The sequence below is a fragment of the Grampus griseus genome (assembly GCF_964374135.1).
Source record: "Grampus griseus genome assembly, chromosome: 15".
In the NCBI taxonomy this organism is placed as follows: domain Eukaryota; kingdom Metazoa; phylum Chordata; class Mammalia; order Artiodactyla; family Delphinidae; genus Grampus; species Grampus griseus.
The window spans coordinates 7,269,031-7,390,605 of NC_139009.1; the positions used below are offsets into that span (position 1 = coordinate 7,269,031).

Below are 121,575 nucleotides of genomic sequence, written 5' to 3' on the forward strand. Positions count from 1 at the left end.
TTTTCCACCAGACACTCTGCAGCCTAAAATGATGGAAATATTTTCTAAAACTGCTGAGCTATAAGTCAGATTTACATATTGTGTGTTGTTACTTAAACTGCAGATTTGCTTTGGGCAGAAGTCAACTATTTGGTACCCAAGAAATTCGGATTCTGAAATCAAAGGCAGAAAGGACAGGGGTGAATGGGTGCAGGGGAATATTCAAAATTCACCCGAAGCTCAGGGTTTATTCTCATCCAGAAGACTGCCGGGAAAGGAGCAGCAGGGATTTTTCCATTAGGGGTGTTGGCAATGTCCCAAGCAAGGGAGGAGAGGCCATGGCGACCACCAGGCAGCGGGACGAAGGAGGGGGGAGAAGCAGGAGGTGAGTCCTCCGGTCTTCGTCCCCAGCATCCTCTGAGATGGCCCTTCAAAGATAGAAGCTGTCTGGCAGGTTGCATCGGGAAGCGGGAGTGACCATCTGGTGGAGATTTGGCTTCTACTGATGAAACTTGTGGCGCAAATGGGGTCAGGCAGTGGGGAGCGGAGAGTAGGACTGCATCAACTGTTTCCATGGTAACGGAGCCTGTGACCCAAGTGTGGAGCTCACTTCGCTGACACGGGGCCTGGGACCTCATTTGGGGCTGAGTCTCCACCGTGGTGCTACCTTGTCACACAGTCAGATGACTGTCCTGTGGGCAGAACCCACTGGAAGGGTGTTCCTGCAGTGCCACACTTATGTGCCAAGCTGGGTCCACACTGGACCGAACGTGTTGACAAGACTGGGCAGGGAAGGGGGGTCAGATGTTGAACAAGGAACCTACCATTTTCTAAGCACTGTCTGGTTCTTTACACACTTTATCTCATTAAATGGCCCTGCAGCCTCATGAGGTAGAATTATGCCCACTTGACAGAGAAAGAAATCCAGGGGCTTTTAATGTTTCCAAGTTTCTAGATGTGGTAACCGGCGAACCTGGCTGTTTCCTCTGAGCCTTTGGTACCCGGAGATCTGCAGGTGGGAGGCCAACGGTGGGTGTGGTCCCTGTCGAAGAAGTTGTTGCTATGGTTACCAGTAGCAGGGAGGAACTCTCAACCCACAAAGTTCACAGAGGTGCAGCCCAGTCTGATGGCCTTTTTTGTACGGGCACGCTCAGCCCCACGTCACCAGAGGGTACGACAGGAGCCAGAACAGGGTAGAGACGTGCAGTGTATTCTGTCCCAGCCCCTCACCCTTTATCAGCATCGGTTGAGACAGGGCTGCGTGGGGCTGACACAGCCCATCTCCTGGGGCCTGTCAGGGCTGGGAGAGTTAATTGGAGGGTTAAGGGTAGAGACGATGGATGGCCCTGTGATGGAAGAGCGAGCGGTTAGAAAGTAATAAGAGATGAGGATGACCAGAGAGTGAGGAGAGGTGGATAGAACGCTTAGATGGTGCGGCCCCTGGGGGCTCCCCAGGCTACGGGTGAGCTGGTGGGTCTTAGCCCCCAATTCTGATTTTTTCACGTAGTGCCTGCCACTCAGCTCTCCACAGTGAAGAACACGCTGGTTCTCCTTCACGTGCCGCTGCACTCAACTACACGAAAGGCAATGACCCATACTTGCTAGGCCAAAACCTGAGGGAAAGTAATTATTTTCCAGCAGACATTTCTTTTTTTTTTTTTTTTTGCGGTACGCGGGCCTCTCACTGTTGCGGCCTCTCCCGTTGCAGAGCACAGGCTCCGGACGCACAGGCTCAGCGGCCATGGTTCACGGGCCCAGCCGCTCCGCGGCATGTGGGATCTTCCCGGACCGGGGCACGAACCCGTGTCCCCTGCATCGGCAGGCGGACTCTCAACCACTGCACCACCAGGGAAGCCCACAGCCACGCCTTTTTACGTGTGTTTTTCAAACAAATCTGTTGTCATGGTAACCCTCTTAAAACAAGATGTGACCTGGTTTAAAGAACCAGAGCTAATTACAATAGTGCTTTATATTCAGTTACACCTTTCTTCTGAGGAGTTTAATGGACCCCATTCATTAAGCTCCATCCTCTGAAGTCTTTAGGGGACAGATACTATTAAACCCATTTTATAGACGCAGACACCAAGGCACGGACGGGTTAAGTGACTTGGCCGCTGACTGGCAACTTAACCACGAGCAAGTCTGGGCCAGACCCAGGTCTCCTCTTGTTTCCGTCTGTTTTCTCTACTCATCAGGCTCCAGTCTGGGTTTTGAAGCCCTTCATCATGAAAGGCTCAGAGTTTCCCACAGTGTGGCTGGGGGACCCCAGATTCTGCTGCCATCCTTGTGCAGAAAAGGCTGCCCGGCCAGGGGACTTAGGGGCGCGGGGAGGGGAGAGAGGAGGCCGGCCCTTCAGGGGTCTGGGGGCCAGAGGTGCTGTTCCTCCAGCATCGCACTGCCTGGGTCACAGCCTGCAGAGCCTGCATCATCCTGCACACCCCGCATCATCCTGCACACCTGGCCAGATGTTCCCAGGGCTGGTGGGGCGGCAGGGGCTGCTCCTGCCTCCACGCCAGGAGTCTGACACTACACTGGCCAACGGGCTCCTCCCTCAACCTCCAGGCAACAGCCTGCCCTGGGGCCTCTGCTCGGTGGCTCTCAAAGGGGACCCTGCTATGGTAGAAACCCGAAGTTTCTGGCCCCATCTCAGACCCGCTGAATCAGAAACTCTGTTTCTCAAGATTTCTGGGGGCTTTTCAGTATCTCTGCCTAAAATGTTCCTCCCCCAGCATCCCAGCCACCCTTCCTCCCCTCCTTCAAGCCTTTTCTCAGATCTCACCTTCTCAACAAGGCCTATCCTGACCCAGCCTAGTTGGCTCACAGGTGGACTCTGTCCCGTCCCACCTCCCGCTGACCCAGCCCTCAGGGCCCTCTTCACCCTCACGACGTTTGAGAGACAGTGTCTGTCCCCCCGTGAAAATGGAAGCCCCGTGAGAACACGGCCCTTTGCTTGGTCACTTGCACGGTGTAATCCATCGATACTGATACGCACCATGATCTTTGACTCAGGTGACTGGATGAGCAACGAGGAAGAGGAACAAGTACTTGGGCTGAGGGTTGGTGGGGGCAAGGGGTCGATGCCGTGTGTTTTGGGCGAGGTGACCCGAGGCACCAGAGGGCACACGGATGAAAGGTGCAAGAGGTGGTCCTGTGAGAGGAGGAGGAAATCCCGGGGCACGTCCGCACTTGTGCAGGTACACGAGGATCGGACAAGGACCAGACAGCACCCGAAGCGCAAGGAGCCAAGCGGGGCGGGAGAAGCGGGTCTCAGATCCGGCAGACACAGGAAGTGAGCCTCCCCCTCTACAGGGCTTCAGTACAGGCATGGGGGGAGGGCAGGAGGGCGGGTAGGGAACACCCGGAGACACTCAACTTGCCCTGCAGAGACCTAGGAGGCAGACCCAGCTGGAATGGGAGGAAGGCCATTTGTCAGCTGGGTATGTCAGCAGAAACTGGATGATGAGTTCAAAGGGACAGGACAGGGGAAATCCCATCAGGCAGGTGTGTGGCCAGCTGAACTGGAAGGTCGGTCCCATCAAACCCCGGGAGTCCAGGATTCATGATGCTGTCCTGAGTCTGAAAGAACCCAAGGCTACTAGAAAAATACAGTTGGCCTCCCTCCCACCCAACAGGAAAGCTTGTGGCCCTATAACTTTGAAGTTCCATCTGGGTTTACAAAATAGTCTCAGAGTCTGGAACCCAGCACCGTCAGAGAATAACAACTTCCTCCTCAATTAAGATGTGTGCGTGTGTGTATGTGTGCGTGCGCGTAGACAGGAAAACTGGGAGTGTGTGGGTGATTTCCAGTCCCTGCAGGACAGCTGGGCAGCAGGACGCCCCACAAACACCCCGAGCTGTGTCCTTCCTGAAACCTGGCTCCAGGCCCATCATATCTTTAAGGGCAAGGACAGAACGTCTTCTAATACATTTCCATTCACCCAGGATGTGCTCATGATAAAGGTTCCATGTCTTGAGTAGAAGGCGGCACCCTAATTCCCAAGAGAATTCATTCAAATGTCACAGACTTTTTATTGCATAATTTTGGAAAATTTACATGTGGATAAAACATGAATTTCAGGAATAAAAATTATTAGGACTGGAATTTCCCCTACGTGTTCAAAAAGGTGTGTGGTATCCTAGATTAAGCCACTTATATAGGCCTTAATATAAGGACACTCCAAATATAAAGGCAACTCCATATTTTCCCAAAAAGAAGAAAAAAATTATGCCAACTTGGACAGGGATGTCGAGGAAACAATCAAGTATCTATTATAGTATTTATTTATACATATACCTTTTCTAATACTTTGCTGTCCTCTTTCAGTTTTGAGAAGAATTCAGTCACTTCAAGACCCAACACGTTAATTTACTCTGGACTTTTCTTGGATTAAAATACATTACTTTTAGTATTCTCAGTGCAGATGAGAGATGAGTTTTCTATCAGATAAGAAATACGGAGGCAGGTCTTTTAAAAAGAGTAGAATGGTTATGTAACTACCATCATCTACATTTGCTTAAAAACAATGACAGCATAAACTCCAGGATTTTGTTTCAACTTCATGGCTACATAGGTAATATGAGGTTTAAGAGTCATTTCAAAACCAAAATCAATCAAAAAACAATCAGATTTTTAATGCATCAAGAGTTTACCCAAGAACCATAAAATCTTCTAAATTTTCTTATAAAACCACCCAAACTGCTCTTCTATAAAATCGATTTTGCATTTAACTTATGCTGAAGATAGAGCTTTGAAAAAAAGAAAAGTCACTGAAATACTCATCTTGTGCATTCAGTCAAAAAAAAATTCTCATGGAAGCTCCAGCAAAATGTCTCACTACACAATTTATCACTATTAGAAGTTATAGCAACAATTACAGGTTTGGGGGACAAACTTTAGGGGGTTTTGCCAACATGCTCCTGGAGCATGAAGACAAACCCATCTGTTAGGGTAGGTGGCAATTTCCAACTCGGGGCTGGAGCCGTCATTACTGGGTCATGTAATCAATTTAATAGGTGTGAACTTGTCTGGGGGAGGATGGTGGGGTAAAGGAAATGTTATAGGACAGAACAGAAAAATGCCAGCCTGCTTTATATACTGGGAGGTACAGTTTGTAACACTTTTGATACACGTGTTCTGGGTCACAGTGTCAAATGTATTTCTTACTGTGAGACACGGTAAAAAAAAACAACAAAAACATTTGAAAAACACTGAGGTAGGATTCTGGAAACTCAGAGAGGCAATAAAATCCGAGGAAAAGCAAAAGCAGAACCCAGACTTCTCAGCTCTTACGTCCTGTGTTTTATTACTCTGAGGAAGCAATTGGTGTTCTACAGAGATGCTCACGGTGGGTGGAGGGGCAGGAAGGAGAGAAGGAACGGGATGGACAGTTCCTGGGGATTGAGAGATTCAGCCAGAACAAAGGGTTCTGAATAAGGGTGAGCTTGGTGTGTAAGCACAGAAGTTCAAGACGCGGTGAGCGGGGGAAGAAGCTCACCTTGGCCCAGTGAGAAAACGGAAGCTATTAGAAGAGAACGTCCACCTGCCTGCCTGCCGCCTATCTGAACCCCAGTGGCCTCTGCCCGTGCGTCTGTGTGAGGTGGGTGTCTCTGTGCACTCTATCCCATTCCCTCTCAGGCTAGTGTGTGGGTGCTAAGATTTGTCTACAGATTCTTTCTAGGGTTGTCAAATCTAGCAAAAAAAACCCAGATCATCCATCACATTTGATTTTGAGATGAATGATTTTTTTAAATCTAAGTACGCCCCATGCAACATTGGGGACATAGCTATACTAATAAGTTATGTTTATCTGAAATTTAAATGGAATTGGGTGCCCTGTATTTTATCTGGCAACCCTACGGGATACTCCCTCCACTTAAAAGATGGTACCCAATTCCTCTCCCACTGTGAGCGGGCTGTACTTAGTGACTCACCTGTAACAAATCAAAGAAAGGGTAAGTGATGACGTGCCACCCCTGACCCCAGGTCATAAAAAGCACAGTGGCTTCTGTCTTGGTCTCTCTTGCTGTCTGGGATCCCTTGCTCTGGGGGAGGGAGGACACTCGAGCAGCCCTATGGAGAGGCCCGTGGGGCATGGCACTGAGGCCTTCTGCCCACAGCCATGTGTGTGAGCTTGGAAGAGGGATCCTCTGGGCCCAGTCAAGGCTTTAGATGACTGTGGCCTTGGCGGACGTCTTGATTGTATCTTCACGAGAGACCAGGAGTCAGAACCACCCAGCAAAGCTGCTCCTGAATTCCTGGTCCACTGAGGCTGTTGGATAACTGTTACGTTAAGCCACTGTGTTTTGGGGCAATTACACGGCAACGGCAACTGCTGAACCTACTGATGGATGTCACTCCAATAGCTGTCCCCTCTCTGACGTCACCGTTTCCTCTTCCTGGCTTACTTCCAGTAGTGTGCAGTCATGCTGGATTTCTCCCGTTTTAAAGAAAACTCTCTCTTGATCTCACATTTTCTGTTCCCCTGTATTCCCAAACTCCTGCCAACTGCTGTCTGTAGTCACTTCTTCTGACGCCTTTTTTCCTCTTCTTTCCTGAACTATTCAATTAGGCCTTTCAGCTCTGTACAAGCTCTTGTCAAGTGAGAATCATCCCTCTGCTATTCAACCCCAAATCTGATCTTCCGTCCTCATCTAACTTGACTCAGCTATTCATTTGATAAATACTTATTAAGTAGCTGCTATGCAACCAGGCATTGTACTAGGTGCTGGATACACAGCAGTAAACAAAACAGACCAGAAAAGAAAAGAAAAAACCATCTCCCTACCCTTACGGAAGTCACATTCTGGCGTGGGGTGGAGGATGGGATAAACAATAAACAAGTAAAGCGCTACGAATATTTCTTGTAAAATGATATGATGTCTGGGGATCAAAACACTTCAAAACAAAGGGCCAATGGACAGGAGTAAAGAGGAAACAGGATGAGCTTCTGTGGTTAATTACTGAAGCTGGAAGATGAATGCGTGCACGGAAGCTCATTAAACTGTTCTCCACTTTGGTTTGTGTTTGAAATTTTCCACAGTAATAAGTTTGTTGGCTTGTTTTTCTTCTCTTAAAGCACATTGTGGTGGATATCGGTGCCGGGAGCAGGGGTGGGACAATTCTACACAGGGTGGTCGTGACCCGAAAGGTGAGACAGACATGCCGTGGGCCGACGAGAGAGCACTCCAGGCAGAGGAAAGGGCAGCTGTGGAGGCCCCGGCTTAAGAGAACACTCTGCGTGTTCCAGAAACAGCATCACATGGTGACGAGGAGTAACTGAAGGGGGTGCAGAGGGGCCGGACCGCATCACGCCGTGGAGGCTCTGAGGATCTGGGTGTTTGCTCTGAGGGCAGCCCCTGCAGGGTTCCGAGAGGAGAAGGGACCTGATCGGATCTAGCCCGAGTGGAATCCGTCCTCACCCCCTCAGTCCCACACCAGCTCGGCTGGGGCCCAGCACTGGGGCCGCGGCCTCCTCTCCCCCTCATGCGGCGCCGCCAGCCCAGCCCTAATCCTGCCAACGCACCTTCAAAACAAATCAGGTCCCACCACCACCACCGCCTCCGCCCCGTCCGGGCCCGCCCAAGTCACCCAAGGGCCTCAGCGCTTCTGCCCATTCTTCTCATGGCAGCTGGAGGATAAGTGAGGCAGGTCTTTCATGAGGTGGAAACCCGTACAACTGTATTAGAAACTTTAATCATTTCAGTTGCAGGCATAAGAAGACGTCCATGAACGGTACTTGAACAGCACGCTATGGTATGAGGAACATCTCAAATAGCACGGTTCGTTGGTATCGTGGTAAGTATGGTAAGAGTACACAGCTGTTCACAGACATTTAAGAGGATATACCTTCTACTGTTAGTAGTTACGGATTAGTTGGGAATTTGTTATCATGGGTACATGTGACTTTGATGAAATAATTCTGTTTCTTATGACTTTAATTGAAGTATAACATGACACAGAGAAGTGTACAAGTCATGAGAGTAGCTCAGCTCCCAGGTTAAGGACTGGAATCAACCGGGTGCTATAGATGCCCCATCATGTCCCCCTTCAACCACTTTCCCCTCTCTCCAAAAGTAACCACTGCCCCAGCTGCTGGAAGCAACTTTCTTTTAATAGTTGGACCAAAAAAAAAAAAAAAAAAATTAGGCATCAGGTCGGGGGTGTCAGAGAACGAAGGGGATCTGGTACAGGCAGGCTTAGAGAAGTCATGATGCAGTAACCGCAGGGTGGTCCTGAGGTAAGACCCACGCCCCCAGCTTTAGGCTGGGCCTCTCCTACTGGCTCAGGAACCCCCTGCCCTGGAGAAGCACGGCCACATCATCGGGTTGCTGAGGAAGCTATCAGAAACACAGGGAAATTATGGAGCACGAAACTCGTGTTTAACATTTTTAAAACAGAAGACTTCAAAGAAATGGGGGGATTGTAGCAGGTGCTTCAGGAATCGCCACCCTGAAGAGGTGGGCCTGTTTCAGGGGTCGCTAGGGGAACAGCGGTGCCTGGAGGATGCGCTCTGCAGCTTTCTATCTATCCAGCAAGTTTTTCTCGAATGTCCCTCACAGCTTCAGCTCAGGCCCTCCATCTGCCCTTTCAGGACTCCCCCAGAACAAAAGCTGAGGGGCACCTTGCTCTAGGAAAATCTTGATATTAAAGAATACGTTGAGGGACTTCCCTGGGGTCCAGTGGTTAAGAATCCACCTTCTAATGCAGGGGACGCGGGTTCAATCCCTGGCCAGGGAACTAAGATCCCACATGCCACGGAGCAACTAAGCCCGCGTGCCACAACCACGGAGCCCACGCGCTCTGGAGCCCGCATGCCACAACTAGAGAGAAGCCCGCACGCCACGACTAAGACCCGACACAGCCAAAAATAAATAAATAAATGAATTAATTAAAAAAAAAAGTAAAAAAAAAAAAAAAGAATGTGTTGAGTTCAGAGGGGCGCGTGTGCAGAGGGGAGGGGCGTGGCTGCTGAGCGAGCACTTCCTCCAGCACTCCTGAACCCGGCGAGGTGCTCGTGCACGTACGGGCCGCATTCGCTCCTCACCGAAATGAAGCATCAGGCCTGCTTACAGGAGGAAACGAGACTCAGAGAAGTTACGGTCAGTGTGTACGGAACTGGTAGCAACAGGCCTGGGACCCCACCCTGGGTCAGGCCGGCCCCGCTGCCAGCGTCCCAAGCGTCCAGAATGGGTCCACACCATCCTCCTGGCCCTGGCGATGCTCTGGACTCAGACGAGCCCTAGCTTCACAGGGCGAACGAGGCCCCTCTGCCAGCTGCGGCACTGCTTCTGGAATCTGGCACATGGTGTACTGGCTCCCCACGTCACACGGAGGGCCCCGAAGAAGGAAAAGGGGGGCCCGGGAAGGCCAGGTGTATGTACGGAAGAGCCTGATCCCAGGAAACAGGTCTGGAGCACAACACTCAACCCCTGGGGAAAAACTCCAGCTGGCAGTGTCCTTCTTTAAGTTCTTCTCAAACTCCCAGCTTCTGAAGACAGCAGCGTGGGAGACAGAAAAGCGAGCCACAGAGAGCTGAAGCCCCGTGAATAGCTCAGGGGACGAGCTGAGAAAGCAAAGTACCAAACAGGTGCGGGACCCTCTGGTATCACAACACAAGTTGGGTTGGCTGCCCATGTAACCAGAGTCTCTTTCTGGTGACTGTGTCTGTACGTACACACACACACAGACACACAGACACAGACACAGACACACACAGACACACACACATGCGCGTGCCTACTCTCTCTCAGACCACAGAGGTAACAGTGTGACCCATGCCATTCCCCGCCTGGGGGAGCAGGCCAGTCTGCACAGAAGCGGAGATATAACGGGGAGGGGGTGTAGGAAGAGAAGAGGGGAGACCTGAGCAAACAGGAGTAATGTTGAAACAGGAGGGAGAAAAGAAAGGAGGGCAGACGGGCCTGAGTCTGGAAGGCCTGGATCCAGGTGTCCCGAGGCAGCTAAGGCTCGACAGCCTGGCTGTGTTAATTGACGCCTTTGCCTCTTGGCTCACGGCATTTCAAGTTAGATTCTATCATTCACAATCCAAGGAGTCACTATCCCAGTTGTACATAAAGAAACGCATCTCCAAAATCACATTCATACACAAAAAACTAAGGAAACCAAAGTTATTTTTCAAATTAACTCAAGGAATGGGTCTCTCTCCAAGAAGCTGTTCAAATGAAAGCATTTATTTTTATAAACATTTTCTCCAGCCAGTATGTCTCTAATTACACTTAAGAAACAGAATAATAAAAAAAAATCTGTATTTAATCTTGTGCCAAGTTAAAAGAATATCCAGTAGCTTCCACTTCTTGTTTTAGACTGTTATTACCATTACTTTATATTCTCTTGGTATAAAAATATATTTTAAAAAATCCCAAACTAACACATAAACAAGCAACACAGCTACCAGCATTTCCTCATAAACATAAACACGACCGACGCGCACAAGTCGGGCAAGACAGGAATGGCATCTCGGGGTGGTTGATTCATGGATGGTGGCAGGCAGTGCGAGAAAGTTTCTGGAAGACCGTCAGTCCTGGTTTTCAGCACAAGAGAACCTCTCACGTCACGGTGCACGTTTCACGATATTCAAAAACCGCCACCTCGTTTACTTGATTAAAACCGGGGAAAGGGACAATGTTCTCGGGGAGCCCTGGGGGCACCGCATGGCCAGCAGGCGCAGCCCCGCAGTCTGACCAGAGGCCTGGGACCGGCTGCCAGATGTTGACCCCTGCAGACGCAGCGAGGGTTTCCGCGGGGCTCCGGGAGCGTGCGTCCCCGGCGCAGACAACACCCTCTAACGATGGTCAAGTAGGGGAGAAAAGCTCCTCCCAACCACACGTGGGATCGGTTCCAGACTCAGTGGAACGGCCGTCCTCTCCTGGGCCTGGACTTCAGGTGACCGGCTGAACGGCGGAGGGTCTTCCTCTCTTGTCGGTGCAGTTTCGCAGCCTCCTGCTGCTTCTTCTGCTGTTCCGACTAAAAGAGAAGATTAAATGAGGAGAGAGAAAGAGAAAGGGAAGGCCAACACCCCTTTTTTGTGACCATCAGAACGCCAACAGCACAACCACCAATCACTGCCCTGCTCCGGCAGGGACAGCAGGACGAGGGCCAACCTTTACGGTCACTGTGAAACCTGAAATCCTAACCCCCTGGGTAAGAGAACGGCCTTGACACACGGGTCTAAACCACACAGTCTGAGGCTGGCTTTCCAACTCCCCATACAACACGGCCCCTCCCAGGAGAACCAATTTTAAGAGGACGCTATTGCTTTCAAGATGTCCACGACTTCTCATGTAGAACTGTCTTTCGTTTACAAGCCAGAGACATTCATTAGTTTACTCAGACTGTCTTAAAGACACAAAAGTACTTCTGTGTCCTGAAAGCGTATAATAACCCACCCATGATTAAGCGTTCAGTCTCCAGAGCTGGTTCCAAAGAGTTTTTGGCTATTTCCAGAAAGTCAAACTCCCCTTGAAAGGCAGAGATCTACCATTAAATGCTGATAAAGGCTCGGCAGACACATCAGTCACAAGTTCATGGCTGGAACAGGCGCGTGGGTGCTAGGCGGACTGCTTGAAAGGAACCGTTCTCAACACTCAGGCGAGAGCCAGACCTCCTCCAAACAGTTTCACTACGTTTAGCAGAAATTCTTAAAAGAGAGGAGTTTCAACGCAGAATCCGCAATGAAGGTAAGAGCTATAGAGTTTTAAAAACATTTTTGGTGGTTTGGATAATACAAACTCCTAACCATGAAACTCAAAAAAAAAAATCTTAGCCGGTGGAACTGACAGAAGGTAACTGTGAAAGCAGTGGCAGGGACAAATTTTTAAAGGTTGAAAACCACTGCCTTATAGACACCTACGTACGCAGCCTGCCTGCCTGTGACCTGTATTTTCCATGCACCTGAAAATACTATTTGTATTTTAGTCTTGAAGAGAAAGTCCCTGTGTTCACTTCCAGCTGGTATCATTCAATATTTTAAAGAGTTGGAAAGTGAGGGAATCGTGAGAAAGGAAAGCAATTTATAAGACCAAAAAGAGATGAATCGCCCCTATTCTAGGAGACTCTTAGAGATTCCGAATAATTATTTAACTTCTTTTTCTGACTATTACCATTTTTGTAAAGCCTTTTCACAATAAAGCCTGCCCTGTGTACTCCTCCCCTTAGCTCTACCTTGGCCCCGTCCCAGGCCGGGGTGCTGTCCGCACCCCACGGGCCCCTCACTGCAGGGGAGGAGCCTGCAGCCACAGGACTTTTTAAAAATAAAAACAGTATGTAGTCTTCTGCTAACTAGAGCTTCTCAATAACTTTCCACGGCTCTTAGGATTGAGGTTAAAATTGAACATGACCTACTCACCAGGCCCCACAGGACAACTCTACACGTCTTGCTAGTTACACCCAAAGCCACAGTTCCCCTCCCCAAGATGGCTGTTTCGCACGCATAGGCGCCTTCAGATCCCCGAGCGCGCCTGGAACCCTGCCTGCCCCACCCAGGCTCTGACTTGACTCTAAGATCCAGCCTGTCCCTCACTCATCCGCCCCGCACTCCATGGTCCAGGCCAGGCCCGACACTCACAGCCCCGGGCCTCCCTGGGAGCACGTCCCACACTACAGCGATGTGACTGTATGTGTACCCCCTCTAGCGCCTGAGGACTGCGGTGGCAAAGACCAAGTCGGCCTTGTTCTGTGCATCCCCAGAACGTGGCACAGAGCAGGCATCTGATACACATTTGTTAACGGAAAAGTCAGAAACCCCGAGGGAAACTGCATACTCCCTAGCAGACCAAATAACGGTGTCATCAAGACGCCTGTGAATCAGTGAATTTGGTTTTGCATGTTGAAAAGTATCCCTGGGGCTTCCCTGATGGCACAGTGGCTAAGAATCCACCTGACAGTGCAGGGGACACAGGTTCGAGCCTTGGTCCAGGAAGATCCCACGTGCCGCGGAGCAACTAAGCCCGTGCGCCACGACTACTGAGCCTGAGCTCTAGAGCCCGCGAGTCACAACTAGTGAGCCTGCGTGCCGCAACTACTGAAGCCCGTGCACCTAGAGCCCGGCTCCGCACAACAAGAGAAGCCACCGCGATGAGAAGCCCGCACACTGCAACGAGAAGCCCGCACACTGCAACAAAGAGTAGCCCCCGCTCGCTGCAACTAGAGAAAGCCCGTGCGCAGCAACAAAGACCCAACGCAGCCAAAAGTAAATAAATTTATTTTTTAAAAAAAGTATCCCTAAAAAAAGTGCTTCTTGTCCAAATAACTTTGGGAAAATAAAATAAAGATAAACAAGGTGTTCTGGGTGGGGCTTCTAAGTCAGGTGCTGTTATGCGTCTCTAATACAGACATCAGTGGTAGATTTCCCTTATGTGTCCGGTGGCAAAGCCCCTTTCCATGAGGCCCTGCCCACTGGTTCCCACAAGGCAGGAGCCTACGCAGGAGCTCGTATGCAAGAGCGATCGTCCTGCAGACAAACCCCTGTCCAGAAAAACCTCTCATCAGCCCCCTTCTGAAAAGAGGCTGTATTTGGAAGACGTCGCCACCACGTGACCCATTTGCTATGACCGAAGAGCCAACTAGCTCACTCCCCTCCTTGCTCCTGTCCCGACTCCCTCCCCTACAGCCACGGCAGCCCTGTCACAGAGGCAGGGGAGGATGAACACAAACCCACGCCCTCGCACTAGCGTCGGCCCAGCGCCCCTGAGGGACTGAACTGCAGGGCATCTGAAACAGGATCTGGGGCCTAGTCCCAGTTCTGCCACCTCACAATTTTAAGTAACATTAAAGCACAGGTTTTCTCCCTCAGTTTGATTCACATATGAAAATACTGGGGAAACTCGAGATCTTACCTGACTATATCGTACCCCTAGTATGAAACCATCTGTATAAACAAATATACAAACAATTCCTTAAATATTCTTAAGTAAAACTAAGACTTAATAGTTAAACTTCTGTTAGCCAAGTGATAAAACAGGCATGAGCCAAACACCAACTGATGCATCCCCCGAATAGTTCCCAAGCCTCTGCTGGACCCAACCACGAGGCTGTGTTAAGTACTTTTTACTCAGTGTTGCTTTTGTTTTCGGGGGGAAAACACCCAAGAAAATCAGAACCATATTATTTTCACTTTACCACGAATTACAACCTGATATTCAACTCAGTACCTTCCAATTAAGGGGAAAAAGTGGGAAAGGAGTGTGCATGCATCCGCCTTGAAGCTCACTCCGTGCCACAGAGGGAGCGCAGGGCCAGGGCAGCCGCGAGCCTGAGGTCCTCCCACAGCTGCCGTGCGCCTGACGCCCCCTCGGCCTCTTGGACCTCAGGGGGAATCGGGAAATGTTTGACGGTACACAGAGAATTTCTAAGAAACTAGGTACAGGCACAGTTAGTTCATCTGAACACAGAGCCAGTTTTGGCTTATTTAAATGAGAAGTGTAAGAGTGCAAATTTGCTCTAAATGGAGGCAGATTTAACTGAAACGCTTCTTACGCTTATAATAAAGATGTTCTGAGGCGGGGTGGGAGGAGGGGGGACTTGGAGAAAGGTGGTCAAAAGATACAAACTTCCAGTTAGCTAACACTGCTGTATTATATTACATGAAAGCTGTTAAGACAGTAAATCCTAAGAGTTCTCATCACAAGGAAAAAACAACTTTTCTTCTTTTTTTTTGCTTTTTCTTTTTACTGTATCTAATACAATGGATAATGGATGGTAACTAAGAAAAAAAGTGTCCTTATCATTTGCCAAGCCTCCTGATGACACCAAGAGAACTGTCAAAGGATCAGAGATGAATGGGAGAGGATGTGAACAGACAGTTCTCCAAAGAAAATATACAAATGGCCAATAAGCCCATGAAAAGATGCTCTACCCTCATTAGTCACCAGGAAAATGTAAATCAAAACCATAATGAGATACCACTTCACACCCACTAGGATGGCAACAATAAAAAAGACGAACAATAACAAGTGTTGGCAAGGAAGGGGATAAAGTGGAACCGTCATACACTGCGGGTGGGAGTGTAGAATGGTGCTGCCACTTTGGGAAACAGTCTAGCCGTTCCTCAAAAGGTTAAACAGTTATCATATGGCTCAGCAGCTCCATTCCTAGGTATATACCCAAGAGCAATAAAAACATGAGTCCATGCAGAAACATAGGCCTGAATTTTCACAACAGCATTATTCATAATAACAACAACAAAAAAACCCAACCCAAATGTCCATCAACAGATTAAAGGATAAGCAAAATGTGGTATATCCACACAATGAAATACCAGTCATAAAAAGGAATAAAGTTCTTCACATGCTACAACATGGATTAATCTTTAAAACATGCTAAGGCGAAAGAAGCTGGTCGCAAAGGAAAACATGTTGTATGATTCTATTGATATACAGTGTCTAGAACAGGCAAACCACTAGGCAGGGGAGATGTGAGTACGGGGTGATTGCACAAGGGGTTTCCTTCTGGGGCGATGAGGACGTTCCAGATTTAGACAGTGGTAATGAACACCCAACTTGGTGATATACTAAAACCTCTGAATTGTATGTACACTTTAAAAGGATGAATTTTATGATATGTGAATTAGAACTCAATTTTAAAAAAGAATCAGAGGCGGAGTCTTTGTCACTCTTTCCCTCTTGGAGACAATGTATATTAAGGAAGACTGACTAAATGAGAAAAAAAATTTGACAAATAAAACCATGTAGCAAAAATAGAAATGAAGTTTTCCCTCTCCTGAGAACAAAGAAAAATAAAGGGATCAGTGAACAGGCTAGAGAAGAAACATAACCTGGCCTGAAAGAGTTAATCAATCCTAGTTTTATTGTAACCGTTACTAATCTGTAGTGTCTGTAGTTAGATCTGTCCTTCACAAAGCTAACCTGTCACCCCTAATCCTGTGTAATTTACATTCTACACCTGGTATTTGCTCCCCCTGTAATCTCTTGTAGCAAATCACCCCTTGTAGCCGTTTGCACTTCAGAAAGGAGGTCACAGACCGATAACCCAGAGACTAACGGACCCAATTACCGGGCTGCTGGACCCAACTACCTGGTTGCCTGACTCCAGTGGGGACTGTCTTGAAATAATGCAAGAAGAAGAAGAATGTAAGACCTTCACCATTTTGACCCTTATCACTCACTTCGGACTGCGAACTCCCCTATAAGAATCCCTGTACCTCCCCGGGCAGCGGGGGCACAGTTCTTGAGGCGCTGGCCTATTGTGTCTTCCCTTTGCCTGGCAAAGAAAATAAAAAGCCTCTTCACTTCTTAGCTTCCAAATCTCTGTATTTGTGTTCGGCATCGGTGCACAGGGAGCCAAGACTTGGCAAGAGCGTCACCCATGAGTTCCCAGCAAATATTTAAAGCAGCTTATTCCTCCTTCAATCGGTGCCAGGCATCACCAAAGCCGGCTGAAGAAATGACTGTTATAAGTCAGTTTAGAATAACCTACTACCGACAGAAACTACCTACCCTGGACAAGCTGATCTTACTGCCACGAACACATCAGAACTCACCAGTTCTTGATCTCCTTTCAGTCCATGTGAGCCTGAACTATTCCATTATACCACAGGAGGCCACGACTTGTGCTTCAGAAGGCCCTATTCAGGTGGTCCAGCCACCCAGAAACCACACGGCAGCTCCTCACCAACAGTACCAAGCCTGGGGTCACTGAGGCCCTGTCTCCCTCAGGACACCAGAAACACGCCAGCTCTGCCGAGGCCAAGCCGTGTGCTTGCGGCCCAGGACGCGTCCTGGCTGCAGGAAAGATGCCTGAAGAGAGCACAGCTCAACAGGGGAAAAGCCTGGGAAGGCAGCTCTGAGGTCACACACACAACACTACTGGAGGCCTGTTTTGCTTCTGTAAATTAAAAAAGAACATGAAAAAGCAACTTACCTTCTTTAATGTAAATGTCAACTGTTTGCTGCCAACCGTGGTGTCCGATACACTCAATGTCCCATTTTTCGCTTCGAGTTTCAACCGGTCTTCAAGGGTTTTACTGCAGGAAATTTAAGAGAATAACATATTAATTAGCATTTTGTTTCGATTTACCATTTGAAACAAGTTTTAATTAGAATTGATCACACGAAGAATGATCTTTCACAAATTTAGTAAAGACAGAAAATGGCATTCGTTTAATACAATCAATGGAGAGAATCGCGGGCACTCAAACCGTCATTATTCAGACTCAGCAGATCCCTAGTAGAAACAATGGCTGCCCCAAACACCCACTAATTTAATATTTTAAGTGGGGGTTCCACATATTTCAATGGTTGCTACTTATCTTACTAAATCACATTTCTGAAGCCAAAAGGCAAAGGAGCAATATTTCTGAAGCCTGTAATTTACCGTAATAGTCAGCGGCACTTACGCTGCTAAAGCATTTTATATGTAATCCACGCATGAGTTAGGTATGTGAGCATCTCGGCAACTCACTCACCTTCTACAAAGGCCTCAACACAAAGGCAGCTCTCCAGGTCGAGCCACAGAGAAGTGCTATGAGAATTCTGATTTGTCCTTCACTCGGTCTTAGCTCGTGGACCACACTCATCACCTACCGTATGACCAACGTGAAACGTGAATACTCGTCTGATTACACAGAGAGAACGAGAGCAGTTACACTGAGGGTAAATTCTATCTGATCCAGCCCTAGTCACTGCTACTTCTCCAGGTGTTTTCCTTTCAATTTCTTACCTGAATTACCCTTTCCGACACAATTTGCCCAAATTTCAATTTCATTTTATTTCTTGATCATGTTTCTAAGGTCTCTTTTTATAATCTTTGTCACTGTTATGGTTTGCTGTGCCCGGCAACTGACTGCCAGCTACAACAATCAAGACGTTAAATTTGAATTTTGTACCAGTTATACAACACTTCATTGAATGTTCTTATAATAATGGATTATTATAAAATCAGATCATTGTTAAGCTGGTTTAGAGCGAAAAAACAGAATTAAGCCTAAAGATAGACATTTTGAGTAAGTTTTAAAGTTAGCTCTAGCCCTTCTAGAAAAGGCTAAAAGCAACACCCTCATATCCCTGGGATGAAACTAGGAGGGGAGAAGAGAGGGAACAAAAAACAAGAATATGGTTTTCTCTTCTATTCGGTTCCTTCCTCAAAAAAACGTAAATATACTTCCCTTTCCAATCCTCCTTGCACCAACTTAAAACTGTGCACTCTTTTTAAAAGTTAATATGAAAAAACTTGGTTGAATTTAAAAGGGGGTGTGCGCACTGTGTGAAAGGGTCTTCTTTTTCCTGAAATATGATCTTCGTAACTAATTACTGAGTAGAACACAGCTCCTAAATGATCCATTAGACAAAACGATGCTCCTTTGAAATTCTGAAGCCAATGTTTGATGTTTACACCTTTGAAAGCCCTACCTCTAGTTTATGACTACTAGTTAGTACTAAACATACCTTTTTTACATGATTTGAGACATAAACGTGGTTAGCATAAAAGTGGCACTGTTTTCTAAGCAATAATGTTATTAAGAAGCACTTTTAAAGTACTTTTCATCTTCAAGGTTCTTAACAGACTAATTCTTTCAACATTCCTGAGACAGAAGCGTTTATCCTCTATAGATGGCACAAAGGGAGGCATGATGTTCTCTGACTTGCCCCAGGCCACAGAAGGATTCAAGCCGAAAACCAGGACTCCACCTGAAGAATTCCTGGTTTCCAGGCGTGTGTGTGTCAGACCATGCCTGATTTATAAAGGTTTGCTCAGGAAATGTGTCCACTAAGTATTCTAAATGACAAGCTTCCACATGACAAACTGAATGAGAAATTAAGGTTTGGTTTCGCCTTTTTTTCACTTGAGCAGAACTCAAGGGTGACGTGTAAACTGACTCCGGCGCGCCTGTGACTCACGTCAGCTCTGCAAATTCCTCCAACCCTTCATTGCACTTTTGTTCTTTCCTTTCAGAGCTACAAGTGCTGAGATTTTAAAGGTAACAGGAATTCTGAGTAAGTATGGAGCCACTGAGACAAGGTGGTACACAGAGAACACTAATTTGGGAAGAAAAAGACTTTTTAAGTCAACTGTGGGAAATGACTCCTCTTTTCAGGGTGACCTATTTCCTGCAGGTAGGGCAGAGGAGCTCTGGTCTCCTCTCCGTGTACCTGGCCGGGCACCTGCAGAAACTTGTTCTGCCTCGGCTGCTTGGAGAGCCCTAAGCTTTAGGAGGAGCCGTGGCACAGGATCAGACGCAGGGGCCGAGGGCAGAGGCTCCCGCAGTAAAGCAGGCCCCGCTGCCCTCCCTTTAAAGGCGGCGTGTGGAAAGCGGCTGTGAACCACCCGTCCCGAAGCCTGAATTCCCGAAGTGTGAATTCGCTCAGAGGGGACTGAAGACGCAGTCAGGCCCCTGAAAACTGTCTACTGTAACCTTAGAGGAAAAGGCAGAACCCCCGCACCCCCGCCCGTCCTGCTCCCGTTCACCCAGCGCTGGCCGGTCCTCCGTCCTGCTCCTCCTCCTGTCTAGGCTTCGGGTCGCGGGCCTCTGGCTGCTTTGTAACTGACGGTGAAGTTAAGAGGTTTAGGGAGAAAGTACCCCCCTGCCGGTCACAAGACGATCAAAACTCCCCCACATCTGCGGGGACTGCTGAGAAGACAGACATGGGCTGCAGAAGGTGGAAAGTGACAGGAATGACTCAGTATGGGATGGAGAGGGTATGGGGGGAAGAACCTACACGATCAGTGCGGCTGCATTAAAAGCAAGAAGAAAAACGGGCATACACTACGAGGGGAAAAAAATCAAATTGGATATTTATTAGATGCCCCAAGACAGCTGAATGATTTACTTCTTTGAGGCTTTAAAACACACACACACACACGTATCTATTTCCTTAATTAAAACTAATTAAAAATAATGCTCCTTCACAGCGTTTTTAAATCACTGTGTGAGGAAAGGGAGGTAGGGGATTGGAAGACGTACCTAAAGGCACCTGCTTTAGTACAGCGTTGAGAAGAGCGAAATGAGCTTAACAGAAAGGAATCACCCCACACCGTCTACATCAAAGGGAGTAAGAAGAGAATGGAGAAACACAAGTACTTAAAATTTAAGTACTTCGTTTTAAATATGTAACTTTGACAAATATTTACATACGCTGTCAAGGTTACTGGAAACTATTTCAGTGCTTTCAGTTTGCACTCGTGGCTTCAAAGTCTCTATCTCAGCAGATACAAGTTCAAGCAACCATGAGATCGGTTATCTCAGTGTGCAGCTCAGTTCAAACTTGAGAAGATCCCTGACGGCCAGTGTTGTTGCAAGTGTGGGGAAACAGGCACCCTGGCAAGAGGGCACAGGGCCCAGAGCCCTTCTGGAGGCCGATCTGGCCAAACTGACCACACACCTCTTTCGGTCCAGCAAATTCCATCACTAGGTAAGGCAGTCTAAGGAAATTCTTGCGCATGTGTATACATTTATAACTGTGAGAAAGGAAGAGAAAAACAAGAAACAATCTAAACATCGAAAATTAGATAGCATGGCCCATCCATCTTATGAAGTTTTTTTTTTTTTTTTTGGCGGTACGCGGGCCTCTCACTGTTGTGGCCTCTCCTGCTGCGGAGCACGGGCTCTGGACGCGCAGGCTCAGCGGCCACGGCTCACGGGCCTAGCCGCTCCGTGGTATGTGGGATCCTCCCGGACCGGGGCACGAACCCGTGTCCCCTGCATCAGCAGGCGGACTCCCAACCACTGTGCCACCAGGGAAGCCCTTCATGAAATATTTATGCAGCCGTAAGGCAGACCTCCATGTATTTACCAGGAAAAAATTTCAAAACTTATTGTTCAGTGAAAAGAGCACATGAAACAGCAACAAGGTTAGTGCAATCCTTTCATGTCAAAGGCAGAAAAGCTAGAACTGTACACGTGAGTGTGTGCATATACAGGAGTGATTGAAACCTAAGAAGGCGCCTGGCGCAGGACCTCAGGAAGGGAGTGTGGGTAAGAAGAGACTTTCACCTTCCATCCTGTGTTCCTAAGTATTACAATGATAATATGCTTGTGTATTACTGGAGCACATATTACTGGAGTAATAAAAGATTCTCTTTTTTTTAAAGTGAAAGTTTGGAATTAAACTGCTTTCAAAATTAGATTTTAAAAATGTTTATATTAAAAACGAGACTGCGTTCTTTTAGTGCTTATCCACAGTCAGTGAAGAAAATTAGCTGAAGAGTAAAAACTGGCCATAGTTATTTAAAGTGGGTAAGTTTGCAGACATGATAAGCAGCTCACCAAGAGCTACTGAAGTAGCTGGTGAAGAAGATGAGGTCGTCAAAGGCAAACAATGTCTTAAAAATCTTTGAATTTCCAGGACCTACCAGAGGGTAGGTGCTTCAAAGAATGCTTTCATGAATTGGGCTGAAAGGGCCACCTAGCATGTAGTATTTATTACCCAAGAAGAGGAGCTACCCTCAACTACTGAAATTTAGAAAGTTATCCCAAGGACTCTTTCTCTGGGGTTTACCAACAGACACCTCCAATATTTACATCACCTGCTGCAGACCGAGGCTGCCCCAGGTAACTGAAGAGGCTGATCTGCCCAGATTCCTGCCGGCGGCCAGCTGGCGTGAACTCCCAATCTTTCTACCTAGAAACGCAATCACCTCCACCCATCCTGACTTCTCTCCCTTGTCTCTGAAGATGTACTGGTGCTCCTGGCCCCATTCACTCCGGACTGCTCACCTAATTAGCTCTGCCAATTCAGTCCAGTCTCTCACTTCTTCACTCTCCCCTTCCTCTCTGCGTCCTGATCAGTCACATCTCTCAAGCCTAGAAACCCTTTCCTATCAAGTTACTGGCTCTGAATACCTTCCTTTCACTGCCAATGTCTTGAGAGAACCATCTATGCTAATTGCTCACAATATTCTTTTATCTCCCATTCATTCATCAATCCTGAGAAATTCATCGCAATAAGACACTCTTCCTACGGCCTTTTTCCAATCTCCATTCCGGGGCCTCCCGTGCTCCGCCTGACATTCGAGCCACGCCCCTCTCGGTGAAAGTCTCTCCATGTTTGGCTCTTTCGTTTTCCTCCCGCCTCTTGGGCAGCTCCTTAGTAATGTTTACTGCCCACATTCTCCTTTACCAGCCCTCGAAATCAGAATTCTCAGCCCCAGCCTAGCGATATATTCCCAACACCGCTAAAATCACATGTGTTACTTTGCATGCACTTGTATGCTGTCAGAGAGGTGTATGGTTTTCATCATAGACACAAGAAAAATACTTGTTCCCAAGGGCTCCACTCTTAGCCCTCATCTCCCTCTACATAATGGTGGGAAGTCTTTTTTATGCCACAGTTTCAGTCCCACAATGAAGCTGGTATCTCTTAAACCAATGTCTCTGGCCCACCTCCTACATTTCCATTTGTCAGCTGGACATTACCAAGAAGACATTTGGGTCTTGCAGACTTAATGTGCTGAACACCTGGCTCAATACTTTAGCCTTAAATTTGTTTTTTCATTCTGTATCCCTTATCTCGGTGGCAACATTGCTAGACATTTCAACGTCACCCCTGACTCTTGTGACATTAAATTAGTGACCAAACAGTGCTGTAGTGTGTGTGTCTTATTCTTAGACGTACTTATGAATACTCAGGCTCCTCTCCACCCCACACTTCAGGCTTTCGTCACTTCCCACCAGGACTGCTGTGCAGTGTGTGAGCTGACCTCACAGGCCCAGTCTCTCCCTGCATTCTCTCTAAAACTGCGGTATTTCATAACAGTCTCTGGGAAATAGGGACTTTTTCGCTTATGTTTTTATTTTCTACAACAAACATGTACTGCTTTTACTGTGTAAGTATTTCCATCGTTGGGAGGAGGGGCTGAGCAGATCTGATCACGTTCATCTTAGCCCAAACCCTTCCCTGGCCCGCCAGGACGTGGGTCGGGGCCTAACACGCCTCTCCGGCTCATCAGCTGTGCCCCTGCCACTCACTCTGCGCTCTCGCTGCACAACGAGAGCGCTTCCCTCACTTCCACACAGCAGTCCTCCTTCCACGCCGCTCCCTCAGCCTAGAATGCCAGCTTTCCCACCCTGCTTTCCGTGCTCATCTTTTTCTTTCAAGAGACCAGTTTTAATAGGACCTCTAATAAAGATGCCCTCAAATCTCTAAAAACTGACCCTCTTTCTTCCTTGTACACGTTCCCCAGGCCTCTGAACAGCTCACAGTGTCAGCGAGAATGGGAATGCAACGGGCATGTGAGCTGTGCTTTTCCTTTCCATCCCCCGGGCCTAGAATAGCACTTTGCTCACATGAGGCACCCGATGAATGACTGACTGATGAATGGGTGGGTGGGGAGGCTGCCAGGTGGATGAGCAGACACACAAACAAAGCGCAGCATACTGGAAGGCATATGAAAAGGTGCTGACAGACATGTGCATTTACCTAAAGCCTTGTTACTACGTCAAGCAAAGGACTCACTCAAGCACCCGGTCAGGATTCACTCTTCACTTTTCCCTTTATAGAAATGGTTTTACGGTTGGGCAAGTCCAAGTGAACTTTTAAACATAATACACTTGCTTCTGATGTTGTGTTTTGTTGGTCGCCTTGTGGTAACTCACAGAATAAACATAAGGAATCACTATAGCTGTCTGAAGGATAAATGGTTCAATGCTTCATTAAATAACATTAAAATATTACAAGTTCAGAATTTGCCAGAATAATCCGGTCAAGACCAGAGTTCAGTAAGCAGTATGTGCCAAAACGCCAGCCAACTGCAGGCTGTTCACACCAAAGGGTCATTACTTTAAGCAACTTGATTTGGCTTTTAAGCTTGTGTAAGTATCATCACTCATATAGCTCCTCTTCTCAAAAAAACTGTTTAACTTATTGACGTTTAACTTAGTAAGAACGTTTAACAGCACTGCATTAACTTAGCTATTATTTATCATTAAATACTAAATTTTCATCCCTTTTGTTTTTTACATTAATATCCTACTACAACCCACAGGCAAAGCAAGAATGTCAGTGAGTTTAGTCATGACTCCCACCCCCAAATTGTGGCTTCCTGTTACCATGGTTACCCTGAAAACAACTGCTCCCAGATTTTCCTGGGTTTCAGGTAAATGAGTTCTTTTTCAGCAGATCTTGAAAGGGTAACTTCCAGAGTTGCCTGACATGTAGGCAAGGCATAGAAGATTCACACTCTCACAAGGATTTATCAAGTGCCTACTCGGGTCTAGGTACTGATCCAGGAGCTAGGGGTAAATAATGCAAGACAAAAACAGCAGATAATCTAAAAAGAAATTCACTCCACGGAATCACAATGCTGAAAACAAGCAGTCTTCCCTCTGCTTCTGAGTAGGACTCCAGATAAAAATCTAAGAATGACAGCTGCATAAAAAGCGAGGTGCACATACTGCTGATGGAAGGTAAAATGAAGAAGCCTCTTTGGAAAACAGTGCGGCAGTTTCTCAGAAGGTTAGACACAACGATACCATGGGACCAACAATCCCACTCCTAGGTACGCAGCCGGGAGAAATGAAAACATATGTCCACGCAAACACATACACAAATGTTCATAGTACCATTATCTGTGATAGGCAAAAACTGGAAACAACATAAATATCCTTCAACTGATAAATGGATAAATAAAATGTGGTATATCCATATCCTGGAATATTATTTGGCAATAAAAACTAATGAAGTACTGACACATACTACAACGCGGATGAACATGTAAAACATGCCAAGTAAAAGCTGTTGGACAAAACACCACATACTATATGATTCCATTTGTATGAAATGTCAGGGACTTCCCTGGTGGTCCAGTGGTTAAGAATCTGCCTTCCAACGCAGGGGACGTGGGTTCGATCCCCCGTCGGGGAACTAAGATCCCACATGCCACGGGGCAACTAAGCCTGTGCACCACAACTACTGAGCCCTCATGCTCTGGAGCCCATGCACCTCGACTGGAGAGAAGCCCGCGTGCCCCAACTAAGACCAGACGCAGCCAAATAATAAATAAACAAACATTAAGGGAAAAAAGAAATGTCAGAATAGGCAAATCTACAGAGGTAGAGAATAGATTAGTGGATGCCCGGGGATGGGATGGGGTAAATGGGGGTGAATACCAACGGGGTAAGGAATTTTGTTTGGGGGCAATGAAAATGTTTTAAAACTGACTGCGGTGGTGGTTGCAGAACCCTGTGAATAGGCTAAAAACCAACGACTTAAAAAAAAAAAAAAAAAAAAAAAAACCAACGACTTACACACTTTAAGTACGTGACCTGTATGTTATACAACCTACATTTCAAGAAAGTTGTTATGAAAAAAAAAGTGAGGTTGGTAGGTAAAGAAAATTTCTTCAAAAGATAGTAAGCCTATTACTAGACTCTTTGTCTACCAACGTCTCTTTTGTTAGTCAGAACCAGAATTTCTAGGTGCTCCTGGATCTAAGTTGAAGGGTTTGCTCATCATTTGGTTTCCCAGATATTTGCGAGAAACTGCTGAAATAAAGACGAACAGGCACATCTCCATTCCAGAAACAAGTCAGCCTGTCTGTCAATATCTTCCCCACCTTTTCCCCCTCCTTCCGTCTGAAAAACCACATTTTTCAAAACGGGAAGGTGGGGGCTAGAGGAGTACAGGGTGCAGCGCTGGTACCGCCCCTGACCTAATGCCTCACCTGTCTCGCTCGGGCCCTGCTCCTCCCCCGCTTTCCTTGGCTCCCCAGGCCTTTAGGCTCTTCTTACAAGGTCATCTACTCTGATGGGCTATCGATCCAAGTCCTGTATATCAATACTCAGCCTAGAAATTCTCAAAGCAGAGACTTGGGTGACTTAGAGCTCATACACGTTTTGGGCTTACATACCCAGCTAGTTCCTTACTTAGACACTTGAAAACTGAAACTGTTTAAATAATACCATTTCTTTTAAGGTTGATTTTTTTATTGTGGTAAAATATATATAACATAAAAATCACCATGTTAACCATTTTTCAGTGAATAGTTCAGTGGATGTTCACACTATTGTGCAACCATTACCACTGTCCATTTCTAGAACTTTCTTATCATTCTAAATTGAAACTCTGTATCTCATTAAGCAATGGCTCCCCAGCCCTCAACCACTGGCAACCACCATTCTACTTCTGTCTCTATGTATTCGACTATCCTAGAATACCACTCTTTCTGATCTCTCAGTTTTCCTACAAAAGGCTTAAAATTCCTGGCAAATTTTCCAAGTGACCTTTTTAATAATCAGGTAAACTACGATGAGGGTAAACATAACTGAAATTCTAACTTTTAAAAATAACTTTCTGTTAAAGAAGTTGTTACCTCTTAATTACCACCGTAATTTAAGAGTGTGGCTTCTGCAGTATGAAAGAGCTCCGACGTATATATTTACCAATACTCATGGGGCCACACGCTGCACCTTATTGTATGTAAACTATACCTCAAAAAATTGTTAAAAATAGTCACAGTAAAGACCAGTGTATTTCCCCTCAGGCCTTGTGGTGCTTCCCTCACATTAACTCCAAAGATCCAAACGCCACCTTTAGGGCAAGGAGAAAAGCAAGGCTGGGACAACTCGATGAACCTTCACTGAAGGCTGTTCTACTCACTTCATCAGCTTCTGCTTTGTGGCAGAATCTCTGAAGCTTCTGAATTCTTCGCCTGCTTTGATCTCATAAAACTGGGGCTTGAGGACTGTCTGCCGGTCCTCCCTGAGCCGTTCCTGCCGCTTCACTTTTTCCTCCTGTTGGAGAAGTCGGCGCTGTTTCCTGACCTCTGCAACCCAGTCTTTGTCATCATCCGAACTCTCAGAACTTTCTGCATCACTTGGTTTTCCTTCCGGTTCTTCCTCCTCTTCCTGAAAATAAAAATAGTAAGAAGCAGCTCCTCTCCCCCAACCCAAAACACTGACCCACTATTTTCTTTTAAACAGCATTAGCCCATCAGAGTACGTGACCTTGCATGCATCGGAAAAAACATCTTTAATTAAATAAGATATATTCCTAAGCTGAAGGTCAAACAAATTACAGCTCAAGTTTGTTCAAAGACTCTTTCAACCTACACAGAAAACTTTATTTTAAACAAACAGGAGCAAATTCTAAATGATAAAGAGTACGTTACTTTTTCATGAAGTTCCTGTTGCTCTAAGAGTCTTAGTTTCTTCTTCCTTTTTTCACTAATTTTGGAAACAAGTGGATTCAAAAGCCTAAATTCTTCACTCTCTTCGTCTACTTGGAAGTCAGGGTTCTCAAACATAACTTTAAATCGATCATCGGTGAGAATATTAGGAAGGCTCTGTAAGAAAAAGAATGTCAAAATTTAAAGTTAATACTGGAATAAAATCTGACCAGAAAGATGGCTTAAACACATTTTACTCAATAATAAATTAATAAGCTACATAAAGCACAACTTATTAAATTATGAAATTGTTAAAAGAATCAGTTTCCAGAACTTTCTAACTGCTTATCTCTTACCCACAATCAAATTCGATTCACCCATTTCACAGAAAATATGTATTAGTTGGCCGATGCACACAGTGAGCTGAGACTGAGCCTTCTGGCCTAACTTTATGCTTAACACGTTAGAAAGAATTTCCTTCAATTAACATTTTTTGATGCAAAAACATTTTCCAAGAAAATACATGTTTTTGAAACATGGCTTTTTAAGCATAGCTACTATACTGAATGAAAATTAGTGAGACTTTCAACTTCATATTCTAAAACTGGTAGAGGAAGTTGCGTCAATCACAAGTCAAGAATTAACAAGGTGGGGAGCTGGTGGTGTAAGTTTACTGACTCTGAGCTATTCGGAAACCTAAGGGATATTTCCTTCCCTCATAGGACAGCCTCATCGATCTTTTTCTCCTAGGCCATTTAATTGTTCTCAAAGGATATAATGTGAGACTCTACGATATTGACATAATAAAACTTTACTACTGAGACCCATTTGGGATAGCTCAGGACTTGACACTGTATTCCCTTTTATTTATACCACTCTGAACAGAAACATTTCCTAGAATGTACTGTAAATTTATCTGTTCACTTGAACAGATGATAATCTTATACACTCAGGGCTCTCCTATTGTTCCTTATCTGCACTAGGCTTGGAAACAAGATAAATTAACCTGCTTAACATGGTTTGTAAAGTAAACAGCCTGAGCACAGGCTGGAAAAAATGAACCTGTTTGTGGTAAACTATGGCTCTACTTAACAGACTTTATTTTACTGGCTGCTTCTCCACTATTGGGAGTAAATAAGGCTGTAAGTAGTTGAGCTCAGAATGTTGTATAACTGAGCTACACAAAAAATCGGTAAACCACGAGACATTAAGGAACTTGGGCTATTTATTACCTGTATGTACCTAAAACCTGACAAACCCTTACTAAAATTCTATGATATACTGAATATATATCTGAGATATATCGAAGTCTTCCCTGACTAAGTATCATTTCCAAGACAGATTTAGGTTCAAGGAAGAAACAAAGATAGGTAAGTTCTAGTTCCTGATCCCAAGGCATTCACAACCTAATGAGCAAAAACCTTAAAAAGGATGCTAGACAGAGTTGAAAGTGCTCTAGGAGCAGAGAGGTAAAAAGTAATTCCAATAAGGTACACCTCAGAAGGGATCACAGGGGATATGCATCGGGGAGGAAGCTTAAAAGATGGGTAGTTTTCAACAGATAGAAATTTGGGAAGAACATTTCCAGACAACTGAGGAGTGGTGAACAGTCTGATAATGCAAGGATAATGGCAAAATTTGAAAAAGCAATTTTTGATCAGGCCAGATGGTAAAGGATTTTAAATACCGTGACATTATTCTGCAGGTAAGGGGAAACTATTAGGGAAGAAGGGGATAAGGAGGAAAGATACAGACAGAAAAGTGCGTCAAGAATCTCAGATGACAGGGCTTCCCTGGTGGCACAGTGGTTAAGAATCCGCCTGCCAGTGCAGGGGACACGGGTTCGAGCCCTGGTCTGGGAAGGTCCCAAATGCCGTGGAGCAACTAAGCCCGTGCGCCACAACTACTGAGCCTGTGCTCTAGAGCCCACGAGCCACAACTACTGAGCCCGCGCGCCACAACTACTGAAGCCCATGCACCTAGAGCCCGTGCTCCATAACAAGAGAAGCTACCGCAATGAGAAGCCCACGCACTGCAACAAAGAGTAGCCCCTGCTCGCCGCAACTAGAGGAAGCCCGCACACAGCAACGAAGACCAAATGCAGCCCAAAATAATAAATTAATTAATTAAAAAAAAAAAAGAATCTCAGATGACAAAAAGAAGCCTGCTTTGCGATTCCGCAGCGGTGTGCTACATGATGGGCTGTTGAGGGAGAAACCTGAGTCATGAGGAAGACGAAGAGGCCTCTTGAGGAAACTGGGAAAAGAGACAGGGCCTGAATTAGGGCAACTGGAATCTAAGGGTGTTTTAGGAAAGGATGATAGTGAGATACACTTCTAAGTTCGAACTGATAGATACAGCTACAGATGAGATGGGAGGAGGAAGACTGAAAAAGAGGGGTAAAAATTTTTCTCAAGGGTCTAGCTTAAGTCACTAGAAAGCTGGTGATACAGTAAGTCAGGATTCATCACTGGAGATGATCAGAAAAAGAGGCATAGGGTGGAATAAAGGACAAGAAATTATGTACCAAGAAACCAAGACATCCCCCAGTAGCTAAATAGTAAGTACACCGTGGTACATTCAAGCAACTGAGTATTATTTAGCGCTAAAAAGAAGTAAGGTTTTCAGCCACAAAAAGACATGGAGGGACCCTAAATGCATATTACTAAGCAGAAAGAAGCCAATAGGAAAAGGCTACGATCCCAACTATATGACCCTGTAGAAAAGGTAAAACAATGGAGACGGTAAAAAGATCAGTAGTTGCCAGGGCTCAGGAGGAAGGGGTGAACGGTGGAGCACAGAGGATCTGAGGGGATGTGAAAATATTCTGATGTTCTAATAGTGGATACGTGTCATTATACATTTGTCCAAAACCGTGGAGTGAACAACCCCAAGAGGAAACCCTAATGTCAACTGTGGGCTTCCGGGGATGACGATGTATCAATGTAGGTCCATCGATTGTAACAAACGTTCCCTCTGGTGGGAGATATTAATGGGGGGAGGGGGGATTACGCACGTGTCCGGGCAGGAGTATATGGGAAATCTCTGTACCCTCCTCTTGATTTCGCTGTGAACGTAAAACTGTTCTAAAGTAAAAACTGTCTTAAAAAAATATCCAGTGCATGAGAAAAGTTAAAGAAATTATGTTTCATGTGTATATGTATAACTGATTCACTTTGTTATAAAGCAGAAACTAACACAACATTGCAAAGCAATTATACTCCAATAAAGATGTTAAAAAAATAAATAAAAAATAAAGTTCAATTGTTTGAATCAAAAAAAGAAATTACGTTCCATTTAAGACTGGTTAACTCAGTCTATGGCTCAAGGAGAACATCATCTGGATTCTGACAGACACCATTAGGTGCCTAATATCAAGGCACCAGGACTCAGGAGAGAAGAGGGGGATAATCTGGATAAATTTTAGAGTTACCTGTAAACACAGGATACATAATACTGCCAAAGACCACATGAATAGCTATTGGCCTGTTACACATTTTCAGGTTTCATGTATATATATATATAAATCCCAAGGGAAAACTTTTCTTTTTCATCTTACTGTATTATTACATAATCACATTTAACAAATAACTGAGAAATGTGTTAAAAAAGGATATGTTGGCTAGTATTCTTTTTTCCCTTAATTTAAAACAAATAAGTTGCATTGCCTAAAGACAAGTATGCCTTAGAAGAACAAATATAAAATACAAACTCTTCTAACCCAGCTGTAAAAATATTTCCATCAGAGTTTCCTAGTCTGTTTGTTTTCACAGCTGTCTAGGATGAGATGTAGTTAGTGACGTTCTATAGTAGTTCACGAGCGTCTGGCTAGCGATCTGCCCCATAAATACACATGTCCACATGCCGAACACTTGCCACTGGAATTTAGGAAACATCTTAAAGTATTGCTCATGCCACAGCCCTGCCTCAAAGAAGTATATTGTGTGCAGATCTGAGTAGCATGCTTATTATCAATACTTTGTCCCAACACAGGGACATATATGAGAAATACTTAACATTTAAAACAGATTAATTCTTTCAATGCTATGATATCTATGAAACTAAGGTGATGCAGACTTCTGAGTAAAGATGGTGGTTTGAACATGAGCATCTTCTATCTCTGCTAAAACCCCACTAACACAATAGAAAAGGGGCTTTAAAAAGACACAAATCCTTAAGGATGAGAAGGATAGGAAAGGAAACAGGAGCGATGAGGTTGCAGAAGCTTAAAGGAAGGTCTAGCACTCGCGGTCTCCAGCTGGAGGGAGGCTTCTCTGGAGGGCAGGACGTGGCCAGCTGGGGCCACAGCACGGGGAGGCAAGGGGAGCACCTGGCACCAAGGGGGTGTAGGCGAGGGGCTGAGGTGCCACCCACCCCGACACCCCAAGCCCTCCTGATGGTAGCTCTCAGTCCTCAGAACGTTGGCAGCCAGGCCACCAGCCTTCTATCAGGAGACTCGGAGCGGCGGAGAGAAAGGCTGAAAGATGCTGCCGCTTGGCGCTTCCCCAAATAAACAGTTTGGCCAGGTCAGCACACAGGACTGATGAGCCCTGTCTCCACCTCAGAGCCTCCCGTCAGCTTTTCAAATCTTTCACTCTTTAATTTGAACAAATGACCATGAATCACAGCTGGGAAAGACTACTCAGAATTTTTTTAAGAAAATTTCCCAGTACTGTAGAACCTAAGTTCCTGGATTGAAAGAATAAAGCTGAAAGAATAAATGAATTAATTCTTAATTAGAATTAATACCATCAAATTAATTAATACCAAATACCACCAATTAATACTACCAAATTTCTAAGTTTGGATAAGGTCCAGATGTTTCGCGACATTATGAGGTGGGTCACTTGCCACCGCAGATCCAACATCAACTGAAAGGTAAACATCTTAGACTTTAATTATGTTATCAGTGATAGTGATATCTGGGAACATATTTCACCGTCGGCCTCCATGAAATTTCAGCCGGAGCCAAAGCAGAACATAACTGCACCATGCTGACTTTCAAATCAGAAGTTATCAGAGCTATTAAAGCTCCTGCGGGTTTAAAGAGCTGAATTCAAAGACGAGACTAATGAACTGCTGATGGATTTAACAATTCCTTCAAGTCTTCTTTACAATTATAATGAAGAAGTCTTTCCTTAATTCACGAATGGTTTTTAAGGTCTTTTTTTGGGGGGTGGGGGGGGGGAACCACACCACGCGGCCTGTGGGATCTTAGTTCCCCGACCAGGGGTCGAACCCAGGCCCTGGCAGTGAAAGTGCGAAGTCCTAACCACTGGACCGCCAGGGAATTCCCCAGGTCACTTTAATTAGATAAAACTGTTAAACAAATCATACAAACTGTCTAATAACAGACTCAGATTTTTAGATGACTATATTTAAGTATTTCTGGAAAGAAACTGAGCTCTGGTAATGGAGCTTGACTTGGGTCAGCAAGCCACTAAGAGCAGATGAGCACACTGTACAAAGGCCGCTCTCTGGCAGGGTTCTACAGTTCACACAGCTACAGACACCGTGCTTCCAGCTTCCAACAGCTGAAGGGAAACTGCTTGATGGAAGAAGATAAGAATTTCCAAGGTTCTTCCTCTTTGCACTTGCAGTAGAAATAGCACATGGTCTGATGATTCTTTACAGGATAACCCTATAAATGTTTTGACTGAAACTGTCTTAAAGGCACAGACAACCATGATTTTCCCATTGACTCTACAGATCACTTTGCATGTTTTCAGCTCCCAGGGTCGTTGTTACCATCCCGCACTAACGTGCACAGCAAGGGCCGCCTGTGTTCTCCATCTCTTCCGGCCGTCCCTAACCTCAACGAAAGTCTGTGAGGCAGATGGGGGGATGGTGAGAAAAGGGCGCTTCCCCCACATCTCCACAATCATAAGGCCTTTAAAAAGGATCCTGATCCTTAACTTTTTATGTGTATGCCGTGCTGCACAAAGTATCAAAATTAAATTTTAAGTGCCCTACTCTCTATAACATTAAATGTAATAAAGACTCATAAGCATAAAACATAGAAAAGAATACATCTGCAGCCTAAATTAGCTTCACTCCCTCCCTACTGAAACTTCAGGGCATGTAAATCCAAAGACCACTTCCATTAAGTTTGCAGAAGGACATATAAAGCTGAAAGGTACCTCCCTAACCATCCTCAGGCTGGGCTAACAAGACAATCAATGTGGGGACTTCCCTGGTGGCGCAGTGGTTAAGAATCCGCCTGTCAATACAGGGGACACGGGTTCGATCCCTGATCCGGGAAGATCCCACATGCCGCAGGGCAACTAAGCCCATGCACCACAACTATTGAGCCTGTGCTCTAGAGCCCGTGAGCCACAACTACTGAGCTTGTGTGCCGCAACTACTGAAGCCCACGTGCCTAGAGCCCATGCTCCGCAACAAGAGAAGCCACTGCAATGAGAAGCCCACACGCTGCAATGAAGAGTAGCCCCCGCTCACCACGACTAGAGAAAGCCCGTGTGCAGCAACGAAGATCCAACACATATATAAATAAATATAAATAAATTTATTAAAGAAAGAAAGAGAAAGAAAGAAAGGAAGGAAGGAAGAAAGAAAGGAGAAAGAAAGGAAGAAAGAAAGGAAGAAAGAAAATAAATCAATGTGAATACTCTGAGGAGAAAGTCAAGGTGCAGGAAGCACTTACATTTTAAACATTTTAAGATATACATATATACTTAATACACTGATGTAAAGCAGGAAGGTGCACAGTCATAGCATATAGATGTACAAATTCATATAACAAGTTTAAGTCATTGTTTCAACATTGGTATACTATTCATGTAATCAAAGTAGAAATGTAAAAGCCATCTATGTACTTACTTGTGTGTGTGGGGGGGGTGGGATGAACTGGGAGATTGGGACTGATTCATGTATACTAATATGTATAAAACAGATAACTAATGAGAACCTGCTGTATAGCACAGGGAACTCCACTTCCATGTACAGCAGAAACTAACACAACGCTGTAAAACAACTATACCCCAATAAAAAATAAATTTAAAAGAACTGGAAAAAGAAGGGAAAAAAACAGCATATTAAAAGAAGCGAACAGACCAGGATAAGAGGATGCAGAAAAATGAGGAGGCCAAGGATGACGGAGGGAACAGTGAGAGTGAACCCGTTCATGGCACTGGGAACGCCCCTCGCTGGTCCTATTCCTGCATCTTAGAGAAGAACAAGCTATGACCCAGTGAAGCTGAGGATCACCCATGATGACACAACTAGTTAGCAAGGGGGCCAGACTCAAGACCCTTTAGTTGCAGTCCCTTGACGTCACTGAAGAGAATGGTACAAAAATTAACACATGAAGAGCTCACTTATCTCCTGTTCACTTACCTGGCTAAAAACTAGAGAGAGAACCGAGAAAGAATAAACAAGCAAACAATCCCCTCCTGAGAGCTCAACACAGCTGGCCCAGATACGAGGTTCGGCCATCTATCTATTCAGGCAGGTCCTGCAGGCTTGCAGGAGAGATCGGATCTTTACACCTCATTCCAGAGAACAGCCCATCTTGGTCATCTGCCTGTCTGATCTAAGCAGGTAAGAAAACAGCACTGGGGAGGAACAAGGAAGCCTTCGCATATCCGGGAAAATCAGAAAAATCTCCTCCTGTCTTGACAACATCAGCTAAATGAAGCATTGACCCTTATTTAGTTTACAGCCGACCTTTCTCTATTTTACATTAGGAACGGAATGTAGAGAGCAGTATTCATAGGCGTGCACAGTCCCGATGACGCCAAGTCTAAATGAAAACTGGTTACTTGTGAAGTTATAAACAAACCTAGTTAGTACAGAGAAAAACAATAAACCAACTCAGTACTGAACAATAAAAGGATTACCTAAAACACATGCACAAGATAAAATACGCAGCTCTCAAAAATACTTACGGAAGAATTTTTAATAAAAATGGGAAGCTATGTGTGTTATTTTATAGAACCAGGATAAATATTTTATATATACAGTAGTATCCTGCTATTATAGTTTATAATTTTAAGATAAATAAGACAGGAAGGAAATTCACTAAAATATTAATGATGCCTTTGGATAGAATTATATGGGTGACTTTCTTCTTTATATTCTTTTCTGCAAACTTCCCATATTGGGCACATACTATCTTAAAAGCAAGGAAAATAGAAAACTAAATGCATTTTTAAAGTAAAAAGAAAAAAGATACAAGTTACTGTCAAGAAAGTGGAGAAACAATTTATCAGTATTTTCTCTGCCTTATAAAATCTTACCTTAACCTTCTTTTTCCATGTAGATCTTTGCTTTTCCTCCTCTTCCTCAATTAATTTAAGTGCCAGCTCTTTGTTAACTTTTGGCAATTTCTAGTAGAGGTGAAAAAAAAAACTGTACTGAAACACCTACAATTTAGCTTTAAAGGTTAAAGCGAAAAGCAGGGACAGGAGGACTCCACATCCTAGCCTGACCTGTGGCCAATATACACACACTCACTGCTTTTAAAAACTTAACAAATAATCTGGAAAAAGGAAAAACCTGTCACTAGTCTTTTGCACTGAGAGTGTGTGCATGTGTTTTAAACAATGTCCAGTTAGAAATGATTGTATCACTTGGTGGCTGACCTCAGTCGGAAGGCAGAAGGAGATGGGGTTTGCGCTTCCCCTCTGCTTGCTGTTGGCGCGACGTCACCCATCAACGCTTCATTGTCCTGGCAACAACAGGTGGCTCCAGCAGAGCAGGGAGTCCATTTTGTGGTTCTCCCACGCTCCCGGAACAGCCTCATCCTACCTCGGGAACCCCAGCGCCAGCTGTCAGCCCTCCACAGAGGTCTGAGTCCCAGCTCTCAGGCCTGCCTCTCTCCTGCCGCCCAGCCCTGGAGTGTTAGCTGCTCCCTGAAGCCACGGCCTCTCTTATCAATACCTCAGTATTTTTGCCTTTTCAGTTCTCTAATACCTGGGTAACAATTCTTTACATTAAATTCCCTCCGTTAATAGAATTAGTGTGGCCTGATTCCTGTCTGGGCCCTGGCACAGTCTAATGACCATTTCCCATGATCCAAGCAGCTAGCCTAAGACACTCCCAAATGTCAGAAAGAAATGGGGATTAGCAAAGCAACAACACTCCAAAATCTATATCCCTATTTGAAAATAGCATCATGTTTTCCTGGTAGGACTGACACTCTCAGCTCACCTGGCATTATTTTCCCACAATACCATTACCATAGAGTCTATAATGATAAAACTGTAAAGAGTATCTACCCTCACAACAAATAAAATATACCAGAAATATTAGTAAAAGATGTAAACTCAGGATGGAAAAACTAAGAAATGGATGGCAGGTTTCTTTGAATAATAAATAAAATACAAATGAAGTACCTTTCTCTAGTAGATTCAATGCTGACTACAATATTTACCTTTAATTGGACTCTCTGTGCTCTTGTTTCTTCTATCTTCTGTCGGATCTTATCTTTCCTATATTCTTCAAAAGCAAATGGATTTACCATCAATTTCACCTTTTCAAAGTGGAAAAAAATTAAAAATAAGAGAATTGTATTTAGCAGCACGTCTCATATACAGCATGACTATCATGCCAAAGAACAGACAGATCGCTTACAAATCTTAAGTATGTTTTATAAAAACGAAAGTAAGTAGAGAAGAAATGGCTACAGAATGCTTTTATTTATCACCTAAAATAACTGTAGTTTTGTACTTACCCTGTGGTAGAGTCTTATATCCATGAAAAATCCATGCATATATGCCCGGAGAAAAGGCGATCCAATGAGATGGGTAAGCCCTGGGCAAAGTTAATCAAAAGAGGGCAGATCTTTATGAAATCTTGATTAAAACTCAACGATCTTTCATGACAACAATTTGATTGTAAGTTCACTTCTGAGTAAAAATTTAAGGATCAGAATTACTGATCTTCTTCAATAATTGCAAAGAAAATTTTACTCTGCTTCAGCAATATCATCCTTACTTCTTTTTAATGCAATACTAAGCATAAAAATGATGGCAAGGTCTTTATGAACTATGACAGGGAAGTAACGAAGGGTTCCCTATACAAGTGGTTCTCAGAATTTTGGGTTCCATGAGCTATAGTTTAACTTTAAAAATAACACTGAGGGCACTTCCCGGGCGGTCCAGTGGTTAAGACTCCACGCTTCCACGGCAGGGGCACAGGTTCGATCCCTGATCGGGGAACTAAGATCCCGCATGCCGTGCAGTGCGGCCAAAAAAAAAAGCCCAAAGAAACAAAAAATGCTGAGCTCAACGCTAGGTTGTCAACTTTCAAACTGCCAAGTAGGAACAGTGCTGGGGTTGGGGGGAGACCACTGTTATGGCCCATAATTTCCAAAAACAAAGGACACTGTCACAACAGTAATGTAGATAGGGCATGTTTTTCCCCCAAAAGAACAGCTTTTGGCAAATTTATACCAACATACATATTATATACAGACATACTTCATCATGGATGAATTAAAAGTTCAATGCCAATCAGTGTTTGGAAGCTTTAAACAGTATCTTTCACAGTGTTTCCTAGATTTAGATTTCATTTACAATTAGTGGTGCTGGTGGTCACATAAGGATGCTCTGCCTATGTCACAGCAATTGTTTATTAATTGCAAATATTTACATAGAGAAAGGTTATGAGAATATTTATCTTCAGAATAAGACCACCTATGACATACTCACATAAAAGGCAGCTTTAGTTGGTATAATACTAAGTGACTACGTTTCCAAGGAAAACATTACCCTGATTTCCAAATTTAAGAAATAAACATCGCTCCAGACCTAAAAATCACTTACTAGGAAAATCACATAGACGTACAAAACAGTACACATTACAGAATAACATCAAAAGGCAAAATTAAATTTAGGATAATCTCATAAAGTAATAAGACTTGGTCAGAAAAATACTTTCCTGGAATTCATTAGGTTAATAAAACCACAGGGTTTGGATTTGCACAGGAGAAACTTAAAAGGCTGTAGGGGGGTCGGGGGGAGGGAGGGCTGAACCTTAATGAAATGTCCAATGCGTAACAATCTGCATTTAGGTACCTGCACATGTGTGCTCCTAATTATTTGTTTCCTCTGTTAGGTATATAAAATTTATATTTATGGCCCAGCATTACTCCCATTCCAGGAGAAAGCTTTTCATATTCAAATAATTCTACACAGAGAATCTGGCAGGAGCAGCAGCTTTTCTCATCATTAGCTCCACAGAACACTAGTCCCAAGAGATCTTTGAGGAAGAAGAGGTTCTATGATCAAGTTAAGTTTGGGAACTGTTTCATATTCTCCTCCCACTCCTGGAGATTTATAGTGTATGATGGCATTAAAGGCTCAAAGAAGTCCATAAATAGAGAAACTGATTTATCTTGGCTTAACCTAACATTTCTCAAACTTATTTGCCACAAAACTCTTAAAATGATAGGTAACATTTATGTATTATGTTTCAAAACTGTGCTGAGTACTTTTCAAGCATTATCTGATTCATTCTCCAAGCAACCCTATGGGTAGGTATCATTACTATTGCCATTTTATAGATGAGGAAACCAAGGCACAATGAGGTTAAGTAAATTGGCCAAGTCATAGAGCTATTAGTCATGGGATGTGAGCCCATATCAGCCCATCTCTAATGCCCATGATATCAGCCACAATGCTACCCATCCAGCACTCCATACACAGTGGCCCATGAAACACGGTATAGGACCTGCTAAAGGCCATAATTGGGAAATGTCAGAACTTGCAAGTATTCAATGCTATAATCTTAAGAAATAAGGGAAGTTAGTTACATGGCCTTATTTTTACTTTAACATAAATTATTTAAAAAGGTTTTATATATGATCGTAAAATCTGTTGAAAAATTATAACCAATGGCTTATTTAATATTAAAAGATATTACTAATTTACATGAAGATGATTTCTAGTATAACTTATTTTGTTGAATATTATATCTATTTCCATAGTTTTAAAAATAGGCAGTATGAATGCATTTTAACAAAACGTATCTAAACCTTTATCACTGCCTTCCTCACCCAAAATAAACACAGTGAAGAGACTGAAAAAACACCCAAAATATACTAAACACAGTAGTTTTTAAAAATCCACAAAATAGCAATGACTTTCTAGTCTCCAATTTAAGAAGGCGGGTGAGTGTGACGCAAGCAGACTGCAAAAATCACGCTGGGGGTGTGTAAGGAGGCACTTCAGTAGGAAGACTTAGTTCACCCTATTTCATCCAAAAGTCATATTTTTAAAAGGCTAAATACAACTCTTTTCTTTTTAAACACATTAAAATTTAAAGAATTATTTTGGTGGTAGTTGGTAGAAAATAATTCTGCCTGGATTAAGTGTGCTAAAAGATATAGTTTAAAAATAGAATTTAAGAATCTCTCTTCTAATCTACTTGGTATGTGGTTCTATTTTCTTTTAGCATTTAACTGCTATAGTACCTCTATTTGTTCTAAAGACAACTAAGCTGCCTAGGCTTGTGGAGAACGGATCCTCTAAGTTTTCCCATTCTCAGTAATTTGCTGTGTAGCCTTTTCCCAACAATAGAACAAGATTAGCAAAACCTAGTCTTGTTATCCTACAAACCAGTACTAGTCAACTAAGATAAATATGTTCTTCAGAGGGGTCAGTATGGCTGAGGTTAAGAGCATGGACTCTAAGTTTAAAACTCTAACCCTCACATTTACCAACCACTGAAGCCTTTGGCAAGTTGCTTTAATCTTTCTGGGAAAAAAAAAAATCTTTCTGTGCCTCAGTTTCTTTACCTATAAAATGAAATCATAATAGTATCCACTCCATAGCTGTGAGGATTAAATGAGTTGTATATAAAACATTCAGCCTGGCACGTGTAAGCCCTATTTTAAATGTTGGCCATTATTAAGAAGCATTTCTTGGTTTGTATTCTTTAAACCTAAGTAACTGTTAAGGTTCTACATATTTGAGGATTCAATCTATGGATTCTAAGTTTTGGATTAGGTCTTTTAATAAGCAAACCTACAGGGGGACAAAAATCATTTCCGTGCAGTCTCTGAGATTTCTCAAAATCTTATTATATTCAAATAGTACTTGAAAGTCACTGCTCCCTTGACTGATACTTTTCCTATACATAGGTGGTAGGTTAAAAAAATTATTCCTCATTTAAGATACAAAAAAGCCTCAGTAGGTTGAATTTATCTGAATCTTTTTCTAAGCAGAGATTATATATACTAAGTTTAATGTCTGATTTGTCAGAAAGAGATTTGGAAAATCAGATAAATGTGACTCCATCGCTTCTAATGTTCAAAACTCAAAACAAAAACAAGTAGAAATAATCTTATAAACATTTCATCATAATTTTTTTTACCTAAATTTTCAAGGTCTTTCTTGGTGACAAATTTGTAATCATCATAAACTGTGCTTTCTGGATTCTCTTCCAGTTCTTCTGTCAAGTTGTCTAAGAAGGAACACCACCTGGGAGCAGGACCCAAAACCTGCCGGCGTTGATTAGAAGGTTAGCAAATGTACATTCTAATCATGTGAACTAAGAGTTATTTTACAACCAGATTTCCTGTTATATTTTATATAATTTAAAAATCCTTGATTCTATCAGAAGTACTGAGAAACAACTGCAATATGCATAATCAAGTCTATAATGGAAGAGAAAAAACAGAGTAGGGAGAACTTAGTCCTATAAGGGAAAAATCTCAGTCTGGGACACAACAATATTAATGAATATTCTTACATGAGAACTATGAAAATATAAATAATAATTCAGGTAGTAATAGTAACATCCGTCTATAATTCTATTATCTCTTTCATTCAAAACAGTACTATAATCTACAAAAGCACACTTGGCATATCAGACCTTTTGTTTGCCACTCAGGACGAAAGTCCAAAATGAGAATTACCCTTTTTAAGGGTTTTCAACTAATCACTTGATAATTACATTCTATCTTGTATGGTCCACTTCATTTAATTGATTAAAAATTAAAATTCTGTATACAGAATTCTTTAGATTTAACCTAAAATGGGCTGCCAGGATCCACAATCAGTCCCAATAAAAGGCTGAGGAACAAAGGATTGAACAGAATTTATAACCAAGTAATAAAATATGAATACTTCAATTTGTAACCCAATCACTTCCATAAAATACCGTGATTGCTTCTTACGCTTTTGCCCTTGGTACAAATCTTTCCCAGCAGATGCCTCACGCATTGAGGTCAATGCTTATCCCAAAAGAAATAACACTCAGCGGGAGAGCCAAGCTACTGAAACCCTCTCTCACGGTGGAGGCTTTCAGAAGAGAGAACTCTGGGCTCTTACAAAACAGAACTTCCAATGACTTCTTGCCTGTGTATTTTGACAGTAATCAATCATACAGAGGAAAAAAAACAAAACTCATAATGGAAATTATTAAATCTAGCTTAAACTTTTTGGAGAAGGGAAGGTAGGAGGAAGAGAGTTATAACAAAGGAAGACAGCCCCCAACACCCTCTTCAACCATTTAAAAAAAAAAAAAAAAAAAGTAAATGTAAGATACAGCCGTACTAATTAATTCTATTATTTTGCCTGATTAGAGAGGGTGATCCCACCACTCCTGCCAAAGGCTGTGGGGCTCATGAACATGAAAAACAACTCTTAATGAGCATTAAAAAGTCCCATGGAGGACTTCCCTGGTGGCGCAGTGGTTGAGAGTCCGCCTGCCGATGCAGGGGACACAGGTTCGTGCCCCGGTTTGGGAGGATCCCACATGCCGCGGAGCGGCTGGGCCTATGAGCCATGGCCGCTGAGCCTGCGCGTCCGGAGCCTGTTCTCCGCAACGGGAGAGGCCACAATAGTGAGAGGCCCGCGTACAGCAAAAAAAAAAAAAAAAAAAAAAAAAAGTCCCATGGAGAATTTTCTTACTTGCATAATCTGTACAATTTTTAAAACAGAGGTAAAGGTCTTGATATGCTAAGTGGTTAGACTAACCATAAAGACAAACCTTCAAGAAATGAAAGGTATTTTTAAAAAAATTCAATGTAGACCACTTTAAAGAAACTGCTGTGATTTTAAGCAATTTTAGGACAGTAGCTTGAAGTCGACAAATATCGATATTAATTGCTACTATACATAAAGCACGGTGCTAAACCAAGGTCCCCACTATCCTCTTACTCCCCACGGAGTTAGAAACCTAACTGCAGCAGATGGTTTGTGCATGCACACACACGTGCACATGAGCACACACTCAGCCGTTCAAAGCAATGAACTGAGATTGTGCGGAATCCACGTGGAAGACGGGCGAGGGCTAGATGAAACAGGCCGGGTTGGGACACTCAGTAAGTATATTTGAAAGGACTTCCGGTTAGAATGAACACGTGAGCAAGCTAGGAAAACCACAGGGGCACCTTCTGAGAGTGAGAGTTTAGGCACCTGCAACTACAGGGTATCTGCTTCCCATCAGTCACAAATACGCAAAAGCAAAGCTCGGCCATGTACTGGTGTATGACCTAAGGACAGCAATCGTCTCCTCTTTTAGAGAGGAAGAAAGTACACTAACGCTTAGCACTTTTCTAGAATGTAAAATCCTCAAGAAATTGTTCTCACGGGAGGGTTTAAACTTCATCTGTTTTAAGTGCTTAATTTCCAGTACCTAGAACATTGCCTGCCAAGTAGTAGGTGTTCAATAAGTGTTTCATAAATAAATCTAGTCACACATAAAACATGTATGGATGCATTCATGAATTCCACTGCACAAGGCATGAAGACTTAAAGGGTTTACTTTGGCAAAAGTATTTTTTAAATTGTCTAGTTGTCCTCACTCAGATAGAAACATTCAAATACCTCACCATAAAATTACTGGATATAAGAACACTTTTTAGTGAAAGTCGGACTTATTTTGCCTCCTATGCAAGGGGGTACTGGTACCAAAGGACCTCATAATAAGGTAGTTTCACCTTTAAACCTTAAATCAGTCACAAACGTGGGCTTCAAAGACAATGGAGAGATTACACTGTGTTTACTGACTTTTCTTGGGGGATGAGGGGTAGGAATACTAAAATATCAGACCAGATCTGAACTGACTTTCACATGGCCCTTTTTTATAATGTTCCACAACACTCTTTTTGACAGTTACCTGGATTCTAATGAAACTGTTTCAAATTGCCTCTCCAGGGACAGCTCTGGTTATGGAAAATAATCTCTGCAATCAAATTCACGGCCATTAAATTTTACAGGAGGAAATATTTCCATCAAAAACAAAACTAAGTCTAATGGGTTGATTATTAATCACGTTTTCCTACTTCCTACTCAGAGAAAAAAATCAGAGTAACCATAACAAAGTTCAAATTACTGATTTAACTGGTATTCACTGAAGGTTTTATCCGCATCAGAGCTTTCCTCAAAGGTCTACCACTAAGTTGCAAAAACAGAGGTTGGCTTAACTAATAAGGAGGGTTTAACCACGTGCACAGCTCTGATGTACCTATAATGACCACAATATTAATTCATGTGTAAAAATTCCTCGGTCTTTATTCATAAAATATGTTAATCCTTCAACGAATATGTAAAAATATATTAATTTATTCTTAAATTTCAGGCTTTACAACTTGAAGAAAACATCTTTTTTAACAATTGGTGTACTATCACTACTACGTCAGAAGTTTCCAGGCTTTCTGTAGTGTCATTACATTGCTATATTCTATACTGCAGTCAAAACTGATTATTGCTTGGTTATCTACATTTTTATGCACCAGAAGAGTTTTGTTTCAGAAACTTGGTAAAGACTGTTCTATTTTAAACTTCAGTTATCTGTTAATGACTTTCCACTTTTTATAAGAATTTCCTAAAGTCACAGGTCAGTAAAAGTAGAGAATTGGACACGGACTCATCAAACTGCTATAAAGGGATACTGTGGGTCCCTCAGCAACTTTAATGACAATCATATCAATCAATTTAAACAGAAATACTTGGTCCTCCAGAATAGGAAAGAATCTTCATCAGTGTGCTTTGGGAAGGCCTTGACTGAAATGCAGCCGAGTATCTACTTGCTCTAACCCGTTTGGGCAAAAGAACCAATTTTAAGGTACATGAAAATACATGCCATGTGCCCAGGCTCATCTGCCTCTATGATTACAATCTACCTTTAAGATGTTAATTACATATGCTTAATTTAAAACCTCAAAATTCTCATATATTCTGGTAATGGACAAAAATGACTAAGAGTGGGGAGGACAGACGATGAATATTAAGATTCTTAGGGAGTTGACAGAAGAGGGTACCCCTTCCCCCATTCTTTTGAAAAACCACTGTGCCACATCCTAAAGCTGGGTTAAGGCAGAAATAAGGACTGAGGATTACTGGATGGATGGTTTTAACAGATCAAGGGTGATTAAAATAACAACAAAGTATTATTAATATCATTAGAGACAAAGAACCAAACTGTACTAATTCAATATAGATGCCATAATTTTTCCCATTTACTTATAATGCTACTTAGTATTTCCTATTTATATGAAAATCATTGATAATATAGCACAGCAATTAAATATGAAATTGTTACCCTGACTTTTAAAAATAAATTTATTTTTTGGCTGCATTGGGTCTTCGTTGCTGTGCGTGGGCTTTCTCTATTTGCGACGAGCGGGGGCTGCTCTTCGTTGCGGTGCGCGGGCTTCTCATTGCGGTGGCTTCTCTCTTGCTGTGGAGCACGGGCTCTAGGTGCACGGGCTTCAGTAGTTGTGCCACATGGGCTCAGTAGTTGTGGCTCGTGGGCACTACAGTGCAGGCTCAGTAGTTGCATCACACGGGCTTAGCTGCCCCGCAGCACATGGGATCTTCCCGGACCAGGGATCGAACCCATGTCCCCTGCACTGGCAGGTGGATTCTCAACCACCGCGCCACCAGGGAAGTCCCTTCACTTTTAAACTAATGATTTAAAAACAATTTTAAAAACCTTAGTAACTAAGAAAATTCTTAATTACTCCATTTGGTAGTACTGTATCAACACACAATAACTTTTTTCTTTTTTCACAATAACTTCGAACAAAAATGGGAAACTTTAACTGTATGTAATATATCCAAGTGTTCTAACATGTATCAGTTAAAAGTTTCCCCATTAGAATTTTAACCCACATCTAATCTGAAATCTGTTGCTCTCACTATAAGGCCATAACTCTTTATCAGAAATAACTGGGGCCAGGGACTTCCCTGGTTGTCCAGTGGTTAAGAATCCACCTTCCAGTGCAGGGGATGCGGGTTTGATCCCTGATCGGGGAACTAAGATCCCACATGCCATGGGGCAACTAAGCCTAAGCACCGCAACTACTGAGCCCACACGCACTGGAACCCGGTGCTCCACAACTAGAGAGAAGCCCGTGTGCTGCAACGAAAGATCTCGCACGCCGCAATGAAGATCCTGCGGTGCCGCAACTAAGACCCAACGCAGCCAAATAAATAAATAAATATTAAAAGAAGAGGAAGAAGAAGAAGAAACTACTGGGGCCAAAAAGCATTTGAAGCCTTAGAGTCTTCTGCATTTTCAAAAGGTAACACAGTACGTATAGTGCTTTTATGTAAAATCTTCAGTGGGGTCTGGGTCAGTGGTCCATAATCAAACACGTTAATAGTTCTCTGCGGCAAAATCTACACATCTTCACACCGGTGATCTGGATAAATAGACTAGAAAGAGCCGCCTCATTACATGTCAGATTTGAGTCCTAATGAAGCGATTCAGGTTTTGCCACTGATCAGTTATAAAAAAAAAAATTCAGGGCTTTTTGGATTTCAGAATTGCAGACCAGAGATGATGCGGGTATACTATAATGTAACTATCGTTAACCACTATTACGATTAATCATAATTTTTCTCAATGTATAGCCTGTATCTCCAGAAGGAGAACGGGATTTTGCCAACTAAGATGACCAACTCTGCAATACACAAACTCAAAGGCAAACTTCCTTTTCAAACTTTCCCTCTATTATTAGTTGAACAGCACCACTAGTACCAGCATGTATTTTTAAATTCTGACAGCTGGGGCTTATTAATAACCGGTCATAAATAAGCCTAAAAGAGGAGAGACAGCTGGGTGAGCCGAGGGAGTGGCCACGAATTTAAGCATGCAACTGCATTTGCAACATAATGAGCTGCCTAATTGCGTATCCAAGTTTACATGTATTTGCGTGAGTAATTGTGAGTCATTTAAAGGTACTCTACTTGTAGTACTTTGTTCTCTCATTCCTAAAAATCAGATCAGCAAAAGAGCAATTTAGTTTCAACATTTTAAAATATTTATTTTAAAAAGGAGAAAAATTATTATCTGCCATGATTTCAATTTTTTTCAATTCACTTTTTGAAAAGCAGTTTAGGCACTGAAATAAAATGATAATAAAAGAAGGCCAGGTGATAAAGAAAAAGATCACCTATGCCATTCTGTCCGTATCAGCCGACAAACCAGTAGTTAATCTATGCAATGCCCTATGAGTACAAACAAGCATGCGACGGAGCATCTATACTCAAGGGTTAGGGGAGACAGGACGCCCCAAGCAAACAATTCAATGGCGCACTAACTATATATTTTTATCTCCTTTCCCTCCCAAGCCTACTTAAAATGATAGTAAACCAGTATAAAAGGTATTACCTTCAAGGACAAAAAGAACAAAAGAAGAAAATATAGCGGTTAAAGGATTTAACACAGTATAAATGTTGGGTACAGGCTTCCGTGGTGGTGCAGTGGTTAAGAATCCGCCTGCTAATGCAGGGACACGGGTTCGACATGGACCAGGACACGGCTTCCTGGTCCGGGAAGATCCCACATGCCGCAGAGCGACTAAGCCCATGAGCCACAACTACTGAGCCCATGTGCCACAACTACTGAGCCTGCACGCTAGAGCCTGCGAGCCACAGCTACTGAGCCCATGTGCCACAACTACTGAAGCTCATGCTCCACAACAAAAGAAGCCCACGCACCACAATGCAGAGTAGCCCCCGTTCGCTGCAACTAGAGAAAGCCCAGGCACAGCAATGAAGACCCAACGCAGCCAAAAAAAAAAAAGTTGGGTGCTTACAGAGGTAAGTATCAAAGAGGAGACTAGATTCTTAGAGTCCTTGAGACCCAGCACTTGCAGGCTCCATGCATCTGGGAAGATGGGCCCACACAGAGGGGAGATGATGGAGTTGATGAATATCTAAAGTCCCACCACCCTTTAGGAAACCAGAGGATGATGTTTTGGAGAAAGTGAAGGAAAGCTGCTCCGCGTGGGTGGATACCTGGCACAGGTGACTTGAGCTGTGGGGGCTGAAATCAGCAAACTAACTGGCAGCCTCCACATCAGTGTGTGACCCTCAGCTCCTTCCGCAGCTCCCAGAATGCCAGAAGCCAAACACAGGTTGCTGTGCTTCCATTCCTGCCAGCCTAAACCCCTAACACTCCTGGTGAGGAACCGGGGGATTCTCTATAGAAAACGAAAGATCCCCAAAGACAGACTTCCAGATGTTGATATCTGGGAATCCTCCAATATAGGCACAGACCTCATGTTATTGCACTTTGCAGATATTGTGTTCCTTACAAACTGAAGGTGTGTGGCAACCCTGTGTTGTCAGATGGATGACGGTTAGCATTTTTTAGCAATAAGGTATTTTTAAATTAAGATATGTACATAGTTTTATAGACATAATGCGATTGCACACTTAATAGACTACAGTATACTATAAACATAACTCTTATATGCACTGGGAAACCAAAAAATATGTGACTACCTTTATTGCGACATTTGCTTTATTGTAGTGGTCTGGAGCCAAACCTGTGATTTCTCCAAGGTGTGCCTTTGGTCATTAGCTGAAGAGTTAGCATGAAAATTACCAGAAGACAAGACCACGGCATACAAAGAGCTTCCAGTCAGCATTTAGTATTTCATTCTTTTTTTTTTTTTTTTGGCTGCGTGGGGTCTTTATTGCTGCACATGGGCTTTCTCTAGTTGCGGCGAGCGGGGGCTACTCTTCATTGCAGTGCGCGGGCTTCTCATTGCAGTGGCTTCTCTTGTTGTGGAGCACGGGCTCTAGGTGCACGGGCTTCAGTAGCTGTGGCACGCGGGTTCAGGAGTTGCGGCATGCGGGCACCCTAGAGCACGCAGGCTTCAGTAGTTGAGGCGCACGGGCTCTAGGGCGCGTGGGCTTCAGTAGCTGTGGCTCACAGGCTCTAGAGCGCAGGCTCAGTAGTTGTGGCGCACAGGCTTAGCTGCTCTGCAGCATGAGGGATCTTCCCGGACCAGGGATCAAACCCGAGTCCCCTGCACTGGCAGGCAGATTCTTAACCACTGTGCCACCAGGGAAGTCCCTAGTGTCTCATTCTTAAATAAGAATAGATTGCCAAAGATCACCATTCATTTACTCAATAAATAGTTATTGTCAAGCATTTTTCTCTTCACTGTAGATACAGCAGTGAACAAAACAATCAAGAATCTCTACCTTTAAAGAGATTTCATTCTGGAAAGGGAAACAATAAACAAAGGAAAGAGTATAGAGTATGACAGACAGTGATAAGAGCTATGGGGAAAATAAAGCAGTGAAGGGTGATGGATAACACAGGGGAGGGGGAGCAGGGGTGGAGAGGGAAGCCCATGTTGAAGTGACAACTGAATACAGACCTAGAGGAGAGGAGAGAATAAACCATGAGAATATCTGGCACATGCAAAGGTCCTGAGATCAGAACTGCTTGGCAGGTTTGGGGATCAGCAAAGAGACCAACCCAGTATGGTGTGAACAGAGGGAGACAGGAAAGGGCTAGATCAGGTAGGGTCTTGCAGGCCCCTGCAGGACTTCACCTTTTCCTTGAGTGAGACGGAAGTCACTGGAGGGTTCTGAGCAGAGGCGTGACATGATCTGACTTATGTTTACAAGGATCCCTTTAAAAAGGATGGGAGACTTACTGGTTCCAGGAAAGCTCTGTCATCAGCTGAATTAAGTCAACTAAGCAAAGACTTTGGTGGCCACACAGAACAAAGCTATCAGATTTTACAGACTTAATCCAGCAGAGTCTCTAAACAAACAAAATGGCAACAACAGTGAATTCAGGGTGGGGGTCATCTGAGTTCCATAACTCCCAAATTATATTATCTAAAACATCTAGTTTTCAACAAAAAATTACAAGACGTGCAGAGAAAGCACGGCCCATATACAGGGGATAAAAAGCAGTCAACAGAACCTATCTTTTGAGGAAGTTCATACTTTAGACTTACCAGACAAAGACTTTAAATCAGCTATTACAGATATGCACAAAGAACTAAACAAACAAACCTGTGCCTAAGAACTAATGAAATGTATGAGAACACATGTCTCATGAAATAGAGAATATCAACAAGGAGAGGGAAATTATAGAAAAGAACGAAATAAAAGTCTTGGAGTTGAATAGTACAATGATTGAAATAAAAAATTCACTAGAGGGGCTCAACAGATATAAATCAGCAGAAGGAAGAATCAGCCAATTTGAAGACAGGTAAGTTGAGATTATCCAGTTTGAGAAATAGAAAGAAAACTGAACAGAGCCTCAGACACCTGTGGGACGTCAAACAGACCAACATACACAAAATGGGAGTCCCAGAAGAAAAGAAACAAAGGGGCAGAAAGAGTATCTGAAGAAATAATGGCCAAAAACTTCTCAAATTTGGTAAAAACTATTAAACTGCACATCCAAGAAGCTCAACTCCAAGTAGGACAAATTCAAAGAGATCCACACCTAGACACATCACTGTCAAACTGTGAAAAGACAAATGTACCTGAAAACAGATATTCATACCACTCCTCTCCTGTTTTAAACTTTTGAATGTGAGGTATTGTAATGTCAAGAAAGCTTCTGGGAAACTGAAGTTAACAACGTACTGAAAACTGAACACATACATCCACTGGAGATCTACTGACTGTGAGCTTGGCAACATTCAGAACATGCAAGCTTACACCAAACAGTCCTGCTAAATTGAGGAAAAGGGGAAAGAGAATTACTCTCAAACCACTGCAATTTAAGAGAGCAAAAATCTTGTTCAAAACCAGGAAATTCCTTCATAAACCAAATCTCTTAAAGTTCTCTTGTAAGTATTCAAAGCTGTATTATACTTAACCTAAGTAATTCTAATTTGAGTTAGAATGAAAAGCTTTTCCTGAAAATTACAAACAGTGCATTAAATAGCATGAAAAAGTCCTCAGCTTCCATCTTCCTTCAGTTCTCAAGAAAAAAGAAAACAATATCTTATTATGGTCCGTGTCTTTTTCAAAGTCCTGTTAGTTAAACAGGACAAACACGGTTCTTTTAAGGTCTCCCCTTTATTCTTTCCTGAAGAGCCTGGCTCTGCACCTCTGCTGCAAATCACCACTGGATGTTTACCATCATGTTACACTTGAAATCCCATGCAGTTTCCCCAAGTGCACATCCAGAGTTTACATTCCAATGACTCCAAGCAGTGCTTAAGTCCTCTACTTCCAGCCTTTTCCTGTCCCAGTTTCCTAACTACACTAAAAATGCTCAACCTTGACAGCTATGTCTGCACATAAGTGTACACACAACAGTCCCATGGGTGCTAAAGGCACTAGGCCAATTTTATCATTTGAGAATGTATTTATCTTTTTGATCACACACCTGGTAATGTGCACTCTCCAAGATCTTGTTTTGTCATTTTATTCCTGCCAAGAGTTACACAGATGGTTTTAGTGTGTTATCCTGGTTACCACATCAGCAGTTTCCTGGTTCTATCCTACTTCCTCACAGGCAAAGAAATTTATTAATAATTTTTCGGCATATTCTTACGCTTTCCAATTCTTAAGTCTATGTAAAAACTAAGGGCATCCTAATATTTAAAAATATCTAGGGGTGGAAACTTGGCAGAAACAAAGGAAGAGTAAAATGTTTTTAAATGAAGGTTATACACTTCAACACTGCTACTCTAGAAGGGTCAAAAAATATTTTGCCACCATTTAGCAGTTAATGTTTATCTACAGGGTGCCACACATGGAACTAGGAAATCCCGAAGAATATATTTTAAATTCAAGCAAAAGGATATTTCCATATATTCCCAAAGAAAGCCAAAGTAGAGAATTATACTGGCAAAACAAGAGGGTAAAAGAACCCAATTTTGACTCATAATTGAATAAAATGTAACCAACCATAAAGCATGTAAGTAATTTTCTACAACCCAGGTAGAATGTCTATTTCAGATTTTAAATACATATATTTCCCACTGTGATGGTAAACAGGATTCATACACATGACAATATTAATGGCCCTATTAAGATACATGATGTATGTGTGTGCAGGGTTGTGGGAGGGAAGTAGTGTGTATATTGTATTTATCTTTTTTTAGTGAAGTCTTAGGATAAATTCCAAAAACTTCACGTAAATCTAATCATTTTCAAAAAGAGAAGTGCTTTACAAGGAAAACCATACACATAATGAAATATTTAAACTCAGACTGAAAGGAAAGCTATATAGTTTGGTGGGAGGAGTGATGAAAGGGAAAAGATTACCTGCTGTAGCAGAACCAAAAATTGAACTTTGGACTCCATGGCAACCATGGCAAAAGAGATGCATAATGAGGTAGACAGAGATCATTTACTTGATAAAGGAAGCATACTGATATGTCTGGAAAGAGAAACTCTCTTTTGGAACTAAACTCGAGAAGCATTTCATAGATCTCCCCCTAAGGAACTCTAACACTGAACAATACTTCTTTAAAAGAGGTTTACAAGAGAAACTTTAGATGACTGTTAAACATCAAAGAAACACCATTAAACTGTAATTGATGAAGGCCCAAGTAACGTGATCCAAGCAAGCACCTTGATGACCTAACTTGACTCTGACATAGTTGAGAGCTGCGCTGTCCAATACAGCAGCCACTGGCCACATGTGGCTACTTAGATTAACTAAGATGGAGTAAAATCTAAAATTCGGTTCTTTAGGCACACCAAGCACATTTCAAGTGTTTAATAATCACACACGGCTAGTGGCTGCCATGTTGGACAGAGCAGATCTTAGAATATTTCCATCAGAGAAGTTCTACTAAACAGCACTGGTCTAGAGAACTGAAAGAAATGAGTGGTGAATATCCATTAACAGGAAACTAGACAAATAAATTATGACATATCTATAAAATGAAATATTGTGCAACTATTAAAAAGAATGGGTTTGCTTTATATTTATCTGACCTGATCAGAACAACATATTGTTAAGTGACAAAAACCCCTTTCGAAATTGTATGCATCATGAGACCCCAATTCTGCTAAAATGCACATGCTAGTGTTTGGGGGGTTTGGGGGGGCATGGAGGGAGACAGAACTGACTTGACTCTGCAAAGAGTATGCACTGAACTGTTAAGAATGGTAGTGGGAGGGGCGGTTATGAAGGACTTTTTCTTCCTTGGTTATATATTTTTACAATGTTTGATTAAAAAAAAATAGAGCATTTTTCCTAAAATAATAAACAACATCTCCAAAGGGACAGAGGCACAGAAACAGACAGAGTTACCAAATGATTAACAAGCCCCCTACAACATCAAACTGAAACATCAATTGTTTCAGAGCCTGTAATTCAGGATTGAGACCCTTAGTGAACATCTGGATTGGTATTTGTGATATTGACTGAGAAGAGACCTTTAAGAAAGACAAAAGATCCTTTTTCTCTCCAGAAAATTCAAGAACTTAACTCACTCACAACTTTTGATCCTTTCCATAGAGATAAACCAAAAGATCAAAACGCCCTCCCAGGAAGTAGCTTGCCATTATCTGAAGCTTCGGAGTTTTAAATCATATACCTGGGAGAGAAAACTTCAAGTCATCTCAACACTTCCAAAACTCAACTGAGCATCTGCTCCACCACCTGTAGCTTTTACCTTTGTCAACGGCATCATCACTCATTCAGCCCCATCTGCCTCTTAGTCCCCACTCCCAACGATCACCAAGCCCTAAGGAGGCATTACCTCCTGACCGCCTCTTCTATCTGTCTCCTCCTTCACCAGCCACTGCCACTACCTCAGAGGGTGCTCTCAGGACCTTTCCTGGTCAATTATGATCTGTCCTAGCCCCTGCTTCCAAAGCCACCCAGTCCCTATAGGCAGAATAATCCTACACCCATATCTGATCGCACTCCCCTGAATAAAACCCTTCAAAGGCATGCCGCTCCACTTTAAATCAAAAGCAAAAATGCTAACATAGTACAAAGGTTTAGATTTAAGGCCCTTACATCTCTCCAGTTTTATTTATTTCTTGCCCCTCCCTGCCCCTGGAAAACCTAAGGAGCACACAGAACAGATCTGAGGCTCTAGCATCTAGTTTCAACTCCCTGTGTGTAGAAAGATCTCCCTGATTCCACCACCTTTCTTTCTACCTCTTTGTTGGTTAACTCCTACGTGTCCTTCAAGATTCAATTCAAATGTCTGTACTCCCCCTGACTATCCCACCAATGGAAAGATGGCTTCCTAGCGTGCTCCTACGACTGTAATGTTTGTTCCTTTACAAAACTATAAGCTCCAAGGCAACAAATAAAATGTCTTTGATATCCCAGGCCTTAGTGCAGGTGCATGAAAGGTGCCTACTAAGGATTAGTCCAACGACCCTTACTCCCCCCAAAACTCAAAGTAGAAACTAGTCAACATAGACTATCTAGTCAAGCCCACAAGGACAAAAAACAAAGGGCTGGATTTCCTTCAGTGACCAATATAAAAATAAATGTACTTACAAATTAAAACAATGAGATACCATTACACATCATTAGAATAGCTAAAATCCAAAACACTGATAGCACCAAAAGCTGACAAGGATATGCAGCAACAGCAATTCTCTTTCATTGCTGGTGGGAATGCAAAATGGTACAGACACTTTGGAATAGTCTGGCGTTTCTTACAAAACTAAACATACTTTTATCAGACAATGCAGCAATCACACTCCTTGCTATTTACCCAGCAGAGTTGAAACCTTATGTCCACACAAAAACATACACATGAATGCTTAGAGCAGCTTTATTTATAACTGCCAAAACTTGAAGCAACGAGTTCAGCAGGTGAATGAATAAACAGACTGTGGTACATCCATGCAATGGAAGAGCATTCAGCAATAAAAAGAAATGAGCTATCAAGCCACAAAAAGACGTGGAGGGATCTTAAAGGCATATTACTAAGTGAAAGAAGCCAATCGAAAAAGGCTAAATACTGTATGATTCCAACTATGTGACATCTGGAAAAGGCAAAACCACACAGATAGTAAAAAGAGGAGTGGTTGGCAGGGGCTTGGGGGAAGAGGGAGGGATGAATGGGTGGAGCACACAGGATTTTTCGGGCAGTGAAACCATTCTGTATGATATATAATGGTGGATACACGTCATTATACATTTGTCAAAACCCACAGAATGGACAACACCAAGGGTGAGCCCTAATGACTTTGGGTGATAATGATGTGTCAATGTCAGTTCATCAACTACAACAAATGCACCCTCGGGTGCAGGATGCTGACAGTGGAGAAGGTGGTGTACACTGTGTGTGGGGGGGTATGTGTGTGTGTGAGAGAGAGGGGGTATGTGGAAACTCTGTACTTTCCACATGATTTTGCTGTGAACATTTTGAAAACTGCTCTAAAAAAAATAAAGTCATACAAATAAATGACTGAATGCATGAATGATACAACCATGTGCAAATATGAAAGAAACATAAACAGACCTAAACTTCCTTTCAATATGTCTCACTATTATCATTTACACATTATTTCTTTCCAACCAAGAATAACGTTCTGTTCCTCAAGAAGGTAAACAGAGCCTAACTAAAGATCTGTGCCAATGTGCAGATCAATTATTCATTTCCAGTTAACAATTTTCAACAACTTCTTTCTACAGCAATTTAAACTGCTAATAATACGAGTCAATCCCACCACCGCCCCCCAAAAAAGCATGGGGGGAAAGCACATGATACTGAAGCAAGGAGATGGATAGATGGGGGCTCTTTACATATATTTGAAATATTTCCAGAATAATTTTTTTTTTTTTTTTTTGCAGTACGCGGGCCTCTCACTGTTGTGGCCTCTCCCGTTGCGGAGCACAGGCTCTGGACACGCAGGCCCAGTGGCCATGGCTCACGGGCCCAGCCGCTCCGCGGCATGTGGGATCCTCCCGGACCGGGGCACGAACCTGTGTCCCCTGCATCGGCAGGCGGACTTTCAACCACTGCACCACCAGGGAAGGCCCAGAATAAAATTTTTTAAATGAAATGTCAGTAATAGTCATTCCTTCAAATTGGCACGTATTCAGCAAGAGCCCACAAACTGTTCTGGGCACCAGGGACACAGCAAAAAGTAAAACACACAAAAGTCCTGCCCTCAGGGTGCTTACATCTGAGCACATGTGCATTAGAAGACAAACTTGCCTGGGATTTGAGAGAACACTAAATCAAAGTGAAGAAAAGTCTAAGTCTTAGAACTTTCTTCTTATTTTCTGTATTAGCTGGGCCTTTTAAAGGAATGTAGCCCAAATTTCTTGCCTATTTGTATAACTTGCCTTCTATTTTTAAGGAAAAAAAACCAAAACAACAAAAAAAACCCATAATAGGTAATGGGCATATTAATCAAAGAAAGTACCAGAGGGTTCAAGCAGTCAGGTAAACTCAGAAACTAAAATCAATCCCTGGTTGTGAGCACTACATCCTACCGCCGCCAACTAGGTGACCACACCAACAGGACAAAAGAATACTAGATTTACTTCCAACTCTATCTTGTCCAAAACAAGAATGGTAAAGAGATCAACCTGGTAAGCATGTAATCACCAGGGCTGGGAGATAAGATCTTTGGTCAATATTTGATTCAGAACTGAAAACCTAGCATCTGAATAGGAAGTTGTTATTTACTTTCAAGAAAACGGGCATGCCAGATGTGTAAACATTTGTGTAAAAAATAAATATCATCTAACATATTAACATAATAAAATAAATGTCATATGTGCGTCAAATATTTCCATATGGAAATTACATTCATTTTTACCTCGCTGGAACTGAAATTAACTTTTGAAAATGTGACAGGATGCTCAGAAAATTACTTCCTGAGTGTCACACATTAACGCTTTCTGTATGTCTGCTATTCTTGTGACCCAATAAAATGTGATGGGAAATGGAGGATTTCCTTTGTTGAGAAAAATGCCACAGATACTATGTTACTGCCTGAAAGCGTTTAGATTAAAATAGGAAGTCCACATTTCCCCTTTGTAAAGACACAAACAACTTGTTTGTATTAGATCAGAACACTTTATTAGCCACCTGACATTTATGCCCTACTTCCCATTTCACAATTATGAATATATAACTGAAAAATTACAAACAGAACACAACACCTTATAAAGCGATTTCATGCATAAGATAAAATTCAGTTACAGTAGATCTGCTGTGAATTGGGTTAGAAAGGAAGCTCACTAAAAAGAAATGCATCTGCTTTTCATCCCTCTCCTTTTTTGTTAATTAAAAGAAGGTAATGAAAATACATGGAGTTTGGAATCTAACTTTTCCACTAACTTGCTGTTCTGACTTTAAGTGCTCAATAATGAAAATTTTCCTCCTTAGTCTAATGCCCCATCAGTTGTTTTTTTTTACCTCACAAAGGGTGACTTTCTTTTATGAACTTATTCTTTTCCTAAACCCTAAAAACATGCCTTCTCTAGATGCTGCCTGATAACACAATTCCTGAGCTCTTTTCTGATCTTTCTCTAATCCTCAATCTGTGAAATATTTCTCAATGAACATTCATGTTAACAGCCCCAAGATGGCCCTTTCAATTGTACCCCCTCGTCCTTCCCCACCTCCACTCACATGTGGAATCACTGCCAACATTCTGCTTAATTTATTCCTTTGATTTAGAGGTGAACAAAACCCCTGGATCCCTTTTTCACAAATGCTGCTGCTAAGCCCTATCTCACTCATTCTGAACTTGCTAACTATATTTTTTATTTATTTATTTATTTTTTTGCGGTACGCGGGCCTCTCACTGTCGTGGCCTCTCCCGTTGCGGAGCACAGGCTCCGGACGCGCAGGCTCAGCGGCCATGGCTCACGGGCCCAGCCGCTCCGCGGCATGTGGGATCTTCCCGGACTGGGGCACGAACCCGTGTCCCCTGCATCGGCAGGCAGACTCTCAACCACTGCACCACCAGGGAAGCCCTGTTTTTTAAATCTTTCCCTTTCTCCTACTCTGTTCACTGCAATTAAAATTTCTGAAGTTCATTGGTTTAACCTCTTACATAGAGACCAGGTTCTAAAGTCAAGCAGCTAAGACTAAATAAAGTGTAATCAAACTTGAAAAATCCCTTTGGGATGTCCTTCAGTATTCTAAAAGAGCACCTACGCCTCAGGTGTTGGACCAGATACAGTGACCTTACAGCCAGGAGCCTTGTCATACCAAAAACCCCTTACCTTAAATTACCCGAACCACACTCAGTGTGGCAATGCTATGAGAGGTAGTGGGAACAAAAATCTTTTGAAGAAAACATTCAAGCGGCCTTTTTTTTGAATGGCGTTCCTCATCGCAACCACATAACACAGGAAACGACTGTTTTCTCAAGTCTCCCAAGAATGATACGTAACTAGCACCTTCCTAAATGCATACATGAGAAGGTGACCGACTACACTCAGTGGATGCTTTAGAGAATTAGGGCTGATTTCTGTTAGTTGAGAAACGATCTTCCACCTTAAATTCAGTCCTAGACACAGGCCTGCAGCGTGAGATGGACGGAGCCACATCGCCCCCCAGCACCCACACCTTGAAGGACTTCTATTTAAATCTACGTAAGCTAAGTGAGCGTAATTACAGGATTTAGGTGAGAATGTAACCAACAGCCACCAAGATGTTCCCAAACGCAAGGAAACTGTAACAGAAGCATCAGCAAGAGTGCCTCTGACTTGGCGAGACTACAGTTGGTTTTTTCATCTATTTAAACATTTTTTAAAAACTATATACTATTTTTATATTCACACACAAAACCCACTTTTTAATGATCTCCAAGAGCTTATGATAATTTGGGGAAACATTAATTAAGTGGGAAAAAGGCAAGATATTAAACCATATCAACGTTTCAGATGAAAACAATGGAAAAAATAGAGCCAAGTGTGTTTGCCTTTGGATGGTGGAAGAGTGACGTTTCTACTTGTCTTTATTTGATGTTTTCTATAAAAAGTGTGCTCTGTTTATATAATGTGGGGAAATGGACTTCACTTTTAAAAATCAGATTTTTAATTTGAGCAACCAGATTTCATCACTGCTTTCTGTTTCAATAGCTAACCGCAAAACCAATGGCATTCAATAGTTCTTTCTCAACCTCTATTTTATATGATCTGTAACAGACCGAACAATCTCAAATCATATTTCCGAAGTCATTTTCCTCACTCACACCTATGATTCTGTCACGACCTTTTCAGTGTATCTTTATTGTGCTCAGTATCACATTCCTCCTAAAAGCTACATAAAAGCCCATGTCCATATAATGCTAAATATAAATACTCTTTGACACTGGATCCATCAAATTTTACTCATTGCAAAAAGAGTATAACAGTAACAATCAGCTGAACATCTACCAGGCACCAAGCACCATGATAAGTGACTAAGTATCTACCGTAAACAGCTGCCTTACAACATCATTCTTCCTTTGTAGCTCAAGTAACCAAGGCTGAGACAAGGTAAGTAACTTATTCAAAGTCACCATATTTACAAGTAGCAAAGCTGGTATTCAAACTCAGGTCAGACTAATTTTGAAATTCCTTCCATAAGTAATATGGAATGAAGAAATGCCTTCTATGATTCACTTTGTTATAAAGCAGAAACTAACACACCATTGTAAAGCAATTATACTCCAATAAAGATGTTTAAAAAAAAAAGAAAGAAATGCCTTCTAGATCCAGCTCTGTGACCAACTTGTCATTTGATCTTGAACAAATGACTTGACTCCGCCTATATATTAAGGGGCTAGACTAGATGACCTCAAAGTTCCCTTCCTGTTCTAGTGTTCTGTACTTCAAAAGCTTCCCCTGTTCCTTCGCAGCACATTGGAAAACCCTTTATTGTGGAAAGCCATTTCAGCAACCATTTGTCCAGTTTATGTTCTGTTTTGTTTTGTTTTGTTTTTTCGGTACGCAGGCCTCTCACTGTTGTGGCCTCTCCCGTTGCGGAGCACAGGCTCTGGACGCACAGGCTCAGCAGCCATGGCTCACAGGCCCAGCCGCTCCGTGGCATGTGGGATCTTCCCAGACCGGGGCACGAACCTATGTCCCCTGCATCGGCAGGCAGACTCTCAACCACTGCGCCACCAGGGAAGCCCTATGTTCTGTTTTGTACATCCGTTGTATGTTGGCAAACTCCCCCGAGGACAGTTTTCTTTGCATCTGGTACTACCTCCCTAAACCAAGAGAATATGTTGCAACTGGCACTAGAAAATAGAAATTTCTAAATCTAAAAAAACTTAAAAAACCAAAACAACAACAAAAAAGGAATTTCTAACAAAATTACTTCTGTCGCTACATCTAACAGCTCTCTGCTTAAATAAGCATCTTAGAGGAAAACGTGATCCATCACTTTTAGGACTCTACATGGACACTAATATATTCAGGGCCACTTCAACATACACTAGTGGTCTGAAGAGATCTCACATCTGGGGAATCTCTGGTATCAAATTAGTAAACATAAGTGCCTTCAGCCTTGGCTTCAAATCGAAATGGATCAATGGTCCGGATTCAAAGCCAAATCTTAGGGAGCAGCATGCACAGGACTTCCACCACCTCCAGCTAAAGCACAGGAAGAAAAACAATGGCATTGTTTCCAATCTTTAAAACACGTAAGTCCATCCTAAAGCCAACTTTTCCACAGATTTCAAAAAAGGTACAACAAAAGCTGAATGCCCTTACTTTCACATTCTCCTTTTGTATTTTTCTAAGAAAGAGTTCATCTTAACAGCACCATTAAATCTTTTGGACAAGGCATTTCTTTTAGAAATCTGACAGCATTCCCAAACACAGTGATTGCATCGTCCCAAGATTGTCTGATTCTGCTGATTAGAACATACTGTCAGAGCGAAGGAACTGATCCTTACCCTACTGTATAAAAATTATGTCTAACACTTATGAGTCATGTTCTCCACTTTTTAATTTCACTAATGGTAGGAGAAAAGGGCAGATGGTAAATTTGAATTTGGTATAACAGCTAAAAATCATTGCAAACCAGTCATTGTCAAAACATGCAAACATTATCCAAGATTCTTCAAATTACGGTCATCATATTACTCTCATATGTATTTGTTTTATTAATCTTCAGCACATATTAATTCAATGTCTACAGTATAGTAGACACTGCTTTAGGTGCTGGGAATATAACAGGGAAAAGAGCACAACAATATCCCTGTGTCCATGTTTTACATTATCATGAGGAAAGATATACATTTATCATTTATAAATGTATTCATATATTTATTATTTATATAAATTTACAAGTAAGTAAATAAATATAGGAAGAGTTTGTGTTCAATGGAAAGCTACGCATACTCTAGAGTGGGGGCCACAAACTTTTCCTTAAACGACCAGGTAGAGATTTTAGGGCTTGCAGACCACAGGGTCTTTCTGTCGTAACTACACAACTATGCCTTTTTAGTCAGAAAGCTGCCATAGACAACACGTGATAAATGAATGCGTGCACTGTGTTCCAGTAAAACTTTATTTACAAAAATAGGCAGCTGGTGCTTACGTGTTTAGTTTGCCAAACTCCTGGTCTAGAGATTATCTGATTCTGATTCCATGGGATATATTTTACAACTCTGTAAATTGCAAGTAACTGACAGCAATGCAAGATAACTGTCTACAGTCACGTAAATGCATTCTGTCCTGGACAGATAACCCTCCACAACTTCGGAAAGGCCTATCTATTTATTTGCACATTCCCAATCCAGTATCACTTTATTCCACGTAAATCTGTGCTATTTTAGACTTCACCTTTGATGACATGTACCTGATTCCCTTATTTAATAAGTTAAATGAAATTTTCAGCACGTGTTCACTTGGTATCTATGTGAAGGTCATGACTTCACGTTTCTCTGAAAATCATCCTTTAACAGTTTTAGAGGTCCCACCAAGATGCACAGTGGATTCACCTGACAGTGTCAGGGAAACTCCATCACCAGAAAAGCACAGCCAAGCGCAGCTTTTCTTCTTGGCTCCATATGAATCCAAAGGGGCAGCAGGACTTCGGTAACTCTGTTTCTCTAACTTTAATTTTCCTCTCTACTAATTCTGTGCTTGGGTTTTGGTTAATTTATGGCCTATAAGTTATTCCCCCTTGCTGGCAGCAATGACTGGGGATTTGGTCTTATGCTCTAACCATCTGGTGATCCCTGTAAATGGATAAATGGTTTACAGAGATCTAGTCTCTAATGGGTGAGAGAAAATGGAGACTCTGGTGTTTTAGCCTTTTCCTGTTTGTGGGACATTTTAAGTTACGATAGGAGTTAAGATGCTATGCTATGCAAAATGATAAGCCTTTGGAAGGTTTAGGAAGAATGATAGACTCTGATTTTTGTTTTTATTTTTATATTTTAAATCAACCTGGCTGTTGTATGGAAAATAGAATGCAAGAGAGACAAAAGAGAAAGAAGAAAGATCAGTTAAGAGGCCACTAAGGTAATCCAGATGAGTGGTAGGAACGGAAGTACTGAAAAATGGCTGGATTTGAACCAATATTGGAAAAAGAGTTGATGTGACATTCAGATGGATTGACGAGGAGGCGTGAAGGGAGGGGGAGGAAACATGGTGGTGCCTGCGCTCTGGGCCTAGAAACTGAGGAGACAACGGTGCCTCTGCGGGAACGGGAGACAGGCAGGGGTGGGGTGGGTGGAGAGCTGGGATCAAGACTTCTGCTGCAGGCACCTTAATACAGGGCACCAAGTAGACGTCCAGGTGGAGAAGCCCAGTAGCCCAGTGGATATGTACCTCTACAGCTCCGAGAGGAAGGAAAGGCTGGAGACAGAAGTTTGCAAGTCAGCAGCACGCAGGCGCCTTACAGAGCCTAGGGACAGATGAGCTCCCTGGGGGAGAATACACAAAGAGACAAGCACTAAGCCCCAAGGCTCACTAACATTTGGGTCAAGGGGAGAGAGCTGAGGCCCAAGCACTGGGCCATGCCAGCAGAAGCCACCAAAGAAGACCAACTGGAAGGGCCAACTGGGCGACGGGAGGAGAACCAAGAGAATGTGGTGTTCTAGAAGCTGGGCACAGCCTGGTCAACTGTGTCCAACGTTAAGTGATCTGCATACGAGATGTACTTTAAAGGAGAAAACACATCCAACTCTCCAGGAAAAGCAGAACCTTCTCTGTTGGCCAAAATTCTCTCTGCTGTTTGTGTTGTTTCTAGAGATTGTGGGACAAACTTGTCATTCACCATTTTGCCCCCAGGTGTGTGATGTGATCATCAGACAAAAAGAAGACCAAGGGACTTCCCTGGTGGCCCAGGGGGTAAGGCTCCACACTCCCAATGCAGGGGGTCGGGGTTGAATCCCTGGTCGAGGAATTAGATCCCGCATGCGTGCCACAACCAAGAGTTCGCACGCTGCAACTAAGAAGGCAACATGCCACAACTAAAGATCTCGTGTGCCTCAACTAAGACCCTGGGCCACCAAAATAAATAAACATTAAAAAAAAAAAAAAGAAGGGCTTCCCTGGTGGCGCAGTGTTTGAGAGTCCGCCTGCCGATGAGGGGGACGTGGGTTCGTGACCCAGTCCGGGAGGATCCCACATGCCACAGAGCGGCTGGGCCTGTGAGCCATGGCCGCTGAGCCTGCGCGTCCGGAGCCTGTGCTCTTCAACAGGAGAGGCCCGCGTACCGGAAAAAAAAAAAAAGAAGACCAAGTTTCTAACCCTAAACTTTAAAACTAAAATGGAGAAGATAATAGCTATATAAAAAGGAGACATAAAATATCTGTAAGACACTGTCAAATCTAACGTTAAGCTAAAATAACATATTTACAATTTGGACAGCTGGTAAAAATATGTTATCTATGGTGAAGGTAAGGAATAATTGTTAGAAAGCACTATATAACTATGTTCTTAAGCCATCTGGAAAATGATGCCAAAACATACCCAAACAGTAATATTTGAAATACTGGCCTTGAAAAAAAGAGGCCATCTCTGAGGGAGGCCACAGAAATACCTCGATAATGGACAATCTAATATAGTGGCTGAGTTTAGAAGTAGGCTGACAAGTTCAATTCACCACAGACAGAACAGTCAAAATTGTTCATATCTAAATTTCTTTGTTTCAGTCACAAAAGCCCTTAGAGAAAAAAACACCAGTGAAAAGGTTATGATATGCATTTTTAACTCTTTACTGAGCAACAAAAACAAAATGTGCCCAAATGCAAATATCCATATATCTACTACAAAATTTTTCATTGCACTTCTTTAAAACTGACTTCCAAACACTACAAACGTATTTCAAAAGCACCTCTCTGACCACCGCCAAACCAGGCGGTACTCGCTGACCTCTTGTCTCCTGGAGGGCTGAAGCACAGGTGTTTGATCTATATCAGACTAAACCCCTCTGAACAGGAGCAAGTGAACCCAGCGATGGTATCTGGAGGCCATGGCTCTTTTGAAGACCTTTTGGGTTGGTGAGTGATAACTCACTGACGTGAAGAGACTTAAAGACATTCACTAGACTGAATCTTTTATTACATTTCACAAAATTTGACTAAACTTCACTAATTTGTTTTGCACTTCCTTTGGCTTTACGTGCCTTTGGGAGGATATGTGCGTGTGTGTTACAACTAGTGAAGCAAGCGCTCTTGAGATTTTATGCTTCTTAATACGCAGTCATCTCTCTTTGCAAAGACAGAGTTCCGGAGGTTTCATGCATTATGCTGGAGAAGTTCAAGTGCTATTTTCTTAAAAGAAACAGAAGCACTGGTGCAAGTTAAATATAACCCTTTATGCTTTTAACTCTGCCCTATTTGCAGGTACTCTGGCTCCAAAAGTACTTTCCAAATTTAAAATATAATTTTAAATTAAATAGTAAATGTTAAAATATTTAATACAGTTTTTTGATTCATTATAAAGAATAAAAACATCTCAATAAAAACAAGTATTTTGGGCTTCCCTGGTGGCGCAGTGGTTGAGAATCTGCCTGCCAATGCAGGGGACATAGGTTCGAGCCCTGGTCTGGGAAGATCCCACATGCCGCGGAGCAACTGGGCCCGTGAGCCACAACTACTGAGCCTGCGCGTCTGGAGCCTGTGCTCCACAACAAGAGAGGCCGCGACAGTGAGAGACCCGTGCACCGCGATGAAGAGTGGCCCCCGCTCGCCACAACTAGAGAAAGCCCTCGCACAGAAACGAAGACCCAACACAGCCAAAAATAAATAAATAAATAAATAAATAAATAAATAAATAAGTAAGTAAGTAAAAACAAGTGTTTTTTCCCCCTAAGAAAATGTTTTAAAATAAAACACCTAACTGCCAATACTGAAAGATGGGTTCAGTGACATTGCATATAATCATTATAGTGGCTTAAATTTACATGTTCGGGAAAAAAAAAAAACCAAACCATTGATCCTTAATCAGCTGACTTTTATTCTTCTAATTCAAATAGCTTCCTAAACAAATAATAATTCTCTTTTTCCCAAGTTTACGCATCCATACACATTATCAAACACGCAAGCCATTAACTATCCCGTCATGAGTGGTCTCTGGAGCTCACTGACCCACGGGGCCTTGGAGCCCAAGGAGCATTTCCAACAGAAACAGTACGCAGCACACTGGCAGGTTTGGGGCTGGGTGCCACAGGACCTGGATTCCCTCTGGAGTCTATACAGTTGCCAAAGGTGTTAATTATGAAGAACTAACCTACGATTAAATTACATTTCAGAGGAACCCAAACTTGAAAAACTACTTCTGGCATTAGTCCTGAAAGCTGCCGTTGAATTAGGCCCTGGAATTTAAAAAACAAACAAACAAAATAACAGATCCTGGTCTCCGAGAGGGAAAAAAAAGAGAGTACTGAGAAAAAGGGGAAAGGGCTGGAGAAAATCCATTTGGTCATAAAAGACTAGTTAGCTATTGGGATATGTAAGTAGCACAGAGTATATAAATCAGTATTTGCATTTAATCTGAAAAGACTTCAAGTATTCAAGAAAGATGGTATCAGGTAGAAAGGCAAAACTTAATAAGCTAAAAGAACGTTAAGCTGTCTTCATTTTTAGCACAGCCCCAAAGCAGGGAAAAAGAGTTTTCAGACCTGGTTTATAAGATGTTGATACAAATCACAGTCCCAACCTCCCATATTGGGCATGAATTATATATTAAACACACACTTCTCTCTTTCTATAGGCCTCAAATAAACCTTTGTGCCAAATCAGCTTGGTGAGTTTGATAAAATCTTATGAAAGATGGCAGGCTTTCAGACCCCTGGGCTCTCTCTGCTTTGAAGGAGTGTCACAAAGAACAGGTTCCAAGTAAAGACAAGCGGCACTCGGAAACCTCACTCCGTGCAAGGCAGCAGGGCAGGAAGGCAGGTCAGGAAGGACCACTTACGTACCAGCTGCAGCACAAGGCTTAACTGCACGAGAACAACTCCGCTCTCACTGTCCGCACACGCACAGTCACCTGGGAGCAGCCTCTGGACTCTTTTTCAGCGCTCAAGTTAAATCTGAGCTACAGAGTCGAAACTAAAAAGACCTTATAAGATAAGCTAACATTTGTCAAGAAAGCAGTTTCTCACCACCTGGCCAGCATCTAGCCCCTCTCACATGTGCAAATTAAAGTTCCCAAAACTTGGAACAAAAAAGCCCACTCTGAGAAATAGACCCAGAGAAGCAGAAGGGAGTAAGGGTCTCCTCCAGTTCTAAGAGTCTACCATCCCGTTTCTCCTCCTGGATTCAGCGAGGGACCTCCTCGTCTGCATGTTTACCAAGCAGAAAGCAGCTGTCATCTTTGGTTCTTTCCTCTCCTTTCCTCCTCACATCCAATCAATGACCAAGCCTGTCTTACAACCTTGACAATCTTTCCAATTCTGCCCCCACTGCCACCATCTTAGCACAAGCTGGTAACACAGCCTTCCCGCAGGAGTACTCGGAACTGCCCTCCCCGGCTCCACACCAGCTGAGCAGACCCCCCATGCGGCCTCCACGCTCCATCTCAGATTCTGGCGGATTCTACACACTTCTGACGGGAGGAAGGGCTCTTCCATTCAAGACATTGACGCCTTATAGGCAGCTGCTGACAATCAAAACACAGTAAGCGCTCCTGAGAGGAAGATGGAAAGAGACCTCCGCCAGGAGAAGTAAAGGGAGGGCAAGCTGATTTATTCTGCCTCTCCTGACGTGCCCAGAGGGGCCGACGCTGCGAGAAGACTATTAACACTGGACCGAGGGAAGGCTCTTCTCGTGATCGACACAGGTCTTCATCAGTGGACACCTCCGGACACACCACCTGGCTATGCGTGGACAACAAGCCTCTGAAATCACTGCCCACCAGATCAGACTTCTTTCAAATTGCCCCAGGACCCCCAAAGCTCCAAATACTAAAAAGGGAGGCCTGGCCAAGGTAACACAGGGACCGTCACCTCTCCTGTAGACTGCTACAGCCTGTTCTCGCTGCTTCCGGATTGGATCCTACCTAATCCATTCTCCTGATGGCAGCCCAAATAATCCTTCAAAACTGCAGATCTGACCACAGCACTCTCCCGCTTACAGCTTTTCCAGGAGTGCCTGCCCTGCACCGTCACACCTGGCCTACAAGACCATCAGAGCCTGGCTGCAGAGAACCTTTTCAGCCTGAGCTACCACCAATCCTCAAGCGCCAATTCTCGGCTACGTGTGTTATCTTCTCCCTGATCTTAGCACACGATGTTCCCTTTACTTCCAAGACCCTTCTCCCATTCTGCACCCCGCCCTCTTCATCCAGGAGACAGAGCCAGCCTTCTGGTCTCTCCCTGGAAATCAATTCCTCTGGGAAGGTTTCTCCGAGTATCCTCCACATTTCCCACCAGTTTCCAGCCCCATGATGGGTTCCTTACTTCTGTTACAGCATTCATCACACTGACTGGAAATTGTCTACTTTCTTGTTTTATTCCCTAATAATGAACTCCTTGAAGAAAGGGGCAGGACCCTATACACTGCCAACCTATAGCACTGTGTCTGCCACACAGTTGATACAATCACTTATTGATCAGATGAAGATAAAGACATATAAACTAACAGGAATATGGAAGCAGTATCTGTGAGACTCCGGGGAGAAAAGGAACAAATGACAATTTAGGAAAACGGAAAAGCTGCTGTTTGAATAGCCTTCATTTCACTATCAATCAAAAGAAACATCTCAAAGTGCTTTCAACAACACATCAGGTTCCTGAAACCACAGAAAGTCAACATCAACAGAATACTTTGTTTTTTTGAAATACACACATGGTTGAGATATTTCAAAAAACCATCATCAATATAAAGAACCTTCATAACTGGAGGCTAACAGCGACTATAGAGAGTTCACTGCCCTAAAGATGTGATCTTCAACACCCCTCACGCTCCTCCCCAAATCTCAGAAAAGGAGATGTCTGCTAACCGTAATCTAATGCCAACTTTGTACTATATGCTTTTCTGTTTAGGTAAAGGTAGGGAAGCTTCTGGCAAACCTAACAGAATTCTTTAAGGAAGAAAAAACGGCACAAGATTGCAAACTGCATGTCATCACTGATCATGGCAATCTAAGATAGTTTCTTTTATATAAACTCATTTTTAAAAGACACAAACTACAAAGAGATGACTGGAAGAGAACTAGACTTTTATTTTAGAGGATTAGATCTCCTGATCACTAATAGCTGAAAGTTTAAGATTCTGGAATGCTCTGAAACAAAAAACAAATGTAGATCTGAAGAATAAAGAAGAATTTCTACTATTTTAATGGGATATTAAGTAGTTTCCCATGAACAATGGTTAAGCATTATTTTACCGGTTCCAGGAAGCACAGGGAATTGACAAGTGAGCCACTGTGTCTAATTTACACAGCCACATGCAGACCCAAAGTCCCTCGACACAGCCAGCTTAAAAAATACAGTATCTTTTCTTGTCCTATTTTTATCATACCTCCTTTCTGTATCACTTACCGGAATGTAATAGATGCCCATCTTGGGGGTTTCATTGGCAGTAAGAAGCATTCCTAAAAATAAACACAATGAAAAAGGTAAACACATGGGGAAAAGAAAAGCTCCCTTTTCTACTTGTTTTACGTTTTGAAATGGGTGAGGTGCTCAGAACACGGCGAACGGCAGAAGAGCCAGACCGGCAGCCAGGCACCCTTGGAGTCAGCTTGTGGCCTGTGGTCCCTGACCCTCCCAGACGGGGCACCTTAAGTATCAGAAAGACCAGCCTCCCCATCTGCAAAACACTTAGGCTGTCTGTACTAGCTAAGTGACTGAGCAGTTCCCACCATGAAGTGCTCAGGTCTATACAAAGTTCGCCATCATTTTTAAGGGGGAAAGTTTTAAGCTTCAGACACATAGATAAAATGTAGTTTTGATGCACTATTTATTATAATATAAGGAAGTCAAGAAGAAAGGTTTCTCTCTGTTAATCGGGAATCAAAGAACCAAGGTAAAGTATTTCCCACCAAATGGCACAGCAAAGTAGTTCCTAATGTTTGAATTAAACTTTACACCTTAACAGAAAACAAAATGGCTTACAGGGAATGCTATGTGTAGCTACACTAGAAAAGACCCATACAGAATCCAACAGCCTGGGACTTCCCTGGTGGTGCAGCGGTTAAGAATCCGCCTGCCAATGCAGGGGACACGGGTTCAAGCCCTGGTCCGGGAAGATCCCACATGCGCGGAGCAACTAAGCCCACGCACCCTAGAGCTTGCGCATTGCAACTACTGAGCCCAAGCGCCGCAACTACTGAAGTCTGCGTGCTCTAGTGCCCCCGTGCCCCAACTACTAAGCCCACGTGCTGCAACTACTGAAGCCCGTGTGCCTAGAGCCCGTGCTCCGCAACAAGAGAAGCCACTGCAATGAGAAACCCGTGCACCGTAACGAAGAGTAGCCTCCGCTCGCTGCAACTAGAGAAAGCCCGTGTGCAGCAACAAAGACCCAACGCAGCCAAAAATAAATAAATTAATCAATTAAAAAAATAAAGAATTTAGCGTCTGCAGACCTGCTTTTCTTGAGACCACACTATTCACTGTGCATGGGACGTGGCTCCCAGGGTGAGGCTGTGGATCAGGGCGGGGCTTCACAGCCACTTGGGAAGCATGTGAAAAGTAACTCATTTCGGGGCTCTACCCCAGACGCCGAGTCAGTACCCCTGATGTGTGTAGGGCCAAGCAAGCCGTACTTCTAAGACGCTCCCAGGCGATCCTAGGGGTGGCCAGGCTGGAGACCCTCTGCCAGATGCTGCCACCGCCCCCTGCCTCCTCATATTCAAAGACTCAAAGAAGAAAACATAATCTTTCTCTCCAAATTTGCTCTCTCTCCTGTGCTCCCAATCTCGGCTCCGAGTATCACTTCCTACTCATCTTAGTTCAAAACTGATCTACCTTTTACCTGGTGGACAGAACCACCTCTGGAAGCAGGGTCTGAGTAGGTCCTGACCACAAACAGCACCCAGCCACTCAGCAGCTCACTCCTGGGTCCGCACCACCCGGGCACCACCTGCTTCCCACCCCATTCCTCCCAGAGCTCCTCCGTGCACCGTGCTGTGCCTCTGCCCATCCTTCCTGCCCTTCTTACACTGTCCCCTCATGGGGATCACCTCACCTCCCAACTCCACCCAGCACCCCACGCTCAATGCAGACAAAGATCTCCTCTATGTTCTCCTCTCATTGCTTCAGCTGAATCTCTCTCTCTCTGTCTCTGTCTGTCTCTCTCTCTGTCTCTCTCCTGACATCTGTACATACATAACAGAACTCTTCCTGCTTTGCCTTGTATCCCTCCGTCAAAATTATCTGTGTACGTCCGTCCTCAGAATATGACCCTGCTTGAGAGTGGTGCTCTCATTTTCCAGAATTCTTCACAGATCTGCCTTGAAGGGATTGTTAAACCTTAAAATCTGCCAGGTAATTTACTGAACAGCCTGCAACACAGAATATACGAAACCCACGGCTTTATGAGCCTGTGTATCATCATCAGGGAGCTCCAGCCTCCTCCAAATCCCTACACACGATTACCAGTCACATAAAACAGCTAAAGTGCACACTACGTAGCACCTCACCTGCCACCGACCTATGGACTGCTACCAGTTTCTACTAATAGCTAGGCTGGCTGAGGCCTAAGTCACTGAGAGGGTCACCTTCTCCATCATCCACGCCACTTCCTGCTCTTAATTTTTCAAGTAAATACAATATCCAAGAATTGTCCCAACCAAGCCAAACCCTGTCTTAAGAAATAAAATGAGTTTAAAACCCTATAAAGCATAACCTAGATTCATCTCGCAGAATGGCCCGCTGCTACATACTGCATACCTGAGTTGGGATAGAGGCAAACATCATTAATGTCATGTTCTGGCTCCAAGGAAGTAAATATTTTTCCCTAAAAGAAGCAAAAAGCAATTATTAAAATAAAGGAAGACAACTTTTGGCAATGTGATATACAGAAAATAACCGGGAGACCTAACTCCACTACACTCTGCTGATGTGAAAAAATAAAATCACCTAATTGAAATCACAGAATTTAAGTTCAAAAAAATCTTAGAGAATTTGTTTTATCAACTTATCAAATCTTCTCATTTTAGAGAGGAAGAAACTGAGGCTCGGGGGGAGAGGTGACTTTCTTGGGAAACTGAGTATAAACTTTTAAAGATAATGTCTAAACAGGAAAGGGTAAAGTCTAAAATAAAGTTGTACATCAACTTTAAAAAATTCTCATAACCTGGAGAACACACCCTCGGTAAACTTGTCCTCAAAGAAACCAAAGATGAAGAGACGGTCAACAAGGCAGAATAAGGATGGTATCTGCCACACCTGCGTCACAAGGACTTGAGGGGGATCGAGTAAGATGATGAATATAAAATAACTTACAAAAAAAAATCCTATAAATACATAAAGTGTTAGTTATCACATAGCAAAGGGTAAATTTTTTTTTAGTATGGGGGGAAATATACTCTAGTTTTAAAAATTAAAAGAAGTAAAAGAAAAAAGACATAAAGTAAGTAGATGGGAGTGGAAGAAGGTGATGAGAAAGATAAACAAGGAAAGCAAGTCGAGCAGAACCAAGTAATTCGGGTGTTGGTCAAGAGGACGTATTTAGTCACTGCAACAACACCAAAATAAAACTTACTGTAGCAAGTACAACGTGATTTCAAGAACTGCTGTTGAAAATGTCTGCCAGCTCTTGCATTTATTAACCCATTATTAGAGGCTCCGCGGCAAAGTGGGGGCAGCAGTTAAAAAACTAATTTTGCACCCAGTGAAAAACAGCAGCCAGGTTCTACCTGGAGACAGACGATGGGACTCGCACGGCTACCTCCCTCCCTTTCGTCTCAAGTGCCCCCGAAACAAAAAACGGAAAGACGGAAGGAACAAGGAAGGTGAAATGGGAATAATAGCATGGAACAAAAAAGAAAAGGGGCCACAGTTCATAGAAATCCATGTTGGGGAAAACTATGCAGCAGTTAGAGGGCCTGGGAGGATCCAAATTGGTAAGTTTACCATTAGGTAGGATGGAAGCCAGGTCAAGGGAAACTTCTACTTGCCCAGTATGCTATGACCTTTCAAAAATAATATGTCTGCATTTGTAGTATTAAAAAGAAATACTGTTTCAAAGTAAACTAGTTTGGATTATCAGAAAAGAGCAGAGAAAATTCCAGCCTAAGACACCATGTATCTTCCTAAGAAAGCCCTCAAAACCCTCCAACTCAAAGCAGCATAGTCGGTTCCCGGGCAATCGTCAGGGTAATTCTTCCAGGAATTGAGAAAAGCCGGAAGCCCTTCCTCCTCTCCCTAACAGAGTCTCAGGAGCTACAAAGGTAACAGGGCTGGAGAGACGGGACATACCCCAAGGATAACTCTGAACCTCCACAGCACATCCAGAGAAAAAAAGAAAGGGAGCTAAGTAAGGTCAATACTTTGAGAGTTGACAAAATGAAAATGAAAAACAGAAGTAATGGTCCAAACAGGCAGGGATTCTGCTCAGTAGCTGAACCATGACGGAGCTGCTGGTGGCTTCTCTGCCCTAAACGCGGGCAGCCCTCACAGGAGAGACCGGCGCTTGCCCTCCGGTAACTAATGCTGGGGCTGCTGGGCCTTCCACCCACATCCATCTCAAAAATGATTTTTTTTTTTTTTAAAGTAACACTTTTTGACTAAAGATGCTAAGTTTGAAATCAATAAATGCAAAGACTCTTAAAAGCAACTGCTACACTGAATGAATTTTTTCCCAGCTGGTGAACTAATCTTTTACTACTCTCTCAAAATACTTAGGTTTTAAAATGAAAAAGCAAAAACAGAAAGGAGAATAAAACCAGCAACACAGGGTTTTGTTACCTTTTAAATGACACTCAGAAGGGCAGGGAACATCAAATATTCTGACGAAAATATTGTTTTTAAGAAAAACACTATAGGAAATTATTGTGAAGGTATCATATCTAAAAATCCAATTGTTTGACATGGGGAAAGGGTATGAAATTGAGATGTATAATAATACTGATATGGAAAGATTAGTAGTAGCTCATAAAAACCTTCCAAGCGTTGTAAGACAGCCTCAAAATTTAGGGAGTTTCTCATGGATCAATCTTTTTTTTAAACAATGATTTACTCTCTACCTAACTGAACATGTAAAAATGCATGTCCGTTCTAGCAAATGAGGAAAACTTCTTAACAGGAAGAAAACAATCTTGACTACTTTGCATATGAATATTATCTATCCCGAAGTAACTGACTTCCAATACTAAGCCCAAACGGATGCTTAGTATCGATACTTCTTTCTCAAGAACGCACACTGCTCAAAAAAGGCAACAGAAAGAAAAGAAACATTACATGGAAAATAAGCAAATAGTAAGTAATGTTAACAACAAAAAATACGTACTGAGTTCTTATTCCACATTTTGATAATTCGAGAGTCAGCAGACAAAATCAAATCTAATGAATCCTGGAAATGAACTGATTTAATGGGCAGCCCATACTGGTGATCCTTAACTAGCAATGGCTTATCAGAACGAAGATCATACAATAAAACCTAGAAAGAAAAAAAGTTATTTCTGTTTAAACGAACTAAATATTTTATCTTGAAACTTTTAAAACTTAGAAAAACGGCTGCCGTTTGCTTCATTACCTTTTTAATCAACACAATGAACACCCTTCACTCAGGGTACAAAGATTCTAAAGTCAGCCAGCAAAAAACACTCCAGAAAAATCTCTTAAATTACCCTTCCAGTATATGGTTTTATGAATGCAACCCTGAGAGTAGTTTTTAGGCACACTAAGATTGAGAACTATTTAGCTATATTAAGGAAGGAACCAAAAGGGAAGTCCACAAGAATCTGTGTCATTTATGAATTCAACAAATATATACACTGAGGGCCTACTGTGTACCAGGCACTGTCACAGCGGCTGACAGAAACAAGAACAAGAAGCATAATAAAGACAGCCCTGGTAGATTCAAGACAAATGGCGGTTGCAGGGTTATGACTTTCGGGGGGAGGGGGGTCTCTTCTGAGCCCTGTCTTGATAGGCAAGGGGCCTGGTGAAGCTGGATCTCAGTCCCAGGTGACAGATGACAGAGGCAGTAACTCTACTGGAAGCAGGGCTCACACCTGTGCTGAGGTCAGAACAGACTTACAAGTGTGTGGGCTCTGCCTTGAAGGAAAGAGAGAAAAGATGAAATTAAATCCCTGAAGCTATTTCATTTGTACTCCTCAGACTAGCGTTTGCTGAGGTATGTCCCACTGACCACGCACTGCACCGGATGTGGGTGATAGTGCTGGCTGAAAAAAAAGGTTCCTCGGGCAAATACATTTCGGAAATACTTACTCAACACATTTTTTGTCTGCAGGAATTCTCCGAGCTTTCAATAGATATTTAAATGCACTATAAACCTCACAGAGTAGAAATGTGGAGAATTCCAAACCTGTATGACCACGGAACTCCGCTCCACACTCTCTAGAAGAGGCTGCTCTAAACCACAGTCAGGACACCTGAGGCATACCCCGCTGCAGCTTCAGCTCGAGAGCCTCTCACACCAACCATTCAGGCCAGGACCAGAATTTCTCAAGGTACTAAAGGAACACAGCATTCTGAGTACCCTCTCCACTCTGGCCAAAACAATAATGCTTCATTTTCTGTTCCCACAGTGAACAGACATGTGGATGTTTCCTGTGACACATACACGCCCCTGAAGTAGTAACTGAAGTGTGAAGTTTCCAACTTAAACATATTTACCTGCCCCGTGGATGTTCCAACTGCCATGGTCAAGGCCCCATTAAATTTCAAAGCAGAGATCGTTGGTAAACTGTTTATCCTGAAAGGCAAAACATTTGTATTTCATGTATATATGGCCAAATCTCCTTCCAAATAACAAATTCATTATTAATCTTCACTTCAATTCTAATGGGGACAATCACATTTCTTAGCCTTCTGTTTAAAAGGTAATTGTAGCCAAACTTTCTTAATCAAAATGAAAAATAACCTTTACTTATAAATGTAATCTACCTTTAAAAATCTGTAGATTATGTTCTTTAAAAACTGTAAGAAATATTTTCAAAGTAGCTACAAGCAAAAAAAGTTTCTGAAAATATAAAACCAATTGAAAAAATCAGTATGACAATATCTTTCATTTTGATTAAGCCAGGATAAGGTATTTACAGAAACATGTCCTTTTTTGCTTAAGAGAAAACAGTTTTATATTCGGGCATGGGTATACCCATTTTCTTTCTTTCTTTTTTTTTTTTTTTTTTGCAGTATGCGCGCCTCTCACTGTTGTGGCGTCTCCCGTTGCGGAGCACAGGCTCTGGACGCGCAGGCTCAGCGGCCATAGCTCACAGGCCCAGCCGCTCCGCGGCACGTGGGATCTTCCCAGACCGGGGCAAGAACCCGTGTCCCCTGCATCGGCAGGCAGACTCTCAACCACTGCGCCACCAGGAAAGCCCTCCATTTTCATTTTTAACGTTAGTGATGTCAAGCTAAAATAAAGACTAGTCCCCAAACGGGGACACAGAACCTGTAAAGGTAACAAAATGATGGATGTTTATGGCTCTGAATCTGGAGTATGCTTCTCACTCGGTAAGCAAGAATAACGCTCTGAGGGGGAAAGGGTCCTAGAAGATGAGCCAGAAGCGGGCCACAGTCCTGATTTCAATACCTATTGTCTCCATAACCTTGGACCAAGACCTTCAGTCCAGGCTGCTGACTCTTGGCATCCTCAGGTCTCTTATGCCACCTAAAGCCTCAGCCTGCAACTACACTGAAGCATCCACGGGAACCTGGAGGTCTCTCGTCTGCATCACTTTCAGTCATCTACTCTTCAAAATAAACTCTGGAATCATTCCTCAGTGTGGTGACATTATTTTTCCTCATTTATTCAAACTCTTTGTTTGCTGTTTTTTTTAAATTTATTTTATTTATTTATTTTTGGCTGTGTTGGGTCTTCATTGTTGCACGCGGGCTCTCTCTAGTTGTGGCTAGCGGGGGCTACTCTTCATTGCAGTGCACAGGCTTCTCACTGCAGTGGCTTCTCTTGTTGTGGAGTACGGGTTCTAGGCGCGCGGGCTTCAGTAGTTGTGGCTCACGGGCTCAGAAGTTGTGGCTCGCAGGCTCTAGAGCACAGGCTCAGTAGTTGTGGTACACAGGCTGAGTTGCTCCGCTGCATGTGGGATCTTCCTGGAACAGGGCTTGAACCCGTGTCCCTTGCATTGGCAGGCGGATTCTTAACCACTGTGCCACCAGGGAAGCCCCAGTCAAACTTTTTTGTTTCTTAATAAAATTTTGTCCCTTTCTTCAGATAGTCACTTCTTAAGCTTATCCCTCAGTATTTTACAATTGTTTTGTTGTAAATTATTTTGTTATGAGAACTGCTTTTCATTGTACCTTTCTAACTGGATATTGCTGATAAACATCAACGCCACTGATTTTGTACATTTATTTTGTAACCAATTTACTTAACTCTCATATTAGTGTTTATAGTTTTTCAGTTAGTTCTACTGGGTTTCTTAGGCAGACAATCACATCATCTGCAAAGAACAAAAGCCTGTCCTCCGCTAGCCAAAATTTAACACGTATTTCTTTCTCTGACTGTATTGGCTCCACCTTCCAGAACTCTACCTATGTCAAATAACAGAGGTGATGGCTTATAATGTTTGTGTAGGAAAAAAATAAAGCTAAGCATAAAAAAATTAATAAATAAAATCACCTGGGGCTTCCCTGGTGGTGCAGTGGTTGAGAGTCCGCCTGCCGATGCAGGGGACGCGGGTTCGTGCCCCGGTCTGGGAGGATCCCACATGCCGCGGAGCGGCAGGGCCCGTGAGCCATGGCCACTGAGCCTGCACGTCCGGAGCCTGTGCTCCGCAACGGGAGAGGCCACAGCGGTGAGAGGCCCGCGTACCGCAAAAAAAAAAAAAAAAAAAAATCACCTGAAGCTGAATCAGCAGGCAGAGCTACTTTTAACACTTTGTAACATATGCAGATTTCGTCCCTATGACTGGACACATAAGTTCATTGTTTTCCTTATGAAAATGTGATAAAACTCTATAGGGAACTGTATGATTTGCTTTTCTACTTAACAGCATATTTGGAACATCTTTCCCTAGAAATAAATATGCTTCTGCCACATAATTCTTAAAGCCTTACGTAGGCTATTGGTCAATACTTCCTCATCCGTAAAATAAATACAAAACAGTACCTGCATCAAAGACTGTTGTTGTTTTATTAAATAAGTTAATATATGTAGAGAACTTAGAACACTACCTGGCAAATAGAAAGTACTGTTAGCTATTATTTCTACCAAGCTGTATTTTGATTTGATATCCCGGGCTCTTTCTGACATCTTAGTATTATTATAATGGGATTAACACCTTGGGCTATGGAAGGTGGGAGAATGTGCACTCTGTACACGTAGGTAGACCTTTAAATTGATGTTACCTTTTCCTGTCAGGCAATTTAGCAATGGGTACCAAAAGCCTTAAGAACATGTATGCTGTTCAAGCTCTTGATATTTTCCCAGGAAATAATCATAAAACTGTAAATAGATGTGTACTAGTGAAAAACTATAAGCATCCTTCACGAACCAAGAGTGGTCTGTTACTTAAATTAGACCTACCTGTATATATGCAGAAGTCATTTTTACTTTCTTCCGTGCATTTTTGAAACTGCTTAGTATCTTTTTAGATTAAGTACACATCATCTTTACAAAATGAAAAAAAAAATTTAATAAATAATATAACCTCCATCATGACAGCTGAAAAATGCCTCACCCCTAAGGACAAAAGAGGCCACCAAAAATATTTGTGAATCAATATTCTAACAAAAAAAGAAAGACTACTCCCATGTTTCTAGAGGCCACAGTTAAGATTATTTTTTAACATCCCTTCCTTAAATTTTGTATAATGGTACTTCTATTGTAGTCATTAAAGTAGAAATAACCTTAAGACATACTGCAAATAACTCCTGCTGGCCTGTTTTCTTAAATGACTTTTCAAGATTAAACAATTAATGACAGAGTTTGTACACAAGTCTCTTTATTCTAATTCAAACACAAGTTAATGCTTAAGGGTAAGAGAAAATTAACCTCTTTGCTTCCTATAGAGTGAGTAAATATCTTTCACTTAAACCTGATTTTCTACTTTCTAAAAATAAACAAGTTTCTGATTCATTTTCTTTCATACCTATTTGATGAATACTAATAAGCATTTTCTGTTGCTTTATTCTATTAACAAATGTAGAGACTCATAATTCAGTAATATGCACATTAATGTTTTATGAGTTTTTCTGTATGTGTACATTTCACAATAAAAATGTCTAAGTAATTCCAAAACAAAATGAAAAATCAAATGTAGAATGAGTTTTCCATTTTTAGATTGTTTAATACACTGTACTCCATACCATGACTAATGAAGTTATTCATTACTTTAATAAAACTCAGTAACAATACTCAGGAAAAAAATTTCCTATACTCACTTTCAATGTCATAATTAAAAGATGGAAAAAATTTTTTCTTTACTTATGACAGAGGGAAAAATGTATACATTAGAAACAGACATCTTTCCATTCAGTGATTCTTAGCTTTTTTTTCTAGGTCAAGAATGCTTTTTTACAAAGCTGAGTTTTTCAAAAGAAAGAACTATATTTCTTCTCTCCCCCAGAAAAATGCAAATCACACAAAATTCTACAATAAATTTAGAGTTAGTCTCTCTCAGCCCACCCATCTAACACTCCACCTCCTATGTGACATGACTGTAGATAAATGTCTCATCAACTGAAAGACAAAGTAAAATGACATTTCCATGAATAACAAGACCCCAGAGAAAGGGCATTCCCAAGCTGATTATAGCAACTAATCCCATATCAAGGATCTGACAAAGAGAGTGATAATCTGCATGTGTTAATATGAGCACAGAAAAATGTCTGAAGGGAATTCCCTGGCGGTCCAGTGGTTAGGACTCGGAACTTTCACTGCCAGGGGCCCGGGTTCGATCCCTGGTGGGTGTAGTAAGATCCCGCAAGCCATGCGTCAAGGCCAAAAAAAAAAAAATGTCTGAAAACATATGTACCAAGCAGTATAACAGTAAGTACTCTTGTGAGTGGGAAAAGGACAGGGGGCTTATAGGTATTACTTAATTCAAGCTTTAGAGGTTTTCATCCCCCAACTGTGATTTACTTTTCCAATTATTTTAAGTGTTGGAATGGCCAAACAGGAACAAGAAAATATCAAAAACATTGCTTCCCTCTACATTAGAATTCAAAGCACATATTTTTGTTTGTTAAATGGAGTGGTAGACTCCTGGTTCCACCACCATATCCTACAGAATGGGAAATACAAATTCCTGCAGTGTATTTGTTTTAACAAAATTCCACAGCAACTATATAAACAAGGAATTCCATCTGGCTTCCCCACTTAGTGACCTTTCACAGGAAAGGATTTCTACATAAAACAATCACAAAACCACAACCTCAGATAAATGTGTTTTAAGAGTGTCATCCTTTAGCAACTGATTTTAATTTAGTGTTGATACGTTTGTTTAAATCAGAAGCTGATGAGAATTTAAACTGCGACTTCACTCTCACTTACTCTGAATCAGCTGTGACACTACTTAAGGCGCAATCTAACAGGCCAACTCTGCCACGCGTCCTCGGGTCCCAGCACTCCACTCGGCCCTAAACAAATAAAACACAGTCATTTTAAATACTAGAAAATTTTTAGACAAATACCAAAAAAAAAGCCTCATTAACACTGATTATCTCGTGGGGAATAAGAATTTAACTTTTTCTGTATGCAAAAAATTATAAGACACTGATGAAAGAAATTAAAGATTATACAAATAGATGGAGAGATATACCATGTTCTTGGATTGGAAGAATCAACATTGTGAAAATGACTCTACTACTCAAAGCAATCTACAGATTCAATGCAATCCCTATCAAACTACCACTGGCATTTTTCACAGAACTAGAACAAAAAATTTCACAATTTATATGGAAACACCAAAGACCCCGAATATCCAAAGCAATCTTGAGAACGAAAAACGGAGCTGGAGGAATCAGGCTCCCTGACTTCAGACTATACTACAAAGCTACAGTAATCAAGACAGTATGGTACTGGCACAAAAACAGAAATATAGATCAATGGAACAGGATAGAAAGCCCAGAGATAAACTCACGCACATATGGTCACCTTATCTTTGATAAAGGAGGCAGGAATGTACAGTGGAGAAAGGACAGCCTCTTCAATAAGTGGTGCTGGGAAAACTGGACAGGTACATGTAAAAGTATGAGATTAGATCACTCCCTAACACCATACACAAAAATAAGCTCAAAATGGATTAAAGGCCTAAATGTATGGCCAGAAACTATCAAACTCTTCGAGGAAAACATAGGCAGAACACTCTGACATAAATCACAGCAAGATCCTTTTTGAGCCACCTCCTAGAGAAATGGAAATAAAAACAAAAATAAACAAATGGGACCTAATGAAACTGCAAAGCTTTTGCACAGCCAAGGAAACCATACACAAGACCAAATGACAACCCTCAGAATGGGAGAAAATATTTGCAAATGAAGCAACTGACAAAGGATTAATCTCCAAAATTTATAAGCAGCTCATGCAGCTCAATAACAAAAAAACAAACAACCCAATCCAAAAATGGGCAGAAGATCTAAATAGACATTTCTCCAAAGAAGATATACAGACTGCCAACAAACACATGAAAGAATGCTCAACATCATTAATCATTAGGGAAATACAAATCAAAACTACAATGAGATATCATCTCACACCAGTCAGAAAGGCAATCATCAAAAAATCTAGAAACAATAAATGCTGGAGAGGGTGTGGAGAAAAGGGAACACTCTTGCACTCCTGGTGGGAATGTGAATTGATACAGCCACTATGGAGAACAGTATGGAGGTTCCTTAAAAAACTACAAATAGAACTACCATATGACCCAGCAATCCCACTACTGGGCATATACCCTGAGAAAACCAGAATTCAAAAAGAATCATGTACCACAATGTTCACTGCAGCTCTATTTACAATAGCAGGAGATGGAAACAACCTAAGTGTCCATCATCGGATGAATGGATAAAGAAGATGTGGCACATATATACAATGGAATATTACTCAGCCACAAAAGGAAACGAAATCGAGCTATTTGTAATGAGGTGGATGGACCTAGAATCTGTCATACAGAGTGAAGTAAGTCAGAAAGAGAAAGACAAATACTGTATGCTAACACATATATATGGAATTTAAGGGAAAAAAATGTCATGAAGAACCTAGGGGTAAGACAGGAATAAAGACACAGACCTACTAGAGAATGGACTTGAGGATATGGGGAGGGGGAAGGGTAAGCTGTGACAAAGTGAGAGAGTGGCATGGACATATATACACTACCAAACGTAAAATAGATAGCTAGTGGGAAGCAGCCGCATAGCACAGGGAGATCAGCTCGGTGCTTTGTGACCACCTAGAGGGGTGGGATAGGGAGGGTGGGAGGGAGGTAGATGCAAGAAGGAAGAGATATGGGAACATATGTATATGTATAACTGATTCACTTTGTTATAAAGCAGAAACTAACACACCATTGTAAAGCAATTATACTCCAATAAAGATGTTAAAAAAAAAAGAATTTAACTTTTTCAAACTTTTTACCTATATCATTTTTAGTACTGTTAAATGTCTTATCATTAGCTGCATTTCTTTTATAATTTAAAAGAAGAAAAGAAGGATGGTTAGGAAAAACAAGTGCAAAATGTGCTGCATGATCCTTGAATGGACCCTAATTTGGTTGGTGTGGTAGCGGGGAGAGGAGTTACGAAAGACATTTTGGTATAACTGGGAAAATATAAATTTGTAAATATTATTGTATCCATGATAAAAGTTTAATATATGTACTACAATAACTATCACAGAAGAAATCAAAATCCAACATATAATGTAAAAATTAGGACTTCCCTGGTGGCGCAGTGATTAAGAATCCGCCTGCCGGGCTTCCCTGGTGGTGCAGTGGTTGAGAGTCCACCTGCCGATGCAGGGGACACGGGTTCGTGCCCCGATCCAGGAAGATCCCACATGCCGCGCAGCGGCTGGGCCCGTGAGCCATGGCCACTGAGCCTGCGCGTCCAGAGCCTGTGCTCCACAACGGGAGAGGCCGCAACAGTGAGAGGCCCGCGTACCGCAAAAAAAAAAAAAAAAAAAAAAGAATCCGCCTGCCAATGCAGGGCACACGAGTTCAAGCCCTGGTCCGGAAAGATCACACGTGCCACAGAGCAACTAAGCCTGTGGGCCACAACTCCTGAGCCTGCACTCTAGAGCCCGCGAGCCACAACTACTGAACCCACATGCCACAACTACTGAAGCCCAAGCGCCTAGAGCCTGTGCTCCGCAACAAAGAGAAGCCACTGCGATAAGAAGCCTGCTCACCCCAATGAAGAGTAGCCCCCGCTACTCTTGCAGCTAGAGAAAGCCTGCATACAGCAACAAAGACTCAATGCAGCCAAAAATACATAAAGAAATAAATTTATTTTTTTAAAAATTAATGTAAAATGAATTTTAAAGTCTGGTCTGACTATGCATATCAAATTTCAAGCCCCCAGTAATCAAGGTACCCAAGGAATTTCAGGAACCCAGCCTTTGGTCTGGGGGGTTCTGCTCTCCCTTCAACAAGTCTCAGGGCTGGTCTTAAAACAGCTGGTGAGGGATTCCCTGGTGGCACAGTGGTTGAGAGTCCACCTGCCGATGCAGGGGACACGGGTTCGTGCCCTGGTCCGGAAAGATCCCACATGCCGTGGAGCGGCTGGGCCCATGAACCATGGCTGCTGAGCCTGTGCATCTGGAGCCTGTGCTCCGCAACGGGAGAGGCCACAACAGTGAGAGGCCCGCGTACCGCAAAGAAACAAAAACAAATAAACAAACAAAAAAACAGCTGGTGAAAGAGCAACCTGTTCTAATACATAACTTCTCTTACAGAGCACACTTCCTGATTTCTAGCCTAACTTGCTCTGTAAGGACTCTATTCAAATAAACAATTTTTTCAAGAAAATTATTTGAAAACTTCCCCTTGGTAATCTCAAGAAAAGTAATTAGCAAGATAATGCTTCACTGGCCTCACTTAGGCTTAATAGTATTATAACACTGTCAACATAGTTTTATATGTTTCCATTAAATCAACCTCATGTGTTCCATTTCAAATTTTAACCTTTCAACATAAAAATAATTTGAGTAAAGAAACCTAAATTTCATCCAGATGGATTGGTTTAATAAACTACAGTACATTCAAACAATGGAATCCTATCCATCAGTTTAAAAAAATTACTTTAGGGGCTTCCCTGGTCACGCAGTGGTTAAGAATCCACCTGCCAATGCAGGAGACTCGGGTTCGAGCCCTGGTCCAGGAAGATCCCACATGCCGCGGAGCAACCAAGCCCGTGAGCCACAACTACTGAAGCCCATGCGCCTAGAGCCCGTGCTTCACAACAAGAGAAGCCACTGAAATGAGAAGCCCGTGCACCGCAATGAAGAGTAGCCCCTGCTCGCCGCAACTATAGAAAGCCCGCGCGCAGCAACAAAGACCGAATGCAGACAAAAATAAATAAATTTTTAAAAAATTACTTTAGCTTTATAAGTAATTACAAGTACCAATGTATAAAGACATACATTATATACCATTACATTAAAAAAAAAAGCAAATGAAGAACCATGGTATAATTTCAATTTTGTGAAAAACTTTTAAAACCATATTACTAACACGTATGCATACCTGCACATACACAGAGAAACAAAAAAGAAAGGAGAATACTGCAAGCCATTAGAGTTACCTCGGGTGTACGAGGATTTGGTAACTGGAAAGCACAGAAGGGTACTTTTTTAATAATACATTTTTGACATTTTTACCTTTTTTTATTATGAGTATTTAACAATGTTGTAATTAAAAAATGCAAATCTAGAAAAACTACTGGTAAGCATGAAGGACACTGAGTGAGAGGTGCTGTAGTTTAAAATGAAAATGTTGAGCATTTATCAAACGCTACTATAGAGGATGCCCAAATCCCAACCCCATATACCTGTCCAGTTTATAATGTTTTCAAATAGGTTCTGTCATGTGATTCTCACCAGCACAGCACCTCTATACAGTTGCCAAGGTAAGTATTATCATCTCCATTTCACTGATGAGAAAAACAAGCCTCAGGGAAAGTCAGTCATAAAACTATCAAGCAGCAGAGAGCTGGGACTGCCTCCTGTTAAGAACAAGGGTGGCAATCATACTGGAGCTGGCAATCCAGCAGCGACTTCAGGTCTCACCCCCGACGATGATGGCCCTCGCAGACCAAATCAATGCACAAGGGGCACAGTCTGCAACAACGGCACAGCTGTATCTCTGTGGAATGTGACCCACGGTCCATACGAAAAGCAAACCAGTGGCCTGTGGCTTCATCAGCACCCTGCTCTTAGGAACCAAGCAACGCTGTCTTTAAATAAAACTCCATTCGTTATCAAATATAGAGCAAATGTTCTAAAAAATAAAGTCAACGTACGCTTACCTCTATTGTTCCTGCGGCAAATAAGCCATGCACTGAATTTACGTCACAAACATTATTCTCCCTAAAATAGTAAAGTGATAAGGGAGTTTTAGCATCTACTTTTGCAGGGGGCGGGGACGACAGACACTCAATAAACTTTCTAAACAAACAGTAAACGCGATGCTGTGCGTAAGGTGGCAGCAGATTCTCTCGCTCATCTGCATAGGCGAAGCACCGAGGCAGCGAAGGGGCCAGTGCATCGTACACAGTCCCCGCAGTGTCAGACCCCAGGGTGACACTCTGTCTGCCAGGGGACGAGACAAGGAAGGGCTTTCTTCAAAAACACTATTCCACCATCGCGAGAACACATTTCCCCATATATTTTCTCCCAAAGCAAAAAGAATGCAGGCTATCACGACGCCAATCCTGAGACTTGACCAGCTTGTTGAGTACACTGATCTAGGCTCGTTCTCTTTTTCTGAAAACTGGTATTCATCAATCTCATATGGTTGTTGTGAGGATTAAATGAAAAAACTACATGTTCAGCACAACGTCTAGAGTTTACAAGACAATAAATAAAAGTTGTTATTATAAACAGGAAATTCTGCAACTAAAGAGCATATAACTTTTTATTATTCAAGGATGCATCATGACATTACTATAATTTCTTTGTAAAGAAAATAAGAGTATTTCAAATCAATGTGGAAAAGAAACCCAGAGTTTACCTGGTTTTTATCGCTACCTGTTCTTCCAACCTTTAAAAATCCCCTTCAAAGCAATAAGGAAAATCCAACAAGCTCATTATATACATAGGTGAGAAGTAATCCAGCTTCCACTCTAGACTAGCTGTGTGAACGTAAACAAGCTACTTACCCTCTCTGAGTCTCAGCTGCCCTAGCTGTAAAATGGAGATAACAATAGTACCTATACTGTAAAAATATGTTGTAAGTTTCAAATGGGTGAATATATATAAAATCCTGAATAATGCTTGGCGCACAGTAAGTGCTTTCACTACTGCTGTTGTTACTATTACTCAGTATTAATACTATTAGGACAGATTCATTCCTGAAGGATTTCTCTATGAATAAAACAAAAGTACTGACCATAACATACGATGAAAAGAAAACGTGAAAAACTCTTAAATGTCTGCCAGCAAAAGCATAACAAAATAAAATAAAATAACAGTACTCCAAGTTACTTCAAAATTTCTCTATAAAAGAAAATATCACAAAACTAAATCACGAATGAAAATTTAAAGAACACAGAAAAAAACAGCAGCTGAATTTCTAGAGTGAGTTAAAAACTCTTCACATATATTAAAAAAAAAATTTTTTTAATTTTACAACATCCCCAGGTCTTCTAGTGAATTTTTTGTGTGGGAAAAAATTTAATGTTACTCTTTTACCTAAGCTGCCCAGAGCTCTGCTTACAGGCAACACATGTCATTTGACAACAAATTGGGCGTCTGGCTTCATCTCCTGGCCAAAGTAAATACAGCAGGATTCTTATAACAAAACACTCACGCAGCATCAGTCTGTAGAGGATTCAGGAACCGTCCTTGTTCCAAGTTCAATCTATAAACTTCAGAGCTGCCAAACAATGAATAAAGTGAAAAATCCAGGAAACTACAATGAACGTTTCTTCAAGTAAATATAATTTTTAGAAACATGGATCTGTCACAAAGCATCACTTCCCTTTGTAAAACTGACACAAAAATGCATTCTAACCCTAAAAGATAACCACCTTACTTGTAAGTTTGTTCACGCATAAAAGTGATTTAAACGACCCACGTGCCAAGGAAATATTATGAAGTCATTAAGTAGGATATTATTTACAAATAACACGGAGAATACAAGATCCAAAATGTATCTATAAGTGTATGTATATAAGACTACAATGAAATAACAATAAAATACTAATAAGGGTTTCCTCTGAGTGGCATAATTATGGGTGATTTTTTTTTCTTCTTTATTCTTTTTTATATTTCCCCAATTTTCTAAAATGGATATGACTTATTTTTATAATCATAAAGAAGGTAGCATTTAAGAATAAAAGTTTTAAAATGCATGCAATGGGGCTAAGATACTGACTCCACACCACTGCTACACTACTGGGTCACCCACGTCTCTCTAGATTTAGAGCACCACGCTAATAGAAGGCAAGGATGTAATTCCTAAATGAGCCAGTCACTTTGGAACTACACTCTTGGAGCAACCATAAGGCAGGGATAATGTCTTATCCTTCTTTTAATCCCTCTCCTCAATTTTAAGAACAGAAGTTGCTTGGGGAGGTGGAAAGGAGAAAACAAAGGGTGATTAGACCCCAATACCTTGCGCCAACGAAGTACAAGTCACAGGATGGATAATGGTAAGAAAAATCTCTCCCGAACTTTGGTATTCTGGTTTTGTAGTAGAAACCTGATTGTGAATGAAATTCAATGTATCTATCATTATGCAGGAAGACAATCTGAAAATGAAACAAGAAAATTAGTTTGCTTAGGTTAAAGTATTTATTTCATCATCATCACTGAAACCGGCAAAGCAAGAAAATCTCTGATCTCTCAGCCTCCTCCTTGCTCTCTGTAAACGCACGTGTATAAACACAACTCGCCACGATGGTTAAGAAATGTGTTTGAGAATCAAACCTCTCCATTAGTTACTTAGTGCGTTCTTGCATCTTAGACAGGTTTTTGGCAAACTTTACTTTCTAACTGAAAGACTTAATACGGATGCCCTTCATCTATCTGGCGCCAGCACTCTGTAATGTAGAGCACTGCTCAGTAACCTCAGTGAGTCATTTCCTATTTCACTTAAGAACACGTTTTAGTAATCTCACTATTATCACACGGAGTTTGATAGGCTCCTTGTATAAATTTAACTTTAACGTATTACAAAGGTATCTTAAAAATCTGCAGATGGTATTGAAAAGCAAATTTATCAAGATCTAGAGAAAATATACTATAAAATTACAAGTCCCAAAACGTACGATAAACGGCTACCACAGGCAAAAGGATAAACTGTACCCCATAGTTTCCAGAGCTGAAGACAACATAGAAAGCATGTCAGCTCTGAAAATTCAATTTTCCTTCATGATGACATCTCTAAAAGTTTTTCATTTTAAACTGAATAAGGCACTTTTACTGACAACCTTGTAACTGTTGAAAATTACCACAAGAGTTGAAAGATGCACTAATGGCACCAAGAAAGAAAGAAAAGGAAACAAATATATCAGCTGTGTCTCGAGCTGTTTCAGTATATGCACAACCACTTATTTGCAGGGTTAAGAAAATTAAACATACAACACTGCTGCAGTACTTTCCACATATGAATAAGGAAACGAAAATAATAAATGCAATAATGAAAATCACACATCTAGAACACAGGATGGTCTAAAAAGATGACTGCTACCAATTCTTAAAAATATAGCTAAGGTTTCATTCATACATGCTATGGCAAACTTATTTCGATATTAGACTGGCCAAAGGCTATCTCTATCCCAGTTGTCACATACATGTGACAAACTAAGTATATATTAATAGAAAACAATAGGTTTTATTTTACTATACAGCCATTTTAAATTTAACAATGGAAACATCATAAAAACACTTATCATAAAAACAAATCCCACTCATTCATTTCCTGAGGACAGGCAGGATAAACCAACGCTACAAAGCATACCTTTGAATAATCATCAGACAAAGTTTCAAAGGTGACAACTGAAAAATAAGAAATAGGAAAAATACAATTATCAGTCCACTTTTTAAATAAAAATACAAATTTGATGCAAACATTCTAACTCAACACAAATACTATATACAAATGCTGGGTTTTTCTTCCCTTTTTGCACCTACATAACACAAGAACAAAGTTTCCATGCTATATTGCCCCCCCAAAACACCAAATGGAAAATTAGAAGCTTTATAGTTTCTTTATACAGATCAGCTAGATTTTCTACAGAACTGAAGCAAATTAAATAATAAATTTACAAAACATAATGACTTCTAAATTTTGTCACAGTTTTTCTGAGATGTTCAAAGTAAAACAACAAACATTAAAAACTCAAAACTTTTTGCTTTAAAAAAGGTAACAGTAACTTTTCACTCATTCATAGTATACCTGCTAAATGAAAATAAAGAATGAAAACAGTTATTATTAGCAGCACATGGAGTTTGTACTGTTTTTTAAAAAGAAGACAGTGAAACAAGTTAAGAGAATACATATCCCATTAACTTCTTTTCCCTCAATCTCAAACATGGGGCCACCTGACAAAAATACCTGAACTCTCCCATTTCAACCTGCGCCCTGTGCCAGGCAGAATTCTAAGAATGACCCCGCTGACCTTCCCCCCAGGGCAGTCCCCTCCTCTGTAGAGTGTGGGTGGACGCTATCAATGTGAGGAGACACCGCTCTTGTGATTACATCACGTTCTATGGCAAAGGAAAGATTTATAATCACACGAGCCCTTTCAAAGCAGTTTTCTCCAGCTGGCGGCAGAAGGGGTAGTCAGAGAGATTCAGAGCACGAGAAGGATCCAATGAGCTGCTGCTGGCTTGAAGGAGGAGGGGACCAAGTGAGGAGGAATGCAGGGGTCTCTAGAAGCTGAGCATGCCCCCAGGCTGACAGCCAGCAGCAGAGGGGTCCCTAGCCCTACAACCAAAACAAACTGCATTCTGCCAACATCCTGTAAGTTTGAAAAGGGGTCTTGCCCAGGGTCTCTGGAAGAGTCCCACCTGGCTGACACCTTGAGGTCAGCCCTGAGCACAGAACACAGAAAAGCCTGGACAGATTTTACCTACAGAGCTATGAGCTAATAAATGAATCTTTTTTAAGCTGCCGCGTTTATTGCAATTTGTTACACAGCACAGAAAACTGATACACAACCCATGCCCATTTTAAAAGCAGAAGAGCAGCCAAAAATAAAAACTATTTTTGTGATTTCAAGTATAACCTCTTACTTACCTTCTGAATCTAAACACCTTTCAAACTTCAAGGATAATTGATAGGTGTCATAACATCGAACTCGAGGTTTGTATGTTCCTATAAAAAAATTTAACGTGATGTAAAACCTAAAGGACATACTTTTCATTATCAATATCCTGCAGATATGTTGAGTATACTTTTTGTTTAGAGGTAAGCAAGATTCATTATAAGCATATCAAACAAAAAGAATTTAAAAGCAGCCCTCTCCTAAAATGGACGGCTAGTGGGAAGCAGCCACATAGCACAGGGAGATCAGCTTGATGCTTTGTGACCATCTAGAGGCCTGGGATAGAGAGGGTGGGAATGAGGCTCAAGAGGGAGGGGATGTGGGGATATATGAATACATATAGCTGACTCACTTTGTTGTACAGCAGAAACTAACACAACACTGTAAAGCAATTATACACCAATAAAGATATTAAAAAAACAAAACAGCCCTCTCCAACATCCCAAGGGAAAAATGAACAAAGGATATAAACAAGCAAGACACGGAAAATGTATACACCTGTGTATGAAATACAACTAACTAATCAACTTCACAAATAATCTAACAAAGTAGATTTTTTAAAAATTAGTTTTTGTCAATATTTATAAAATAGATAAATAATAAGAACCTGCTATATAAAAAATAAAATTCAAAAATTCAAAAAAAATTCAAAAAAATTAGTTTTTGTCTATCAGATGGCAAAGATGAAAAACTGGTTAGTATCTGCATTGAGGTTGATGTTCAAAAAAAGTTCTCTCATGCTTTGGTGATAAGTATAAATTATTAGAAATTCTTTGGAGGACAATCTGGCAATATCTGTAAAACATGTGATGCTCATACACCTTATATCTGTATTTCAACTTACACAAATTTATTCTACAGAAACACACCCATAAGTGTACCAAAGACATGAAGAAATGTTCACCGCAGCATTATTTACTGATGGCCAAAAATTGAAAGCAAATTAAATGTCCACAGATAGGGAAACGATTAAATAAATGATGGTAAATCATTATAGAGGTTATAAAGAGGATGACGCAGACCTGTAACTCCTGACATGGAAAGCTGCCAAAACATACTACAGAGTGAAAGGGAGAGTGAGTACAGCGGGTGCAGTGAGGGCTGCAGAGTGGCGCTTATACTGTGATCCGGCTTTTGTAAAACTCAACAATGACAGTGTCAGTACTCTGTACAGAAAGAAGATGGAGGAATAAGCACAGTGATATCTTGTGTATTTTAGTGCAATCTTAGGGCCTTTCACATTTTATCTTATGTATTTCTATAATGTTTGCATTTTTTATAAGTTTATCATGAAAAGAAAAAGACTGACTTTTAAAACCACTAAGGATATTTTTAAAAGAAAGGAATGAAGTAGTCCTATGTTTTCTGGCATGGATCAAAGCCCAAGATCTCATTTAAAAACAGTATATAGTATAGAATACATACACACACATACTCTATATACAATATATGTGTTATATATAAACTATAATTATAATTTAGATTCTGACCATAAAACTGGACGCTAAAAAATGTGGATAGTGTTAGTAATGCGACAACCATTGACACAGAACAAAAGAGACTAGCGCGTGGATGTAGAAAAGTTGTCAAATAAGAAAGTGGTTGGAAAAGAGATATAGATGGATAATGTTAAGCCAACAAAACAATTTAAGTGGACAATACCCCGGATAGATGTAGGAAGTCACAACCATAAAAAGGTTGGGTAATGCTGTTCTAACTTATAATATATTAGAAGTTCCCTATATTTGCTGACTTTTTGATACTGATGAATACTGCTAACATAAAATCTTAGTGACATAAAAAATACTAGTACATGATAGAGAAAATCATTACGATAAAAATGACCTTTCCTGGAACCATCATTCATCGCTGGTGGGAGCGCAAAATGATCTGACTGCTCTGGAAAACCATCTGGCAGTTTCTCATCAAACTAAATATATACCTACCCTCCGACCCAGCAATGTCCTCAAAACAGACTTAGACAAGACGGTTCATAATGCTTTACCAATAACAGTCGAAGAATGAAAATAGCCCGGGTGTCCACCAAATGAAGAATAAATTAACAAAGTGTGGCATATTCCTATAAGGAAATACCATTTGCTAAGAAAGAAAGAACACATTACTGACACATATAATGACATGAATGAATCTGAAGTATGAAGTCCTACATGAAATAAGTCTTACACAAAAAAAATACATAGTGTATGACTGCATTTACATGAAGTCCATTTAAAACAGGCTACACTTGTCTGTGGTGAAAAAGTCAATCACAGCAGCGGCTGGCTACACATGAGTGGGAGCAGGGATTGACTGCGGGGGGCATGACGGAATGCTCTGGATGGAAGAATGTTTTGTATCTTGGTAGGGGTTTGGGCTACACAGGTGTATGCATTTGTCCAAACTCATCAATGTACTTATACAAATTTATCTTTTTAAAAAAAAGCAATAAACGAATACTGAACTCTAGTTAATGATGTACACACTGAGGTATTTAGGGGTGAAGTATACTAATACCTGCAACTTACTCTGAAACGTATCAAAAAACAGGATGGATTGATGGATGGCAGAAAGATGGGTAGACAGATATGTGATAAAGCAAATACAGTAAACTATTGAAGAATCTAGGTGATAGGCTGTTCACGGTACAGTTTTTTCAATATTTCTATATGTTTGAAATTTTTTAATAATAAAATGTCAGGGTAATTTTTAAAAAGTGACCTTTCCCATCATAACATTTCCTGCTACGAAGTGTATGTAAATCATAACCAAGAAGATGCTTACCGGTTGCTAAAATATACTGTCCATCTTTTGATACCTTAATAGTGGTACAAACAGTAGGCATTTCAAAATCCTGAATAAGTTCAATTCTCCTACGGACATCTACAAAGAAAGAAGATAAATAACTGGTTTAACCGCCATGTGCTTACTCTTGTGTCCAGGAAGACAGTATTCAGAGCGGGGTCACTACCAACGGCAACGTCCCAGTGCCTCCCAGCGTCGGGAAGGCGCACGGACACAGCCCCGCCCATGACACAGCAAGCTTTTCTCTTAGCTCATACCTTATTTTTCTAAACTAAGTATTTTATTTTTATTTTTCAAAAAGGAAAAAGTGTCATCGTTAATTGGAAAAAAAAAATGTCCATAATAGTGCATCAAACATCCAGTTTCAAGCCCGGGATAAACGGGCAACAGAATAAACATTAAACCACCATTATTATTCGATCATGGATCACAGCTAAGACAAAAATCTTTACCATTTTTTCTCCTAAATAATAACAAGTCTAAACCTTTAAAATCTTAACTTTATATAAGAAGCTGCTACCAAGCTGACTTTTGCCTCTTTGTGGCAGCACTGATCTGCGGCCAAGAAGATGCAGGCTAGAGGAAGCCTTAGAGCAATCTCTGGGTCTAAACACTTAAACGTACTCTCACAAAAACTGGTTCCCTGCAACAAGAAAGTGTGGATTCTTGCCGGCTGCTACTGTAACAATGCGCCCACTGTAAGGACTGTGTATGACTCTCTGGCACATTATTGCCCTGTTCACTAAACCAACCAACTGAGCAGGAATGGCCCACTAAATTTGGAAGACACACGATACTCTTGAGATGGGCTGGAAAGGAGTCAATGAACAATTTTTTCCTCTAAGTAATCTGAACCTGTTTTCTTACACACTAGAACACTGGAGTGGAATGAGAGAATCAGAAGAAATCAAAATCAGTAAGCACTGTGAAAGCAGCAATTATTCTTTTCCTTTGATTTAAAGTTGTAATTTTCTAATTTTATATAAAGCCTACTTCTTCTCCAAGATGCTTGCTTTGACGTATTTATCTCACATCCAGAAACCTTTTCAATATCTTAGGTCTCTGATTTTCAGAAAATAACTTGAACAAAATATGTGGGAACTTAATCATCTTTCAACTATGACAAGTTGTAATAGAGAAAATTTAATGAAAATTTGTCCAAAATGATTTAAGTTAAAAACTGATCTTACAAACCTATCTTCCCTGCTGTCATAACTTAAAGAATCAAAATCTTCTACAATGACCATATATGTTCATGTTCATATGTCCTGTACGTAAAATTACTTTGTTCAGAAAGAAAATGTTCATTGTCTCTATAGCTCAAAAACTGACAAATGGATTCAACAAATGGAAAAAGATATGATACACTGGAAAACAAAGTGATTATGGAACTGTTAGGAGAGCTAGTCCTTCTAGGACTGCTTGCATTCCTATTGGTCTTGCTGGGTACGGCAAGACTGTAAGGCCCTGGCCACTCCTTTACCTGAGCCATTTCTCAGCATTATTTATGCAGCTGGGAACCTCCACAGGTAAGTCTCCTCTAGACAAAGAGCAGGTTTGTTTACTGCTTGCTGTAAAGGCAGTGGACTTCTCAAGTTCAGTGTTCCTCAGCTGCAACACAAAGCCACTGCACGCAGTGTGCCCATCTGGGCCACACTGAGTGCCCCTGTGGAACTTGGGCAGGGGGGTGACGGAGCATGCTGGTGATCATGCTATCTGCTGTGCCGCCTGAGTAATGCAGCCCTTGTCTCTGACCCAGGAGTCTTACGTCTTCTGCTATCATCCATGAAACAGTAACAAGCTAACTTACTAGTGCTTAAGTAGGTAAAATCAAACCCCATACCCACGGGACTGTATCAAGCACAACAAAGGTTTTCTTAAGAAGGAAAAGGGGGCTTCCCTGGTGGGGCAGTGGTTAAGAATCCACCTGCCAAGGCAGGGGACACGGGTTCAAGCCCTGGTCCGGGAAGATCCCACCTGCCGTGGAGCAACTAAGCCCGTGCGCCACAACTACTGAGCCTGCGCTCTAGAGCCCGCGAGCCGCAACTACTGAAGCCCGTGTGCCGCAACTACTGAAGCCCACACGCACTGCATGAATTCCACTGTGTTTTTGTAAACCTTCACTTAAATATGATAAAAATAAATGAGAAAAGCATTATAACGTGGATCACAAACGTAGCTGAAATGAAAGAAATAATACTCACCAACATCTTTCTTCTGAAGTGCTCTCTTTTTTCTGTCAGAAAGCCACTTAAAGAAAACAAAGAGACTTTATTTTAAAACATATTTACTTGAATTGTTTCTCTGCTTACAAAAATAATACATGCTCATATTAAAAAATTGAAACTTTATAGGAATATATAACATACAAAATGAAAATACTCTGTAATCCTAACCCTACTGTGAACATCCTGTTACATGGATTTTTTTCTGGTATATATTTACATATACTAGGCAATAAATTTTTAGAACTACCATATTTTATACAAGAGAAAACTAGTTCATCAAATCAACCTAAGGGAAAGGAGTAAGTCTCAAATATTATGGGTTATACCTAATATATGGAACTTTATTTAAGTGAAATTTTAAAAAGCAAACATTAAATGGAGAAAGTTTCTTAAAGAAATATATTTTTTACAAAACATAAACCTAGATAAATAAACCTGACCAAACAGCTGACACTTGATAATAAAGAAATGATACTTTTAAAAGTCACATTCGCTGACACCAGATTTTGTTCTGTAATTCCTGTACCTTATTTTAGCTTGCAGCATAAGTCCATTGCATGAACAGGTGCCAATGATGAAGCACTAATCAGTTACGATCACCTTAAAGCAGTGGTTCACAACCAGGGGCAATTCTGCCTCCGAAGGGCATCTGGCAATTCTTAAAGTGTACTTGGCTGCCACAGTGGGAAGGGGTGGGCACTCCTGGCAACTAGTGGGTAGAGGTCAGGGACGCTGCCAAGCCTCCTACAATGCACAGGACAGCCTGTACAACAAGCACTGCCCAGCCCAAAACGTCAATAATGACGAGGTTAAGAAAACATACCCTCAGGAAATCAAAGAAAAGCAAGAGAAAAATTAACAGATGTCATTTCTAAAAGCACAAACCCAATGTACAGCCCATGTCAGACACAGGACATTATAATCTTTAGGGCTCTCTGGTCATGTAGTCCCACTCCTGAAGACCCGAAGTGTGACGCCGGAGGCAGTGTGGACGCTGGAACAGGTGTCACTCTTTGAAGGGCCTCAGTCTGAGCCAGAGCTCTCCTCCTGCCTTGCGTTCAGGGCATTGGTTTACAGGTCTGTGCTAGCCTTTGTGATTACACTGCTCCGATTTCATTTTAGGTAGAAATGTTTCGATTAAAGGTGACGTTAAACTGTATTTCTGGGCACCCGATACGTTCTTCTACATCAACTTCATAGAAGCAAAACAAAGGGCTTCTCCTTTCATAGGGGATTCGATTTCCTCTTCTCAGGGAGTTATGCTAAAGAAGGGGGCAGTTCATTGGATAGCTGGTCTCACACATCAGGAGCTTGGGGCAAAGGGGAGGGGACTGAGATTGCCTTCTAAGCGGGAGCCTGGGACCTAAAAGAGCCAGAAATTCCTTACGACGGTGACGATGGAAAAGAGTTGAAAAATGATGAAAAAACAGTTCACTCTGGAGTTTCTGTACACACTGACAGCACTACAGGAGAGCACACCAGACAGAGTCAGCCCGGGGCAGGAATGAACCAGTCTAAGTTTTAAAAGTTCAACAAAGAACTGAAAGTTGTCACTGATATCAGGCATCCTCTTTGTGTTCTACAAAATCACAGCTGATAGAGAACGTCACTTTACCAATGCCAAAGAATTGAAGCAGAAACCCAGCAAAAGAGCTCTGGAAATGCTGATGACCTAATTCTCTCACTGGACAGGCATCCCGCCATTGTTGGAAAAAAACAAAAGAAAAGAAAAGAAGAAAAAAAACCAAAACCCTGCTTGATCTTACATTTGAAGTAGGTAAAGCAAAACAGGCAATTTGTTGATAAGTCAGAATTACTTTAAAAGAAGATTTAGAGAGATTCCCTAACAGGATACACATACCTGTTTACTCAACATTTCCACCTGATGTTTATTAGAACATCAAACCTTCAGTATCAAAAATAAAACTTTTCATGCCTTTTGCTCACTACCTTCCCCCGACCCACAATGTGCTCAATTCTCCATTTCAGTTATCAGCAACACCGTGTACCCAGTCATTCAGATCCACACCCTAAGAGTTCTCTCTTGACTCCTTCCTTCACCTCAACTTCCTACGACTATCCAACTCATTAGCAAGTCCCATTAGCCTACCTCCAAAACACCTCCTTTACCCCACCCAGTCTTAGCATCTCCTCTGCTACCATCCTAGCCCGAGCCACCCGTCTCTCAGTTGGACCACCTAACTCATCCCCAGTCACACCCTCCCCAGCTGCAGTACTTTACCAGAGAGCAGCCAGTCTGAAACCCAGCAACAGCTTCCAACAGCACTAAGAATAAAACCCTAATTTCCTGCCTTGGCCTACAAGGCCCACCTCTCCAGCCTCAGCTGTCCCCACCCTCTTGCCCCACTGAGCATTCCACAGCCACAACCGTGCTTCTCCTGTTTCTCCAACGTGCCAAGTGCCTTCCATTGTGGGTCACTGACACTTTCTGTTCCCTCAGTACGGAAAACTCTTCCTTTCTCCCATCTTCAAAAGACTCAATCCTTTTCATCAACCAAGTTTCTGTTCAAATGTGACCCCCTTGTAGAGGGGCCTTCCCTGAGGGCTTGAGTCCAAACCACTTTCTCTAAACAATTCATCCACAAGTGCTCTCTTATAGACACTCAAAGCACTTTTCAGTATCTGAAGTTGTCCTATTTGCTTACTTATTATCCTTTTCCCCAACAGGGAACCTTATCTGACCGGTTCATCACGTATCCCAACACTTAGAACAGGGCCGCCTGCAGGTACTCACGTCTCAGCAAATGTGCAGAACCAAAGAACAAAATGAGAAGGATCATGCTGTGTGACAAACAGCTGGAGAACAAGGAGTTATTTAACCTGAATTCTGAGAAGAGTCTAATCACTGGCTCCAAATCTTTTAGGGTCAGACACAAGGAAGAGTTACACTTATTCTGATTTCCAAGGGCAGGACTCAGAGCAACCGCGGCATGTAGAAAGGGGGCGTGTTTTAAAACAACTGTCTAACAAGCAGTCTCAAAATGGAAGAGCTTCTGCCAAAAGTTTCTTCTCACTGGCAGTGCTTCGACAGCAGCCTGACCAGCACTTATGAGAAATAACATACAAGCTACAGAGCCTACGTGGATGACTCTGGACAAGTCACCCTTCCCCCCGCTGGATCTTTTCCATATTTTCAACATGAAAAGATTGGAAGAGAATGGCTGACTTTCCAAACGCCTTCCAATTCTGATGTCCTAAGACTCAACGAAATCAAGTTAAGTTCAGCAAGGTTCAAAAATACTGCCGTCCACATCATAAATGCTGCTGACGCAAAGTCTGCATTTCTCTTCACTGCTGTATTTCTAGAACTTGGCATCTAACAGGAATTCAACGAAGAGCTGATTGAGCGGGCATTAAAGTGGGGGAGAAATACCTGTCAACCAATCTGTCCACGTCTTCCTCCTCGGTGTGGCAGCGGCTGTGAACATTATACAAGCCCAAAGGGACAGCTCCTCTGTTCTAGAGAACTTTACCCGCAAAAAGTTCAAGCCAACTCATCAATCCCGATCACCCCTCGGCCCAGGCTCTGGCGCGGTAACAGCACTGTCCTCGTCTCCCAGCACCGACCAGCTCCCCCAGGCACCGGCCCTGGACTCTGGGCCTCCCCTAGTCTGGGGCCGGCCCGGGCCCAGCTGAAACTACCAGGAACAGGGAGGAGAGGGGCGGCTGCCCCGCGAAGAGGAGGACCCGACGTGACTCACCTCGGGAAGGGACTTGCCGCAGCTGAGACTGTAAATCTTCACTTCGTTGAGGCTGGAGACCTGCATCGCGGCGCCGAGGAGCAGCCACCCCCGTTCCCGTCCAGGACGCTGCAGTGCACGCAAGCACCGTAATCTCAGGGCCTCCTGGAGCGCCTGGGCGGCGTGGGGCCCGGGGCGCGGGCGCTGGGTGATGACGCACTTCCGGGCGCCGGAAAAAGCGCCGGTCCCGGAAGTGGGAAAGTGGCGGAGTTAGGGAATGCTAACTAGTGAGGTCCTGGAGGCGGCGGGGCTGGGAGCGACCCTAATATAGGGAGGGCGAAGAACTGCTTTCCCTTTTGTCAGCAGGGAGGAGCAGGAAGCTCTTAGGGTCTCTGCTCAGGCCGAAGGGTCTAGGTACCCGGGAGGGCGAGGCTGTCTGGGCTGACTGAGGCTTTGGGGGGCCCGGTCAGGGAATCCAGCGAGAGAATGCGACCTGGGAGCGAATTCAAAGTGGAAGTGAGTTCTTTTCTCACCAGTGTTCCTGCAATATTCCATTAGAAATAAAAGCTTTTTAAAAATGATATTAAAAAAATATTTTCATCTGGAATTGACATTCATCCTGCAGGGGAGCAAAATTTGCCATCCCAAAATGTCTCTTTGGCGTGCGTATTATTTCTAGCTGAAACCAATCAAGGCCCAAAAGACACAGGAAAAAACTTTGACCTTCCCCTTCACTGTCTAGAAGAATGTAGATAACTAGAGTGTGAACTGGGTGTGGTAGACAGGGAGGAACCTAGCAAAGCCTGTTAAAATTCCCCTCTGTGTCCCATTGTCTCTGTGATACCCAGCAAGCATTTGTTTACCAAACACTTGCTTTTTAATCTCCATGTCAGTTGCCTTCCTCGCCTTTGAAGTCTCAAACCAGTGCCCGAAACAATCTTTTTTGTCTTTAGCTGAAGATGGTATTTAAGATGAGGGTTTCCAGCATTTTGGTTCATTACTCAGTTTTCCTGGGTCCCTCCCATGTATACATGTTATTGCACTTTTGTTTGATTTTCACATATTAATCTGATGTCAATTTAATTCTTAGACCAGCCAAAAGAACCTAGAAAGGTAGAGAAAATTTTCTTCCTGGCAATCTCACTAAATAAGGAAAGAAAAGAAAAAGCGTAGTAAGAAGAGGGGAAAAAAGGTAAAAGAAGAGGTGATCAGGGAAGAAATGGATTTGAACCTGATGTTTTTTGAGATGGGTGTGAGACAGTATTGACAGACAGACCCTCACTTAAGTATCGTTTTCAGAAAAGTTCACAAACTTTCTCTGTTGATCATCCAGTTACTTAGAGACTGTTGCCTAGATCTGAGGACTTAAGAATTCTTGGTGTGGTTAGATGAAACTTCAGCAGAAAGTGTCGGTTAACTGTGCAAAAGGGTCCTTTTGAAACTGGAGAGTAGTACTCACTCCACTTTCATATAACTGAGGTGGGTCACTTTGAGCACAAGCTATATTGTTCATGGCAGAGTAAGGACTTCTGAGCTCAACAATTTTGTTCCTATTGTAACTGTCCTTATTCTACCTTAAAGTTCCAGTCCAAATTCTACCTTCCGCCTGAGACTTTTTTTGAGAAAATACGTAGGACTGCCATCCTCCTTGGGGAGGCGGTGTCCCAAGGGAGAGAAAGATCATGGGCTTCAGAGTGGTAATAAAATAGGCCTTTTAAGCAAGTTGTAAAAATAGAAAACGTTAACAGAAACAGACTGACAGATCTGGAGAACAAACTAGTGGTTACCAGTGGGGAGATGGAAGGGGGAAGGGACACGATAGGGGTAGGGGATTCAGAGGTACAAACTATTGTGTATAAAATAAACAAGCTACAAGGATATATTGTACAGCACAGTGAATATAGCCAATATTTTATAATAACTTTAAATGGAGTATAATTATAAAAATATTGAATCACTATGTTGTACACCTGAAACTAATATTGTACTCAGCTATACCTCAATTTAAAAAAAAATGGAAAATGCTTATTTTCCAAAATATGCAGGATGATTTCCAAGACACTTTGAATACTTTCATACACAAAAAAATACTACCTTTATTATTTTTTAAAATAAATTTTTATTTATTTATTTTTATTTTTGGCTGCCTTGGGTCTTTGTTGCTGTGCGCGGGCTTTTCTCTAGTTGCAGTGAGCGGGGGCTACTCTTCGTTGTGGTTCCCGGGCTTCTCATTGGGTGGCTTCTCTTGTTGCAGAGCACGGGCTCTAGGCGCGCGGAATTCAGTAGTTGTGGCACTCGGGCTCAGCAGTTGTGGCTCGCAGGCTCTAGAGCACAGGCTCAGTAGTTGTGGCGCACGGGCTTAGCTGCTCCGCAACATGTGGGATCTTCCCGGACCAGGGCTCGAACCTGTGTCCCGTGCACTGGCAGGCGGATTCTTAACCACTGCGCCACCAGGGAAGTCCCTACCTTTATTATTTTCAAGAACGTATTGTAAAGACCCATTGAGTGTAAACCACAAGCATGTCTGTCACTTATTAAGTGACATGTGTTAGGTATAATATATATAGATATAGCCTACTCCTAACTTTGATGATAAAGAGTCCTAGACCATTTCACTTTACCTTATTCAATCCGATTTCCCACTGACTGACCCCTAGATCTGCCGTCTACCTCATGAACATCAATTTCATTTCTCTGCTTTTGAATCTTGGCTGATGGTCATTTGAAGCCCTCCCCTTGTCCTTATATCCAGAGGCCACCATCTCCTCAAAACTCACCTTCTGAATATTTTTCTCATTCTCCCATGCTTTCACTGTACTGAATAAATACCATTTTTTTTTGCAGATTTTTATTATTAAAATGCACAGTAATTTAACACATCCTACAGACAATAATAAGGAACACGGATGCCATGCGATACTAGATGCCTGTTCTTGGCGGTTTCCTGCAGGCACTCTGGTTTCCTTAAGTCACAACCTCTCAAGCCTAATTAAAATATCATTTTTAAAATAGAGCCCATAAAGCTTCCTTTTTTGTTAAATTTGGGATGGGCTCCTTTTTTAAAATTTAAAAAGTTTTTGATTTCTGTACAATTTTTAAAGGTTACTTTCCATTTACAGTTATTACAAAATATTGGCTGTATTCCCCGTGTTGTACAGTACATCCTTGTGCCTATCTTACACCCAACAGTTTGTACCTCCCACTCCCCCACCCCTGTATTGCCCCCCACAACTGATAACCACTAGTTTGTTCTCTATATCGGTGAATCTGCTTCTTTTTTTACGTTCACAAGTTTGTTGTCTTTTTTAGAACACAAATAATACATATAAGTGATATCATACAGTATCTTTCTCTGTCTGACTTGTTTCACTTAGCATTATGCCCTCCAAATCCATCCATGTTGCCACAAATGGCAAAATTTCATTCTTTTTTATGGCTGAGTAATATTCCATCCTATACATATACCACAGTTTCTTTATCCATTCATCTGTTAATGGACACTTAGGTTGTTTCCATGGGGGATGGACTCCTTTTGAACATGTTCTTCACCCTGTTATTTTCTTTCTCCCTCATTTTCATTACTCTAGGAAATTTTTTAACATATTTAGAAGTATAATAGTGTATTGAACTCATGTACATAAAACCCAGCTTCAACAATTCACACATGAACCATTTATGTTTCAGCTATACCCGCACCACTTCCTCATCCTTGGTTTATTCTGAAAGATTTGAAGTAAATCCATGGCAATTACCTTTGTGGTTTGTAAGGTACTTGTCTGACCACCCTTTGCACCTAGACTTGATGAGAGTCTGGGCCTTACTTCATCTCTGGGTTCCCTGGGCCTAACCCACTGCCTGGTGAATAGCACACTCTCAGTAAATATTTCTTGATAAAAATGAGTCAATTACTCACTCCACATCCTGACCCAAAGTCCTAATTCTTTGTCCCGTACATTTTGGCCTTTGGAATACTGGAAACAGCACAGCTCTCTGCCAAATGATTGTTTCAAACATGCCCATTTATACATCTTCCTTCTCCAACAAGAAATGTCAGAGAGTCAGGAACCACACTGCAAGGAACATGGTGTTTCTGCCAGGTAGAACAAGGTGTACTTGGTCCTCGGTGCCAGGATGGTGCCCCTCCCGCAGTCACTGCCCTGAGGGTTCAATCCTCTGCGTTCTAGGGTTGTTTTCCACTGAGGGTGGAACTACGAAGCAGGTGCTGCTTCTTGGGTGTTTCTAGTTTCATCTCTAACACGAATATTCAGTCCCTAGACTGTGATGAACTTGAATGTGGTGCTTTATCCAAATGCCCGTGCTTGGAGCTAAGAGTACAGTCTTCAAAGCCAGACTGCACGGGTCCAAATCCTGGCTACCTGGATAGAGGCTGGATAGAACAAGTTCATGTAATCTCTCTGCTTCTATTTCCTCATTTGAACAATGAGGATAATAATAGAACCTACCTCAGAGGGCTGTTATAAAGATAAAATGAGTGTGTGTTATAATTCACTGAGTCCAGGATACCTATTTTTATCATCCCTGAAATCAGGTGTGTCTTGTATGTCATGCATATTTAATTGACAGTATTTTTCTTCTAATGGTACATGGGATAATGGTGCATCTTATAGTTAATGGGCTTTTAGATTCAATAAAATACAGCACATATGAAACGCTTAGAACTGTTCCTAACATAGTAAGCACTATTTATTAGTTATTATTATTTACTCCTGGGAACAAAAACATTAAAAACTGTCTAAGAAAAAAAATAAAGTTGTAGACTCCAAATAACCTTAACTGCTGTGTTATTAGTTGCCATTCCAGAGACCTTCAAGTAAACATTCAAGATTCTTCTCCCAATTCTTTACGTCCACAGCCAATCCAACTCCAAATCCTTTAGAGTCTCCCTTTCAGATGTCAAATTCATTCTTCTCTGTTCCCACTGCCAGAGGAATTCAAATTTCATCCTCTCCCACCTGGCCATCACAATCCTTTTATTCTGGTCTTCCTGCCCCAAATCTGTCTCTCACAGGAGACAAAGTCATGTCTCTAATGGGCAAACCTGATCACATCAACAGTCTAACTCGAAACTCTTTAGTTCTCCCCAAGCCTAGAAGAACACCTTTGCTGGCCCCTTCCAACTTTCCCAGCCACTGTACCTGATGCTGCCCCCTCCCCAGCTCGTCTCTCACCCCCGCTCACTCCCTAGACTCTCCAAGCTGAATTACTCACAGCGTGAAAAATACAAGACCCTCTCTCACACCTCCTTCGAGTCTTTGCACCTGCTCTTCGGACTACTATTAATCCCACCCTCTGTACCTCAGTAACTCCAGTTCATCCTCCTTCACCTCCAGGGGGCCGTAAATACCTAGATTCTCATCATACATTGTATTTAATCTCACTGCAGTGTTTCTTAAACTGGGGCTTACAGTTGTATTTGCAAAATAACATTTCATTGTGTTTTTTTTCTATTTCAACAATAAGTTTTTAACCAACTGATATAAGCATATCTGATTATCTGGTTGGCGTCTTCTGAAAAGCACTACGGCTCATATCAGCGCCAAGCTTGTATTTAAGTTTACAGTTCACTGGCTCCACGTGCCACTACTTTTATTGTCTCGGTTCAGTGATTAGAAGGAGAGAGGATGGCATGAAATAATATGATAGGGACACGTCTGAGCCAAGTGAAAGCCCAACGATGTCATGGCCTATTATGTGAAAGAAGGTTTTGCAATTGATCATGTAGAGGACGGTGGTGGGAAGAACTAAATCAGGTGGGGATAGAGAATGCAACAGATCTCATGTCATAGCAGTGCTATATATTCATCTAGCAAAGCAGCAACTGGTTTTCATCAAAAATATCTATATATCAATTATCATAGTAAATTAATTTGAATTCTATTGGTTTGAAGTTTTACGTGAAAATAATGTATCAATTTGTTTTGGTGTATAGCAATACAAGAGCTAAAAGCATAATAAACTTATACTAGGTTTACATTTGTGCATCTTTAAATAACACACTAAAAAGAATTAAGTCCTAAGTGCAACATGGTGGTGTCCTGGATTGGATCCTGGAACAGGAAGATGATATTAGCAAAAACATTGGTAAGATCTGAATAAAATCTGTGGTTTAGTTAACAGTGTTGCACAATGTTCATTTCTTAGTATTGATACATACGCCATAGTTATGTAAGATGGGTAGAATGGGGGAGCTGAGTGAAGTGTATATGGGAACTCTCTGTATATTTACAACTTTTCTGTACATCTAAAATTATTTCAAAATAAAGTTTTTTTGTTTTGTTTTGTTTTGTTACGATGAAGCCAGTGTTGAGAGTCCTCCTGCTAAGCCCGTGGAGCGTCTCTGTTTCTTCTGGAAACTCCTTCCTCGTTTTCTCTCCATGAGGCACTACAATAGGCTGTGGATAGATTTCCCAACCATCCACCAGAACCAGAACTCTTGATACCCGTCACCCCTGGCCTTCCCCCTCCCAATAAACAGGATTATATTCACCAAGCGGTTCACTCTCCAAGTCAAATCCACCGGGAAGTCTATCTGCTTTATCTCCAAAGAAGATTTTCTGGATTTCTACACTGCCACTGCCACCCACTGCCTGGCTCCCCAAGCTGCCAGCTGGTCTCCCTGCTTTCACTCGTCCCCTGACCCTCAGCCCTCAGAGCAACCTTTTTAAAATAGTGCCTCAGATGGTTCCGCTCCCTTGCTTAGAACCCAGTGCACTCACATTTAAATCCAAACTCCTTCCTGATGCCTAACAAGATCCTCCACCACCTGTGTTCAGCCTACCTCTCTCTCCCCAGTGACTTGGCCACACTGTTTTCTTGCTTTTCTGGCCTCAGGGTCTTTGCACTTGCTGTTCTCTCTGTCCAGAATGCTCTGTTCTCAGCATTTCCACGCTGCTACTTTGCAGCATCCGGATCTCATTTCAGATGTCACCCCCCACCCCCAAATGCCTTCTCCGACCCATAGCAGCCCTGCCCCCGCCCAGCTGCGTCCATCACGTCCATGTGCTTTATTGTCTTTCTTGCATTTATTACCTGAAATGACTTTACTCTTTAACACTCGAAGTGTTTTATACTCTGGTTCCTCCATGCTCACTAGCATGTAAGCCCCGTGAGAACAGGGACCTTATCCATCTGACTGCTATACATATATGTAATTATATGCAACACTGAGAAGAGAGCAAATATAAGTATTTGTTGAATGAAGGAAAGAGGAAGATGTTACTATAAGTGATCCCCAAAGATAACATTTCTCTCTTCCAGACGCTTGCTGGTCGCGTGGTCTTCTTCTCGCCTGTCAGACCCCATTTCAGAATACTGAAATGCCTGATAGCTAGCCACGCCCTTCCCAGCCCAGGATGCCTAGCTCACCCATTTCCCTGTTACTCTGAATCATTGCTTCGGGTTCCGCATAACCTGCAGAGGAATTTTCCACACCTTAAAAATACCATTAACCACTGGATTCGTTTTCTATTGCTAATAGCAAATTACCACAAACTTGGTGGCTCAAAGCAGCGTAAATATTGACCCACAGTTCTGTAGGTCAGAATTATGGCATTGGCGTGGCTGGTTCTCTGGCAGAAACTAAGGTGTCGGCCAGGCTGGCTGGTCTGGAGGCTCTGGGGAGAAATCAGCTCCCCAGATCATTCTTGTTGTTGGCAGAATTCGGTTTTCTTCAGTTGTAGGGCTGAGATCCCTTGTTTCCTTGCTGGCTGTCAGCCGGGGGCCACTCCCAGCTCCCAGAAGCCGTTCTCAGGTCCTTCCTCCGTGACCCCCATGGGCAGCTCACAGTCTGCATGCTCATGGTCTTTCAAGCTGGCCACAGTGGGTCTCAGGGACTTCCCCTCTGCATCCAGCAGAGAAGACTCTTCTAAAGGGCTCATGTGAGTAGGTGGCCCTATCTTAAGATCAACTGATTAGTAACCTTAATTATATCTGCCAAATCTTTTTTGCCATGTGATGTAACATAATAGCCTATCATAGTTACAGAGGAGGGAGCTATGCAAGGGTGAAGGACATGGGGTCATCTTAGAGTTCTGCCTAACTTCATGTGGCTTGCATGGTCGTCACCATCAACATCATCATCATCATCACCATCATCATGTACAGGTTGTCTTTCCCACCGAGGGAAAAAGAGAACCATTCCTCCCTCCATACGATAGACTCCTGGAGTATAGCAAAGATGTGAGAAATTAAATTTAGTTAAGCACACATGTATTCAGCTACTACCATGTGTAAATGCCATGTTTGAATTGAATTGAAATGCCTTTAGGACTTACTATAAAGTTTTTGTGTTATTTTAATAATTAACTCTTAATCATGTGTCCTGTAACACTATTCATTCATACACTCATTCAGAGAATATCTATTGAGTTACTACTATGTGTTCAGACATTTGTCAATATGTCTGCCTTAGGCTGTAAGTTTTTTTTAGAAGGCAGATTTCAAGTGAACTTACACACGTGAAAATGCTTTGTAGATGACATTATTATATAAAAGTAAGACAATACCATGTAAATCTTTCTCTGTGGGCTGAATTGACACACAGATTCCAGAATGTATGAGATAATGTTAACATGCAGATGCAGTTTGCATACCTGAAATACAGTGCTGCCCTGTATTTTTACACAGCCTTGTGTTATGCCTTTTGTCCATTTTATGTGACTTGAGCAAAAAAGAGAAAGGAATAGACAGTTAATAGTTTTACTGTTAAAAAGATTTACTTTTGGGCTTCCCTGGTGGCGCAGTGGTTACGAAACCGCCTGCCAATGCAGGGGACACGGGTTCGAGCTGTGGTCCGGGAAGATCCCACATGCTGTGGAGCAACTAAGTTCATGCGCCACAGCTACTGAGCCCGTGCGCCTAGAGCCCGTGCTCCGCAACAAGAGAAGCCACCGCGATGAGAAGCCCACGCACCGCAACGAAGAGTAGCCCCTGCTTGCCACAACTAGAGAAAGCCTGCACAGAAAAAAGAAGATCTGACTCAGCCAAAAATAAATAAAATAAAAAAAATTATTTAAAAAAAGATTTACTTTTTTATTATGTTAAGTCCACAAATGGCCAATGGTGAAATAAACTATAGAATGTTTGATCATGAAAATCTACTCCCTAGTTACATGATAGGCACTCAATGCCTGTTGAATAAATAAATAAATGAATAACTAAATTAAAAAATTGTTAAAGCTATATGCACGTTATTAAGAAAATAACTTTCATAAATATTATTAATATAAATTTATTATTGTTTTCATTAGTATTATTAATATGGACATTTAACTGTCTTAAATGCACCAGAATGAGTTATTATCTACATTATGGACAAAGTTAAGCTGAACTTTAGATTAAGTAAAGCTGTGTTTTCTTTGCTTGTCTGCTCTGGGTGGTGGTGGTAGGGATAATATAAGTTAACTTACTTCCACAAGATAATATAATCCAACGCTGTAATCCCCCTTCTCTTTCCTTCCCTCTTTTTTTCTCCCTTTATCTTCCATTCAGTAGCCAGACATTTACTGGACTTATTGCCAGACCTTGTGCATATTAGGAATAAAGGTCTGCATAGGATGTAGTCCACATTGCCAAGGAGTTCTAGAGTGGGAGAAATCAAGCCAGGGAAGTTGGCAGTAAGATAGACTGGAAGACCTCTTATACTTGACCATGAAGACCCTCACTAGGACCTGGGCCCCAAACCAGATTGCAATAAACACCACACCTCACCCCAGGCAGTGGGATGCTACCTCACTGCACGCTTTCTCCTTCAATCACACACTAATACTTTGCATAAATGATACCAAATACACACGGGCGTGCATTTCCAGTCTATTTGAAGGAGCTATTTTGGACAGTTTAATGTATAGAATCCTTTGAATAAGAACGGATATTTACTGAGAATGAACACAGGCTAATTATACTACACGGAAACTGGTGACGTCTGTGCTTGAAAGTTTATCACAAGCTCCACCTTTGTGGTGGGATTACTGGCTGACATCACAACCACAAGCAAATTCATCCCATCAGGGCTCTCAGTGCCCTGATCACAGTGGGTCTCTCGGAACATAATCATTTGTTGACTCAGTTTTCAGAACTGAGCAGCTGGACTATAATAGTAGCCAACGTTCTACCTTCTAAGGGCATTCAAAGTGATCAGGTTATAACAAAAGACAAAAGCCATTGATTTTGGAAGAAAGCAGCTCACTTCATGGATGACTTGCCTGGGTCCTTCAGAGTTCTAGGGCTTCCTGCTCCACACAAACAGAGACAATGACAAGAGTGGGAAGTGCAAAGGCCCTGTGCAGTCACACAGGGCCCCATGCTCATGAGACCCTCACTCACACCTGGTTTAAAACTCTGCTGTTGTCATCTTGAAATTCTTAATAATTTTTGAGCAAGGGACCCTGCGTTATGTGCCCAGTCCTGTGTACAGGGCATGACTGCTGCATCAAGGAGGGGTCCCAACTCATGTGGGGGGGGGAGGCTTTCAGAAAAAGGAAGGGACAGCGAATGTCAGGAAATGTAGCTGAAAAGGTGAGAAAGAGCCAGGTCATGAACTGGTACATTTCAAGTTAAGGCAACTGGGACTGATCCTGGAACTAATGGGTTTCAAGCCAGAGTAGTGGGGTCAGATGTGCAAAAACAGTCTCTCTCAGGCTGGTGCATGAGCTGCATTTGCAGGGTCCAGGTAATTAATCAGAGATTGCAATTATCTGGGTGAGTAATGAGGAAGGCCTGCACTAGCACGGTAGCACTAGGGACAAAGGAGAAAAATCAGCAGGCCTTCATGATTGCTGTCAGGGCTAAGGGAGAGGGCAAAGTTAAGGGTGCCTCCCAGCTTCAGGGTCAGGTATGACAGTAGATAACACAAGAGCAGATCTTGGTGTGTGGGGGGGGAGTGGGAGGATGGGGAGATACATAAATAATTCAAGATGAGATTTGTCATTAAGATGTCCATTCTCTTGGCTTCCCTGGTGGCGCAGTGGTTGACAGTCCGCCTGCCGATGCAGGGGACACGGGTTCGTGCCCCAGTCCGGGAAGATCCCACATGCCGCGGAGCGGCTGAGCCCGTGAGCCATGGCCGCTGAGCCTGTGTGTCCGGAGCCTGTTCTCCGCAACGGGAGAGGCCACAACGGTGAGAGACCCGCGTACCACACACACAAAAAAAGAAAAGTCCATTCTTGGGCTTCCCTTGTGGCACAGTGGTTAAGAATCCACCTGCCAATGCAGGGGACATGGGTTCGAGCCCTGGTCCGGGAAGATTCCCACATGCCGTGGAGCAACTAAGCCGATGCGCCACAACTACTGAGCCCACACGTCACAGCTACTGAAGCCTGCACACCTAGAGCCCGTGCTCCGCAACAAGAGAAGCCACCGCAATGAGAAGCCCACACACACAACGAAGAGTAGCCCCTGCTCACCGCACCTAGAGAAAGCCTGTGTGCAGCAACGAAGACCCAATGCAGCCAAAAATAAATTAATTAATTAATTAATTAATTTTAAAGAAAGACAGTTAAGAAGATGAATAAGCAAGATACAGGCTGGTAGAAAATATTCGCAAAACGTGTATCAGATGGTGGCCTGGTATCCAGGATGTATAAAGAACTCCTACAACTCAACAGTGAGAAAACAACAACCCAATACAAAATATATGAGTATATTAATGACCAACAAACACATGAAAGTGTCCTCTACATAATTAGTCATCACGGAAATGCGAGTTAAAACCACAATGAGCTGTCATTACGCACGCATCTGGATGGCTAAAATTTTAAATTCTGAAAACACCAAGTATTGATGAAGATTTGGAATGACAGGAACTTTCACACATTGCTGCTGGGGTGTTTGGCTTAGTGCGATCACTTTGGAAAACTAGAATTATCTACATCAGTTAAATATAGGTAAACTCCAGGACCCAACAATTTCACTCCCAGATATATATTCAACAGGAGTACATACAACGTGTTCACCGAAAGACATGTACAAGAATGTTCACAGCGGCATGATTGCTAAAAGCCCCAAACTTGAAATAGAAGTCCACCAAAATACACCACGGGACACCCGGCAGTGAATACTGCACACCGGTTAAAATGAACACCCAAGAACATCGAACCTCAAAAGCATAATGTAGGAATCAAGAAGCCAGGCACCGAAGAGTAGATAGTGTACGATTCTATTTATAACAGGCAAAGCTACTCAATGGCTTTAGAGGTCAGGCTGGCAGTTTCCTTTGGAGGGTGCAGGGAAATACCAAACGGCAGAGGGCCAAGGGGGCTTCTGGCGCATTACTAATACTCTTTTTTCTTTTCTTTTCTTTCTTTTTTTTTTTAACTAATGCTCTATTTCTTGATTTGGTTCCATGGGTGTTCCTACCTGTGATTCATTGAGCTGTACACCTGTAATTTGTTCTCTATCCTGTATACATTATAGTTCCTCTTTTAAAATAATAGACATTAATTTTTAGAGCAGTTTTAGGTTCGTGACCAAATTGAACGGAAAGTACAGAATTCCCACGTGCACAGCCGCCCCCATTATCAAGTCCCCCACCAGAGTGTTATATTTGTTACAATCCGTGAACCTACATTGACACATCATTACCACCTAGTTTGTAGTTTACATTAGGTTTCATCCTTGGTGCTCATTCTTGGTGTTCTGTGGGTTTGGACAAAATGTATAATGACATGTATCCATCATCATAATAATATTATACAAAGTAGTTTCTCTATCCTAAAAATCTTCTGTGTTCTGCCTATTCGCCCCTCACTTTCCACTACACTTCAATGTTTAAAAGTTGTAAAGAATAGATGGTCCTGCAGGAATGTTTGAAATCTCTCTGGGAAAGTGTATAGATGAGGCTTCTAGATCTGGAGTCCGAGAGTCTAGAGGGGCCCACAAACTCCTTGATAATATCATATGAAAAGAATCCTATGTATTGTGTAATGTGCAGTTATTTTTTCTAGGAGGAGAGGTCAACAGAGAATCAAAGGGATCTGTGATCCCCCAAAGTCACAAACCTCCGGTGCAGGGAGAGAAAGGAGCGGGCAAAGAATGGAGTTTTGGGGACAACAAAAGTAAAGGGAGGTCAGAGAAAGGACATGCAGGAGAGAGTCAGGAAATGAGTGGCCACAGGAGAGGATGGAGTCGTGCAAGTCCCAGCAAGGGGTGATTCCAGAGGAGAGCGTTAAGCGGGGCTTAAAAATGGAGGGAGGATTGTTTTCGAGGAAGCGGTGAGGACAGATGGTAGCGGCTTGAGGTGGGAATGGTTCCCACCTACACACACTGTCCCCAGCAGAGCCGGGAGTCTCCTCCCACCAGGCATGGCTCTTCCTGTCCCCACCCCTCACGAATCAGGGTGATTCTAAACTTTCAGGCCCTGTCATTTCTCCAGGGAGAACCCTATTTGAAGTGGGTTTTCCCCGTTACTCTCAATCTCACTACCCCTTTTAATCTTCTTCATAGAACTTTAAAAAAAATATGTAAATTTCTCATTTACCTGTTTACTTGTATGTGATCTGCCTTCCACACCAGAATGTAAGCTGCCTGAGGCCAGGGCCTTGCCTGTCATGGCTCCCGTGGTTACCCCAGCAATGAGCATAGGTTCAAGCACACAGTAGGTCCTTCAACAGCAGGGGAACTCGTCTGTACCTGGCAGTCAGGATGCGAACACAGTGCTGGAAGTTTAGAAGGAAGGAGAGAGATTGGGGAGGGGGGTGTGTAGAGTGAGGCTCAGGGCCTAAGGAGGGTAGTTGAAAGACAGAAGATGATGGAGGGAGTTCCTTGGCGGTCCAGTGGTTAGGACTCAGTGCTTTCACTGGGGTGGCCCGGTTTAATTCCTAGTCAGGGAACTAAAATCCTGCAAGCCGCATGGCGGGGACAAAATTAAAAAAAAAAAAAACAAACAGAGAAGACAATTGAGCTTGTTTTCATGCCGAGGGGAAGGATCGTGGAATGACAGTGTGACGATGAAGGATAGCCAGGAGATAACCGATAGGGGAAGTAGAGGGGGTCCTCGGTGATGAGCACGGGGGTGGGGGACACTGGCCTTGAAGAGGAGGACCTGTCGCGTTCTCTAAACAAGAAGAACAAAGCAGCTGTGGGGTTAGAGGTACGTAGGGTGGTAAATTCATAGCTTGGCAGAATTAGAAATGATATGACATCCGAGGGTATCACTTTTCTTGAAGTAGGGGGCAAGGTCATCTTCAGAATGAAGGCTGCAAAGCCCTAGGTAGTAACTGCAGCAGAACAGTGAGGCTGACCCCGCTGGATCACCGTGACGGTCATTTATCTATTTACTGTGTCCCCCCAGCAGCAGGGGAGGTCTCTGAGAGCAGGCACCTGATCTGGCTTTGACCGCTGAGCCCCAGGAACCTTGAACAGCCCTGGCCCGCGTTGGAGATCAAAGCGTATTCACTGGAAGCATGAACGGGTGAGTGACCAAAGGGAAGGGACAGCTGGGAAAGTAGGACAAGAGCGGTGCTGGGCAGCACTGTGGGGCCTCTCTGGCACTGCTGAGCTGCCCAGATGTAGGTGGGGGAGACTCAGCATCAAGGGTTTTGCTGAAATGAGCTGAGGGTGATTCACGGGAGGAGTAGGGCACGAGAGAATCAAAGGTGCTGATGAGAGGGAAGTTCAGACAGTCAGGCCTGGCAGGAAAAGAAGCCAGATTGGGAGGAGGTGACAGAGCAGGGGAAGGCAGAGGCATGCGTGTGTGCGTGTGTGTGTGTACGTGTGTGGGCGCGCTGAGGGCAGCGCAGTGGGAGTTGGGCACGAGAGTGGGATATTGCTATCTAAGCTTTCAGAGGTGGGGCAGTTTCATGTGATGACAAGGTGCAGGGTGCGTCCACAGGAGTGGGCAGCTGAAAGGACCAAAGGGAAGGGCCTTGGAGTGGAGGAGCTTAGAGGCCGGGATGGACGTTGTCCATAGGAACACTCAAGCCATTCCATCTGAGCTGGAGAGAAATACTGCTCCAAAGTCAGGTGCCCGGCCTCATAGAGCAGGGGGGAGGGACCAGATGATGACATTTCACTCATTCCTCTTCATCCATACATTTACTCATTCATTCGTTCAGGAAATACTCATTGTTGATTTCCCTCACAGGGAACCAGGCAGACAGGGGTCTCTCCCTGACAGACCTTGTCATCTCCAAGGACCTACCACCATGCACGCAGGTCCCTTCCTAGGAGGGGGAGAGTGCGGTGGTCTGCTGGACCCTCGGCAGGAGGGGTTTCTTCGCGGACACGGAGGCATCTGGCCTGGCAGCACCGGTTTCCCCATGGATATCCTCAGGGGAGGGCTAAGCAGGAAGGAGGCAGGTTGACATACAACAAGTGTGTTTGCCCTAGATGGTGTCTCCAGGGAGCCCCCAGGCTCAGAGATCGGGCAAGGCCTCAGAGCACCCTGGGAAGAACAGGAGTGAGGCAAGCAGGAAGTGCTCAGGTGTGACGGATGAGCTGGTCAAAGACATGAGGGTCCCCAAGGGCCTCCCAAACTCACAGACGCACGGCTCAGGCTCACACCCAACCTGGACCCACAGCCCTCTCCCGAGAGACTTCGGCCCTGAGTTCACTAACACCTGGAAAGCCCTGCTTAGTACGTCAGCAGGCTTCCGGAAAGCAGAGACTTGCTGAAAATTCGTGCTGCTCCTCGTGGCAGTTATGTGTGTTGAGAACCATCGTTCCTTTAAACATTCTTAGTCAAAATTCCCTAGGACTGCAGCACTCATTTTCCAAATGGGCACCATCATTGCGTCACTCTCGCCAAATATATCCAGAGAGAGAAGGATGTAGTCCAGATCAGTGTACATTTTCACAGGGGCTACCAGCAGTTCTAAAAGGGAATTTTAAAGGCTCTTTAAGAAAATGCTGGGCAGGAGCCTCATTTGCAGCCAGGGAACCGCCTACGCTGTCCTCCGAGGGGCGTGGACTTTCCCTTGGCTGGCCTCAGGCTCTCAGTGGAATGAAAGGACAAGGAGGACAGGATGGGCCACTTCCTCCACCACTGTCACCTGTGCTCTCCTGTCTCTGCCTGCAAACTTCTTCCCGCTGGCCTGTTGGCTAAGCGCAGATCTCTAGGACCAGTTCAGGTAGGATAGCCCGCAGAGCAAGCCTTCCTGAGGACCCCGTCCGTGTGGGACACTATGTCTGCAACAGGGGCCCAGAGATGATTCAGAGTCAGGGTCTAGAGGGCCTGTATCATCTCCAGAGCCGGCTGCAGGCTGAGCAGGAGAGAGGGGATGGGCAGCTGGGCTGGTGGGTTCAGGGAAAGGCCCGGCCACTCCAGCCGCCTACCCAGTGGCTTGCTCCCTAAAATGCGGCTGCCCAGTGCTGAGATCAAAATAGAGTTCAAGTATTCGGAGAATCTGACATACTTGACCTCTGAAGTTATTAAGTACAGCACGGTTCTCAGAACCACAGATTCAGCAATGTTTATCAGATGTTGATGCATCGAAGGTTCATGCCTATGAATATTTATCAAACAATTAAATATCTAATTGACATCGTTATTAAATGTCACAATATTTATCAAGATGATTATGAGAATTCACTCATTAAACAAACATTGACCGGCAACCTTCCTTGTGCCGGGCACGTGGTGATGCAGAGAAGAGTGAAGTATGACCCTTGGCCTCTAGTAGCCCCAGCCCAGCGATGAGGACAGATGGACTGCAGGCTCCCACACGGAAAGCCGTGAGAGAGGGATGGGAGTCGTCAGGCCGTGTGGGAAACCAAACAAGGATCTGGAAAGGTTTCACCAGCAGGTCATGCTTGAGCAGCCTTGTTTGTTTTCGGTCACCTTTTTGGTAAATGGTATTTGTGGTTGATTTCTATTTTTTAACAACTTTATTGAGAGATAGTTCACATACCATACAATTCACTCATTAAATTACAATTCCCTGTTTTGTGGTATATTCATAGAGTTGTACGGCCATCCCCACAGTCAATCTTACACTTTCATCATCCCTCAAAGAAACTCCATACCCGCTAGTAACCACTTTCTATTCTCCTCCAGTTCTTCCCCATTCCCTGTTCTCTCCCAAACCCTAGGAAACTCCTAATCTGCTTTCTGCCTTGGACTGGCCTGTTCTGGATATTTCACACAAAGTGAATCATATAATGTATGGTCTTCAGTGACTGGCTTCGATGTTTGCAAGGTTCATGCATATTGAAGCATGCGTCACTGCCCCACTTCTTTTTGTTTGTTTGTTTAGTTTTCTTTTTTTTTTTTTTGGCCATGCTGGGTAGCTTGTGGGATCTCAGTTCCCTGACCCGAGATTGAACCCGGGCCGTGTCAGTGAAAGCCCAGAATCCTAACCACTAGGCCACCAGGGAGCTCCCCCCACTCCTTTTCATTGCAAATAATATTCCATTGTGTGGATACGCCTCATTTTATTTATCTACTCATCAGCTGAAGGACATTTGGGTGGTTTCCACATTTTGGCTATTATGAGTAATGCTGCTATTCACAATTGCGTCCAAGTTTTTGTGTGTATATAGTTTTAATTTCTTCAGTATATACCCGGGAGTGGAACTGCTGTGTCACCTGGGAACTCTGTTTAACATTTAAGAAATGGCCGGGGCTTCCCTGGTGGCACAATTGTTAAGAATCCACCTGCCAATGCAGGGGACACAGGTTTGAGCCCTGGTCCGGGAATATCCCACATGCCGTGGAGCAACTAAGCCCATGTGCCACAACTATTGAAGCCCAGGCACCACAACTACTGAAGCCCATGCACCTAGAGCCTGTGCTCCGCAACAAGAGAAGCCACCGCAATGAGAAGCCCGTGCACCGCAATGAAGAGTAGTCCCTGCTCGCCGCAACTAAAGAAAGCCCGTGTGCAGCAATGAAGACCCAACGCAGCCATAAATGAATGAATGAATGAATGAATAAATAAATAAATGAAGAAAAGAAAGAAAGAAAGAAATTGCCGAACTGTTTTCCAAAGAGGCTGCACCATTTTCTATTCCCACCGACAACGTATGAGGGTTCCAACTTGTCTCCATCCTCATCAACACTTGTCCTTTTTAAAATGATAGCTATGTTGGTGAGTGTGAAGTGGCAACTCATTGTGGTTTTTATTTGCATTTCTCTAATGACTAATGATATTGAGCACCTTTTCATATACTTATTGGCCATCTGTATATCTTCTTTGGAGAATGTTCAGATCCACTGCTCATTTTTTCATTAGGTTATTTCTCTTTTTATCACTGAGTAGTAAGTGTTCTTTATAAATTCTGGATACAGGTCCCTTATCAGATATACGATTTGCAAATATTTTTCTCCCAGTCTGTGAGCTGTCTTTTCACCTTCTTGATGATGTCCTTTGAAACGCAAAAGTTTTTGTTTTGATGAAGTTCAATTTATTTTTCTTTTGTTGTTTGCGATTTTGGTATCATATCTGAGAAATGGATTTTTTCCCAACTCAATCACAAAGCTTTACTCCTTTGTTTTCTTCTAAGAATGTTATAGTTTCAGCTCTTTCATTTAAGTCTGTGACCCATTTCGAGTTATTTTTTGTATATGATGATGGGGGCTTGTGGGGGTTTTCTTTGGATTGTTTTAGTTTTCTTAGAGAATTAGCAAAGTCCTCTGCTGAGGGTAGAGATGGAATAAGATGAAATAGACATACAGGAGAGAAGAGAGTTTAAAATACTTGTCTGGGAGAGTGGGAGAGAGAATGAATTGGGGAAATAACATAAAGTACTGGACTCTACCAAGGCCTCAACTTAGGTTCCTGGTCATAAATTTAAAGCAGAATTGCAGGGGAGGAAAAACTCTCCTCCACCCTGTCTGGGTCTCTGGCCGGGCCTAGGAATTAAACTGACACAGAACAAATTAACAGAAGAGCGTATAATTTTTTTGACCAGAGCAGGAAGCTTTTGTATCTTTCAGACAAAGACACAATGAATTTGTGACAAATTGACAAGACAAAGGGGTTTGGACGTGGGGTGGTAAGTGGTGAAGAAGTAACTAGGAAGATAAAGGTTAGTTTAATAAGCTTGTTGGTACAGATTTCTCAGCTTCCAATCTCCTGTCTCTGGTGATAAGAATGTCTTCCTTCTTCCCAGGACAGAGCAGATACCTGGGAGCTTTGTCTCCTGCTTTTAGGAAGAAAAACAGGGTCAATGTCCTCCTTGCCCCTGTGTTTCTTGAGTGCCTTTAACTCAAAATAATCAGTATGCCAAAGTGGCCTATTTTGGGATGAAATATTCTAGTTTCCTTCAATCAGTATAGACCAATCAGTATAGTCTTATGTTTTCCTCCAGCCGGTGGGTGCATGACCCAGGTGAGGCAGGTGGAGGGTTGGATTTTTGCCCATCAAGTAAAACCAAGCAAGTGAAGGACAAGCGGGCTGAAGGGAGGGTCAAGGAAGTGGACAAAATGATGGGCCATGAAGTTTAAGGAGGGAAGTGAGGGCATGACGGTGTGACAGACAGATAGACAATGGCAGGGTCGATGGATTTTGGTCCCAGTGGGTACTAGGGAAATGAGGAGGAAAAATGGGAGTGGTCGTGTTGGGGCAAAAATAATTCACCTGGTAAATGGGGTAGGCCCTGGTTTGGGGTAGCCCAAACCAGGGCTCGAACCCCTGTCCCCTGCATTGGCAGGCGGATTCTTAACCACTGTGCCACCAGGGAAGCCCCTGTTTCTACCTTAAGAGCCCCTTGTATTATGAAAAAGTTGAAACTGTAAAGGTCAAAGGAAAAGAGAACATCTGTAATCCCACTTTCCAGCAACATCTTGATGTATTCGTGTTCCCTTTTAAAATAGATGTATACTATGTACTTATTCTATTTATACATGATTTCTTACAACACTGGCACCTTAATTTTGGATTTTCCACTGAAAATTTTATGATTATTTCATACGTCATTTAATATTCCTCTAAAACATTTTTAACAACAGCATGATTATACCATTAGTAACTTGTCCAATCCCTTTTGTCCGGCATAGATATTGTCTCCAATCTTCAGCCTTATAAACAAAATTGAATGACCATGGGGGTCACACACGTTTAACATACATAGCCAATCCTTACATACAGTCTTATATCTTCATGACCCTTTGAAACTGCTTAAAACTTCTAAAACAGAATAGATCTAGAAGAGCGAAAGAATTCTCACTCAGCTTCCTAGGATCTGCCAGGCAGTCTCCAGCTTTTAGGTTCCTTGCTTCAGGTGATCCAAAAAGTATTCAGCACTAAGAACTTGACAGTGAACGAAGCAGGTGTGGTCCCTGCCTTCCCGAAGGCTGTAATCTAGGGTGAAAAGACGAGCATACGAGCGAGCATCGGGCACGTTTGGACATTTTGCATGCCCTATCTCATTCCACTTTTACTGTAATTCTCTAACAAGACCTTGACTTCCCCATTTTATAGGTGAGGAAACTGGGCTATGGGGAGCTTGTATTTGGAAAGGGCGCAGCTGATACACGACAGAACTTGAGGCTGGGGGTCAGATCCTCTCAACTCCAAAGCAGAGCTCGAAGCGCCTGCGGGTTCTCTTAGCTGGAGACTCCTCCCCAAGCACCTGCTGCCCTGTCCTTTCCAGCTTAACTACATCAAAGACATGTTTGAAGAATTGAATGCATGAGTGACAGACGGGTCACGTGTTTATAACTGGGCAGGATCAGTATCTTCCAAAAGAACCCTGGGAGGGGAAAAAGGAACTTAGAAATGAGGAACAAAAGGAGAAAAAGAAGCAGAGAAGCGTGAAGCTTTTTAAGGTGGCTGATACTCAGAGCATACTTTGATGACTTAATAGGGACCGGTCACTGTGCCAGATCATTTAATCCCCAGAAAAACCTCACTTTATTTTTTTATTTTTGGCTGCATTGGGTCTTCATGGCTGCGCACAGACTTTCTCCAGCTGATGCAGGCAGGGGCTGCTCTTTGTTGCGGTGCGTGGGATTCTCATCGCGGTGGCTTCTCTTGTTGTGGAGCACGGGCTCTAGGCGCGCGGGCTCATGGGCTTAGCTGCTCCGCGGCATGTGGGATCTTCCCAGACCAGGGATCGAACCCGTGTCTCCTGCATTGGCAGGCGGATTCTTAACCACTGCACCACCAGGGAAGCCCAGAAAAACCTTATTAAGCAGGAACTATTATTATCCCCATTTTACAGCCCTCTGAACCCAAGTAGCTGTGCAAGTTCACTTGGCTGATGGTGGGAAAGCCAGGAATTTAACTCCACGTAGTGTGCCAGTAGCTGGTTCTTTGGACCAGGTAGTAGAGCAGTAGTTCAGATATTGTTGTGGAATATTCAGAAGAATGAATTTCAGATCTGAGGCCATTAACTGTGCTCTCAATCAGCTCACTTAACGGGCTTGCTTCCTCATCTGTGAAATGAGGATCACGGCATTTCTTGAATATTTATGTCTAACTTTTATGCGTGTGTCACATCCCACTCAGTGTTTTATATTCAAACCTTCGTGAGTTGGGACTGCTCATAATTCTGTTTACCATATTTGCTTTGCTGTACCACGAGTCTGAAAACTCTGATTTATTTTTGCAAACTCCAGAGGCTGGAAGATACTGGAAAAAAAAAAAAAGAAAACAAACAAAAAAACTTGTTAAATGAAATGAACAGAGAAGCCTTCTCCTTATCTCGATGCACTCGAGCAAACGAATCATGAGAATTCCTCCTCCGTCTTATTTTCTCCAAGAAAAAAATGAACACCATCAGAACACTCCTTAAATCAAAAGGGTATTGGCCAGATGACAAAATGTAGATCAGAGGACTTTGGGCCCTTGGAGAAAGATGTCGGGCAATAACAAGGGATTATAATAATGTACCAAACGTAAAGCGTAAAACCATAAAGACCATCTAGGAAAGGAGAGGGAGTGAGAGGGGAAAGGACCATTTACTGAGCACAACTGGTTCCCAGGCTCTGACTTTGGTGCCTCGGATGCTATTCTCTCTTATCCTCAGAACAGGCCTGAAAGTTGAGCATAACTGCCCTCCTTTTTTCAGATGGGAACCCTGCAGCTCAGCAAAGTTAAGCAGCTAGTCCGATTATCTGATTCTAAAGCCTAATCTGTTTCTACAACACCAAGTGGACACTCCAGGGACAATTCGGCTTCCGCTCTTCTCTACTAGAGACCTGTCCCTCCAGAAAAACTTCCTTGGGTCCTTCTCAGCAAAGCCTAGAAAAATCCACCTGAGCGGATCGTAGGTGGAATTATGTGTCTGCGCTAATCTGGGGACAGCATCTTTGGAAAGGGCTGTCTCCATGAAGTAATGAAGAGGTCTAAAAGGGTACCATCTGGGAGAGGCCGGTGGACAACAGACCAACTAGGCCAGCCTCGTCCTTCTGGTTCCCAAACCTGATGGGACGGTACCACCTCGCACAGACTTCAGCTGGCTCAGTGCACAACCAGTGCCGGCTGCAGAAATATTTCTGGAATATCTAGCTGAAGCCAAATTCATAATAAGCTAGAGATGATTCAGGGCTGATGGCATTTCCTCCTCAGCCTTTATTTCCAGGAAGAAATAGCATTCTTTCTGACCTGGGTTCTTTCAGGATTGTGTCCATGAACGTGTTTTTCATAACCTGGGGGTATTTTATAAGTGGTGGTCAAGGCACTTAAACTTAGCTGCCTCTTTCAGAGACTCTGGGAGGGGTGGAGACACTGAATATGGGCCTTAAAGGCTGCTTCAGGCCGATACATGGAAGGGAACCGTTTTTGTTCTATTTGGGTTGGGAATGCTGCTTTATATTCTCCTAATAGCCTAAAGGATCGAGCTCCACAACTTTTGGTTGATGTCTCCTTCTTTCTTTGTTTTAAAAATTGGTCTCACTTTATAGGGAAATAAAGAGAATAACACATCAGTTCAAAACCGGTAAGTACATATACTCTCTTTGAAAACTGCAAGTCAAAAAGCCCTGGGGCAAGACAGTGTTGTTTTTGTCTCTCCCTCTCTCTTTTTTTTCTTCAAGGTGTAAGTTGTCCAACAAGATCTCTTTATTTGCCTTTGAAATCAATGTTTCTGACTCAAGTTCTGAGCTGTGGCAAATTGCTGATGACATTGGGTTATCCTTTACTGATAATATAGAATGATAATTTTTTTTGATCTTTAAAAAGCAATCCAGGGGCTTCCCTGGTGGTGCAGTGGTTAAGAATCCGCCTGCCAATGCAGGAGACACGGGTTCGAGCCCTGGTCCAGGAAGATCCCACAGGCCACAGAGCAGCTAAGCCCGTGCACCACAACTACTGAGCCTGCGCTCTAGAGCCCGCGAGCCACAACTACTGAGCCCGCACGCCACAACCACTGAAGCCCGTGTGCCTAGAGCCCATGCCCCGTAACAAGAGAATCCACCTTAATGAGAAGCCCACGCAATGAAGAGTAGCCCCCGCTCGCCGCAACTAGCAAAAGCCCGCGTGCAGCAACAGACTCAATGCAGCCAAAAAAAAAAGAAAAAAACAAACAAAACACAAACCATAGGAGGATGCCAAACTTTATGTATAGCGTGTACAGTCATGCCAGAAGTCCATATTTGTACATATGAATATACATTAAAAAATAACAAAGGGAATTTGAATGTTAACAGTGGTTATTTTCAGATCGTGGAAGTACAGGTGATTTTTACTTTCTTCTTTATGCTTTTCTATGTTCTGCAAATTTTTATAAGATGTGTAGAATTACTTATAAGTGGGAAAAAAAGAAGTTATTTGAAAA

The 121,575-nt window shown here is 42.6% G+C and overlaps 1 protein-coding gene across 2 annotated transcripts; it reads right to left on the reverse strand.

Annotated features, from left to right (window-relative positions):
- Window positions 1–10,149: 10,149 nt before the first annotated feature.
- Window positions 10,150–98,203, reverse strand: NOL10 (nucleolar protein 10). Of its 2 annotated transcripts, none has more exons than XM_082672569.1 (21): window positions 97,921–98,203; window positions 94,175–94,220; window positions 91,950–92,048; window positions 89,141–89,218; window positions 87,860–87,897; window positions 86,512–86,648; window positions 85,706–85,771; window positions 84,204–84,264; window positions 79,237–79,322; window positions 74,397–74,475; window positions 73,045–73,194; window positions 70,485–70,551; window positions 68,133–68,185; window positions 40,394–40,520; window positions 36,750–36,829; window positions 36,450–36,548; window positions 35,314–35,403; window positions 27,059–27,232; window positions 26,548–26,795; window positions 16,877–16,979; window positions 10,150–10,963 (listed from the first exon to the last, which is right to left on the reverse strand). In XM_082672569.1, exons 1-21 carry the CDS (start codon window positions 97,984–97,986, stop codon window positions 10,844–10,846), a joined length of 2,067 nt encoding a protein of 688 aa, XP_082528695.1. In that variant the 5' UTR covers window positions 97,987–98,203; the 3' UTR covers window positions 10,150–10,843. The 2 variants fall into 2 exon arrangements, with proteins under 2 accessions (XP_082528695.1, XP_082528696.1); XM_082672570.1 differs by lacking the exon at window positions 97,921–98,203 and adding an exon at window positions 94,725–94,805.
- Between the last annotated feature and the right edge of the window lie 23,372 nt (window positions 98,204–121,575).

Coding starts and splice junctions, on each gene's coding strand:
- NOL10 (XM_082672569.1), bottom strand. CDS start 97,986: ATGCAGGTCTCCAGCCTCAACGAAGTGAAGATTTACAGTCTCAGCTGC. Junction 87,898..89,140: donor AAGGTGTTTAGATTCAGAAG/GTAAGTAAGAGG, acceptor CTTATTTTTCAG/TTGTCACCTTTGAAACTTTG. Junction 26,796..27,058: donor AACAGGAACTTCATGAAAAA/GTAACGTACTCT, acceptor TTTTATTTTCAG/GAAGAGGAGGAAGAACCGGA.